At 42.8% G+C, this 144179-nt stretch overlaps 2 protein-coding genes across 2 annotated transcripts in view; one reads left to right on the plus strand and one right to left on the minus strand.

The window, feature by feature from the left end:
- The first annotated feature begins 6673 nt into the window (after positions 1 to 6673).
- On the plus strand, positions 6674 to 89249 carry C8A (complement C8 alpha chain). The gene is made up of 11 exons (XM_055403806.2): positions 6674 to 6750; positions 24676 to 24778; positions 32322 to 32466; positions 33826 to 33973; positions 43027 to 43216; positions 46436 to 46636; positions 48424 to 48664; positions 76021 to 76152; positions 77276 to 77433; positions 84915 to 85137; positions 89088 to 89249. Exons 1-11 carry the CDS (start codon positions 6674 to 6676, stop codon positions 89237 to 89239), a joined length of 1770 nt encoding a protein of 589 aa, XP_055259781.2. The 3' UTR covers positions 89240 to 89249.
- Positions 89250 to 100880: 11631 nt separating this feature from the next.
- Positions 100881 to 144179, minus strand: part of C8B (complement C8 beta chain) — a 44508-nt gene continuing 1209 nt past the window's right edge. Inside the window, exons 2-12 of the mRNA XM_055403465.2 lie at positions 138300 to 138456; positions 135258 to 135399; positions 133157 to 133298; positions 129651 to 129783; positions 125974 to 126171; positions 120600 to 120840; positions 118557 to 118685; positions 114311 to 114474; positions 106460 to 106613; positions 104742 to 104810; positions 100881 to 101032 (exon numbers count right to left, since the gene is read on the minus strand). Of these exons, the coding sequence (XP_055259440.2) occupies positions 100881 to 101032; positions 104742 to 104810; positions 106460 to 106613; positions 114311 to 114474; positions 118557 to 118685; positions 120600 to 120840; positions 125974 to 126171; positions 129651 to 129783; positions 133157 to 133298; positions 135258 to 135399; positions 138300 to 138456 (1681 nt within the window). The remainder of the gene's footprint in view (positions 101033 to 104741; positions 104811 to 106459; positions 106614 to 114310; positions 114475 to 118556; positions 118686 to 120599; positions 120841 to 125973; positions 126172 to 129650; positions 129784 to 133156; positions 133299 to 135257; positions 135400 to 138299; positions 138457 to 144179) is intronic.

Raw genomic sequence — 144179 nt, forward strand, 5'->3', positions numbered from 1 at the left:
TGACTTCCTGCTTTTGCATTCCAGTCCCCTATGATGAAGAGGACATCTTTTTTTGGTGTTAGTTCTATAAGGTCTTCATAGAACTGTTCAACTTCAGCTTCTTTGGCATCAGGGCTGGGGCTTAGACTTGGATTATTGTGATATTGAATTGTTTGCCTTGGAAACGAACCAGGATCACACTATTGTTTTTGAGATTGGACCCAATTACTGCATTTCGGACCCTTTTGTTGACCATGATGGCTACTCCATTTCTTCTACTGGATTCTTGCCCACAGTAGTAGATATAATGGTCATCTGAATTAAATTCACTCATTCCAGTACATTTTAGTTCACTGATTCCTAAAATGTAGATATTCAATCTTGCCATCTCCTGTTTGACCACTTTTAATTTACCTTGATTCATGGCCCTAACATTCCACGTTCCTATACAATATTGTTCTTTACAGCATCAGATTTTACTTCCATCACCAGTCACACCCACAACTGGGTGTTGTTTCCACTTTGGCTCAGCCTCTTCATTCCTTCTGGAGCTATTTCTCCACACTTCTCCAGTAGCATATTGGGCAACTACCTACCTGGGGAGTTTATCTTTCTGTGTCATATATTTCTGCCTTTTCATACTGTTCATAGGGTTTTCAAGGCAAGAATGCTGAAGTGATTTGCCATTCCTTACTCCAGTGAACCACGTTTTGTCAGAACTCTCCACCATGACCCTTTCATCTTGGGAGGCCCTACATGGCATGGCTCATAGTTTCATTGAATTAGACAAGGCTATGGTCCATGTGATCAGTTTGGTTAGTTTTCTGTGATTATAGTTTTCATTCTGTCTGTCCTCTGATGGATGAGGACAAGAGCCTTGTGGAAACTTCCTGATAGGAAGGACACGCTGTGGGGAAAACTGGGTCTTGTTCTGGTGGGCAAGGCTGTGTTTAGTAAATCTTTAATCCAGTTTTCTGCTGATGAGTGAGGCTGTGCTCTCTCCCTGAAGTTTGGTTTGAGGCCAAAAAGGACTTATGCCAGCACACTGCGGCTCCCAGGACTGTTGTAGTCAGTGCCCCAACTCTGCAGCAGGCCACTGTTGGCCACGCCTCCGCAGGAGACCCCTGGACACTCACAGCAAGTCTGGCTCAGTCTCTTGTGGGGTCACTGCTCCTTTCTCCGGGGTCCTGGTGTGCAGAAGGTTTTGTTTGTGCCCTCCAAGAGTCTGTGTCCTCAGTGCAGTGGAACTTCTGTAATCAAATCCCTCTGTCAAATTCCCTGGGGCTTCCCAGTGCCTTTGCCAGACCCCCAGGTTGGGAAGTCTGTTGTGGGCCCTAGAACTTCTGCAACAGTGTGAGAGCTTCTTTGGTATAACTGTTCTCCAGTCTGTGGGTCGTCTGCTGGGCGGTTCTATGGTGGGGCTAATGGTGACCTCCTCTAAGAGGACTCACGTCACGTGCCATGCCTCCCGGGTCTGCTGCAGTCAGAGCCCCTGTCCCTGTGGCAGGCTGCTGCTGAGTGTGCCTCCGCAGGAGACACTCACTCAAAGGCAGGCTGGCCCAGTCTCTGGGGGAGGTCACGGCTCCTCTCCCTTGGCTCTCGTGTGCACGAGTTTTTCTTTGTGCCCTCTGAGCCTCTCTGGCGGGTATGATATCTGATTTTAAACACCATTGTGCCCCTCCTACCGTCTTGCTGGGACTTCTCCTTTGCCTTAAAAGGTCAAAAAGTGGATGGTGGCCCAACTTTTGGAAATCCCTGCCCCTTCCTAAAAATAGTTTGAAAAATCCTCCCTTTCATTAACCTATAAAATTACCCAGACCATGAAAATTAACTTCCCACTATTTCAGGCCACTATCACTTTCCAAGATGACTCTAAGCCCTTGGGTTGCTCTCTCCTTCTGAGACAGACCTCATTCTGCCGATGGAACATGTATCTCAGTAAACCTGCTTTCAGCTTCCCATGACCCATTCTTGAATTATTTCCTGCGAGAAGTTAAAAACCCTCATTGGCAGCCTGTCCCAGGGACTCACCCAATACCTGAGACATGACCACTCTCTCGTGCTCCATTTTCCTGCAACAAGCCCAGGATATCTGGAGACATGAACCTCCCACATTTATTTCATCCTCTTTCATCATTCTCTTTGCCAGGCCCCACCTTTCTTCCACTTTCCCCCTTCCTTGGTTCTTAAATGAAAGCTTCCACACTATGAAAGATAAACCGGTATCGAGAAGAAGGAGCAAAAAGAAGGGTAAGGATTGTTTTAATAAACAAGTTCTAATGTTCAGAATTCCCAGTTGAGGATATATTTTCTAATTTCCTCTACAATTCTTCAGTCCTATCCTGATAGTTATTATTTCACCCATCTTACAGACAAAGAAACCGAGGTTAGGAAACAATTATGGGTTAATGTTGTCTTCTGACCTACAGCTGCACTCTTTCCATTCTAGCAAATTGCCTCTATTTGCATTCATTTTGCAGAACTTTGATGTGTCTGCATTGAGCACCGTGCAGGCCCAGCATTGGGGAATGGGCCTAGGGCTTCTGTAGCTTTTCAAAGAGCACAGGCCTGGCTGTCACCCTGCAGTGAGAGTCTGGGCTGACACAGGACATGTTCCATTCTCAGGCCATAACTCACAAGCTGATTTAGATAGTGGAAAGTGTTTCCCTGAGACAACCCATATGTTTTCAAAATGAACTGCCATCTCGCTGTCTACTTTGCCTGATACTTTATAACTATCCATCTCTGATAACAGAATGCTACAATTAAGGTGAAATCCGCATATGCAAAGTTAACAATTTTTTGGCATTTCCCATTCATCTTAGAAGATTTTGGCTGAAAATAGATGAGTGCCCTGCCTCCATTCCAACATACACACACATACACACACAGACACACAGACGCAGACACACACACACACACACACACACACACACACTTGCACTCATACACTTAGTCACAGAGGCAGGGAACGATCCCATCGGATTTAGCTTCTCTCTTGATACTATCCTGTGAGCCTCTCTCCATTCACTTTATTTTGCTTTTCCCCTTTGAAAATGGTATTCATTCTCTAAGCTAAGGCATAATGAACAGAGAACTGGACTTGGAGCTAGAAGACCCAGGTGTTAGCCCTTATACATTGCTTTAGTCATTGTGTGACCAGACCAAAAACTTCTGAGTCTTTAAAGCTGGACAAATAAACCCATGACTCAGAATCACCCGCTGTGCTGCTGCTGCTAACTTGCTTTAGTCATGTCCGACTCTGTGCAACCCCATAGACGGCAGCCCACCAGGCTTCCCCATCCCTGGGATTCTCCCGGCAAGAACACTGGAGTGGGGTGCCATCACCTACTCCGCACCAGCTGTGCAACTGCAGGCAAAGTACTTAAGTACTCTGAAATTCAATATCCTCATTTGCAAAACAACACTGTTATTACTGATCTTGCAAGATCATGTAAAGATTAAATACATTAAAGGAGATTTATAAAAAACACAAAAAGTGGCACTCTATCTCTTAATTCTGTTTTCTAGCTTAATCACTGTATCATTGACTCTCAGAATTCTCTTCAGAATAATGACATTTATCTACAACATTATATTGAGGATTAAATGAGAAAATATATCTGAAACTACCATGAAATAATAAAGTATTTTTAGTCCTTTGGTCAATCACTTAATCACTCAATATTTCTTAGGAAAGATTCAGTGGTCAATGATAAGGGTGACAACAAAGGAGAATCAGACAGAATTTACCCTCGAGAAACCTTCATTCTCAAAATACACAGCACTCTGTTGAAAGAACATAACATATGGCAAAAATGAAAAGTGCTGGTGATGTATTTGTAAGATTCAAAGATAATAAGGAGACACCTTCCAGATGGGGCCATCGGCCAAGGCTCTATGATGGACCTGCTATTTGAGAAAACACTTGGCTGAAGGGTAGCAGATAATGGATTAAAGTCATCCAGATCCAGCATGAGCAAGATCACAGTGAGAAAGTGTGAGAAAGGTGAGGGGAACCTAGACCATAATGTGCAGGATAATTAGAGGGCTGTGGCTGATAAGGTTGCAAAGATGGACTGGGCTTCTTTAGAGGAATTTGGACTTCTAACCTCACGGAAAATGGAGGATCCACAGAAGGTCTTTGAGCAGGAGAGTGATGTTTTCAGATCCAGCTTTCCTGAAGGTGAATCCAGCTGTAATGCATAGGGAAGGTTGGAGTGAGGTGAAACAGAGGCACCCTAGGAGTCTATCAGATAAGTTTAGGAGAGAGCCGAGGCCCCGAAATGGATCAAAGGGAAAGTGAAGGAGAGAAGCTCAGAGGGAAAATATTATAGGATTTAAGGAAGCAAGTTGGAGGTGTGGAAGGTGAGAGAGGTTACCTGAAGTTAAGGAGGAGTCCTGAGTGCCACTGAAGTCCTGGTTGAGAGGACTTGCACAGGGAAATGCCGAGAAGGAACTGATCTAACAAAAAAAGACAATATTACCTGCGTGTATAAAGAAGAAGAAACTTAATTCACCAGGATTCCAGGGGTCAGGGAAGGGCAGACCAGCCTTATGGTGGTGTTTCGTAACCTTGGCACTATTGACATCTGGGGCTAGAGAATTCTTTGTTGGGGGACCTGCCCTCTGCACTGTAGGATGTTTAGTACCCACTAGATGCCAGCCACACAACCTTCAAAGTTGTGACAACCATAAAAGTCCCTGGAAATTCCCAAATATTGCCCAAGAGGCAAAGTCATTGCCACTGAGACCCCTGTTGTAGGGAGAGGTCTGCTCCCCACAAGAATCGCTGCAGAAGTGCGGAAGGAAAATCTGAGCCACACGCCCAGGGGGCCGCTGACCTGGTTCAGACTCTGGACTATGGATGGATCTGGAGGGAAGACGGAGGCACCTAGGGAGTTGGTGGAAAGAAGTGGGTTCCAGGTGCACCTCCCAGAACTGCCCCTAGGGTGTCCAGATATAACACCTCACATCACATCCACAGTAAAAGCATTACAAGGTATTAGTCATGGCTAGATCACCTGAGGAAAAAGTAAAAGAACTGAGTTTTCCAACTAGGTCAGGATTGTAAAATTACAGCCAAGAGGACTCAGGAGTCAAAACAAAGACACGGAGGAAGAGAGAGACAGAAATCAGCGACGGGGCAGGTGGGGGAGGGGGCGTGGTTTCTAGGGCCTGGAATAATTCGTATTCACCTCTGTCAAACTGCACCTTAATCTCTGAAGAAATAGAGATAATAACAACTGAGGACCTTGTTTAAATCTCCACAATTAAACCAGGTACAAATTTCTTAGGCCTGCAAGTTATTCAGTACATTTTTCAAAAAATAATTTTGAGATGAATAATGAGGGTACTGGCCAATCCTGCTAATGATAGAATCTAATGATTGCTGAGGATATCAAGACAGTTTTCTATTCCTGAGCAGCCTAACTTCTCTGGATCTTCATTTCTTCAACTGCAAAATGAAATGAATCATTTCCATCTCATAAACTTAGTGTGAGGATTAAGTAAGATAGGACAAATGAAATGTCTGACACACGTTCAATTATTATCTTTCTATCCATCTCTATGTAATTGATTTATGACTATGTCTGGACAAGTAAGAGAAAGTATGGAGACATGGCGTCATCAGTCCAGTGTGTGGCTGGTGTTACAATTCTAGAGGATGCTTCTGGAGATGTCCATTTAAGGCATCTGGTTCCCTAAAGACACAACTATGCTAGAAATATTGTATGACATCTCTTATTATATATGGACTCTAAAAAAGAAATGATTCAAGTGAACTTATTTACAAAACAGAAACAGACTCGCAGAGAATAAATTTATGGTTGCCAAGGGGGAAGAATAGGGAGAAGGGAGAATTAGAGAGTTTGGGATGAATATGTACACACTGCTATATGTGAAATGGATAACCAAAAAGGACTTACTGTATAGCAAGGGGAACTCTGCTCAATGTTATGTGGCAGGCTGTATAGGAGGGGAGTTTGGAGAAGAATGGATACATGTATATATGTGACTGAATCCCTTTGCTGTCTACCTGAAACTATCACAACATTGTTAATTGGCTATACTCTAATATAAAAAAAAGGGTAAAAAATAAAAACAAGATGGTAATGATACCTAATGTCTGGATGATGTGGAAAGCCCATTCAATTATCCACATTTCTCAGACCCTAGATGTTTGGCAATACATTGGAGAACTTCCCCATGTAACCAGTAGCATTTCCTGTATTTTGCTGGCTGTTTATGGCTGAGTTGAAATGCCAGTATTAGCCTTATTTCAGTCTTACAAAACAAATTGATCTGACCTCAGAAATTCCAGGAGCTACTTTAAAAGATCATGAATTCTGGAGCTATATCTTGTTTTGATTTTTGCCTCATTCTGAAAATAAGATCCCTCTGCTCAGCTAATATTGCTTATTATAAATATCCTCCTATCCTCAACCATATGTATATTGTTTTTCCAAAGATCTGAGGGGCAGTGGCCTTTGGTGTGTAGGATTTTAGGGCATTTGGCTAATCAATACCCTAGTAAGTAATTAACCATATCTGAATGAGAATCAAGTGAGTTTTTGGTTTTCTTTTAGTTTCAAACTTTAGGTAGATCCCAGATTGTAGATGTCTTTTATTCCAGCTCCCTGAGTAGTTTTATTCCTCTCTAGGTAACACAGGTTGGTAGCTCCTGGATGAGATGTTTGCTGCTGCTTTTTTCCTCTTATTTTTGATGACTTATCAGCCTCGGGTAACCATACAGGAGAAGGTGAACTGGTGAGTTGGCCAAGAGCTTCTGCAAAATTTGCAATTTAAAGGGTTACTTAGCCAGGAAATGAGCTGCTGTCATTTTTGCAACAGGCTGTTTTAGGATGGAACGTGACTTTTTCCCATGCTATTACTAATTCAGTGAAGGACTCCAGGTCAGTAAAAAGAGCATTCACTTGGTGTCAGATAGGCCTGGGTGCAAATCCAAGACTTAGGAGCTGGGTCATCTGGATGAAATTGCCTAATCTCTTTGCACTTGTTTCTCAATTGGTCAAATGAAAATGATAATACCGCTTCTGTAAGAGCCGTGCTAATTTGCTTCAGTCGTGTCTGAGTCTTTGCGACTCCATGGGCTGCAGCCCACCAGACTCTACTGTCCATGGAATTCTCCAGGCTAGAATACTGGTGTGGGTTACCATTTCCTTCTCCAGGGAGTCTCCCCAACCCAGAGATAGAACCTCAATCTCTTATGTCTCCTGCATTGTCAGGTCAGTTCTATCACTAGCACCACCTGGATAGCCTTAATGAACATGAAATAAGATCCTGGATATAAAATATATTCAACTTAATAAATGATAATTCTCTTGAATGATATTTAACTTCTGCTTGTCCATTTGTGAATTATAAGAATACACATCTCATAGTGTTTGGGGGAGGATAAAATTAGATAAAGTATATAAAATTATCTTGGGAAACATAAGAGACTATAAAGATACTGAGTCATTTCATTCCAGAAAGTCAAGCTTTTCCTATGGAGTAATGAATGGAAGAGATATTTATCTATGTACACTGCATTTTATGCATTCCTTTTCCTTGAATATCCCAAACTGGCTTCATGTGTGTGTTGTTGTTTTTTTTTTTTTTTTAATCTTAACATCAAGTATTTTGCAGTGCTTAAATAGCCTCTTATTTTACCTGTGGGATAGTTTTAAAGGCGTCCCTGTCTCCTAAACATTGAAAATTTCAAGTAGAGCTATTTTATTAAAATTCTTGTTGGATGATTCAATTTTGAATCATTATTGCTTTTAAATGCTAAGCAAGAGATTTCCTTTAACTAACAACAGTTCAGAAGGGGGAAAGGCATTTTTACAAGCAGTTAATTTGCAACTTGTATTTCAAGCAAATACCATTTTGAAAAATCAGAAAATTCATCTCTAATAATTAGAAGATAAAGGCCAGAGAACTGTGGTAAAGGAAATCTCTGCTGAAATACCCTTAATTATAAAAGCTTATCATTGTAATCCTTTTTGAAAATGAACAAAGAGTCTTGATGTTTGATGAACTCATCAAGTAAGACAGACCAGTGAAGAGGCAAATTTGAAGTCAAGGCAAAAGAAAACCAATTAAATATGTTGCAAAGTGCTGAAGTAGGAAATCACAAGGTCTTGTGTCTAATGCCAGAGTGTTTGACCCTGGCTTTGCAAATGCAAAACTACATTGTGAAATAACTTGACTGGGTTCAAATTCTGGCACCAGCATGTACTATTTGTGTGATCTTAGGAAAGTTATTTAAGTTTTCTGGGCTTTAAAGTGGGAGGCAAGTAACAGGAACAATTAAGTGCATAAAAGTACTTAAAACGACACTTGGTACTTAATAAGCATTCAATGACAGCTGTTACAAGTGGTGCTATGTGACTGTTATTGTCATTTTTTGGGGTATTTTTCTTCTCTCCGATGGTTGATAAAAATGAGAATAAATCTGTAATGTGCCAATTAGTATGCATCTTTTGGATTAGTCTGTGATTTTAAACTTTAAGATAATTTAACAATGGCAAAATAAATAACTATTTTTCTCAAATAAAATCTTATATAAACATTAACATTGAAAACAGAAGGTATATATTTACATTTTTAATGGCATACATTTACTTTTATAAGCTCATACTTACCATTATAATAAACTATACTGCCTGTGTGTTATTACAGCATTATTATAAATTCTTAGAAAAATGGAATTGCTTGAGAAAAAATATTTTAAGATAATGTTGATGAAAAGACATTATAATATTCAGCTCAAAGATCACGACTGTCTTGTATGTGTTTTATACAAAAAATACATTTCAGCATGTGTGTTGCTTTAAAAAGTTAAAAGATTTTTTCCATCCTTTTAATTTATTGAGGTTTGTTATACGACAAAGAATACGCTGTTAGTGAATATTTCACGGGTACTTCAAAGTGTGCTCTCATCTGTTGTTGGGTGCAGTTTTAAGTCATTCATCAGTTCAGTTCAGTTCAGTCTCTCAGTCGTGTCCGACTCTTTGCAACCCCATGAATCACAGCACACCAGGCCTCCCTGTCCATCACCAAGTCCCGGAGTTCACTCAAACTCATTAAGTTGGTTGTTAAAGCTGCTCAAGTTTCACCTCCTTGTCTAACAATTACTGAGGGTACAATGTTGCAATCCTCAACTATATTTTGCATTTATCTGTTTCTCCTTTTAGTTCTATCAGTGTTTACTTCATGTATTTTGAAGCTCTCTTATTATCTATCTATATATAGGTTTATACATGATTTGCCCTTCTATCATTACAAAAGGCTTTCATGTCCCTGGGTTGTGCATGGTGATTTTTTCCCCCAATATTTTGTTTTAACTTATCTGACTCTTTATATTTCGCAGTATGACTCATGCAGATAACATATAGGTGGGTCTTACTTTATTATCTAGTCTGACAATCTCTGTCTTTTAATTATAGTATTTATACCACTTATATAAGATGTAATTACTGATACTATGGGTTTGGGTTTACCACTTTTCTATTTGTTTTCTACTTGTCACATCTGTTTCTGTTTTTCTCCTTTTTTGTCTTCTTTTAGATTTATTTTTTTTCTAATTCCAAATCAATTATTAGCAATTCTATTTTATTTATTTATTTTGGCTGTTACTCTAAGCTTTGCAACATTCATCATTAACTTATCACAGCCTACCTTCAAATAATATCACATCACTTCTGATACCATTATTATTTTTCCTGAATAACTTCTTTTGACCTTTCTTATGGTCAGAATGAATTTTGGGGAGTGAATGATCCATTTTTATTAGTCAGAAGAGCTCTTTATTTTGAAGGATATCTTTGACAAATATGAAATTCTACATGAAAAGTTTCCTCTTTCCCTTCCACATTGCTTTGAAGATATCATCCCACTATCTTTGGCTTGTATAGTCTTTGAGGAAAAGTCTACTTTGTTATTCTTTGTGTGTCAAACTTTTTTTAAAAATTGAATCAAATATTTTATCATTGATTTCCAGCAGTTTGATTATGATGTGCCTTGGTGTGATTCTGTGGATTTCTAGTTCTCATCAAATTTGGGGGGAAATTTGCCTTTATTAATTCAAATATGTTTTCTGCCCTATACCCTCTCTTCTCCTTCTGACTGTAGATATAGTCAACTACTTCATATTATCTTACAGGTCCCTGAGGCTTGCTTCTTTTTTTAAAAAATTGTTTTCGGCAGTACTTTTTCTCTGTTTCATTTTGGAAATACTATCATATCTTCAAGTTTACTGATCTTTTCTTCTGCAATATTTAATCTTTCTTTTTTTAGCCCATCCAATGAATCTTTCATTTTGGTTATTATAATTTTTCAGCTTTAAAAGTTTCATTTGGTACTTTTTTGACATCTTTCACTTCTCATAATATTTATGATTCCCTTTAATATACTTAAAATAACTCTCCTAAAATTGTTGTTTGCGATTTCCATCACTTTTATTTCATGGGTCTTTAGAACTGGGAAGGACTTTGACATCACATTGAATCCACTTATGTTACAGATAAGGAAACTGAGTCCCAGAAAGAGAAGTGGAATATTAAATAACAACCAGACTGTTTTCTCTATGCATTTTATGAGTACTGACAAATTCAATCCTTATTATTTTCCTCTGAGATTGTTGTAATCATTATCCCCAGCAGTTGAGGGCCAGAGGGGAAACAAAGCAATTTCATACAGCTTCCTAGTGGCACAGTCAGGCCTTCTAATTCCTAGATCGGTATTATTACACCATTATTGCTACCCTCACCCATCAGAAAAAAAATCTTTTCAAAACTGAGCACCCATTTTGATAAGCACTATTTACAGCACCTAGGACATGGAAGCAATCTAAGTGTCCATCAACAGAGGAATGGCTAAAGAAGATGTGGTACATATATACAACGGAACATTACTCAGACATAAAAAGAATGAAATAATGCCATTTGTAGCAACATGGATGGACATAGGGATTGTTATACTGAGTGAAATAAATCAGACAGAGAAATATGAACATCATTTTATACCACTTACCTAAATTGGTGAGATGGGGTATGGGTGGGAGACGGATCCAAGAGGGAGGGTATATATATACATATAGCTGATTCACTTTGTTGTATAGTAGAAACTGATACAATATTGTAAAGCAACAATACCCAAATTTAAAACAAATAGCACAAATGAACTTATTTACAAAACGGAAATAGAGTCACAGATGTAAGAAAACAAATTTAACAGTTATCAGAGGGGATAAGTGGTGGGGGATAAATTGAAAGATTCGGATTGACATATACACACTACTAGATATACAATAGATAACTAATACGGATCTGTTGTATAGCACAAGGAAATCTACTCAATACTCTGAAATGACCTATTGAGAAAAGAATCTAAAAGAGTGGATATATGTATGTGTATAACTGACTTAATTTGCTATACACCAGAAACTAACACAATATTATAAACCATATATACTCCAACATATTTTTTAAAAAGTAAAATAAATATTTAATTTGGAATTAAGATACCCAAAGACTTTTATACCATTTCCAATCCAACATTTCCACCGATGAAGAATGAACATAAGTCCCTTGGGGAGGGGGGTTAAAGAAATACAAGTGAAGATCTCAAACATACAGAATAACTACAAGGGTCTGTTTGTTTCTCTAAACAGATGAAATAGGCAGTGGAGCCTAATGAAATTTAAATCACTCTCCTCTTATTTATTTCATGGGCATCAGAGTATTCACCGAAGTATCCTGGGCCAGGGCCATGTGACTATTTTCTGTAGTTGTCCAGATGACTGGAAATCAATATGTATTCAGGCTACATGAAATTTCAGCTAATATAAACAACTGCAGTAGTCGATGTGACTCAAAATGAGTCTCATTACTATGGACACTCTTTTTCTTTCGGGGTAACTAATCTCTAGCTGTACTTCAAGCAGCATTGGGTGTGGGCTTTGATGTGCGATCAACCTGGTTTTAAATCCTGGCTTCACCTCTTAGTGGCTATGGAACTTGGGTAAGTTGCTTAAACTCTTCAAGGCTAACTTTCTCATCTATAGAGATAATACATATTTCATGAGCTTGTCAAGAGTTAAAAGAGTTCACATAAAGCACTGATCATAGAAGCTGGCACATGGTAAGCTTTTAGAAAATTACTTTTATTACTTTATTTCCCTTTTGTCAGCAATCTTTCACAGTATAAATTGAAATGTTTTCTAAAAATCTTCCAATATATACTGGAATATATGTTGGAATGTTTTCCAATATGGAATTTATTCTAGTATATACTGGAATGCTTTCTAAATATATATAGTTCAGTGTGGAATTCTAAGTGTACCTGGAACACAGTAGATACTTTTTTAAATTCATTTGTTCATTTATTCATTCATTCATTTTCGTTCAAAGGAGTCAAAAAAAGTCTTGGTTTGAATTCTTGCTTCACCACGTACTATCAATATATTATAACTTTAAGCACATTATTTCATCTTCCTCTGAATCTGTTTTACTTATCTAAAAAATAGACATAATATTCCACAGGAATCTGATAAAGTTTAAATTATATAAGGTAGAATGAGATGATATATTCATACAAAAGTTTTTATTGAATTCCCACTGTATGCCAGGTACTGTGTTCAGCACTAGGGGACCACAGTGATCAATAGAGTCATAATCCCCTACTTTGCAGAATTTGTAGTATAGGGGTGAACATAAAGTGTGGGAGGTTCTACATATGTGGGATTATGTTAGCAGAGGATAGGTGGGCTTTTCTGGTGGCTCAGCATTAAAGAATCCACCTGCACTGTAGGAGTGACAGGAAACCCAGGTTCAATCCCTGGGTTGGGAAGATCCCCTGAAAGAGGGCATGAAAACTCACTTCAGTATTCTTGCCTGGAGAATCCCCATGGACAGAGGAGCCTGGTGGGCTACAGTCCACAGGGTTGCAAAGAGTCAGACATGACTGATGAGACTTAATATGCACGGTGGGACGCAGAAAACCATCTGGAGGAAATGAGACCTAACTGAACTGGGACAGTCTGGGCAGATGGATGGGATGTGATTACTCCATGTGGAAGAAAGAGTATTATGCATATATTGCAGGAGAGCCTGGAAAAGGGTCAGAACTAGAAGTTCTGTGTGGAATTCTATGTGTACCTGGAACACAGTAGATACTGCTCATTCATTCATTATTCATTTAATATATATTCCAGGTATGCTTATGGGCTCCCAGGTGGCTCAGTGGTAAAGAATCTGCCCACAATGAGGGAGATCTGGGTTCGATCCCTGGATTGGGAAGATCCCCTGGAGAAGGAAATGGCAACCCTCTCCAGTATTCTTGCCGGAAAAACCCCATGGACAGAGGAGCCTCGTTGGTTACAGTCCTGGGGGTCGCAAGAGTCCAACATGACTTAGTAGTATAGACAAACAAAAAAAGAGGTATGGTACATAGCAAACAAAACAGATAAAGTCCTTACTCTCATGGAATTTACAGTGTAGTGATGGAATAAGTCAATAAACATGTAAACTGAACACTTCAGTAAAAATTGTGGTAAATACTATGAAGGAAACAAAAAGGGTCCTTTAATAGAGACTATCAGAGTGAAAGGTTGTTGCTGAGCTGTGAAAGACACTGGGATTCTTGACCTCCGGAGGAGAGGAATTCAATCCAGGGCCAGTGAAAAAGCTTGATCATTCAGAGCTTTTGTACACAAAAGCTTAATAAAGTTTTATTAAAGTATAAAAGAGATAGAGAAAGCTTCTGACATAGACATCAGAAGGGGGCAGAAAGAGTGCCGCCCTGCTAGCCTTTTGCAGTATGTTATATACCTAACAGTAAGCTGTTAATTAGAGAAAGGAGATGTCTCAAAACTGAGTGGCACCAGATCCCTCAACCACAACATGCATTTTGAGATAATATTGGCACAAGGTGAGTCATCCCAGGTCATAAAATGATTGACATGAATCTTGAAGAAAGGCAGATTTCCAAGCAAATGTATGGTTTCATTAACATAGATTAAGAGAACAACTGCATGAGTAAAACATACTGGTTTGTCAAGTGGGTTCTGAGTCTTAGGTGGAACCAACTTAAAAACAGAGTCTGGGGTAAATACATAGTTTATTAACATAGTTTAAGAAAAACATTTCCATAAGAAAAACGCTCAATGTTTGAGAAAAGTTAAATTCAGGTGGAACCAGGTATGTGTTATGGCAACAAAGAATTTTAAAGGAAACCCTTTAAAATTTGTATAGAGAAGGGGGAAAAACATCTAACACTTGTAGTTTGTTTCCTTCTGCTGCTTAAGAGAGAGAGAGAAAAATGTCTAACACTTGCAGCCTATTTCCTCCATTTGGAGACCCCTGACCTTCCTGCCTGTTACCTTGTCTAGAGCAATCTAAAAATAGGCAAGTGGGGGGTTCTTTGTGGAGGTGGTTAAAATTTAAGCTGAGAGATGGAGGATGGTGAGGAGGGAGAAACCATGTGAAGAGCAGGGAGAATGGAGAAGTCAGTACATGCTAGGAACCCCAGGGGAAATGGCTTGTCAATTCAAGGACCTGCAGGATGGGAACAGCACACGATCAGGGGATTGTGTCCTGACAAGATGTCAGAAAGGTGGTCAGGGGCCAGATCACAGAGATCCTTTGGCACCTTTATGAGGAATTTGGATTTTAGTCTATGTGTAGTGAAAAACAAACAAAAAATCACATGGAGTGTCTTCTACAGGGCGGATATTATCTGATTTCTCCCTTTAAAATGTGTCTGTGCAGAGCAAAGATTGGAGGAAACTGAGTGGACCATCTCAGACCATGGGAGGCCAAGCAATGATCTGGGTGAGAGATAATGGTGTCTAAAATTAGGATGAGGCAGTCTAGATAGGTAGAAGGGAAGATATTTGAGATACATCTTAAACTGACAGAAATTTCCAAAGGACTGGACATAGGTGTGAGGGGATGGTAGGAATTAAAGACCACTGCTAGGTACCTGGCTTGAGCAACCGTGTGTTAGGGTGGTTCCAATTACTGATTTGGGTAAAACTGAGAGAGGAACAAGTTAAAAGTAGAAAATTAAGGGTTTAAACGTGGAACCATTAAGTTCACCATGCCTGAGAGGCACTAGGGGAGATATAAAATGGGACAATTGGATTAACAAAACAAGATTTCCAAGCTTGAAGATCTCAATCTAGAGGCATTGCCACAGATGGTATGAGAAGCCCAGGACATGGATCCCACTTTCTCAAAAATGAGAAAAGCAAAAAGGCAAGACTGTACCCTGAAGGATTCTAGTTTTCAGAGACATCAAAGAGAACTGGCCACAGAGGTAAGAAGGGAGCAAGGAAGTTTGGTGCTGAAGAAGTCCAAGAGAAGAAATATTTCAAGAAGGAAATGCTGGTTAACAGAAAGCAATTAAGACCAAGCCAGAAAGCTTTCCACTGAATTTAGCAACATGGAGGTCACTGGAGACTCAGCACTTTGAAAGTCAAATTTTCAATACTTGTTTCATGAGGTAAATTTCCATGTAGCTGAATGGGAGTGGCTCAAGGATGTATAATTAGTGACAATTAGCCTTGAATATAAGCATAGCCAATTTATTAGGATGACCCACTGGAAGTAATTGGGGTTGGGCTTTCTGATCGTCTCACCTGGGATGGGTAGCTAATTAATTATTCTGTGATCTACATTGCTAAGATGGCCACATTCAATTCCAGGTTTTAGGCCTTTTGCCTAATATGTCACCTTATCTAAAAAGGCAGGTGGGAAGCATATCACTAGTCTCTGGCACTCCACAGAGTGGGCATTCAATATGTTTTTGATGAAGATGAAGAGTTTGATGGGCATGTCTGGGGTTGAGAAGGTTATAGAGAAGAAACTAGCATGTATGTCAGGCTGATGCTTAGGGCTTTGCATATGTAATCTTATTCCCATATTCAAAACAGCCTCACAAGTTTTTACCATCTCTGATTTTCAGCTTTAAGTAGCAGAATCTGGATTATATACATCTTTGGTATACTCTAAACCCCTTTCTGTTATATCAGTGTTTCTTCAACTGTGCTGTATGGTCTTGCTGCTGTTGCTGAGTCACTTCAGTCGTGTCCGACTCTGTGTGACCCCATAGACGGAAGCCCACCAGGCTCCCCCGTCCCTGGGACTCTCCAGGCAAGAACACTGGAGTGGGTTGCCATTTCCTTCTCCAATGTGTGAAAGTGGAAAGTGAAAAGTGAAAGTGAAGTCGCTCAGTCGTGTCCGACTCTTAGCGACCCCACGGACTGCAGCCTACCAGGCTCCTCCATCCATGGGATTTTCTAGGCAAGAGTACTGGAGTGGCTTGCCATTGCCTTCTCCGGTATGGTCTTATTACATGAAAAAAAAAATGACCTATGGTCAAAAATTGGGTAACTGCTGGATTAAGTAAATTAAAATGCAGAACTTCTCAGAACCTTTAATGTATTATTGGACATTTAAATATCCAAGAGCAGTATGTTGTATGCAATTTATCCAAATCTATTTGACCAGGTAACTTTGCTTCTTTTCCTTTTCCACCTCTAGTGCATAATTCAGGAAGCAGTACTCCACAAAGCACACTGTGCAGAGTGGAAGGAACCCTGCACAGACCACGATATTTCCTTGTGTTGATTCTACATAAGAAAAACTTAAAAGCCTCTCTGGGTTCTGCTCAGAGAGGCACATCAAGGTAGATGCCAAGTAAAGACTAGAATCAAAGACTCCTGAATCTTACTGTTTGAGTAAATTTTCAGTAGCTTGGAGATGCTTTCAAACTATTTGCCAAGATTTACTAGGCCACAGATTTATTAAATATTCCTTAAGTAATTGAAAAATTGATACAGTTCTTTTGGAAAGCCATTTGGCCATATGTGTCATAAACTTTAAAACCATTTGTATCCTTCAATTTAGCCATCTTATTCTACAGGATGTGTCTTCAATAAATAACTTAGAATACAGAAAAACTGGGTGCTCAATACTCTAATTGTTTAATGTTAGTGGAATGGAACAATGTGCAGTCATCATAAAAAGTTATATTTCTTTGATAATATTAAATGGAAAGATAAGCATATAAAAATGTAATAGTATGACCTCAACTATTTTATGGAAATAAAGAAGGAAAGGAAACAGAATTAATGGTGGTGGAAAGTTGGGACAGTCTTTTTCTTTTATAATCTTTTCTATGTTCTCTTAAGGAGAGTGCACGACTTTCAAAATCTACAAAAAATAAACTACATTTAAAAATACATTGGCGTGATAAGAGAAAATGCCAGTCATATTGATATTGGCTAAAAGGTTGGAGCCTGTAACAACTTAATGAATGGTTCGTGTGTGCCTTCTGTAGTCTTGCTTCAGTGATAGCATGACTGTGGGTGCCTCTGTCTAGACATCATGTCACACAGCTTTTAAAACTACAGCAACACAGCGCTGCTCTGTCTAAACTGTTGCTTCCATCCATTAATACTGTTTCCTTCCATTCTGACATCATAATGCCGTCTCTGTGGGCTTACAATGACATTATCTTGACAGTTCTACAGTGAGACGCAGAACTAATGCTGTAGTCATTTTCGGCTCCCAAACCTCTGCCCTTGTAACTTCTCTCCCATCTTTTGGTGATTAGAACCCTTGCTTTTCTCCACGTTTCTATGCTTCAAACTTTTCATATTAGGATAATCTATTAGAAAAATAACATATGGACCAAACCTTGAGCCATCTGAATGTCTAGACACCAGGATTATTTAATTAGATTCTAACTGGAAATTAAGTTCAAATAAATTTCTAAACAATGCCCTTCTATTTTCCATAAACTGGTTTCATTCTTTCCATCCCCTTTAATTCTCCCTCCTTCTCCTCTCCTTCCCTCTCCTTCTCTCTTTCTCCCTTTCTTCTTTTCTTTACTTTCCTAAATATTTACTGAGCACCTTCCCTGGGTCTGGCACCAAGATAAGTTCTGGGAGTTCAGTAGCAAACATGTGAACAGTACAAGTACCCACATTCATACAGCTTATGATCTGGTGGAGATGGCAGAAACTATACAAATATTATAAGTGTGCCAAGTTTTGAGACAAAAATGTGCAGAAATTGACCAAATCATGTGAAAAGAGATTCTCATCTGTCAGAGCATTGAGGAATGTTTTCCTAAGGAACTGATGTTTATGATGAGGCTGAAGATACCTAGGAATTAACCAGGAGAAAGATACTTGGATTCTTTCAAGACTGGGTTTCATGGGTAGGTGTGATCAACAGAACAGTGGGGTCCAGGAATTCAGGACATAATTACAATTTTAAAATGAAGGGCCATGAAATCAAAACTGTGAAGGAAAATGAAAATAGGGGAGGTCTTATTGCTAGAGAGAAATCTTAGGTGTCAGTGGAGGCCCCAGTGAGGTCCAAGAAAAGTTCACAGGAATCCTTGAGCATATAGAGATAGAAGGAAAAGAGGCTGTGGAGCCCCAAATAACTTCATAGGTGACCCATGAATTAGTCATTTGGAAGGGAAGCTGTTTCAGAGAGCAAAAGTCCAGGATGAAATCATGGAAGATAATGGAACAAAGAAAAGAGTCACTCAAGAGGAAGAAAAGGACCAACTCAGAGCAGACAGCACTGAGTGGTTCATTTATAGTGATTTGAGGTCTCCCAGGGTGATGAGAGGAAGTGGAGAAGAGATGAAGACGATCAGCCGAGCACGAAAGTTTTCTTTGAAGGGATGATAGAGCTGGTGTTCTATACTAACATCATTTTGTAAATCAGAGCTTCTCAAAGTGTGGTCTGCAGACTGTAGGCAGTCCCCAAGATCTTATTAGGGCAGTATCTGGGAATTCAAAACAATATCACAATAATACTAAGATATCATTTTCTCTTTTCACTGTGTTTATGTTTGTCCTGATGGTATAAAATTAATGTTGAATAAAGCTACTGTGGCCTTGACACAAATCAAGGCAGTGATGTCAAACTTATAGGAAAGAAGCTGTTTCACTTAGAAAATTCCTTAAAACAGTTAAAATTGTTAATTTTATTAAAACACAATCTTTGAAAACATGTTATTTAAATATTATTTGTGACCAAATGAAAAAGATGCATATAGAACTTCTACTGTACCTGAGTATGATGACTGTCTTGAGAAAAAGCAACTGTTTGAGTTAAGTCAATGTTGATGTCTTTTTCCTGGAACACTTTTTACTCGACAAAATGACTGCTAGACAAACTACTGTTATTCAGGCTAAGAAAATTGGGAGACGTTGTCTCAAAAATGAGCAAAGGGCCTATTACTTCCAGGAAAACAGATAGCATTATTTGTTACCAATGACAAAATTTGGGCTTTCAAATGAAAATTAAAATTTTGGAAAACATATTCACTACTATGAGCTTGAGATCGCTGTTAATATTAATAAATTTGACTTTTAAATATTTTATATTGAAATATGTGGATGTTTTTAAGATACATACACTCAGGGAGCCATTGTTTTCTCAATTTCCAATGTTTGCTGTTATAAAAATTATGTATGGATGGTGTTGTTGTTTACTTGCTAAGTCATGTCCGACTCTTTTGAAACTCCATGGACTGTAGCCCACCAGGCTCCCCTGTCCATGGGATTTCCCAGGCAAGAATACTGGAGTGGGTTGCCATTTCCTTCTCCAGGGGGTCTTCCCCACCCAGGGACTGAACACATATTTCCTGCACTGGCAGATGAATTCTTTACCACTGAGCCACCAGGGAAGCCCATGGAGGGGTACTGGACCCATTTAAAGCGTACACAGACCAATGAGTTTTAATGTAACAGAGAATTAAACAATTCGCTGATAGGCTTTCAGATTACAGCTACAACTAACATTTAAGAAATTACTGCTTTTAAAGTGTTGGTGTAACATCAAAGAACACCCACAATTGTCTGAGAAGACTATTAAAACCTCAACTATATTACTTTTTCAACTACATAACTGTATGATGCTGGCGTTTCTTCATAGATTTCAATTAAAGCAACATATTCAATGAAGAAGCAGAGGTGAGAGTCTAGCTGCTTCCTATAAACCAGACATCAAAGAGATTTACAAAAACATAAAACATAACACTTTTCAATAATTATTTTTCTTGGAAATGGATTTTTAAATAAGAATACATGGTGACATGTAACAATTTCACAGTGATTTTAAATGGGAAAATAAACACTTCAAAATTTCTGTTTTGATTTTTAATTCTGTGACTATCAATAGGTCTAGTTCCCTTAAATAAAAGCTCTTCAGAGTCTTCATAGTATGTTAGTGTATAAAGGGTTCCTAGGACCAAAGTTTGAGAACCAATGATAAATGTGACCACCACTTTCCTGAGGATCCTAGGGCTTCCTGTATGGGGTGGCAGCCTAGGGGGAAATCATTCATTATGAGGGCCAGCTCATGGCATAATCAGACTGAGTTTTGAAGCACTACAGCATCATCCTTGCATACGGTGGAGGCACAATATATTTTTATTCTTTATTTCTTAAAACTGTGATTGACTGAGGGGAAAACATGCACAGTTATTTATTTTTTATTTGCTTAAATTTTACATCTCAAAATTGATGCATGGAAATGAGAAGAGTTCTGGGGATGGAAGCTGGTGATGGTTGTACAACAATATGAATGTACTCAATGCCACTGAACTATACACTTAAAAATGATTATGGTAAAGTATAAGTTTTATGTTATGTATATTTTGCCACAATAAAATATATGGATAGAAAGAGCAATAGGCCATATATCTTTTGTTTTAAAAACAGCACATGCAATTTTTAAGAAGGATGATAGAATTAATCAAGTATTGGAAATACTACTGCAACCCAGGGTTCCAAGTAAGAAAAACTGTGTCTTTATGAATGTTCCTCTCATTTCCTTGCTCTATCCCCACTCCTACTTCTGGATAATTTGAAGGTTTAAGGGAATATATATTGTGATATTGTTTCATGTATTGTGGCTACAAGTACCCAGGTGCCCAAATCAATGGGCAACCTATACAAATTAAAAAAAATTAAGCATCTGTTCAGCCATAAAAAAGGGGAAAATCCTGCTACTTGTGACAACGTAAATGAACCTGGAGTACATTATGCTAAGTGAAATAAGCCAGACAGAAAGAAGGTAATACTGCATGATCTCAGGTATATGTGGGAATCGAAAAAAAAGTCTAACTCATAGAACCAGAGAGAATAGAGGGGCTTGGGGCAAGAACAACATGGACAGAGGTTGGTCACAGGATATAAACTTTCTGTCATAGTGATAGCTTATGGTGAACGATGTCGGATTCATGATCTCTGAAGAAGATTTAGCTTTGGGATAAGGGACCAGGCTTGATCACTCAAGAGCGTCTATGTAGCAGAGTTTTATTAAAGTGAAAAAGGGACAGCAAAAGCTTCTGACATATACATCAGAAGGGGGGCAAACAGTACCCCTCCTTGCTAGTCTAAGCAAGGGAGTTATATACTTTTTAAATTAGTTATTAAAATAAATCAAAAGAAAGTCTCAAGGTTCTAAAGATCTTACTAGACCCACTCCCATAATTTACATTTTAAGATAACAGGTTTAGCCAGAAGGTTTTCAAGAAGGAGAAACTGTCCTCAAGCAGAATACACTGTTGTTATATAATCCTTAGTACAGAGTTGACATCTGTATCTAGAGTTCCAAAGATTAGCAAGGAGAGATTAGAAAGCCTTCCTCAGCGATCAATGCAAAGAAACAACAGAATAGGAAAAACAAGAGGTCTCTTCAAGAAAATTAGAAATACCAAGGGAACATTTCATGTAAAGATGGGCTCAAGAAAGGACAGAAATGGTATGGACCTAACAGAAGCAGAAGATATTAAGGAGAGGTGGCAAGAATACACAGAAGAACTGTACAAAAATAATCTTCATGACCAAGATAATCACGATAACGTGATCACTCACCTAGAGCCAGACATCTTGGGATGTGAAGTCAAGTGGGCCTGAGAAAGCATCTCTACGAACAAAGCTAGTGGAGGTGATGGAATTCCAATTGAACTATTTCAAATCCTGAAAGATGATGTTGTGAAAGTGCTACACTCAATATGCCAGCAAATTTGGAAAACTCAGCAGTGGCCACAGCACTGGAAAAGGTCAGTCTTCATTCCAATCCCAAAGAAAGGGAATGCCAAAGAATGCTCAAACTACTGCACAATTGCACTCATCTCACAGTCTAGAAAAGTCATGCTCAAAATTCTCCAAGCCAGGCTTCAGCAATATGTGAACTTTGAACTTCCAGATGTTCAAGCAGGTTTTAGAAAAGGCAGAGGCACCAGAGATCAAATTGCCAACATCCGCTGGATCATGGAGAAAGCAAGAGAGTTCCAGAAAAACATCTATTTCTGCTTCATTGACTATGCCAAAGCCTTTGACTGTGTGGATCACAATAAACTGTGGAAAATTCCTCAAGAGATGGGAACACCAGACCACCTGACCTGCCTCTTGAGAAACCTGTGTGCAGGTCAGGAAGCAACAGTTAGAACTGGACATGGAACAACACACTGGTTCCAAATAGGAAAAGGAGTATGTCAAGGTTGTATATTGTCACCCGGCTTATTTAACTTATATGCAGAGTACATCATGAGGAATGCTGGGCTGGAAGAAGCACAGGCTGGAATCAAGATTGCCAGGAGAAATATCAATAACCTCAGATATGCAGATGACACCACCCTTATGGCAGAAAGTGAAGTGGAACTAAAAAGCCTCTTGATGAAAGGGAAAGAGGAGAGTGAAAAGGCTGACTTAAAGCTCAACATTCAGAAAACTAAGATCATGGCATCTGGTCCCATCACTTCATGGGAAATAGATGGGGAAACAGTGGAAACAGTGTCAGATTTTATTTTTGGGGGGCTCCAAAATCACTGCGGATGCTGACTGCAGCCATGAAATTAAAACACGCTTACTCCTTGGAAGGAAAGTTATGACCAACCTAGATAGCATATTAAAAAGCAGAGACATTACTTTGCCAAACAAGGTCTGTCTAGTCAAGGCTATAGTTTTTCCCATGGTCATGTATGGATGTGAGAGTTGGACTGTGAAGAAAACTGATCACCGAAGAATTGATGCTTTTGAACTGTGGTGTTGGAGAAGACTCTTAAGAGTCCTTGGACTGCAAGGAGATCCAACCAGTCCATTCTAAAGGAGATCAATCCTGGGTGTTTATTGGAAGGACTGATGCTGAAGCTGAAACTCCAATACATTGGCCACCTCATGCGACGAGTTGACTCACTAGAAAAGACTCTGATGCTGAGAGGGATTGGGAGCGGGAGGAGACGGGGACGACAGAGAATGAGATGGCTGGATGGCATCACCGACTCGATGGAGATGAGTTTGAGTGAACTCCGGGAGCTGGTGATGGACAGGGAGGACTGGCGTGCTGTGATTCATGGGGTCGCAAAGAGTTGGACACGACTGTGCGACTGAACTGAACTGAGTTTAAACTGAGTTGTTTGTTGTGTAATCATCAGAAAAAACTATGTTGCTAAGACTAAGGAATATAGAGAGGAAAAAAGAAAGATGTTTGTCCCTTCCTCCTCCTTGAGAATTACTTTCACCTCCTCGGGGACCATGGACTTCTTATCAGCCTGCCTGGGAACTGACTCAATAGGATGAAAATTTCTGGGTTTTTAGCATGCAGCATGGTGACTAGAGTTAGTAATAGCATAGTGTACACTTGGAATTTGCTAAGAGAGTAAGTCTGAAATGTCTTCAGTTCAGTTTAGTTCAGTCGCTCAGTCATGTCCAACTCTTAGCGACCCCATGAATCACAGTATGCCAGGCCTCCCTGTCCATCACCAACTTCCGGAGTTCACTCAAACTCATGTCCATCGAGTCGGTGATGTCATCCAGCCATCTCATTCTCTGTCATCCCCTTCTACTCCCACCCCCAACCTTTCCCAGCATCAGAGTCTTTTCCAGTGAGTCACACATCGCATGAGGTAGCCAAAGTATTGGAGTTTCAGCTTTAGCATCAGTCCTTCCAATGAACACCCAGGATTGATCTCCTTTAGAATGGACTGGTTGGATCTCCTTGCAGTCCAAGGGACTCTCAAGAGTCTTCTCCAGCACCACAGTTCAAAAGCATCAATTCTTTGGCGATCAGCCTTCTTCACAGTCCAACTCTCACATCCATACATGACCACGGGAAAAACCATAGCCTTGACTAGACGGACCTTGGTTGGCAAAATAATGTCTCTGCTTTTTAATATACTATCTAGGTTGGTCATAACTTAGCACACCAAAAAAGGAAAAAAGGTAATTATGGGAGGTGAGTTATATGTTTCCCTTGATTGTGATAATCGTGTCACAATGTATATGTATATCAAACTATCACACCAGTCATCTTAATATACCATACAATTTTTTATCAACTATGCCTCAATAATTCTGGGGAAAAATTCAGTATCTGTTTACATATTATTAGAATGAGATGGCTGGATGGCATCACCGACTCTGTGGACATGAGTTTGAGTGAACTCTGGGAGTTGGTGATAGACAGGGAGGTCTGGAGTGCTGTGATTCATGGGGTCGCGGAGAGTCGGACACCACTGAGCGACTGAAATGAACTGAACTGAACTGAAGATGCCATCATATTAAAACACCTTTTCATATTTATAATTACAAAAGTTAAAATGATCATGATAAAAAATTAAAACCTGAATCGAGGTCTTTTGTTTCTTTAGGAGAGTCAGTCGAGCTGTTGAGAGTTTCACCCCTACAGCTGTTTCCTGCCAGCTGGACAACTGGGCAGAGTGGACAGACTGCTTTCCGTGCCAGGACAAAAAGGTGAGACATTAATAACCAATTTTGGAGCATTTAGCATTTGAATTGTGTAGTATGCATTCAAATGGGGATAAGCAGTTGGCACCATAAATCTAGAAGTCTGGAGAGAAAATGGGTCTAGAAATAGGTATTCAGAAGCCACACACACATGACAGTAGAACACATTTCTGCTTCTTCTGATTTCATTTGTAAGCATTTGGATGAGGCTACACAGACATGTACGTTATGGCTTAGATGGAAAAAAGTAGCCTTCCAGACATGGGCACACTGATCCCCACTGGCCCCTCTGGGTCCTGGCCAACCTACTGCCCTCTAGCGAGAGTCATCTGGAGGAACCAATGACTTGGGAACAAAATGCCAACCTGTCCATGACCTATGGAAAACTGAGATAAACCAAAGCATGCCACATAGGGTGTTTCTGAGGATTTCACTGTCATGCACTGAAAAAGGCTGACACGCCCAGTGAACAGATATATATCTATCTTGCCCACATAAGTGGTTTTAATTGGTCCAAAATGATTGCTAAACTCAGTAGCATAAGGGGGATGTTGGGCGCACTCTGCTCTGGCAGGGAGAAGTATTAAAGCTCTTTGTTCAGAATCACTGGCCTATCATGATAATAAAAAGACTAACTTCTATTCTGTTTTCTTAGTATTTTTAAATCTCTGCAGATAACACACACCTTCACTGGATACAGGGTGGGTGCAGCCCCTTACACGGTACACCACCACCTGAGCCTTGTCTACTAGCCTATTGCTGTCAAGCCTGTGTTTCAGCTTTGATTGAACAGCTTAGATTCTGGTTTGCACCTTATTTGCTGCATTTCTTTGGACGTATCTTTTCCCTTCTCTGTGCCCCTAATTCCTAATCTATAAGTGAAAGTAGGAACAGTACATCATAGAGTTTCTGAGAACATTAAATGAATAATGCACACAAAAGCACTTTTCATGGCATCTGGCACACAGTAAAAGTGAAAGTCACTCAGTTGTGTCTGACTCTTTGTGACCCCAAGGACTATACAGTCCATGGAATTCTCCAGGCCAGAATACTGGAGTGGGTAGTTGTTCTCTTCTTCAGAGGATCTTCCCAACCCAGGGATCGAACCCAGGTCTCCCACATTGCAGGATTCTTTACTGGCTGAGTCACCAGGGCACATAGTAAGTGTTCAATAAATGTGAGTGGTTTTACTTCCTTTCTGTGCTCTCCTCTCTATCCCTACTCCCTCTGCCTTGAATCAAGCCCTGCTATTTTCTCATTTGACCTCTTACAGAGTCTGCGGATGGTTCTCCTGCCTCCAGCCCCCTCCTCAGTGAGACAGGAAAGTGCTCTGGGAAGATCTGATGACAGTGGTTGAAACAACATTTGGACCTAGTTTATTCGACTCTGAAGGCTAAAATTTATGATCTTGCCTCTCCCACCTCTGGGATATGCCAAATAATTTTAGGCATTCCAGTTTAAAAATATCTGGCCCCCAATTCTCATTCGGCTTTGACATTCTGGATTAATATTTTGAATCTGCTCTGATAAATGCCACAAACTGGGTGGCTGAGAACAGCAGAAATGTATTCTCTCACAGTTCTGAGGGCCAGAAGTCTGCAGTCGAGGTGTCAGTAGAGTCAGGCTCTCTCTGGAAGCTCCAGAGGAGAAGTTGTTCTTTGTTTCTTCCAGTTTCTGGAGGCTGCTTGCTCCAATCTCTGCTCTTCTGTCTGCACCACTCCCTCCCTTGTGTGTGTTTCCCTTATGTGTATAAGTGAAATCCCCCTCTGCCTTCCTCTTACAAGGACACTGTGATGGCATTCAGAGTCCGCCTGGATAATCCAGAGTAATTTCTCCAAATTAATGATGTCTGCAAAGATCCTTTTCCCAAATGAGGTAACATTTACTACTTTCTAGGATTAGGACTTGATTTCTTTGGGTGGCCATTATTCAACCTATTATACATTGAAATAACATCCTAAAGCTACATTTTTCTCTTGTGTTACAGTTTAGATAGCAGATAGCACAGGTGAATGAATTACAGTTTACATCAGCATTGATTACTTTCTTAGGGATTCAAAAAGTTGTGTCTTTAAGGTAATTCTTAAAATGATTCTGTTAACTATTTAATTGAAAGGCCATCTGAGTTTCTTTTTATTAATATATTTCTTCCTCTCAAAATCTCCCAAAGATGTGCATTTCTGAAAAGAAACATTGTCTACTAGATAGAAAAGAAAATTATGTCTTAATGATACCAACCATGGGCAATGGCACGGAGAAGTCCCTGTGGTGGTATCCTTATCAACCTGTCTGCAATACAATGTCTTCATTATTTAGTAACAACCTAGAAACTAGGGAGTGGGTGGGAATGAACCTGATGCCTGAACCATCATTCCAAGTATAGAAACCACATGAAGGATGTTAGTGACAATAATAGTGGCCATTTATTAAATAATTTCTGTAGACCAAGGACTGTGCTAAGAATAAATCATCTTATTTGACTTTGGCAGCCAGTACTGAGTGATAGACAGATGGACACCGTCCTCCCTTTTGCTGAGGTTGCCCATTAACAACGCAGCAGAGCCTCAATTTAAAATCTGGCCGGTCTGATTCCAAAATGCCCATGAATCTGAACCGTATGCCTCTCCTGGAACTATATGGAGAGTAGTGAGTGATATTAGTGGTTACCTAATCCAATACCTTCCAGTCATAATCGTTCCAGAGTAGTCCAACAGCTACAAGGATGATGACAAAGTTGACAGCTCTTATTACTGGGCACACACCAGAATGGAACAGAGAGCTGATGTCTTTACCTGTGTGATCACTAATCCTCAGAACACTCTCAGACCTCTCTCATATTACAGATGAGAACACCAAGGGTCAGAGGAATTAAGGAATTTATCCAGTGACACCTACACTGAGAGTTGCAGAACTGGAATTCTAACCCAGTTTGAGATGGGATCGTTAATAGAATGTAACCTCCGAGACTTGTGAGAATAAACAATGCAGAGGGACTTCCCTGGTGGTGCAGTGGCTAAGATCCTACACTCCCAGTTTGTTGGGGCCCAGGTTTGATTCCTGGTCAGAGAATAAGAGGGCTTCCCAGGTGGTGCTAGAACTTGCCTGCCAATGTAGGAAACATAAGAGATGTAGGTTCAATCCCTGGGTAAAGAAGATCCCCTGGAGGAGGCATGGCAACCCACTTCAGTATCCTTGCCTGGAGAATCCTGTGGACAGAGGAGACTGGTGGCTACAGTCCACAGGGCCACAAAGAGTCGGTCATGACTGAAGTGACTTAGTCCTCACGCATGCACACAGGGAACTAGATCCCACATGCCACAAACTGAGAGCTTGCATGCCTCAACTAAAGATCCCATATGCGGCAACACATGCAGCCAAATAAATAATATTTTTTAAAAGAATGTAAAGTGTTTGGCCAATAGTAAGCACTCAATAACTAGTAACCACCATCATCATCACCAACATATTGGTAACTGCAGGTCTCATAACTGATGAATGTTTTTTAAGGGCAAGAAAGAGAAGAGAACTGGCGCTATATTGGTATGACAAGCTCTTTTGTATTTACTGCCTTGTGGGACAAGAATGTGGGTAGATATTGAAAATATCTTCATATCCCCACATTGACAATTAATTATAATCTCTTCCCACAAAGTTTACAGATCTGCCATCACTGTTATTGACTGACAAGCACGAAAGGCAGATGGACTGGTTGGAGCCACACTTCTTTTGCTACAACTTCCTCTTTGCTAAGGAGCAGTCATGTAGGCAGAAATGAGCAAGATGAAAGAGGGGGAACTCACATTACTTTGTACTCATCGCTGGAAGCATGCATTAATAACCATTTCTGCTTATTAAGCACCAATGATATGCCAGGCACAAGGCTACATAGTATCAGAACTCTCACTTAGCACTCACAAAACCCTTAAAAGCTAAGGCCTGATGAACTATGGACAGAGGTTCGTGACACTGTACAGGAGACAGGGACCAAGACCATCCCCATGGAAAGGAAATGCAAAAAAGCAAAATGGCTGTCTGAGGAGGCCTTACAAATAGCTGTGAAAAGAAGAGAAGCCAAAAGCAAAGGAGAAAAGGAAAGACATAAGCATCTGAATGTAGAGTTCCAAAGAATAACAAGGAAAGATAAGAAAGCCTTCCTCAGCAATCAATGCAAAGAAATAGAGGAAAACAACAGAATGGGAAAGACTAGAGATCTCTTCAAGAAAATTAGAGATACAAAGGGAAGATTTCATGCAAAGATGGGCTCAATAAAGGACAGAAATGGAAGGGACCTAACAGAAGCAGAAGATATTAAGAAGAGGTGACAAGAATACACAGAAGAACTGTACAAAAAAGATCTTCACGACCCAAATAATCATGATGGTGTGATCACTCACCTAGAGCCAGACATCTTGGAATGTGAAATCAAGTGGGCCTTAGAAAGCATCACTACAAACCAAGCTAGTGGAGTTGAGTTATTTCAAATCCTGAAAGATGATGCTGTGAAAGGGCTGCACTCAATATGCCAGCAAATTTGGAAAATTCAGCAGTGGCCACAGGACTGGAAAAGGTCAGTTTTCATTCCAATCCCAAAGAAAGGCAATGCCAAAGAATGCTCAAACTACCACACAATTGCACTCATCTCACAGTCTAGAAAAGTCATGCTCAAAATTCTCCAAGCCAGGCTTCAGCAATACTTGAACCGTGAACTTCCAGATGTTCAAGCAGGTTTTAGAAAAGGCAGAGGCACCAGAGATCAAACTGCCAATATCTGCTGTACATGGAAAAAGCATGAGAGTTCCAGAAAAACATCTATTTCTGCTTTATTGACTATGCCAAAGCCTTTGACTGTGTGGATCACAATAAACTGTGGAAAATTCCTCAAGAGATGGGAATACCAGACCACCTGACCTGCCTCTTGAGAAACCTGTGTGCAGGTCAGGAAGCAACAGTTAGAACTGGACATGGAACAACACACTGGTTCCAAATAGGAAAAGGAGTACGTCAAGGTTGTATATTGTCACCCTGCTTATTTAACTTACATGCAGAGTATATCATGAGAAACACTGGGCTGGAAGAGCACAAGCTGGAATCAAGATTGCCAGGAGAAATATCAATAACCTCAGATATGCAGATAACACCACCCTTATGGCAGAAAGTGAAGAGGAACTATAAAGCCTCTTGATGAAAGGGAAAGAGGAGAGTGAAAAGGTTGGCTTAAAGCTCAACAATCAGAAAATTAAGATCATTTAATCTGGCCCCATCACTTCATGGGAAATAGATGGGGAAACAGTGGAAACAGTGTCAGACTTTATTTTTGGGGGCTCCAAAATCACTGCAGATGCTGATTGCAGCCATGACATTAAAAGACACTTACTCCTTGGAAGGAAAGTTATGACCAACCTAGACAGCATATTAAAAAGCAGAGACATTACTTTGTCAACAAAGGTCCGTCTAGTCAAGGCTATAGTTTTTCCAGTGGTCATGTATGGATGTGAGAATTAGACTGCAAAGAAAGCTGATCACTGAAGAATTGATGCTTTTGAACTGTGGTACTGGAGAAGACTCTTGAGAGTCCCTTGGACTGCAAGGAGATCCAACCAGTCCATTCTAAAGGAGATCAATCCTGGGTGTTCATTGGAAGGACTGATACTAAAGCTGAAACTCCAATACACTGGCCACTTCATGTGACGAGTTGACTCGCTGGAAAAGACTCTGATGCTGGGAGGGATTGGGGGCGGGAGGAGAAGGGGACAACAGAGAATGAGATGGCTGGATGGCATCACCGACTCGATGGAGATGAGTTTGAGTGAACTCCGGGAGTTGATGATGGACAGGGAGGCCTGGTGTACTGTGATTCATGGGGTCGCAAAGAGTTGGACACGACTGAGCAACCGAACTGAACTGAAGTGAACTGATCATCACAACCACTTTACATATTAGACAACAGATGCTCAGAAAAGATAAGTGACTTGCTCATTGGCAGTTGGTAAGTGAATCTGGGGTTTGATCCCAAGTTGGTCTGCTGCTACTAAGTCACGTCAGTTGTGTCCGACTCTGTGCGACCCCATAGACGGCAGCTCACCAGGGTCCTCTGTCTCATTTGGGGCTAATCTCATGCCTGTGCTCTTCAAACTATAGGATACAAGTGGAGGAATCACTACTAATTATGATTAGTGAAGTAAACTAGGTCAACCACCTCATTTTACAGATTTGGAAACTGAGGCAGAAAGTATCAGGCACTGCTACTGTACACAGTGAGTCAGAGAGAGATTCAAGTCAGGAGCTCAATTCTCTTGCTTCTCAAGTCATTGCTTTCCTATTTACTTTCTTATATCTTGAAGGCAGGACCTGTGGGCTGAGCCAGTGTAAGAGGCAGCAGATACTATGGTGCTGACTGACACTCTGTATGAAGCTCTCTATACGCCCATGTTCCATGTTGTTTTATTTTTTATCTCGTCAACTAGACTCTGAGCTTCTCAAAGACAGGGATGGAACTTCAATTTCTTGGACTATCTTACTCTTCAGCTTCCTCCTGATACACTAGTACCTCACACTGTACACCCTATAGAAAACAGTAACATAAAAACTTCGAGCCCAAGATTGGTATGCATTTTATTCTTTCTGTCCTTTCTTCAGTAAGCATTTATCAGAGCTCTGTTTGTCTCTTGACCTCTTGCAAGGGCTCTTTCTACCTCGCAAGCAACAAGATCACTTGATACCGGGCAACTTCAGCTAAAAAGGAACTGGTTTTTCCAAAAGTCCTGAAAGAAAATTCCCAGAGAGGACTATGACTGCCATAAGGTCGAGTCATGAACAAATCATCGCGACTTGGCAGATATGAGGCCCTGGTTTCCCTGCCTCATTCATATCCACACAACCCTGTGACTAAGGGGGTGACATCACCCCTACCTGAATCATATGAGATATGTCACAAGGAAAGAGGAGATGCCATGACCAGAAAAAATTTTACAAAGGAGAAGCAATAAACATCTTCTAAAAGTGTCTCCCATGCAATGCATCATAGATCAAATGCCAAGTATATGAAGCCAAATAAGACATGGTCTTCCCTTTGGCAGCCCTAACCCCATATGAAAATTGTTCCTAAAATAAGGAGATACGTAGAGTAAGAAGCAGACAGTAACAACCTTATATGACAAGTGCTAGGAGAGAGGGTTCATAGGGAACTGAGAATATATTCCTAAATTATAAAAGTTTTTTCCCAAGAAGGTAAACCATGATCTTGAAAGATGAATAGGTACTAACTGGCTTCAGAAAGGGAAGATGGAGGTCCTTCCTGGCAAGGAGGAAGACCCTAGAAATACCTAGTCCAAACTTCTTATTTGATGTTTGGAGGCCCTAATTCAATATTCCAGCTGATGACAACCTCTGGTTGAACATCAGCATTTATGATTACTCATCCCCTCAAAAGACAGCTTTGCGGCTCTCAATCATTAAGACAGTCATTCGTTATGTTGAGCTGAGACCTGCCTGCACCAATCTTGGTTGATTGATAAGACGATGAATGTGTCTGCTTCCAAATCTGATTTAGTACAGATACCGAAGCCTCTTGCAGCCAAACAAGTTTGGGGGAACCATCTGCAGTGGGAATGTCTGGGACCAAGCCAGCTGTCACAGTCCCACAGCTTGTCTGAGTCAAGCACAGTGTGGACAGGATTTCCAGTGTAAGGAGACAGGTAAGTAACATCTCAGCAGGATAACAGCTGTGCCTGTCAAACTTAATGTAAAAAACAGTTTTCCAGGAGCTTGTTAGAATGCAGAACTCCAGAGCCCCAGAAGTTATCATTCTGGAAGTTTCAGATGGGACCTAGGAACCTGAATTTGAAGCCAAGCCAGCAATCCTGATGCAAGTTCTTAGGAACATATGCTGATTTTAAAAAGGTACAATTCACACATCCATCCATTCATTGAATAAATATTGAGAGCATATGATGACCAGGTAATGTGCTACCTGCTGGTGATGCAGAGAAAAAAAATTCATGTGCTTGACCCTCAGTACTCCTAGACTCTTTGGAGACAGACCAATAAGGCATCAATGACAATATCCTGTGATAGCTAGTATAATGGGTGTATGTATAGGGTCCAATGTACAGATTCTCTGGCAGGGGGTGCCTAAATCTGCTTTGGAGAGTCAGGGCAGGATTGAACACAGTACTTGAACTGAGACTTTGAACAAGTTTGCTAAGAGACAAAATGTGCAAAAGCACAAGGGTTTAGAGACTCGTAATCAGCCCAAGATAAGTGCTTTGGGAAGAGAGGCAGGGGATGGGCCAGGTTTTTAACTGGGGACCAGATGGTGGCATTTGGAGACAGAGGAATAGGGAGGCTCTGGAGGGTGCAGAGCATTTTAGATCCCTGGGGCTGTGATATGGAGACTGAACAGAGAGGAGGAGCCTGGGGTAGGGTCCGAGCTGAGGTCCTGCAGGTGGGAGACAGTGAGGCTGGGAGGAGGGTGGAGGCAGTGAGGATTACAGGAGGATGGGACAGCACTGAGGACTGAAGGGCTGTTTCAGAGATGGAACAGATCCAGTATTCATGTATGGATGTGAGAGTTGACCTATAAAGAAAGCTGAGCACCAAAGAATTGGTGCTTTTGAACTGTGGTGTTGGAGGAGACTCTTGAGAGAGTCCCTTGGACTGGAAGATCAAACCAGTCCATCCTAAAGGAAATCAGTCCTGAGTATTCATTGGAAGGACTGATGTTGAAGCTGAAACTCCAATACTTTGGCCACCTGATGCAAAGAGCTGACTCATTTGAAAAGACCCTGATGCTGGGAAAGATTGAGGGCAGGAGGAGGAGGGGATGTCAGAGGATGAGATGGTTGGATGGCATCACTGACTCAATGGACATGGGTTTGAGTAAACTCTGGGAGTTGGTGACTGACAGTGAGGCCTGGCGTGCTGCAGTCCGTGGGGTCTCAAAGAGTCCAACATGACTGAGCAACTGAACTGAACTGAACTGAACTGATACAGGTCATGAGGGAGGGGGGGAGTCCTGGAGGCTCTAGAAGCATCCACCGCCTCTCCTTGCTCAGGTCGCTGCCTGAAACGCCACCTGGTGTGCAATGGAGACAAGGACTGCCTGGATGGCTCCGATGAGGACGACTGTGAGGATGTCAGGGTGTCGGAAAATGACTGCAGCCAGTATGACCCAATTCCAGGATCAGAGAGGGCAGCCTTGGGGTGAGTCACTGCCTGCTGATTCTGTGAGTCCCGGGCATGATCTTTCATCAATCATGACTATTGGTTTCAGGGACACAAGAGGGTCTTTGGGAGGAATTCCTCTAGAGTGCATCCTGAGAGGCCACTGTCCCTCTAGTGTTTTAGTTCACTCAGGCTGCTCTAACAAGATGCTACACACTGGGTGGCCTATAAACAACAGAAATTTATTTCTCAGACTTCTGCGGCTGGAAGTCTGAGATCAGGGTGCCAGCCTCGTCAGGTGAGGGTGTTCTTTCAGTCAGCAGTCTTCTCGCTGTGTCCTCTGATGGTGGAAGGGATCAGGGTGCCCTGTGGGTTTCCTCTCTAAGAGCAGTAGCTCCATTCATGAGGGGTCCACCCTGATGACCAAAGCACCTCCCAAAGGTCTCCTCCTATATACCATCACATGGGGGGTTAGGGTTTTAGCATATGAATTTGGGGGGCACAAAATTCAGTCCATAAGAGGTGATTTGCTCAGTCCTGTTTACATGACATAGCTCCCGTTTTCCCCTCTATGTCTCTATCCGTATATTCTTATTTAACCCTTTCCCACCCTACTGCTCATTCCTCTTGTCCCAATTCCGTTTCCAAGGCCCATTTATGAAGCTACATCTACCATGAAGGCTTCCAGTATTCCCCCAAATAACTCTTCTCTGACGAAGTGCACTTTTCAGTAGCCCTGTTCATACTCTGCTTTGCACTGCAGTTGCTGATACAACCAAGGCTAACATAGTGACACACTGCAAAGAAAATGGCCTTTAAGGTGAGACACAGTGGAGCTTGAATCTCCACTCTGCAACTGCTGACTTACACCTCTCAGGACACTTTTTTTTTTTAATCTGTTGAGATCCAATCAGCCTTGATTCTAACTTTCCTTCATTGTATACTTTATGTTTAGGTTCAAACCCACACACACAACACTCACTTTTCTTCTGAGTTTTCATAAAGGTAGTTCCTTCTTTCTGGAATATCCTTCCCTATATTCCTATCTGGTTACTGTTTTACCTAGTCTTATGCACTGAATTGCATCCCCCTAAAATTCATATGTGGAAGCCCTAACACATATGTGATAATATTTAGAGAAAGGGCCTTTACAGAGGTAATTTAGGTCAAATGAGGTCATGAGGGTGGGGCCCTAATCCAATAGGATTGGCATACTTATATGAAGAGGAAGAGACACCAGAGAGCTCTCTCTCCCCACAAGCATAGAGAAGGCACCATGTGAGGACTTGGCAAGAAGGTGGCTATCTGCAACCCAGGAAGAGAGGCCTTATCAGAAACCAACCCTGACGGTACCTTTCTCCTAGACGTCCAGCTTCCAGAACTGAGAGAACATAAATTTGTCAAAATTCTTTGAGTCACCCAGACTTGGGTATTGTATTGGGTGTATTTTGCTGTGACAGACCAGTTAAGGCACCCAGGCATCATCACCTCTAGCTGGTCTTTTGGACACCCCCGTTCCCCCTCTCAATGCTGCTTAGGCTGGCTTAGCCCCCTCGCACTGCTCCGAGCATCCCTGTGTGTCCTCCTCTCCCAGCACTTAGCCAACAGGACAGAGACATCTGTTTCCCAGGCTGAGGGATCCCTCGTCATCTCTGCTTCTCCAGCACCCAGCACAGGGCAGAGCTCGTAGTGACACATGGTATTGCCAGTCTTTGCCTCGGGCCTTGTCCCCTAACTTGAACATAAACTCGTTGAGGGCAGAGGCTGCTCTGATTTATGTTTTCATCTCTGCAGCCTCTATATCAGAGCTTTTCCTAGAACAGTCTGTCGCTGAGTATTGACTGCAGTGAAATCAGTAGGAGCAGCTGGATCGTTACAGATGAGGAACCTGAGAGAGGTAGTAATCATCACACGGCAGCCGGGCCCTGTGGCAGCCCACTCCTAGTCATGTGTGGGTTCTGTGACATGCAGCGCTCATTCACTGAGCTTTAATGACTTCGGATCACAGCCCACCTACCAGATAGGGCAGAATCCTGTAAGTGCATGTGGACACTTACACGTGAAAAGATGATCAAGTATTTGTTTCTTTTAGACCAATAATATTAGTTTTCTGGGACTGCCATAACAAAGTGCCACAAACTAGGTGGCTTAAGCAATAGAAAACTTATTTTCTCAGGAGGCTAGAAACCTGAGATGAAGGTAGGATTGCTTTTGCTGAGGCCTCTCTCCTCGGTACTGAATGGCCATCTTCTCCCTGTGTCCTCACAGTGTCTTCCGTCTGTCCATGGCTGTGTCCTAACTTCCTCTTCTTGTAAGAACACCAGGCATACTGGATTAGAGCCTTCTCTAATAAGCTCATTCTACCTCAATTGCCATTTTAAGGATCCTATCACCAAAATACTGTAAAATTCTGAGCTTTCGGGAGTCAGGACTTCAACATATGAATATTGGGAGGGCATATTTCAGGCTCTACCACCAAAATCTTGATTTTGAACATGACCCTGGGATGCAAAGAGTATGAGCATGAAATACTGAGGTGTTGACTTGGAAAATGATTACAAAAATTGAAAAAAAATTACAAAAATTACAAAAAACGATCTTATTGACAAAAAGATCTCAGACCATGACCCTGATCTCATGTGACTCAATCAGGACAATTTCAAATATACTAATACTTGTTGGGTTTAGTACTTTGCTCACACTGAACACTGAAACCAGCAGAAAGGGGTCACCTCCACTCCCGAGAGCTGACATTATGGTTGTTTTTCCATTCATCTATAAGATCTCAGAGGCCTTTCCTGATATTTTATTTTTGTCTTATTTAGGCATTTCCCAGTTTTTCAGTTCAGTTCAGTTCAGTCGCTCAGTCATGTCCGACTCTCTGTGACCCCATGAATCACAACATGCCAGGCCTCCCTGTCCATCACCAACTCCTGGAGTTCACTCAAACTCATCTCCATCAAGTCGGTCATGCCATCAAGCCATCTCATTCTCTGTCGTCCCCTTCTCCTCCCGCCCCCAAACTTTCCCAGCATCAGAGTCTTTTCCAGTGAGTCAACTCATCGCATGAGGTGACCAAAGTATTGCAGTTTCAGCTTTAGCATCAGTCCTTCCAATGAACACCCAGGACTGATCTCCTTTCGAATGGACTGGTTGGATCTCCTTGCAGTCCAAGGGACTCTCAAGAGTCTTCTCCAACACCACAGTTCAAAAGCATCGATTCTTCGGTGATCAGCTTTCTTCACAGTCCAACTCTCACATCCATACATGACCACGGGAAAAACCATAGCCTTGACTAGACGGACCTTTGTTGGCAAAGTAATGTCTCTGCTTTTTAATATACTATCTAGGTTGGTCATAACTTTCCTTCCAAGGAGTAAGCATCTTTTAATTTCATGGCTGCAATCAGCATCTGCAGTGATTTTGGAGCCCAAAAAAATAAAGTCTGACACTGTTTCCACTGTTTTTCCATCTATTTCCCATGAAGTGATGGGACCAGATGCCATGATCTTTGTTTTCTGAATGTTGAGCTTCAAGCCAACATTTTCACTCTCTTCTTTCCCTTTCATCAAGAGGCATTTGAGTTCCTCTTCACTTTCTGCCATGAGGATGGTGTCATCTGCATATCTGAGGTTATTGATATTTCTCCCAGCAAGCAATCTTGATTCCAGCTTGTGCTTCTTCCAGCCCAGCGTTCCTCATGATGTACTCTGCATAGAAGTTAAATAAGCAAGGTGACAATATACAGCCTTGACGTACTCCTTTTCCTATTTGGAATCAGTCTGTTGTTCCATGTACAGTTCTGACTATTGCTTCCTGACCTGCATACAGGTTTCTCACGAGGCAGGTCAGGTGGTCTGGTATTCCCATCTCTTGAAGAATTTTCCACAGTTTATTGTGATCCACACAGTCAAAGGCTTTGGCATAGTCAATGAAACAGAAATAGATGTTTTTCTGGAACTCTCTTGCTTTCACCATGATCCAGCGGATGTTGGCAACTTGATCTCTGGTGCCTCTGCCTTTTCTAAAACCTGCTTGAACATCTGGAAGTTCACAGTTCATGTACTGTTGAAGCCTGGCTTGGAGAATTTTGAGCATGACTTTACTAGCATGTGAGATGAGTGCAATTGTGTGGTAGTTTGAGCATTCTTTGGCATTGCCTTTCTTTGGGATTGGAATGAAGACTGACCTTTTCCAGTCCTGTGGCCACTGCTGAGTTTTCCATATTTGCTGGCATATTGAGTGCAGCACTTTCACAGCATCATCTTTCAAGATTTGAAGTAGCTCAATTGGAATTCCATCACCTCCACTAGCTTTGTTCGTAGTGATGCTTTCTAAGGCCCACTTGACTTCACATTCCAAGATGTCTGGCTCTAGGTCAGTGATCACGTTATCGTGACTATCTTGGTCGTGAAGATCTTTTTTGTACAGTTCTTCTGTGTATTCTTGTCACCTCTTCTTAATATCTTCTGCTTCTGTTAGGTCCATACCATTTCTGTCTTTTATTGAGCCCATCTTTGCATGAAATGTTCCTTTGGAATCTCTAATTTTCTTGAAGAGATCTCTTGTTTTTTCTATTCTGTTGTTTTCATCTATTTCTTTGCATTGATCACTGAGGAAGGCTTTCTTATGTCTCCTTGCTATTCTTTGGAACTCTGCATTCAGATGCTTATACCTTTCCTTTTCTCCTTTGCTTTTCGCTTCTCTTCTTTTCACAGCTATTTGTAAGGCCTCCTCAGACAGCCATTTTGCTTTTTTGCATTTCTTTTCCATGGGGATGGTCTTGGTCCCTGTCTCCTGTACAATGTCACGAACCTCTGTCCAGAGTTCATCAGGCACTCTATCTATCAGGTCTAGTCCCTTAAATCTATTTCTCACTTCCACTGTATAATCATAAGGGATTTTATTTAGGTCATATCTGAATGGTCTAGTGGTTTTCCCTACTTTCTTCAACTGAAGTCTGAATTTGGCAATAATGAGTTCATGATCTGAGCCACAGTCAGCTCCTGGTCTTGTTTTTGCTGACTGTATAGAGCTTCTCCATCTTTGGCTGCAAAGAATATAATCAATCTGATTTCGGTGTTGACCATCTGGTGATGTCCATGTGTAGAGTCTTCTCTTGTGTTGTTGGAAGAGGGTGTTTGCTATGACCAGGGCGTTCTCTTGACAAAACTCTATTAGCCTTTGCCCTGCTTCATTCCGTGCTCCAAGACCAAATTAGCCTGTTACTCCAGGTGTTTCTTGACTTCCTACTTTTGCATTCCAGTCCCCTATAATGAAAAGGACATCTTTTTTGGGTGTTACTTCTAAAAGGTCTTGTAGGTGTTCATAGAACTGTTCCAGTTTTTAATTTTTATTTATTGTTACAAAAGTAGAAACTGAGGTAAAAACTGAACTTTTTCCTTCACTGTCCTTAATCTTGTCCCACCCGCTTTCCCTCTCTCTCTTCCTTCCTTGGAGCTGACCCTTGTTAACTTGGGACTTCCCAATCATGTATAAATGCACTGCCAACATACGCTGTATGGAAAGGATTCAATTAAATGTATTGTGCATTATAGGCATAAGCAGTATGATTAGCCTATACATACTGCCTGCAACTTGTTTTCACTTAATATTTTGAAGATTTCCCACCGTATCATCTATTGTCTTTTTCTAAGCAATAATGTAGTGTTCTGTAACAAGGGTCAGCAAACTATGGCCTAGGTGCCAAATTCAGCCTGCAGTCTATTTTTAAATAAAGTTTTATTGAAACACATCTTTTGCCCTACAGTGAAAGAGTTGAGTAGTTGCAGCAGAAATCTACACAACCTTCAAGGCCTAAATTATTTACTATATGGACCTTTGTAAAAAATTGGAAAAAAAAAATGAAAAACAAAACAATTTCCCAATTCTTCTATAGTGTAACTGCATGATAATTAAATTACATCCTAAGGAACTGAAAGATAATTAGATTATTTCCCCCTTTTCCCTTTCATAAACAGTGCTACAATGAACATTTTCATATATATAATTTTGTACACACATGTGAATATTTCTGCAGAACAAGTTTCCAGAAAGTGGAATTTCTCTTTTTTTATTTTCACTAGGGCTTCTGCAATCAGATTTTTCCCCAAATATACATAGGCTTTACTTATGGTTAGAGATTGCAGTACAATCTTAGAGCTTATGGTTCTTTTGAGTTTTTTCTTTGGTCCACTAGAGAGCCTGTATTTATCAGCGATAGGCAGCAACACATCCCATAGGTGGAAAGATAGAAATTGCAGGGTAAAGAGTCAGAACCTAGATTGTAGTGTCCAAAAAATCTAGGAAAAAATCCCAGTTCTGACAATAGTCAAGTTACTTAATTTTTCTGAGCTTCAATTTTCACATTTGCAAAATTGTTATGAGGTTGAAAGCTAATGTATGCTAAATGTCTGGTAAAATGTGTATTCAATTCATCACAGCTATTATTACATCACTTCCACTAATAGGAAGAAAGAGATGGAGAAAGGAAGAGAAGAAGGAAGTTCACTTACATTGAATTTCTACTATACACCAAGTACTCTATAATTATCCATTTATTCTTTTGAAGCAGGTTTTATTCATAATCCTTCCCCTGCTAATTTGCCTTTGTGCCTTTTCACAAAGGAAATAAACAAACATGACATATGCTATGCCAGAGGCAATCATCGAATGCCATGGGAACACAGGGGAGGAACAAATGTCTGTCCAGGATAATCAAAGAAGGTGATACAGAGGAGGCAACGTTCGAGTTGGGTCTTAAAGCCTGAACAGAAGTTTGAGATGCAAAGAAAAGCAATCATTTTATTGTCTACAACATAAGAGGCTTAGATTGTAAGGTCTTTGAACTCTTACTCAAGTTCCATGCTTTTGTTCAGTTAACTTTCTCTTTTTAAGAAATGAAAGCTGTCTTTCACCTGTTTCACATTATTTTTTACCCAGATATGGTTAAACCATCCATGACCTAAAACAGAGGACTTAGGCAGATAGACATGAAACACCCTCAGAGAGGGAAGTATCAGAAAATATTTCTAGAAAGGTGCTGGGCCAGGGGAAAAGAAGTATTACGGTCAAGTGTACTTCTGTTTTACCCTAATGCTGTCATTTCAGTTCAGTTCAGTTCAGTTCAGTTGCTCAGTCGTGTCCGACTCTCCACGACCCCATGAATCACAGCACGCCAGGCCTCCCTGTCCATCACCAACTCCCGGAGTTCACTCAAACTCATGTCCACAGAGTCGGTGATGCCATCCAGCCATCTCATTCTCTGTCGTCCCCGTATCCTCCCGCTCCCAACCTTTCCCAGCATCAGAGTCTTTTCCAGTGAGTCAACTCGTCGCATGAGGTGGCCAAAGTATTGCAGTTTCAGCTTTAGCATCAGTCCTTCCAATGAACACCCAGGATTGATCTCCTTTCGAATGGACTGGTTGGATCTCCTTGCAGTCCAAGGGATTCTCAAGAGTCTTCTCCAACACCACAGTTCAAAAGCATCAATTCTTCGGCGATCAGCTTTCTTCACAGTCCAACTCTCACATCCATACATGACCACGGGAAAAACCATAGCCTTGACTAGATGGACCTTGGTTGGCAAAGCAATGTCTCTGCTTTTTAATATTCTATCAAGGTTGGTCATAACTTTCCTTCCAAGGAGTAAGCGTCTTTTAATTTCATGGCTGCAATCAGCATCTGCAGTGATTTTGGAGCCCAGAAAAATAAAGTCTGACACTGTTTCCACTGTTTTTCCATCTATTTCCCATGAAGTGATGGGACCAGATGCCATGATCTTTGTTTTCTGAATGTTGAGCTTCAAGCCAACCTTTTCACTCTCCTCTTTCACTTTCATCAAGAGGCTTTGAGTTCCTCTTCACTTCCTTCCATAAGGGTAGTGTCATCTGCATATCTGAGGTTATTGATATTTCTCCTGGCAATCTTGATTCCAGCTTGTGCTTCTTCCAGCCCAGCGTTCCTCATGATGCACTCTGCATAGAAGTTAAATAAGCAAGGTGACAATATATACAGCCTTGACGTACTCCTTTTCCTATTTGGAACCAGTCTGTTGTTCCATGTACAGTTCTATTTCCCATTTAGACTTCACTAAATGAGACTTTTACTATTCTCTTCTTCAAATGAGGAAAACGATCTTCAGGAAGTTTGTAGAAACTTTCTACAAAGTCACACAGCTAGTAAATGACCCAGCCGGAAATTAACCAGGTGTCTCCCTGACTTCTGGAGACTCCAGCATTCTTGCCTGGAGAATCCCATTGACAGAGGAGCCTGGTGGGCAATACAGTCCATGAGGTCGCAAAGAGTCAGACATGACTTAGTGACTCAACTCCCTGACTTCACACTGTGCTTCTTCTTGCTGCCTAGAAGACTACAGCCTTTCTGAGGATTAGATCATCAGCTTACCACTATGAACTATACCAATATTTCAAAGTTAGTTTTTAGCAACAGAACTTCTTCTGAAATAATATTAACAAAAACCAGCAACAGCAACATTTTTTTTTAATATTTCATATGAGTACTATTATGATTCCTTTACTTGTTTTAACTCATGCTTAGGTCTTGGAGTGTCGGACACGACTGAGCGACTGAACTGAACTGAACTGAACTGAACTCTGTGAGGGCAGTAGTATTAGCTGGTTTTTTTTACAAATGACTAAACTGAAACACAGAGAGATTAAATGATCTGCCCGAGGTCAATCACACAGCTAGATGTGGCAGAGACAGGAAACAGGTCTGGACCGTCTAGTTCCTGGGCTCAGAATATTGATAATCATGCATATTCTTCTTCAGTTTACTCAACAAATATTTAGGAGTGCCTCCTATGTGGGAGCCCTGTACTAGATGCTGAATGATGTTGCCTGGCTAGTCTGGTTTAAGGGAAGGTTGGGGCTCATGCCCAGCCCACTGTTTCCCACTGTTTCCTACAATGGTCGTTTAGGTACTTCAAGGAAACCTAGTTAGCTTCACATAACGCTGTGGGAGAAACACTGCTCAGCCTACCAGTGACATCAACTGTGTTACATCAATTTTGTGTTATTCTTTCCTTTTCCAGTGCTCTCTCCTAGAAGCTGCTTTCCTTTTCAATTTAGGTACAATGTCCTGACCCAGGAAGAAACTCAGAATGTGTACGATGCCGGGTACTATGGGGGCCAGTGTGAGACTGTGTACAACGGGGAGTGGAGGGAGCTTCGGTATGACCCCGCCTGTGAGCGTCTCTACTATGGGGATGATGAGAAGTACTTCCGGAAACCCTACAATTTCCTGAAATATCACTTTGAAGTAAGTCTGAACGGGGTGCTCACAGGCCACCGTGGCAGGGCGGCATGGAGAGGAAGTCTATTGGTGAAGACAGGATGACTTGCTTTGGAAGATTTTACTTCCTATAGGGCTTGCTGGTGGCTGAAGCTCCCAGTGCGCCTGCTCCCGCACATATTCAGGGCTGAAGAGTCAAGGTCCGGGCTGGGGAGCCTCTGTAAATGGGACTGTACTGTAAATGGACCACCTCTGCTAGATCTCAGTTCTGGTCCTAAAGCAGTGAAATAGACTGGGGCCCTATCTTCTGGGCTGCTGGTCAGAAGCCCTATTTCCAGGTTTTGACACTATTAGAACAGATGTATATCAGACCTTGAGCAGCTCCCTGTCCCTCCCCAGGCTCAGGTTCCTAAGATGTAAAGTGGGGGCAAGACAGGAGGTGGCTGGCGGTCCTGAGACCTGTACCCCTGCTTCCCCAAGGGCAGGTCCTCACTGATGACCTTCATCTCTTGGCTTTCTGTACATGATTTTGTTGGAAGAAAAGGTTCTGATATCGAAAAGTGCTTGAAAATTGCTAAGGTTCCTTAAGATTCTCCACATCTTTAAAATTCCGCAGTCTCCTGGTCACCATGGAGATCACAGTCAGATCCAGGGCCTGTTCCTGACCATTCATTTCTCTACCTCACCCTGTGGGTGAGCCATCTACACAGCACCCCTCAACGGAGGCTTACCAAGTGTCCCCTCCTACTTTCACACAAATTCTCCCACTGAATCCTCATTACACGACAATGGAACAGATATTACCATTGACCCATTTTAGATATTAAAAATCCCAGAGACTTAGAGGAATAAATGTTAGGCCCAACAGGTAGCAGAGACAAGATTTCAATCTGGATCTATCTGAACTAAGTCTGGCTATACAGCATTTAGAAAGGAGGCTAGATGATGCAAATTCTCTCTGTATCATATATATTCTATCTACATTCTATCTATATAGAGAGATAATAGGATGCCAGGACCCTGAACAACTATCTAGTCACATCCTTCATCCCCCCAAGTTTCTCAAAGGATAAGAAGATAAGGACAGAGGACAGAGGATAAGGCTAGGCTTATGGATTCTGTTTTAAGAAGTTGGTTCCCAGTGTCCACAATAGCTAAGATGTGGAAGCAAATGTCCATCAACAGAGAATAGATGAAGAAAATGTGGTACATATATACAATAGAATATTAGTCATAAAAAAAGAATGACAGTGCCATTTGCAACAACATGGTTGGACCTAGACATTATCACACTAAATAAGCCAGGCAAAGATAAACATTATACGATCACCTGTATGTGGAATCTAAAAAATTAATACAAATCAGCTTAAGCACAAAATAATAATAGACTCACATACATATAAAACAAACTTAGGGCTACCAAAGGGGAAAGGAGAAGGGGAGAGATAAATCAGGAGTATGGGAGTAACAGATGCAAACTACTACATATAAAATAAACAATGAGGATTTACTGTATAGCACAGAGAACTATATTCAATGTCCTGTAATAAACTGCAATGGAAATGAATCTGAAGCTACATACCTGAAACTAACACAATGCTGTAAATCAACTATAGTTACATTTAAAAAAAAAAAGAAACTGGCTCGCCCCAGCCCACTTCCACCTCTGCCATCATGTCTAAGTAAGCCAAGCTGAAAGACATAGGCAATGCCGTTTTCTTAACCGGAGGATGGTCTAGGGCCTATGTGTCAGGCAAGATAGTCTAGGCTACGCTGTGGCAACAAAAGATTCTTCAATCTCAGTGGTTTAAAACAGTAATGCCCCTCCTCTGCTATTCATTCATCCTAAGGTGGAAAGGAAACTCTCATCATCACGGACACTCAGGACCCAAATTAATGGAGCCTCCATCTCAACACATGCTCTTGTGATTACAGAACAAACCACCCATGGGCTCCTAACACTCACTTCCCAGACCTCAGTCAAACTGGCTGAGAAATGCAATCCTGGAATGAAATAACCAAACACTTTTGGGTGGTCCCTAAGCCTACCTCTACTTAGAACTGTCACCACCTGCCTGCCTTTGCCTCTTGTCCATGCCTAGATATGGCTTTCTGTATTTCCCTAGACCAACCTAGATAGTATATTAAAAAGCAGAGACATTACTTTGCCAACAAAGTTCTGTCTAGTCAAGGCTATGGTTTTTCCAGTGGTCATGTATGGATGTGAGAGTTGGACTGTGAAGAAGGCTGATCGCCAAAGAATCGATGCTTTTGAACTGTGGTGTTGGAGAAGACTCTTGAGAGTCCCTTGGACTGCAAGGAGATCCAACCAGTCCATTCTAAAGGAGATCAATCCTGGGTGTTCATTGGAAGGACTGATGCTAAAGCTGAAACTCCAATACTTTGGCCACTTCATGCGATGAGTTGACTCACTGGAAAAGACTCTGATGCTGGGAAGGATTGGGGGCGGGAGGATACGGGGACGACAGAGAATGAGATGGCTGAATGGCATCACCAACTTGATGGACATGAGTTTGAGTGAACTCCGGGAGTTGGTGATGGACAGGGAGGCCTGGCGTGCTGTGATTCATGGGGTTGCAGAGTTGGACATGACTGAGCGACTGAACTGAACTACAGTCAAGCAGGAAGGAAGGGTATCTATCTTCCTATCTTCTACACAGGGAGGATAAGCCCTCTGGAAAGAAATAAATACACAGAACATTATAACATTTTATCAGAATCATGTGTATATGTTTAAATAAATATTTTAATAGTACCACTAATTACTAAGCACTGCTGAATTTTCTCGGAGAAGACAATGGCAAGCCACTCCAGTACTATTGCCTAGAAAATCCCATGGATGGAGGATCCTGGTAGGCTGTAGTCCATGGGGTCACTAAGGGTCGGACACGACTGAGCGACTTCACTTTCACCTTTCACTTTCACACATTGGAGAAGGAAATGGCAACCCACTCCAGTGTTCTTGCCTGGAGAATCCCAGGGACGGGGGAGCCTGGTGGGCTTCCGTCTATGGGGTCACACAGAGTCGGACACAACTGAAGTGACTTAGCAGCAGCAGCTGAATTTTCTGCATTTTAGTATCAATTTGGAATAGCCTTTTTAAAGGAGTATTTATAATAATAAAAAACATTGCTTTTTTTTAACAGAGAAAAGATTTAAATATTACCTATGAATTGGAATAGAACTTTATGTGTGCAAAGCTAACATTTATGTGTTTCCTTTCAGGCCCTGGCAGATACTAAAATCTCTTCAGAGATGTATAATGATGCAAATGATCTTCTTACTAAAGTAAAAAATGACAATTCTGTGTCAGGTGGATTGACCATTGGTGTGAGCTTTACAAACAGCCCAATCATGGTGACTCCAGGTGTATCCATGTCACGAGATGCTTCTTTCTTAAAAAAGTTAAGCAAGTATAATGAGAAGGTATTAAAACATAATGTGCATATTGCACAGTATTCCATAATCTATGCCAAACACGTACTACCTTTAACTGCATTAAAAAGTACAGTAGTAATTGAACCTTCATTTGCTTGTATAATTGAAAATGTCTGATCAGTGGTAATCATGTTTGTTTTCTTATTACACTTTCACATACAGAATCATCACAAAGGGAATAACGTTGCATGATAAGACTAGTACTCTTATCATTTCCTTTTTCATGGTTACCTGGAGCATACAGGGAAATACTTAGAATGGTAATATCTTAAGGAGAAACAGCCAAGCCCTCTAAACTAGACTTGGAAGAATTCTGCAGCAAGCCTGGCTTTTCCAAATAGATTGGATGGCTGGCCTGCTCAATGAATCTTTCTTCATCAACCATTTACTACTAATTGCCTATTATCCTGTCTATTATCAGGCAATGCTTCCTTGAGGAAGTCAGGGAGTCTGCCTTAACTGATATCTAAAGACTAGTACCAGTTGTCTGGATGAATTGAGGCAGAAGCTAACAGAAGGCTCTTCCTAGCCTGGGAAAGAGTATGTGCAAAGGCCTGGAGATGAGAGACTGCCTCACACAGATGTGGACTGAAAGGACTTCCACTGTCTGAAGCCGAGGTGGGAAGGGAAAACAGGGAGTGATAAGGATGGAGAGGCAATAAGGAGTCAGAGCAATATTCATTGAATTGATCAGAAATTTACCCAAAAGCCTCAAAACATTGACACCAGAACTTGGGATTTACAGAGGGCTCAAAACATTATTTTACATGATGAAAATAAAGTTATAAAAGTTGACTTTGTTAACAAATATAAATTTGCCGCAAATAAGCTATTGATCTGAAGGGAAGTATTGTTCTGAGATATGACTCTCACAGAGTCATGTGGACTTTTCAAAAACCAGGTAGTTTCCTTCAACTTTCACTATCATTTTGGAACAAGGTTTACATTGTCTGCAAGGAAAACTCATGCATAACCCACTTCCTCTTAAACAAATCCAACCTCACCCTGGTCCTGTCTTTTTTTTTTTCTTTTTCATTATTATATCAGGATCCTGCGCTTCTTGATTACTGAATGGTATAAGATTACCACTAAAATATAAGCTCTATGAGGGCAGGGACTATCTCATTCAAGATCATGTTCCCTGCACCTAGCAGAAAGCATGTGATGACAGGTACTGATAGGTATTTGTTCAATAAATTAAATGATATTGGCATTTCACAATGTCATCAAAATATTCCTAAGAATAATTTTTAATGGATGAGTTGGTGATGGACAGGGAGGCCTGGCATGCTGTGATTCATGGGGTCGCAGAGAGTCGGACACGACTGAGCGACTGAACTGAACTGAACTGAATACTTGTGTTGGAAGTTGCATAATGCAATGCTTTAATTAGAGAAAGATGTGGGGGTAAGAGTGGGCTGAGGGCAGGATAGAGGCAAGGAACACAATGAAACACACTAATAATGAACCCAGTGAGGGTTGATAAGCACTTGACCTGAATGGCATAGTAGGAACAGAGAAGGTGCAGGAGAAGCCAGGCACACACTGGTGTCTAATATATGCTTGCAAAATGTAGTAATACTCCCTTATATATATTCATATACATATATATGTAAGTATATCTATACATTTACATATAATTCCTACAGTTATATGTAGGTGTATATATATACCCACAGGTACTAAATGCTGACATTTTACGTGATCTCATTTGGTAAAATATATACTCTCTTTGTTCTTTTCCCTCATTGAATGGTGGTGGTTGTTGCTGGCAGAAATACATCTTTATGAGAATTTTCACAAAGGTGCAGACTGCTCATTTTAAGATGAGGAGGGAAAACATCATGCTGGACGAAGGGATGCTGCAGTCATTAATGGAGCTTCCGGAGCGATATCATTATGGCATGTACGCCAAGTTCATCAATGACTATGGCACCCATTACATAACGTCTGGATCGATGGGCGGCGTTTATGAGTATATCCTGGTGCTTAACAGAGAAAAAATGGCAATGGCTGGTAAGTAGAATGGGTGCGTGATACACAGTGTTCAATGCGCACACCAACATGGTGAGCAGTTTTCTAGTCCCTGACTCTCAGCCACGCATGATCTCACTGAGTCTCCATGACAACTCTCTAAGGTAGCATTAGTATTATTATTTATAGGAACTTGAGGTTCAACAGGGTGAAGTGGCTTGCTGGGAAGCACCACAAATAGAATTTGAATGCAGACTTGTCTGGCTGTCCAAAATCATGCATTTTCTATGGCACCATAGTTATCTCTTTAATAATAAAGGGTCTCTGGGGTTTTACTATTTAAAATGCTAAAACATTTTAAATGTAGATTCTTGGCGGGTAGAACGGCCATCCAAGCAGTCAGTGATGGGAGAAACCTAGAGTCATCCCAGACCCTCCTTCCCCTCCATCCCTGTAGATCTCTAAGACCCTTCAGTTCTCTCTCCTGAGCAGCTCTCCTTCATCCTTTCTTCTACATCCCCTCCTGCAATGGGAGGCTGGGTTTACATCTTTCATTTATTACTGCATCAACTCCTAAATGGTCTTCAAAAGAAGACTCACCCCTTCCAGTCCATTCTCAACACTGCTACCAGAAGGATCTTTCTGCCTCACAGATCTTAGGATGTCACCTCCTTGCCTAAGATCCTGCAAGGCTAATACTAAAATCTAAAATCCTTAGCAAGACATCATCAGTCTCCATGGTCTCACTCCAAACTGCTAGAATAGTGGTTCTAAAACATGTGGACTCCCACCAACAGCACAGCATCACCTGGGAATGTGTTAAAATGCAGATTCTCAGGCTCTCATCTCAAACCTGCTAAATGGGAAACTCTGGGAGTGGATCCAGCAGTGTGTGTTTTGACAATCACCCTCCAGGTTGTTCTGATGCTTAGTATAGTTTGAGAAGCAGTGAATGAGTAGAAGGGTGAGAGGTGTATCCATTTTTCAAGTCCAAGTTCAACCTCCAAGTTTCAAGAAGTTTCTCTGACTGCACCAGTTCAGGCTGGTCACTTCCTTCCTTCAACACATTCATATAAATTCCAAAGTCTTTAAAGCAATTTTCCAAATGTTAATTATTTCTCTTTTCATCTATACAGCAAGATCCTTGAAAGCAAGCATCACTTTTCCACCTCTTTAGCGCTCAACACAGGGTTTAGTACACTGAGGAAGCAAAACAAGATATTGAGTTTGAAGAGGGTGTTAACTTAGATTCCTAACTAGGGCCATTCATAAACTCGTCCATCTATCTCTGTATCCATTCTTTTATAATTCAAATATCTATTCAGTATCTTCTACGTGTTTGTGCTGGGGATACAAAGGCAAGCAAATCTAAATACAGTCCCTACCTTCCTGCAGCATAATTCTTAACAAACTGCAGGTTGAAACCCGATAGTAGATCCTGAAATCAATGTATGGATCACAAACATTTTGAACAACATAGAACAGAAGAGAAAATATCATAATGGCTGGTAGGCAGTGAGGATGTTATTGCTTCAAGAAACTTCTTTTGGTTAAAGACATATATATGTATAGAGTCATGACAAATGAAATACTTCAGGATAGATCAGTATTAAAAAAGAGCTTGAAAAACTTAATTCAAGTGGATCTTTTTAAGAGTCACTCAAAACCATGAGGAAGGACAAAGAAATTTATTTATTGAGTACTTACTAAGTTCCAGGGCTATTGTATATATTCTTATTTAATATTCTTGACAACATTTGGAGGTTGGTGTTATTCTAGTTTTAGCCCCAGAAACGCTGAGGCTCCTTAGGGAAGTTAATTACTTCCCTATATTTGGCCCAGGGCTGCAGGAAACTGGCGTCAGACCCCTGGACCTGTGTCTTTTCACCATGTGTTCCTGGTACAGCCTTTCATTTGGGCTCTGCCTTTGGTACTGGATTACTAATTAATTGCCTGGGGTATCTCAAGCCCCCTCCGCTTTAAAATCTGTGAGGCAGAAATGGGCTTCCAATGTGGTTAATATTCAAAAGGAGCCCACCAACGAATTGTCCCAGGGATAATTACCTCAGCTCTGTTTATAGAAAACCATATGTCGATAATCGCACAATTTGCTATTTGTGAAGAGCTGATTTTCTATAAATCCGGAAAGTTAGTGTTGCTTTTCTATAAATATGGAAATGTGCTAATCATCACCTCATCTGCTGGAGCCCGCTAATAAATCAGAATGTCATTTACATATTAACCTACAAAGAACAAAAACATCTACCTTCTTTCCCTTTGACAAACAGAATCACGCATACTCTCACTCCATGTTTGATGTTTGTCTAAGTTTCTCTTTGTCTCTTTCTCATCCTCTCTCTCACTCTTTCTCTCGCTCTCCTCTTTTTCAAAGTCTTTTTTCTCTCTGGGTGTCTTTGATCTATATGACTTTAATAATATTTATATTCTGTTAAGTGCTTGTTTCTAAGAAACACACCATGTGGTATAGATCCCCTCCCTCAAAGAGCTGAGCTTGGAATGGAATGATTTAAATGAACACACGGGCTGGTTTGCTTTGGGGGAACTCATCTGTCCTTGGGTTTGCCTCAGATCCTCTATTGGTTCATCCCAGAGGATGAATGAGGCTGTTTTCTTCTAATGTGTCTTTTAGAAAAATGCTTCTCCCCTAAAGACAGCATGAAACCGTGCATCAAAAATCAAGGGATGTCTTGGATGTTGGGGAGGTGATGTTAGACTTCAGTGGGACCCTAGACTTTCCTCAAGGGTTGCTGCTGACAGCTTTCTACCTTCTACAAGGATCAGTATGGCTTTGGGCTGAATTTCTGGATTTAGATTATTTTTTTCTCCTTCATCCCTTCTTTGCAGCTCCTATTATTTGTCTTTATATAAAAATATGACAAAGAGAATAGTGCATTCACCATCTGGCCTCTCTGGAGTCTGGCCCCATTACCGAGCTGATAATTTACCTAGGGCAGATCAACTATTTAAGTGACACGGTTCTGTTCATGTATGTTTCCTGCCTCCTTTTGTGCGTGCTGTCTGTCAGCCTCCAAAATACTTCCCCGTCTTGCCAACCTGACAGAATTCAACTTATTCTTCGGAACCTTGTACGGGTATCCCCACCTCTGTGGAACCTGCCCTGATATCCCTCTGCCCATTCTTTCATAGTTTTGTTCATACAGATATGCATTCATCAATTATGTTTGTATCATGTGCCTGGTAAACAAAATAGATATGGTTCCTGTTCTTGCAAAACTTACAATCTAGTGGAAGAAATTAAATAAACACGTTAAAATCCAGATGTCATTCTTGGTTCCTCCTTTACTTCCTGCCCCTCGTCAATGAGATCTGTCATCGTTTATTTCTAAAGCATACATGGCATCTGACCACATCTCTATTACCTTCTAACTGGTCCAAACCACTATGATCTCTTATCTGGCCACTGCTAGAGTATGATGGCTTTTGTTTTGTCTTTCTTTACTTTTCTTCTCTTTACTTTTACTTTTTCTTTCATTTGTTTCTATTCTTGTTATTGTCACTGTTCTGCAAACACTCTAACATAGCAAGCTTATTTTAGCCTACAGCCTTGGTACTAGCCGTTGTCTCTGTCTGGGCTACCCTTCCCTCTGATATTTGCATAGCTGTATTCTAACCATTCAAATCTCAACTTAAATGCCCCCCTTTCCAAAAGGCCTTTTATGACCAGGTAGCAAGTCCCTCTTTGGTATAGCACCCTATTTTAATTCTCAGGCTATCACTATATATTCAGTAATTACCATGTTCACATGTTTATTTGTTTATTGTCAACCTCTTCTTCTTAGTATGCATGTTCCACGAGAGCAGGGACCTCATATGTTTTGTTTGCTGTTATATATTCATTTCCTAGAATGGTGTTTGGACTTAATAGCTTCTGTTGAGTGAGCTAATGAATAGATACATGAAGTGAAGTGAAATGAAAGTCGCTCAGTCCTGTCTGACTTTTTGTGACCCCATGGACTATACAGTCCATGGAACTCTCCAGGCCCAAATACTGGAGTGGGTAGCCTTTTCCTTCTCCAGGGGATCTTCCCAACCCAGGGATCAAACCCAGGTCTTCCTCATTGCAGGTGGATTCTTCACCAGCTGAGCCAATTGCAAATTGTGATATGAGCTATATAGAAAATGAACAGGGTGTAGAAATAGAGAGTAACTGTGGAAGGAGAGGGAGAAGACAATCAGTTTAGGATTATCTGGGAAAGTCTCTTGAGTAAATAGGATAAGGTCCAAAAAGATACTCAGAAGGAGACTCCCAAGACAAGAGGGAATGTGCCCTGGGCAGAATGGACAGCCTGGAGTGTTTGAGAACTGAAACAAGAATGTGTGGCTGAAGCCTGCAGATAAGATGTGGGCTAGAGGGAGCTGAGGTTGAAAGTAGCTGCAGATGGTCTTGCTGGTCATAGTAAGAAGTATAGACTTTGTCTGCAGTGAAAAGGAAATCACTAAAATGTTACCCAGCAGTGCCATGGTCTAATCTCTGTGTCAGTAGGTCATTCCACTGTCTGGAGAGCACAGATTGGAGGGAGTGAGAGCAGACGCAGGGAGCACAGTTAGACGACTCTTGTTGATATCCAGGTAAGGAATCAGAATGGAGATGAACAAATATGATCGATTCAAAACATAGTTTGAAATAGAGTTTAGGTAATTTGCAGATGACCTGGGTGTGAATTGTGAAGTGTAAATACTCTTTCTATATTATATTTCAACCACACACACACACACACACACACATATTAGGGTGAGAAGAACATGATGAATGTGCCTGGGAGGGCCAGCTTCCTAGAAGAGGTACCTCTAGGCATTTGGAAATATGGTAGGGATTCTCGAGCCAGGAAAATAATCCAGAATATATATGTATGTATATATAAATTCATCAGTTCAGTTCAGTTCAGTCGCTCAGTCGTGTCCGACTCTCCGCGACCCCATGAATCACAGCACGCCAGGCCTCCCTGTCCATCACCAACTCCCGGAGTTCACTCAAACTCATGTCCACAGAGTCGGTGATGGCATCCAGCCATCTCATTCTCCGTCGTCCCCTTCTCCTCCCGCCCCCAACCTTTCCCAGCATCAGAGTCTTTTCCAGTGAGTCAACTCGTCGCATGAGGTGGCCAAAGTATTGCAGTTTCAGCTTTAGCATCAGTCCCTCCAATGAACATCCAGGATTGATATAAATTCCTACACCATACTAACTGTAATTATCTATGTGTGTCTGTTCTACGAGACAATGAAAAAGACTTCCCCTTTATGGCCAATGTAGGTAGGTCTTGCACATGCATGCTCAGTTGCATCCGACTCTTTGTGACCCTATGGACTGTAGCTGCCAGGCTCCTCTGTCCACGGAATTTTTCAGGCGAGAATACTGGAGTGGGTTGCCATTTCCTTCTCCAAGGAATCTTCCCAGCCCAGGAATCGAACCCTTGTCTCCTATAACTCCTGCACTGCAGGCAGATTCTTTACCTTTTGAGGTATTCGGGCTTCCTTGACACATTTAGCTTAGCTTCTGTGACCTTTGTCTCTCAAATGCCACATGAAACAGATTTTCTTATAAGTTAAGGAATCTAAGTAAGTCAGATAAGATACCTCCATCTGGGGTGATGTGAGGGAAACTATGCATGGAATAGAAAGTAAACTAATAGCCCTCAAAGCTCTAAATGTTCATGATTCTATTACTGTTGTTTAGACACTCAGTTGTATCCAGCTCTTCTGCGGCACCATGGACAAGAGTCCACTAAGCTCCTCTGTTTATGGGATTTTTTGGGCAAGATTACTGGAGTGAGTTGCCATTTCCTCCTCCAGGGAATCTTCCTGACCCAGGGATTGAACCTATGACTCTGAGTTCCCTGCATTACAGGTGGATTCTTCACTGCTGAGTCACCAGGGAAGTCTCTTCATTCTGTAGTTTGGGATATTGAGAAGGTCTGCAAAGGTCTTACAGAGAATGACTTCTATTGATGCTCTGCTTGTGAAGGAAGCCAATAGTATTTTATGGCCCCATGAAAGCCATGAGGCAATGTGGTAGTGAAAAGGGTTCTTTTTACAAAGATATCTTTGCTTTTGGTTCCACCATTTAAAAGTTAATAGCTTGTATCTCTGAGTTTCAGTTTTCCCACAACTAATGTTAGTATAATAAACTACTTTTAAAAACCATTACGAGAATTAATGAAAGTATTTCTAAAAAGCATCATGATAAAGAAAATACTGTGTAAACAGTGGTTATTATTATAGATTACAGTTTTAGGTGGGGTGAGTAAGTAGCAGAATCATTTGATGAAGGTCTGTGGAATGAAGAATTATGCTGGCAGATGGTAGTGAGGAATCTAAACTTGGGAGTCAGACACATCTGGGTGGAGATCTTGGTTCTACCGTTTAGTATTGCATGACCACGATCAGGGAACTTAATATCTCTGAACCTCAGTTTTTTTCAAGACCCATATAGAAATGATAATAAAAGCTTGTTTGAGAATAATTCCAAGTATCAGTACATTTTGGATGCTAAGTGTTTAAAGAGATTTGTTTTCCCTTGAATGCAGGATGTTAGTATAGCTTAGTGTTTGAAAACATAAGTTCTGTCACGTTACTAACTGTGTGATTATCGGCAGATTATTTAATCTTTTTAAGTCTTAATTTCTTCATCCCTTAAGCTGGAGGTATTAATGGCATTTAACTCATATTAATTGTGAGGAATAAGAAAAGTTATCCACAGAAAATATTTATATATTTTCAAATATTCTCAAATGCTAATGATAATGAGCACTCATTAAGCATCAATTGCTGAAAAAGGTTCTAATTTAGATTCCTTGTGTTCACATCTCATCTCTACCACTGATGGACCATGTGACCCTCGGGCAAATGCCCTCAGGCAAATGCCTCCCTCTTCCTGCCTGGTTCCTGTTCCCCTAAATGAGACAATGACAGAGGACACTTCATGGGACTGTTATGAATATGAAATGAAACAGTCTATGTGATCAGGGCTTCCCTCATAGCTCAGTCGGTAAAGAATCTACCTACAATGCAGGAGACCTGGGTTTGATTCCTGGGTCGGGAAGACCCCCTGGAGAAGGACATGGCAACCCACTCCAGTATTCTTTCCTGGAGAATCACATGGACAGAGTAGCCTGGCAGGCTATAGTCCATGGGGTCGCAAGAGTTGGATACAAAACTTAGTGACTAAGAGAGAAAGAGATGTGATCAGGTGGCCCAGGGCCTGACATACAGTAAGAGTTTAAAAATGGTACTTATTGCTGCACTATGTTGGTGTAGTAACACTATGATGGAAATGGGTGAATTTAATTCAGATGACTGTTATATCTACTACCATGGGCAAGACTCCCTTAAAAGAAATGGAGTAACCCTCATGGTCAAAGGAGTCTGAAATGCAGTGCTTGGGAGCAATCTCGAAAAATGATAGAATGAACTTGATTTGTTTTCAAGGCAAACCATTCAACATCACAGTGATTCAAGTCTATGCCCCAAACAGCAAAGCTGAAGAAGATGAAGTTAAACGGTTCTATGTAGACAACAAGACTTTATAGAACTAACACCAAAAAAAAAAAAAAAAATAGTCCTTTTCATCATAGGGGACTGAAATACAAAAGTAGGAAGTCAAGAGATATCTGGAGAAACAGGCCAGTTTGGCCTTGGAGTACAAAATGAAGCAGGGCAAAGGCTAACAGAGTTTGCCAAGAGAATGCACTGATCATAGCAAACACCCTCTTCCAGCAACATAAGAGAAGACTCTGCACATGGGCATCACCAGATGGTCAATACCAAGATCAGACTGATTATATTCGTTGCAGCTGAAGATGTAGAAGCTCTTTACAGTCAGCAAAAACAAGACTGGGAGCTGACTGTGGCTCAGATCATGAGCTCCTTATTGCAAAATTCAGACTTAAACTGAAGAAAGTAGAGAAAACCACTAGGCCATTCAGGAATGACCTAAAACAAATCCCTCATGATTACACAGTGGAAGTGACAAATAGATTTAAGGGATTAGATCTGATAGACAAAAGTGCCTGAAGAACCATGGACCAAGGTTCATAACATTGTATAGAAGGCAGTGACCAAAACCATCCCCAAGAAAAAGAAATGCAATAAGGCAAAATGGTTGTCTGGGGAGGCCTTACAAATAGCTGGGTAAAGAAGAGAAGTGAAAGGCAAAGGAGAAAGGGAAAGATACACCTATCCGAATGCAGAGTTCCAAGAATAGAAAGGAGAGATAAGAAAGCCTTCTTAAGTGAACAATGCAAAGAAATAGAGGAAAACAATAGAATGGGACAGACTAGAGATCTCTTCAAGAAAATTGGAGATATCAAGGGAATATTTCATGCAAAGATGGACACAATAAAAGACAGAAATGGTGTGAACTTAAAAGAAGCAGAAGATATTAAGAAGAGGTGGAAAGAATACACAGAAGAACTCTACAAAAAAGGTCTTAATGACCTGTATAACCACAACGGTGTGATCACTCATCTAGAGCCAGACATCCTGGAGTGTGAAATCAAGTGGGTCTTAGGAAGCAATACTACAAACAAAGCTAGTGGAGGTGACAGAATTCCAGCCAGTTATTTCAAATCCTGAAAGATGATGCTGTAAAGTGCTGTGGTCAATATGCCAGTAAATTTGGAAAACTCAGCATTGCCCACAAGACTGGAAAAGGTCAGTTTTCATTCAAATCCCAAAAAAAGGCAATGCCAAAGAATGTTCAAACTACCACACAACTGTGCTCATTTCACATGCTAGCAAGATAATGCTCAAAATCCTTCAAGCTAGGTATCAACCATACATGAACTGAGAACTTACAGATATACAATTTGGATTTAGAAAAGGCAGAAGAACCAGAGATCAAATTGCCAATATCTGTTGGATCATAGGAAAAGCAAGAGAATTCCAGAAAAGCATCTAATTCTGCTTCACTGACTATGCTAAAGCCTTTGACTGTGTGTATTACAACAAACTGTGGAAAACTCTGAAAGAAATGGGAATACCAGACCACCTTACTTGACTCTTGAGAAATCTGTATGCAGGTCAAGAAGCAAAAGTTAGAACCTGAAATGGAACAACAGACTGGTTCCAAATTGGGAAGAGAGTACGTCAAGGTTGTATATTGTCCCCTTGCTTATTTAACTTATATGCAGAGTACATCATGAGAAATACCAGGCTGGATGGAGCACAAACTGGAATCAAGATTGTGGGGAGAAATATCAATGACCTCAGATGTGCAGATGACACCACCCTAATGGCAGAAAATGAAGAGGAACTACAGAGCCTCTGGATGAAGGTGAAAGAGGATAGTGAAAAAACTGGCTTAAAACTCAACATTCAAAAAACTTTGATCATGGCATCCAGTTCTATCACTTCATGGCAAATAGAATGGGAAACAATGAAAATAGTGACAGACTTTATTTTCTTGCACTATAAAATGACTGAAGATGGTGACTGCAGCCATGAAATTAAAAGACTCTTGCTCCTTGGTAGAAAGGCTATGACAAACCTAGACAGCATATTTTAAAGCAAAGGCATCACTTTGCCAACAAAGTCCATCTAGTCAAAGCTGTGGTTTTTCCAGTAGTCATGTATGGATGTAAGAGCTGGACAATAAAAAAGGCTGAGCACCAAAGAATCGATGCTTGTGAACTGCGGTGCTGGAGAAGACTCTGAGAGTCTCTTGGACAGCAAGGAGATCAAACCAGTCGATTCTAAAGGAAATCAACCGTGAATGTTCATTGGAAGGACTGATACTGAAGCTCCAATACTTAGGCCACTTGATGCAAAGAGCCAGCTCATTGGAAAAGACCCTGATGCTGGGAAAGATTGAGGGCAGGAGGAGAAGGGGATGACAGAGGATGAGATAGCTGAATGGCTTCATCGACTCAATGGACATGAGTTTGGGCAAACTCAGGGAGATAGTGAAGGTCAGGGAAGCCTGGCGTGCTGCAGTCCATGGGGTTGCAAAGAGTCAGGCATGACTGAGCGACTGAACAACAATAATGTTGGTATTACTATTACCACATTCATTACTCCCAGCTTTCCAGTTGTTAATTCTACAATCTTAACTATCCTCTCATCTGTAATGTGGGGACAGCAAGGCAACCTATCTCATAGGTCACTGCGATTGGTCAGCTTTGAAACATTGCTCAAATGGAAGAAACATCATTATGCCCAGCCTGCAGTGGCCAACACTTCTGCTGTAAGACTTGGAGTCTTAGCATTCATGCCTCCTTCCCTTACCTGACCATTTTTTAAAATCAAGGTCATTCATTCATGTCTGCCCCATCCTATTTTAGATGGGATGAAGCTCTTCCCATTGATCAAGGTCACTTTGAACTCTTTTCACTACCTTTCAAAGTCAAACCAATCAGTGCCTGTGTTCCATCATGCCTCCCTTTGATGGATGCTAGATAACGGTGACCCTGGAAATGACCCTTTCAGTGAAAATGCAGTACATTCAACCCATCACTGATCATCACCCTTCAGCTAGGGTCCTTGGGCCAACTGGTCTACTACCTAACACACTGGGTAGAAAAAGCCATAGGGACATGACAAAAATCTCACTAAAGCTGATGTCAATTATAGTTTTACATTCTTTTCCTTCTCTTTATTTATTCAATAGCTTTTCATTCAACACACATATATTAAGCACACAAAATATGGTTACCACTGTCTAGACACCAACATGGATCCTATTATCTCATAGAGCAGGTAACAGAGTATCTCTGTTATAATCATGTGATTATAGTCAGGGATGATTTATTGTAGGGACAACCAGATTGGTTACCACCTATAGTGAATTGACAATTTATTTTTGTATTCACTATACTTACAAATAACTGAAACATTTGGTTCTAACAAAATATACTTAAAATATTTGATTCTAATAAATATATTAACTCCTAAGGTTGGTAAAACACAGTCATTCACACCTGGTATTGAAGATGATCTTCATAATTGCTTATAAGGAATTTATTAATATTTTTCTCCCCAATTCTATAGAGAAAGCTTAGGTCTAAAGAGCCCAAGTAATTGGCTCAACATGATTCAATTAGTATTGAATTAGGTCTTCTGACGTAGTTTCTAGCTTGTCCAGGTATTTACCTCCCATCACCCTCTCCCCATTTCTTCACAGCCTGTCATTCACTCTGATGCTATATTCCAAGGGCTTAGACTCTGTAGCAGTGGTAAAATGGCTAACAGTTACTGAGCATTTCATCACATGGCAGACATTGAATTAGGCATTTAAATGCACTATCTCATTTTATCCTCAGGAAACAAGGGAAGAGCATACTATCACACTCAATTTACAAATGAAGAACTGAAGCTCAGCAATGTCAAATATCTCGTGCAAGGTCAAGTTTGCCTTGTTATTATGGGTGGAGTTCAAGTTCATTGTGAGAACCTCTGATATTAATAAACATTCTATAATGCCTCAGAGATGTTTTACCTAGGGTTTTTTAAACTACTGGCTACAGCCCACTAGGAGATTGTAAGAGAAATTTAGTGAGCCATGACTAGCATTTAATAAAATGAAACAGAATATAGTAGGAAGGAAAACCTCAGAGAGTATCACAGAAAGTATGGTTAAGAAATGCAACTTATTTTAGCTGGCTGTGAATGGGCTAGATCACGATATAAACTGTATTGCTTACTTTTGGGGGTAGTCATACTGTCTTAACCCAGTGTGCTCCGCTGACTGTAGTCACACATCTAATCACTTTAAATAAAGGAAAAATCATCACTAGCCATAACAAAGGCACTAGGAAGTATATTAGTTAGGGTTCTCCAATACATACTTTACTTATATAAATAAAGAGAGTTCTTATAAAATATTGGCTCCCACAATGATAGAGCCTGACAAGTCCCAAGATCCGAATCTGGCAAGCTGTGGACTTAGGGGAATTGATGATTTAGTTCCAGTTTGAGTTCAAAGGCCTAAGAATCAGGGAAGCTGATGGTGTAGTCCCAATTTGAAGGTTGGAGCCTTGAGACCCAGAAAGAGCTGATGTTTTAGTTTGAGTCCAAAGGCAAGAAAAAAGCCAATTTTCCAGTTGAAGGCAATTAGGCAAGAAGAATCCTCCCTTTTTTAAAATGTTTACTTAATTTTAATTGGAGGATAATTACTTTACAATAATGTGTTGGTTTCTGCCATACATCAACATGAGTCAGCCATAGGTATACACATGTTCCTCTTGAACTTCCCTCCCACCTTCCACCCCATCCCACTCCTCTAGGTTGTCACAGAGCACGAGATCTGAGCTTCTTGCATCATAGAGCAAATTCCCACTGGCAATCTGTTTTAAATATGGTAATGCATATGATTCAATGCTACTCTCTCAATTTGTCCCACCCTCTCCTTCCCCGACTGTATCCACAAGTCTCTTCCTTATGTTTGTGTCTCCTTTATTGCCCTGAAAATAGGTTCACCAATACCCTCTTTCTAGATCCCATATGTATACATTAACATACAATGCTTGTTTTCTGATTTACTTCACTCTGTATAATAGGCTCTAGGTTCACCTACTTCACTAGAACTGACTCAAATGTGTTCGTTTTTATAGATGAGTAATATTCCATTGTATATATGTACCACAACTTCTTTATCTATTCATCTGTCGACAGACATCTAGATTGTTTCCATTTCCTAGCTATTGTAAATAGTGCTGAGATGAACACTGGGGTACATGTGTCTTTTTCAATTATGGTTTCCTCAGGGTATATGCCCAGTAGTGGGATTGTTGGGTCATAAGGTAGTTTTATCCCTAGTTTTTTTTTTTTTTAAAGGAATCCATACTGTTTTGCATAGTAGCTGTATCAATTTACATTTCCAACAACAGTACAAGAAGGTTCCCTTTTCTCTACACCCCTTCCAGGATTTATTGTTTATAGATTTTTTGATGATGCCCATTCTGACCCTTGGGAGGTAATACCTCATTGCAGTTTTGATCTGCATTTATTTAATAATGAGCTATGTTAAGCATCTTTTCTTGTGTATTAGCCATTGAGCGACTTCACTTTTCACTTTCACGCATTGGAGAAGGAAATGGCAACCCACTCCAGTGTTCTTGCCTGGAGAATCCCAGGGACAGGGGAGCCTGGTAGGCTGCCATCTATGGGGTCGCACAGAGTCGGACACGACTGAAGTGACTTAGTATCAGCATCAGCATGTCTTCTTTTCCAAATTTGCTGGCATATTGAGTGCAGCCCTTTCACAGCATCATCTTTCAGGATTTGAAATAGCTCAACTGGAGTCCCATCACCTCCACTAGCTTTGTTCGTAGTGATGCTTTCTAAGGCCCACTTGACTTCACATTCCAAGATGTCTGGCTCTAGGTGAGCGATCACACCATCGTGATTATCTTAGTCGTGAAGATCTTTTTTGTATAGTTCTTCTGTGTATTCTTGCCACCTCTTCTTAATATCTTCTGCTTCTGTTAGGTCCATACCATTTCTGTCCTTTATCGAGCCCATCTTTGCATGATATGTTCCCTTGGTATCTCTAATTTTCTTGAAGAGATCTCTTGTTTTTCCTGTTCTCTTGTTTTCCTCTATTTCTTTGCATTGATCACTGAGGAAGACTTTCTTATCTCTCCTTGCTATTCTTTGGAACTCTGCATTCAGATGCTTATATCTTTCCTTTCTCCTTTGCTTTTCACGTCTCTTCTTTTCACAGCTATTTGTAAGGCCTCCTCTGACAGCCATTTTGCTTTTTTGCATTTCTTTTCCATGGGGATGGTCTTGGTCCCTGTCTCCTGTACAATGTCACGAACCTCTGTCCAGAGTTCATGAGGCATTCTATCTATCAGATCTATTCCCTTAAATCTATTTCTCACTTCCCCTGTATAATCATAAGGGATTTGATTTAGGTCATATCTGAATGGTCTAGTGGTTTTCCCTACTTTCTTCAACTGAAGTCTGAATTTGGCAATAAGGAGTTCCTTCTTTGGAAAAGTGCCTGTTTAGGTCTTCTGCCCACTTCGTGACAGGTTATTTCTTTTTCTGGTTGAGTTTCATGAGCTGCTTGTATATTTTGGAGATGAATCCTTTGTCAGTTGTTTCACCTACTATTATTTTCTCCCATCCTGAGGGTTGTCTTTTCACCTAGTTTATAGTTTTCTTCACTGTGCAAAGCTTTTAAGTTTAATTAGGTCCCATTTGTTTACTTTTGCTTTTATTTCCATTACTTTAGGAGATGGGTCACAGAGGATCTTTCTGTGATTTATGTCAAGGAATGTTAGGCAGGAAGAATCCTCTCTCATTCAGGGAAGCGTCAGTCTTTCTGTCTATTCAGGATTTCAAATTGAATGAGGCCCACCCACTTTAGGGAGAGCAATCTGCTTTACTCAAGCTACTGATTTAAATGTTGATCTCATCCCAAAATAGCTCACAGAAACACCCAGAATAACATTTGACCAAGTATCTGGACACCCTGGCCCAGTCAGATCAATGCATGCAATTAACCATCACAGGAAGGTAGTCAAAGGGGAAATCGAGAGGCAGATGTTAGTATTAACTGCTGAGACAGGTGTGTGAAGTCTCATATAATGAAACAGCTTATCCAAACAAAAATGAAAAAACAAGCAATCCCTGAGTTCTAACTCTGTGGCAGGCAGCATACTGAGTACTTACACGCAGTTCATCCCATTTAAGCTTCCTGACAATGCTTTGAGCTCTATTTTATGGCTGGAGCGATTTTACAAATGATGAAAACAAGGTACTGAAAGATAAATGACACATCCAAGGTGACACCACCGGTTAGAAGCAAAGTGAACTTTGAAATGAGGATTTCTAATTCCTGGTTCAGTGCTTCTGTGATATCTCTGGATATTTATTTTGCTGATCTTCTTTTTTTAAAACTATTAAACCACTTGTGATAACTTTGAAAGTGGTTAAGTAAGGTTTTAAAAATACCCAAGGGAGTATTATCGGCTTCCCAGGTGGCACTAGTGGTAAAGAACCAGACTGCCAATGCAGGAGATGTAAGAAACACGGGTTCTGTCCTTGAGTTGGGAAGATCCCCTGGAGGAGGGCACGGAAACCTACTCCAGTATTTTTGTCGGGAGAATCCCATGGACAGAGGATACTGGTGGGCTCCAGTCCATGGGGTCACAGAAGTGTTGAACACAACTGAAGCGACTTAGCATACACGCACACAAAGTTGTATTATCCTCGATATTCACTCCTACGGGCAGTATTAGGTCATTTTGAACCTTGACTGGGAATTATAACAGAGAATTGTTAAGGGTTAAACTGACCAGCTACTGACGGTCTGTTCTGAAGCTTAGGTACATTCACAGAGCTAAGAACAAGCATGGTGTGCTGGCACCCGTGGCATGCAGAGAAGTGAACCTTAAAGACCTATAGGCCATAAAATGTACCTAAGCCACCAATAGCAGGTAGTTTTAATAGCAAAGGCTACTGGGACTGTTGAGTCTAGGACTGTGACACCAGATAAGGGCTCAGCCAGAAAGTACTGTGGTTAATCAGTGATGTCTGTCATAGTTAGAGGCTGACCATGGTAGAGCTTCAATGTCTCTCTGGCTGGGGTAATTCAGTATCCAATCCCACCAATCCTGAACATCCTCCAGAGCTTTCCTTACACTCTGGAGAGTCAGGGGTGGATTCCTAAAGGGTCTGAGCAGGGACTGAGAATCTCTGAGCTATGTATTTTCTGTTCCTTTACTAGAACGAGACAAAGGCAGCCCAGATGGTTAAGCTGTATATGAGGAATAATTGGGGAAGATGGATGTGTAATCTGAGTTTCTCAAATTTTTCATACATTATACCACATTGATATATCATTGCTATTTTTTGCTTATAATTCCCTTTCAGGAAGGTTCTGAGCAGAGCATTTTTCCCTTCTTAAGAGGCAGGAAACAATCTCTGAGGAAAACTCTTCTCCTAATCCAATCTCCATCCATTCAGCCATCTATCTACTCATCTAGTAAATATTCAGAGAGAACCCATGATTTCCAGAGATATGGGGTGAAACACACAGATCTCCATCCTAGAGAAATATGTAGTCAGTTGGGGGCTAAGAATAATATACTGTGATAAGTGCTTGAATAGAAAAAATTTCAGTAGAAGTACAAAGGAGGGAGCAACCCATCCTTTCTTCCGTTCCCATCTTCTAGACTCCAGAGACATTCAAACCTGATCTTCTGAAGTTAGTTGGAGTAGCAGCGTGCTGGGTGGAGCATGTAGCTGGATCTCTCTAAGAGGAGAGAGTTGCATGGGAGTGGCTGAAGCAGCAAGGGGTAAGAATGAGCAACAGGAGACTAGCGATTCACCCCCAGGCCAGACTCTTTGTGGAGGGCTTGCCCCTGAGGCAGTGCATACAGGGAAACAATCCAGTGTTTAGGTTATTGCAGGAAGAGTGATGATGTATCATAACCTGGCAATGTAGTCAGTGTTGGCCTCTAGGAAGCCACAGACAGAGAGGATGACAAGTTACAGAACAGCAAGCTGCCGGCGCCATGAAAAGGTGAACATTGAGACAGGAGGGTCCCTGTGCTGGTCAAGGGAGCATGCACTCAGCTCTCCAGCCCACAGCTCACCCTGGGTCTATGTTGTACTGAGCTAATTTCTGGTCCCTTGACTTAATCACACTTTCTCCTTGGTGCTGTTCCTTCCACCTGGGACTCTGTTCCCCTCCGCTCCTCATTCTTCATCCCCTGGCTAATGCTTACTCACCGTTGGTCTCTGCTCACACAGGATTTTCCAGGCAGTCTTTCTGTCTCCCCGGCTCTGGGTTGGGAGCCTGTCTTAAGTACTTCAATGCACCCAGGACGTAGCTCTATGTATATCACACTGTTACAACCACCTGCTTCCATAGTGCATCCTGTGAATGATGTGTCCCTGGAATTTTGCCCAGAGGCTGAGGCTGACTCACATTAGAGACTCAGTGTCTTCCTAGCAGGGCTGGTTCAGAATCTAAACCCAGGCACCCTCTGGAGCTTCTCTTATACTCTGAAGAGTCAGAGGTGAATCCCTACAGAGACTGAGTAGGATTGTGAGGATGGTGAGCTGGGCAGGAACCTGACTGCAAAGGGTCTTATACTTACAGCTAAGTAGTCTGGGTTGGCCCAAAAGGTCTCTCACTGCGTTTGCTAACCAACCAATCATCCTGAACAGAGAGGCACTAGATTCTAATAAGCTCCTGGCTTTATCCTCAGTTACCATGACAACCAGGCTTCACAGTGATGGATGGTATTGATTGACTGACAGATTCCTGGTGTCTTGGCTCTGTCCCTACCCCCCTTAAGTCATTTACATACACATGGAATTGAGACCCTTAGCACCATCCTCCTGAATTTATCCTGATTTTGACTTTCCACCTCTATCACTGAAGACAGCCTCAGCCCTGTGTTGCTCTAAGAGACAGAGAGTGTTCTCATCTCCATGCTACAGATAACTATGGTATAGAGAGGTTCAGATAGTCAGCGAGCATGGACATTTCCAGCTCTATCAGTCTCCATTTCAGTGTCTGGCCCTCAGCTATCCTCCAGCCTCTCGTCATGACCACAGTCATCTAGCGGGCCAGAGTTTCTGAGGGTAGACTCTCATCAGGCAGGGGAGTATAAGAGACTGCAGCCCCCAGATTAGCCATTGGAAGCATGGATTCCTTTTCTGAGCTGCTCTGTGGAACGAGGGGGTCATGGAATGAAAGTCTTGGTCAGGCCACTGCTACTCATGCCCCATGATGAATGTTTCCTGCAGAGTAAGACTGCCTTGATGAGATGGAGTGGGCCCTGAGTTTGGGTATAGCACACCTCGCATCAAACCCTGATTCTTGGGCTTATTAGTCATAGATCTTAAGGCAAGTTACCTAACAACCACAGGAAAAAGTAACAAGATTTGTTGAACACTTAATTGTACCAGACACTGCTTTTAGAGACTCATGTATAGAATCCATTTTCATCTCCATTTTCAAATGGGCAGCCTGAAGCACAGAGAGGCTCAGTCATTCTCCCAAAGCCACACTCCCAGGGATGGGTAGGACTCTGCCTCCTGAGTTCACACGCTTAACCCCCACAGTTACTGCCTTTTCCAACCCCAGTTTCCCTGTTAAAAGAGCAAAGCCTCCTGGTCCTGTAAGATTGTTTTGAGGCTCTGGTAAGATAATGCTGATGAAAGAGCTTTATAAAATACCAACTCAATCAAACAGGAGACATTACAAAGATGCAATTTGTATCATCAACCAAAAGAAGACCAGTGACTCTCAAAGAAACATTTTAGATGTACTGTCTAGATAGGTTGGAATTAGCGCATCCCTGGGGCACTTCTGGGGCCTATCACATGCTAAGTCTTGAAAACCCAAGAGATGACATTGTAAGTTTGCAGAATAATTGGAAAAACAGATCAAGAAATTAACAATTACCATAGTGCGCTAAATACTATGCTATAGGGAGGCATGGGGGTGCCATGACGGACACATAGGGATGCCGTGGGGACATAGACACAGGGCCTTTGGGAGTACAGGAAAGCTTCCTTGAGCTGAGTGGGAGGAACTCAGTGAAGGAAGTAAGCGGACTTTTACAGGGAACGGCACATGCCAGGGCACAGAGTTACTGGGACTCTTATTCTCACGAAGTTGGGAAGAAGCACGCATTTTAATGGATACACAGAAGCACAGAAGGGGCAAGTTAGTTAACCAACACTTCCCGGCTCATCCAGCCACACACTAAACAACCATCTTTTCCAATGTTACGGCATGAAATAGACCATACGATTCTTCCTTTCCTTTCTGAGGCTGTCTTTGGGAGCAACCAATGTAGCAAAGCAACACGGCACATAAATCAAAGCCACCTGAGTGGCATTTGTTTGTTGCATGAAGATAAATAATGCATCACACCTGCTGTTTTCCACCCGATGCTTTTCATCTGAGGAATGGCAGAGACTTGCTGCTTCCGGCACCTCAGGAGTCAGGCTGCCTGGTTCTGCCTCGGAGCCGTGTGGATGCAGCATCTCCACGGACGCGTGAGGAGAGCTCTCACACCTGCTCACAGCCCAGGCCAGGTGGAAAACAAGAAGCAGACATGGCGACCGGAGAAGCGTCTCCCAGGCTCCTGGCCTCCCTGGTGGGCACAACAGCTCCTCTAGGGACCAGAGGAGAGTGTGGAGGACCCATGGGTCTCCCAGTACTTCCTGGACTGATCTGCATCTCCCTTTCTTCCACTCTTGAGTTTAGACCATGTTGGCCTCTCTGAGCAGAATCTTGCTGCTGGGGTCCCCAGGCCTCCTTGTACCCACGCTCTGCTCTCAACGTCCGCCTCACAATTTGGTTAATCCCTACTCATCCTTTCACACTCGTCTCTGGTACCCTTCCTTTTATACCTATGCATTTGTTGCTTCTTGCAAAGTCCTCACCACCCAGTACAAGAACTGTCAGCTTACCTGTCCACGTCTCCACACCTGGCTGTAAGCGCCCTGACAGCAAACACTCCCCTTAACCTTCTTTATTTTCCAGATGCCCAGCACACAATAAGAAATTACTAAGGATATAACGAAGTTATCCCAAATGTTCCTCAAGTGTTCTGGTATGTTCTTAAAGTTTCAGAATCTTGGCTTTGGAGGAGCTCTTAAAAGACCGCTCATCTATACTTCAAACCCTTCTTCTCACAAGCACACAGCCAGCTTCGGGCTTGGTACCCTCCAGATGTGGGGCGCTCACTGCCTCACGAAGCAACGATCTCCCTGGCCTCTGAGCGCTGCAGCGATTTGCCTTACATTGAGTCTCAACCTCTCTCTGTAGCGTCTGCCCTTTTGGTCCTAGTTCTTGCCCTTGTAGCCCCACCAACAAGCCATTAATTCCTTTTCCTTAAGACAACCCTCTGGGAAGTTGAGTCTAGTTCTCTGAGACAGAAATGTCTCCTTCCTCATTCCAATAAACATCCCACATCACCTTAAACATTCCCAAAAGGACCAGGCTTTGAATTTCTTCATCCTTATGCTTCTTCTTACCCAAACATTCCCCATCTTCTTCTTTTTTCTAATCTTACTGTGGTAAGAACACTTAACACGAGATTTACTCTAGTAACAAATGTTTTAGGATACAATACAGAATTCTTCACTCTAAGGACAGGGTGGTACAACAGGAACTCCAAAACTTATTCATCTAGGATAACTGAGAGTTTATGCCTCATTACCCACTCCCCCTGTCCCCAGCAAACACAATTCTGTGCTCTGCTTCTGTGAGTTTGAGCACTTTACATACTTCACATTAAGTAGAATCATGCAGTTCTGGTCTTTCTGTGACCGGCTTCTTTGCATAATGACCTCAGGCTTCAGCCATGCTGTTGCATACGGCAGGATTTCCTTTTTTTCAAAGGCTGCGTGGTGCCCAGTGAATGTCTCATTTTCTTATTTCCTTTGAAAAGTATGGCTCCCAGAACTCAGCTCCAGGTTCCGGGTTTCTCTAACCTGTGCAGAAGGAGGGAGGTTATCACTGCCTTTCCTCTATTGAGTATAACTTTCACTTGGCGTCACTGAGCTGGAAGCCATCTACAATGCTGGGGCCTTTTCTCCGATTCTCCTGCTAGGCTGACTCTATCCCGTACTGTGCTCATGTGCTTGGTATTTTATCTCCAGGACAGGATCTTGTAACTTTCCAATCAGAATCTCATTTCTCGTGCTTGGTCTGTCTGTTCATCAGCCTTTTGAGGGCTTTTTGGATCCTGGTACATTCTCTAGTTCCTTCCGCCTGGGTAGATACAAGGAGCCTGGCTGCTAGGTCCTTATTTAAGGCATTAACTAGGACAGGGTGGAGGCCAGCTTGCTGTGACAGGTCACTGGAGGGTCTCTGTAGACGAGGGTACTTAATGCTGCTGCTGCTAAGTCGCTTCAGTCGTGTCTGACTCTGTGCGACCCCATAGACGGCAGCCCACCAGGCTCCCCCGTCCCTGGGATTCTCCAGGCAAGAACACTGGGGTGGGTTGCCATTTCCTTCTCCAATGCGTGAAAGTGAAAAGTGAAAGTGAAGTCGCTCAGTCGTGTCTGACTCTTAGCGACCCCATGGACTGCAGCCCACCAGGCTCCCCCATCCATGGGATTTTCCAGGCAAGAGTACTGGAGTGGGGTGCCATCGCCTTCTCCGAAGGTACTAAATATCTGATCCCAGATGCACTGCATCAGTTTCATCTGAGATACTTGTTTAAAATATCATTTGCTGATTACTCTGAAATACAGAATCAGAATCGAGAGAAGTGGGGACCTGGAACCTATTTTTAATAAGCACTCCAGAAGATCTCACTATGCAGCAAGGTTCAGCAAACATCAACTCCAATTCACTGAGTTCAAAAGCCCAAAGCAAATGCCAGTTTGATCTGGTCCAGAGCTGACATCTAAGGAGTCAGGCTGCTGAGATGGGGTGGAGCCCTGGCAGAGCACAGCCTGGTCCTATAGTCTGTCCACCCATGCCATGTGCCCATCCAGGCAAGTGTTACTCAATCGCGTTGGACATATTTCTGCTCTTCCCTCACCCCCTCCTCTGCTCTTTGCATCTGTCACTCTGGCTTTCTGTCTTAGCTTCTATACCAGCCTCAAGTCCTGGATTTTGGCATCACATTTGACCTCCCCTGGCCCCTATCCCAGCTTACTGGTTTTCCACGGGTGCTCTGTAGACGGCTTTGACATGGCAGTCCCAATTACTTCTGGCAAGAGACTCCTCTTCTAGCCCTGGTGTATCGAAATGAGCAACTCTCAGATCCACGTGAGTCTTCACTGACTATATGGCCCACGCCTGCTAGCTTCTCAAGGCCAGGACCTCACTTGTTCAGACTGGCATCATATTTATGTCAGTTTTATCCTCACAGTGTCTACCTTGTCCAAGAGTCAGTATGTCTGCGATGGTAATAGTAGATGCTTACTAAAATCTTCAGTAGAATTTATTCTAATGAAATAACTGAAATTAGTGAAAGTACCACTAATTCTTCTAAGTATGACAGATGTGTTTGAATCTCAGCTCCACTGTTCTTTTTAACTGTATGGTCTTAGGCAAGATAATTAATCTTTATGAACCAAGCATGTCACAGCTAAACGTGAGACCTGTCAGGTAGGTGACTAAGGATACTTTTAGCCCTCACGCTGTGTGGTTCTTAAGTCAGAGACCTCCCCTTGTTGGCTGGTACCCTCCTTCAGGGTCCTCAGGAGGCAATTCTTTGCAATCAAGGCTTACTGTAGAATTTTCTTCAGCAGCGCCTGGCAAGCTGTCGGCAGACCCTTCTTGAGCATAATCACTGCACAAGCATCCTCCAGCCCCCACTAATCAGCCCGTCCTGTCACTTTAATTCGGCAGCACTCCACCTCTCACCTAAGCAATCACTCTGGCTTCTGCCCATGGATTCCTTTCATCCACTTTTGTTTATCACTGTTGAAGCAATTTTTAATCAAAACAATTAAATATGCTAAATCTTCCTCAATTAGTAGTGCATTAAAAATTAAAAGCACTTGAACGGAAATGGCAGAAGAAGCCGTTTGCTTGGTGCTGAGTGCTAGTGCATAAAGGATCACTTCTCCCAGAAACTCCCAGTTCAGAGTTATTCAGAAACCACTGCACACAGCGGCTCAGAGGGCCCTGGCCAAGAGAGGCTGGGGATGAGCAAGTCTAACTCCTCTCCATAAATGGGAAACTGAGACTCCGTGAGATTGGGGACCTCTTCTAAGTTCATACAGGGTGTCAGGGACAGGGATGTGTTTTGTTTCACTTTAAAAAAAATTTTGTATATATTTAAAGTATACAGTATGATGATTTTATATATATATATATAATGAAATGATTATTACAGTCAAGCTAATTAACGTATGTTCTCACATAGTCAGGTGTGTGTGTGTGTGTGATAAGAGTACTTGCAATCTACTCCCTTTGCAAATTTCTAGTTTTCAATACAGTATTATTAACTAGAATCACCAGGCTGTAAATTAGCTCTCTAGGTTTATTTCTCCAACACAACTGCAACCTTCTGCAGCATCTCCCCTTTTCCCAACCACCTCCTTGTCCTGGGAAACCACCATTCTACTCTCTGCTTCTATATATGTGACTTTTGTAGAGTTCACGTATAAGTACGATCATAAAGGTTTTTACCTTTTTGCGTATGACTTATTTCATCAGTATAATGTCCTCTAGTTTCATCCACATTGTCCTAAATGGCAGGATTTCTTTACGTTTTAAGGTAGGATCTCTTTATATGGGATATATCTATAGGATGTGTGTATATATACGTGTGTGTGTGTGTGTTATACATATATATACATATATCTATGGGCTACATAGAGTTGACTCACTGGAAAAGACTCTGATGCTGGGAAAGGTTGGGGGCGGGAGGAGAAGGGGACGACAGAGAATGAGATGGCTGGATGGCATCACCGACTCTGTGGACATGAGTTTGAGTGAATTCCAGGAGTTGGTGATGGACAGGGAGGCCTGGCGTGCTGTGATTCATGGGGTCGCGGAGAATCAGACAAGACTGAGCGACTGAACTGAACTGAACTGAACTGATGGGCTACATAGAGTGTATACATATGTATACAATTTTTAATGTATAATAATTACATATAATATATAATAATTATATACACTATTTAATATATATAATTATGTATCATATATTATTTATATGTAAGTATATAACTTGTAATTTATATAATTATAATGATTATATATAAGTTATAATTATACATAACAACTTGATCATTATTAATTATATAATATGTATATAATTATTCTATATATAGTAATTTTTTTGTCCATTCATCTAAGTGACTGGGATTTGAATTCATGATTCCTTTTTTTATTTTTTTATTTATAAAATTTAATAAATGGTATAAAGCACAATGCCATAAACATTAACAGTTAAAATATCACCAAATGAAAAAAATACTATAAAATACACAGTTGCAAAAAGCTACATTAAGTTATTTTACAACTGCCTCAAGCTGCAAAAAGAAAAAAAAAACCCAATGCCTTACCTAAGTTATCCCTCTCTCAAAATAATGCCATTTATATTATAAACCACAAACTCCCCATCAAAAGACGGGAACTGCTTTTGTTAATTCATATATATATATATATATATATATGTATCACTTTACTATACACCTGAAACAAACACAATACTGTAAATAAAATATAGTACAATATAAAATAAAAATAAGTAACACATCTTGGGGCTTTACCCTGAGTTAGAGTTCCTATCAGAGGGATAACAGCACCACAGCCGCACTGAATCCTCATGAAGGGGGCACACGAATGACTGGGTTACAAGAGTTACAGGAATGAGAGCTGCTCACTTCCCAGAAACTACAGCTCACAGAAAACCAACAAAGGCCCGAGATACAGACCATTCACTTATGAATGTGTAGAACTCAAGAAAGTCCACCTCACTCCTACAACATGTCGAAAGTGCCTCAGAGTTCACACAATACCAACTTTCTCATAGTTTTGGTTAAATTACATATACCAATTTATAACAAATGGCAAAATCTGTAACTCTGTTCAAAGTTTTAAAAAATTACTAAAGAATAATTTCTTGTATTTCTATGCCACCTTTATAGTTCTGGTTTCTCATTTCTTAATTAGCAAATTCAGCGTGCAGGTTCTATCCCAGGCTATTTTATACACTTCCGGAAGAAACGGCCTCTTAAATCCACAGAGTGTTGAGGTGGGGAGCCTCCAACCATGTCAGATTTGTTTCACGTATGATAATATACATGTTTCAATCCATTCTCCCAAATTACCCCACCCTCGCCCTCTCCCACAGAGTCAAAAAGACTGCTCCACACATCCAAGTCTCTGCTGTTGTCTCGTATACAGGGTTATCGTTATCCTCTTGCTATATTCCATATATATGTGTTAATATACTGTATTGGTGTTTTTGTTTCTGGCTTACTTCGCTTTGTGTAATAGGCTCCAGTTTCATCCACCTCATTAGAACTAATTCAAATGTATGCTTTTTGATTGCTGAGTAGTACTCCATTGTGTAAATGTACCACAGCTTTCTTATCCATTCGTCTGTGGATGGACATCTAGGTTGCTTCCATGTCCTGGCTATTATAAACAGTGCTGTGATGAACATTGGGGTACATGTGTCTCTTTCAATTCTGGTTTCCTCGGTGTGTATGCCCAGGAGTGGGATTGCTGGGTCGTATGGCAGTTCTATTTCCAGTTTTTTTAAGGAATCTCCACACTGTTCTTCATAGTAGCTGTACTAGTTTGCATTCCCACCAACAGTGTAAGAGGGTTCCCTTTTTTCCACACTCTCTCCAGCATTTATTGCTTGTAGACTTTTGGATAGCAGCCATTCTGACTGGCGTGAAATGATACCTCATTGTGGTTTTAATTTGCATTTCTCTAATTATGAGTGATATTGAGCATCTTTTCATGTGTTTGTTAGCCATCTTTATGTCTTCTTTGGAGAAATGTCTGTTTAGTTCTTTGGCCCATTTTTTGATTGGGTCATTTATTTTTCTGGAATTGAGCTGCAGGAGCTGCTTGTATATTTTTGAGATTAATCCTTTATCAGTTGCTTCATTTGCTATTATTTTCTCCCATTCTGAAGGCTGTCTTTTCACCTTGCTTATAGTTTCCTTTGCTGTGCAGAAGCTTTTGATTTTAATTAGGTCCGATTTGTTTATTTTTGCTTTTATTTCCAATATTCTGGGAGGTGGGTCATGGAGGATCCTGCTGTGACTTATGTCGGAGAGTGTTTTGCCTATGTTCTCCTCTAGGAGTTTTATAGTTTCTGGTCTTACATTTAGATCTTTAATCCATTTTGAGTTTATTTTTGTGTATGGTGTTAGGAAGTGTTCTAGTTTCATTCTTTTACAAGTGGTTGACCAGTTTTCCCAGCACCACTTGTTAAAGAGATTGTCTTTTCTCCATTGAATATTCTTGCCTCCCTTGTCAAAGATAAGGTGTCCAAAGGTGCATGGATTTATCTCTGGGCTTTCTATTTTGTTCCATTGATCTATATTTCTGTCTTTATGCCAGTACCATACTGTCTTGATGACTGTGGCTTTGTAGTAGAGCCTGAAGTCCGGCAGGTTGATTCCCCCAGTTCCATATATAGTAATTTTTTTGTGCATTCATCTAAGTGACTGGGATTTTAATTCATGATTCCTGACTTCTAAGATTCTTTCCATCAGAAGCTGGTACCAAACAACTCTTGGCATTCATTTTCATTCATCAATCATTTATCCTAAGGGTATTTATGGAGATCCTCCTCCATAGCAGACTGACAGAGTGGTAAATAAGATGTCAGTGCTTGACCTCATAGAGTTTAGTTTCATGGGAATGCCAGCAAGTAAACTTGCTGCCCAAAACTCCCTTGAAAATACTGAATCTAATCTTTAGCTTAACTGAATGACAACCTAAATGATTTTTCCTTTGTGGTTGCCAGGATAATACACTGACTAGTTGTAGTTATTTATAGTTGCAGTGAAAAGCAATGATGTGCTGAAAATATAAACTCCAGTTCACAGCCTGCAGAAGACTTTAGCTACAGAGGAAGTTGAACTCTGTAGCAATGGTCAATATCTTGCTGTGGTCTGCTTTTCTAGCCTTATCTTGCCAGTTGACCAAGGGTTGGAAACCCTGATCTGTTCACCTACAGGCTCTGGGATTTGGGGCAAAATGACATCACTCCTTTGAGAATTATGTTCTTCATTTGCAAAATGCAGATTCCTCAGCAGCTCCTCGGATATAGACAGAGGCAGCTAATGTGGGCCTCATGGTTCTCATAGGGTCAGAAGTCACGCGGCCTCCCCAAGGTGATCTATCAATCTTCTGACAGCACCTAGCCTCTCTGAGGTGCAAAAAGGACCTGGGCAAAAAGAATTGGGACACAGATGATCATTCAGGCCCAAACAAAGCACATGGGTATCTTTGAAGAAAGGGGGAAGTGTTCTGATTCAAAAGTGCTTCACAGAAGAAATGGTATTTAAATTGGAGCTTGTGTGGACTTCAGAATGACAGTGAAAAAGGAGAGAGGAAGGGGCAACATATGCAAGATTGGTGCCAATCACGGGCCAGGTACTGCACTAGGCTCAGGGGGTAAAGGAGATTAGACAGCATCACCTTCTCAAGGAGGCCCCGTGGAGAATGTGCCAAGGAAAAGGAACAAGCACTTTTGACCAACTAGCGTGTGCAATCCATATTCCTTCTTATTTCAAGAACATTTGCATTGGGACCGTAGAGAAGAAAACACTGAAACTGAGTTAAAGAACAGGGATTTCAACCTGGATCTCATCGACTCTAAAATAGAAGCTGGTTTTACTACTGTGAGTTGGAGAGCTATGAACTGCTATTATGAGCTGATTGTACATATTCACTGTCTTTCATGTCTCAGCTTTCTGTGTTTCTCTGCTTCCTGTTGCAGGTGTTACCAGCGCTGAAATCAAGAGATGCTTTGGAGTCTCTTTGGGCATTGAGTATGCGTATACAGAGGAGATACAAGTTGGAGGAAGTTTATCATTAGGACCCTGTAAAAAATCTGGAGATGGCAAACTAAGCAAGTATTAATAATGGGCTCCCCCCAGAAGAAGCCAGATTCCTCCTTGGACACATCATCGAGGCATATATATTCTCCTTCCCAATTGATTCCATTTCAGTCGATGGTCACACTATGTATCTGTTGAATACCCCGAACCAATGACCTGTAGTGTCCCTATTTTGAATCCCAACATGGGCTGAGATCACCTTAGAAATGCCTGACTTCCTATTTGTACAACGTCCTAGATTTCAAGCAAAGATCTGAGTAAGAGCTGGGAGGAAAGGCATGTGCAGACAGAATCTGGAAAGTTAACGATTGAGATCAAGTCCCATCAGGTACAGCTCAGAGGAAGGACACAAGTTTGCTGAGAGATAAAAATGTGGTTACCAAGTCCAAGTTCAAAGAATAATTATTAGAGAAAAATTGTGCAAGAATATTTTATAACATCTCCTGGACAGGTCACTATATCATGTATTCACTCATTCATTCAACATGTAATGAGTCATTTTTTCCAGGTGAAAGACACACAAGATGCAAGGATGCTGAAATAGTTTATAACAGATGGATGAGTAGATGAGGGTCAAGTTACTTCCATTGCACTGGGCTACTCATCTCAGGGTGTTAAGTTAAATACTTCTCGGTTGCCTTTCCCTCCTCCCTCCATTTACCTGCCAAGATTTATCCATTCTTCTAGGTAACTGACTTTTTACCTGACCACCTCCCCACTCCTACTGTAGATCTGACCACATCTTTCTCTGAACCCCTACTGAGAAATCAGTTATAACACCTATAATATTTGATTGAAGCTATTTGGCATATAGTAAGCACGAAGCAAACATTTGGCTTGTAAATGAGTACATGAATCAATCAATCATCATCCATTTTTCCATCTTCTCCCTCCTCCATGTTGGGTTGAGCTGTCTTCCCAGGGCCTGCTCTAATCCAAAGGATGAGTTGATTTCCAAGTGTTGGGACTTCTTTTCTGCCTCATCCTGCTAGTTAATTGAGCAAGGTAGAAAACTGGGAGACAGCTCTAAGGAGAGTACTTAAACTCCGTTTCAAATCTCATTTAGTGGAGCTTGCTAACTGGTCCTTTGGCATCTAAGGAAATGGGCTAACGTGATTATTCTCTTGATGGTAGCTGACAACAAGAAGGCCATGGGAGTGGAAGACTTCATTTCTCGGGTGCGCGGTGGCAGTTCTGGCTGGGGAGGTGGCTTGACACAAGACAGCAGCATGATTACGTACCGTTCCTGGGGGAGGTCATTAAAGTATAATCCTGCTGTTATTGATTTTGAGGTAAGTCTTTTCGCAGTTGAAGAAACTCTAGGTCCACAAGGAATGAAAGTGAAGCAGACCAGATCATTTTATATTTCTTATTATGAGTCCATCAAAAAATAAGATTAAATGTAACGGCACGCTGAACTGGTGGCCTTATCCAAGCCTGACTACAGGGATGTGTGACCTATATGCAAGCCGCAGGAGAGCTGGGGTCACAAGCTTACTATCTGGTTAGGGTCTAGTGTTAGACTAGTAGTACTAGAATTTCTTCAGGAATAGGCCACCTTATAAAAAAAAAGCACTAGTCACATTTATATATAAAAAACTTTAAAAATCACATCTGTTAAGTTGGATGTTGGCAAACTTTTTTCTGTAAGGAGCAGACAGTAAATACTTTAGGTTTCTAGGCTATATACAGTTTCTTTCATACAAGTTCTTTTTCTCCAATTTTGTAAAAATGTTAAAGTCATTCTTAGCTCAAAGGCCATACGAAAACAAGCTGTGGGCTTAGTGTGATTTCAAGCTATAGTCTGCTACCCCTGCTCTAAATGATCTCATCACAATGACCTCTAGCACAGATAGGATTCTCCCCATTGAAAAGATTAGGAAATTGAGGTTCCAAGTCATCAAGGGAATCATTTAGGGTCACAGAGCCCATAAGTGGAAGTACCTGGATCCAAGACCTCTGGACTTCATGTCCAGTTCTCTCTTCCCTCTATTCTAGCACCTTCCTTAAAGCCATTGTTCTCAGCCACTGGGGTCAATTTTTCTCCCCCAGGATACATTGGGCAATATCTGAAGACATTTTTGCTTGTAACATCTGAGAAGATGCTATTGGCACCTAGGGGCCAGAAGCCAGGGAGGCTACTAAACACGCCCCAATGCACAGGGCATCCCCCAGAGCAAGGAAACACCTGGCTGCTGGTGCTAACAGTCCCAAAATTGAGAAAGCTTGCCTTAAATCTCTAACCCCACAAAGGAGGTAAAGTTGAATTCAAACTGTAAAGCAAGTGAATTGTTCCACTAGTATCATCACACTATTCAATTCACATGCAAGAAAACCCAATACTGTCTTTTGGGAGAGATAGCTTGAGTTTAGGGTGAAGAAAATGTAGGCCATTAGAAAATGAGAGTTGCATTTTGGGGCTTTTATTTATTTATTTTTTGCATAATTTCAAGGAAAACACTTTATTTTTTTTTAATTGGAGGCTAATTATTTTACAATATTATATTGGTTGGTTTTGCCATACATTGACATGAATCCGCCCCGGGTGTACATGAGATCCCCTTCCTGAACCTCCCTCCCACCTCCCTCCTCCCCTTATCCTCCCGCTGGGTCATCCCCGCATAGCAGCCCCATGCATCGACCCTGAACTGGTGATTCATTTCACATATGATAATATACATGTTTCAATGCCATTCTCCAAAATCATCCCACCCTCACCCTCTCCCACAGAGTCCCAAAGACTGTTCTATACATCTGTGTCTCTTTTGCTGTCTCGTATACAGGGTTATAATTTGCATCTTTCTATATTCCATATATATGCGTTAGTATACTGTATTGGTGTTTTTCTTTCTGGCTTACTTCACTCTGTATAATAGGCTCCAGTTTCATCCACCTCATTAGAACTGGTTCAAATGCATTCTTTTTAATGGCTGAGTAATACTCCATTGTGTATATGTACCACAGCTTTCTTATCCATTCGTCTGCAGATGGACATCTAGGTTGCTTCCATGTCCTGGCTATTATAAACAGTGTTGCGATGAACATTGGAGTACATGTGTCTCTTTCAATTCTGGTTTCCTCGGTGTGTATGCCCAGGAGTGCGATTGCTGGATCATATGGCAGTTCTATTTCCAGTTTTTTGAGGAATCTCCACACTGTTCTCCATAGTGGCTGTACTAGTTTGCATTCCCACCAACAGTGTAAGAGGGTTCCCTTTTCTCCACACCCTCTCCAGCATTTATTGCATGTAGACTTTTGGATAGCAGCCATTCTGACTGGTGTGAAATGGTATCTCATTGTGGTTTTGATTTGCATTTCTCTGATTATGAGGGATGTTGAGCATTTTTTCATGTGTTTGTTAGCCATCTTCATGTCTTCTTTGGAGAAATGTCTGTTTAGTTCTTTGGCCGATTTTCTGATTCGGTCATTTATTTTTCTGGAATTGAGCTGCAGGAGCTGCTTGTATATTTTGGAGATTAATCCTTTATCAGTTGCTTCATTTGCTATTATTTTCTCCCATTCTGAAGGCTGTCTTTTCACCTTGCTTATAGTTTTCTTTGCTATGCAGTAGCTTTTGATTTTAATTAGGTCCCATTTGTTTATTTTTGCTTTTATTTCCAATATTCTGGGAGGTGAGTCTTGGAGGATCCTGCTGTGATTTATGTCAGAGAGTGTTTTGCCTACATTCTCCTCTAGGAGTTTTATAGAATCTGGTCTTACATTAAGCTCTCTAATCCATTTTGAGTTTATTTTGGTGTCTGGTATTAGGAAGTGTTCTAGTTTCATTCTTTTACAAGTGGCTGACCAGTTTTCCCAGCACCACTTGTTAAAGAGACTGTCTTTTCTCCATTTTATATTCTTGCCTCCTTTGTCAAAGATGAGGTGTCCATAGGTACGTGGATTTATCTCTGGGCTTTCTATTTTGTTCCATTGATCTATATTTCTGTCTTTATGCCAGTACCATACTGTCTTGATGACTGTGGCTTTGTAGTAGAGCCTGAAGTACGGCAGGTTAATTTCCCCAGTTCCATTCTTCTTCCTCAAGATTGCTTTGGCTATTCGAGGTTTTTTGTATTTCCATACAAATTGTGAGATTATTTGTTCTAGTTCTGTGAAAAATATCGTTGGTAGCTTGATTGGGATTGCATTGAATGTATAAATTACTTTGGGTAGTATACTCATTTTTACAATATTTATTCTTCCAATCCACGAACACGGTATATTTCTCCATCTATTAGTGTCCTCTTTGATTACTTTCACTAGTGTTTTATAGTTTTCTATGTACAAGTCTTTTGTTCCCTTAGGTAGATATATTCCTAAGTATTTAATTCTTTTCGTTGCAACAGTGAATGGAATAGTTTCCTTAATTTCTCTTTCTATTTTCTCATTATTAGTGTATAGGAATGCAAGGGATTTCTGTGTGTTGATTTTATACCCTGCAACTTTACTGTATTCATTGATTAGCTCTAGTAGTTTTCTGGTAGAGTCTTTAGGGTTTTCTGTGTAGAGGATCATGTCATCGGTGAACAGTGAAAGTTTTACTTCTTCTTTTCCAATTTGTATTCCTTTTATGTCTTTTTCTGCTCTGACTGCTGTAGCCAAAACTTCCAGAACTATGTTGAATAGTAGCGGTGAGAGTGGGCACCCTTGTCTTGTTCCTGACTTTAGGGGAAATGCTTTCAGTTTTTCACCATTGAGGATAATGTTTGCTGTGGGTTTGTCATATATAGCTTTTATTATATTGAGGTATGTCCCTTCTATTCCCACTTTCTGGAGGGTTTTTTTAATCATAAATGGATGTTGAATTTTGTCGAAGGCTTTCTCTGCATCTATTGAGATAATCATATGATTTTTATGTTTCAGTTTGTTAATATGGTGTATTACGTTGATTGATTTGCGGATATTGAAGAATCCTTGCATTCCTGGGATAAAGCCCACTTGGTCATGATGTATGATCTTCTTAATGTGTTGTTGGATTCTGATTGCTAGAATTTTGTTAAGGACTTTTGCATCTATGTTCATGGGCTTTAAATAAAATATTATTGTCTTCTTGCCCATTTTTCCTGACCTTTGCTCATTTTCTACGTATAGTTTAAAATTCCAGGTGTAGACACAGTCCTTCTCTTTAAAATATATACAAACAGTTAAACCTAAAAATCTATTACAACACCCTCTTTTCTATGAAGAAAGAGGTCAGATGGATTAACCTTGATTTCATTTCTTCTCCAATAAGTAAGGGACCATTTTCATGCACCTGTAATTCACATAGGGTCTGAAAATTGCTATCATCAAGCTATTAGTGATTTGGGCAAAACTGTAAAATTGATATCAGGAGTAATATATCAACTTTCATGGGCAAGAGGTAAGCTCTTTGGTTGCTTTGAGCGAAACTTCCAAGGGGAAGACTGATGTGCATGATTTGGAGAAGACCCAATACTGCCTTTTGGGAGAGAGAACTTGGGTTTGGAGTAAAAAAGACGTAGTTTGGCTTATGGATCAGCCACCTTTTGGATGTGTGTGTGTGTGACCTTGGATGAGTTACTTCATTTTCTGAGGCTCAGGGTTCTGCTCTGTAACATGGGGAAAGTAAAATGTTACGTCTCAAGGTTAGGGAGAGAGACGTCAGTACTCAGTGAAGTCAGATGAGGAGGCAGGTTTGTGGAGGTTAAGGAAACTGGCCAAATCTCAGAACTAGAAAATGGCACAGTCCAACTGGAGCCAAGACTGACTGATTCTAATGCTCAGGATCTCTTCACAACCCATGATGACCCCTGGAAGTTTGAATACGATGCATGAGGCTGTTGGCAGGTCATAGAGCAGGGGATTGATGCAACTAAAGCTGTGCTTTAAAACAAAAATGCTCAGAGACAGACAGACAGATAGACAATCAGACTACAAACATGGAGGGGAGGCCAGTTAGAGAGTTGTTTGGAACTTGATGCTCAGAGTGGAAAGAGTCTTTTCCACTTGCATATTCCCAGAGCTTTAGTTCAGTTCAGTTCAGTTCAGTTGCTCAGTCGTGTCCGACTCTCCGTGACCCCATGAATCACAGCATGCCAGGGCTCCCTGTCCATCACCAACTCCCGGAGTTCACTCAAACTCATGTCCACAGAGTCGGTGATGCCATCCAGCCATCTCATTCTCTGTTGTCCCCTTCTCCTCCCGCCCCCAACCTTTCCCAGCATCAGAGTCTTTTCCAGTGAGTCAACTCGTCGCATGAGATGGCCAAAGTACTGCAGTTTCAGCTTTAGCATCAGTCCTTCCAATGAACACCCAGGACTGATCTCCTTTAGAATGGACTGGTTGGATCTCCTTGCAGTCCAAGGGACTCTCAAGAGTCTTCTCCAACACCACAGTTCAAAAGCATCAATTCTTCGGCGATCAGCTTTCTTCACAGTCCAACTCCCACATCCATACATGACCACGGGAAAAACCATTGCCTTCACTAGAAGGACCCTGGTTGGCAAAGTAATGTCTCTGCTTTTTAATATACTATCAAGGTTGGTCATAACTTTCCTTCCAAGGAGTAAGCATCTTTTAATTTCATGGCTGCAGTCAGCATCTGCAGTGATTTTGGAGCCCAGAAAAATAAAGTCTGACACAGTTTCCACTGTTTTTCCATCTAATTCCCATGAAGTGAAGGGACCAGATGCCATGATCTTTGTTTTCTGAATGTTGAGCTTCAAGCCAACCTTTTCACTCTCCTCTTTCCCTTTCATCAAGAGGCTTTTTAGTTCCTCTTCACTTTCTGCCATAAGGGTGGTGTCATCTGCATATCTGAGGTGATTGATTTAGCAGTGTCTATTTATGGCAGGTGCTTAGACTGAGTGAACACAGGAATCATGCATGTGATGATGTTGTTATATACATTATTATATGCTGTTATTTTATAGTGTGTTATATCATACTACTTTCCTTCTCTGATTTTTTTTTTCATTTGTAAAATGGGAACAAGACTGTTGCCATTAGCTTTCAAGCTCTAACATTTTAAGAATCATTTCCCCAATATTCTTCCATCTTTAAGTCCCACCAGCTCTTCCACACCCTCGTCTTGAGGATTCAGGGAATAGAAAGGAGAGATGGAGGTCTGAGTTCTGGGCTCCCCCGGAAGGTCAAAGGGAAGCTGCCCAACGGTCCTGGCTTTCTCTGGAACTAAGAGTCATATTTATCCAGGGCACTCCATTCTGCACCAATTTCCTAACAGTAGGAACAAATTCCCTGCACTTCCAGTAATGGTCTTTTCCCCTTGGCTGGGGGCCCAGCCAATACCAACATGACCAGCCTGGTGACCTCAGCCTCGGCCCCTGGTCACAGGACAAGGTTCGTTTGCCACAGGTCTTTCTGTACACATTTCCAGGAACCCACTCAAAGCATGGCGAGTGCCCTTACTGACCTCTGATTCTTGAGAAGTAAGTTTGCTCCAGTGGGGTGCAGTCCCATCTCAGAATGGCTCTGTGACCTTGGCAAATCCTTCCTCTCTCAGCTCCTCAGGTTCCTCTCCTGTAAAATGAGAGACCTGGGAAAGAGTTTTCATGTTATGTTTATCTGTTTAAAAAATAGTGTTACAAGCATATTGAAGATAACCATATATACATGCAGTTTAAAACATGGTTTTTTTTTACTATCATCACACCTAATAAAAATGGTGCTTTATTTTATACTGTTCTCCCTCTTTGCAATGGCATCTCACATTCATTATTTCCTTAGATCCTCATGTGAATTTTAAGTAGGTTATTATTCCCATTTTATAGATAATGGGGCTCAAGCTTAGGAGGGGCAGTTCTGGGCCACACAGCTGAGAAGTGAGCAGCATTCATTTAAGTGTGACTGTGTGATAGCCCTTCCCTATCTTTCAACTCTAATCCTCTTGATAAACCAGGACTATAGGACTATTGCTCTCACTTTACAGATGTCCCATCACACAGCTAGAAGCAGAGCTGGGATTGGAAGCCAGATTTTCCAGCCCCAGATTCAATGCTCTCTGGTCTATCTACTACTTTCCAAGCAGGGGTTGACCACCCTTTCCCCACTAGGGGATATCTAGCAATGTCAGAAAACAGTTTTGGTTTTCATGGCTAGAAGATGCTATCGGCACCTGGTAGGTAGAAGCCAGCAATGCTGCTAATGATCATACAATGCACAGGCCGGCCTGTCCCTGCCAATAAAGAATTATTCAGCTGGAGATGCAATAGTGCTGAGGCTGAGAAACCCTGGACTACATTCTTGCCTAGAATGGGCTACAGCAAATATAAAACAACCCCAGCATACACACAGGCAAACCCCACACTCACACCATTAGGGGTTGTGCTCAGCAGTGGCAACACAACTGCCTATCAAGAACTTTATTAATCCCTGCATTGAAGGCTGACAATAAAGCATACTCACAGACATGTAAGTACTTTATACTCTTCCGGACTCCTAAGAATGCTGGAGAGGGTGGATGAGTTGGCACAGATAGCTTTTGGGTTCTTGCCTTCCTCTGGGATCTGGGTACCATAGGTTTCAAAGTTATGTAGCTCCATGTTCAGCATGGTCTATTGTGTGTGGTCCTGAGCTGGTCACTCAAACCCTCTTAGACTCTGTTTCTTCATCCACGGCCTGGGAAACCCAATACCCGCTTTACAGAGTGGCTGCTTGGATCTAATGCAGCAGGATAATCTGGATCTGTGCCTGGCATGCAGCAGGCCTTCCCGAGGCTTGATGACCAGTTCTTGGGCTCTGGGAAGCTGTACAGAGCCCAGGGTATAGCCCTCTCATCTCTCTGTGCCCACAGATGAGGCCGATCCATGAGATACTGCGGCACACGAACCTGGGATCCCTGGAGACCAAGCGCCAGAACATGCGTCGGGCCCTGGACCAGTACCTGATGGAATTCAATGCATGCCGCTGTGGGCCCTGCTTCAACAATGGGGAGCCCATCCTTGAGGGTACCAGCTGCAAGTGTCAATGCCCTGTGGGTCGCCAGGGCTTTGCCTGTGAGCAAATGCAGTCAGAGGGTAAGGCCCACGCATCCTCACTCAGCTTCTAGCCTACTCCAGCTCAGAAGGCTCTTGGGGTTCCCAGCCTCTCTGCTCTGTGCCCTCTTGCCACTGCTTTAGGAACCCACATTCTGAGCTCTATGACTGACCCCCTGCGTTTACCAGTTCTTTGCTCTATCCCTGCCATCAGGACGCTCTTTCAGATGAGAACAGTTTTAGACCGAGGCGTATATGGACAACAGGACTCATTTCTGGAGGGATGTATTCATTTCTGAAGGCTGCATAACAAAGTATCGAAAACTGGGTGACTTATAGCAATAGAAATTTACTGTCTCAGACTTCTAGAAATTAGAAATCCCATTCTGGGTGTACTGGCCAGGCTGCTTTCTTCTGGAGGCTCCATGGGGGAATCTGTTCTTTCTCCTAGCCTCAGGCACTTATCAGCAACACTAAGCATTCTTGGCTTGTAGCTACACCATTCCAGTCTCTGCCACTGTCTTCACATGGTGTTCTCCATTCTACATCTCTGTTTTCTTATAGAAACACTAATCATTGGACTAGGACCTACCCTAATCCAACATGACAACATATTAACTTGATTTTATCTTCAAAGACCCTATATCCAAATACGGTAACATTTGCAGGTAATGGTGTTGAATATCAACCTATCTTTTGAGGGACATTATTTAATCCACTACAAGGGATAAGTAGGTTGTCATGACTAAAAACAAGCTTGGGGCAAGTAATGTAATGCTTAAGGTTTCAAAGTTAAACTTATTAAGCTGCAACACAAAGCAACTGCATCAGAAAAGAAGTTTCTCAAATGAGGGTCCAAGTCCCTTAAAGATGAAGTCTAGAGACCTGCGTGTGAATCTCAGCTATTTCACTAACTTACTGATATGCTGATAATCATTTCTTCTTTCTGGGACCCATCTTTCTCATCTATGTTTCCATTTGAGCTTCAAGAATCTCTATGCATGTTTTAATCCCTAAGCTTCCAATTTTTCCATGTATACTTGTACACAGAATTATGGCAAAAATATGGGCTACCAAATCAATGTATAAATCAATCTCATTTGACAACTGCAATGATGAAAACGTAAAGAAAAATAATTCTGGAAGGGTCTATCTAAGGTTATCTACAAAACAAACTATCGAGGCACTGGGTAGATGGGATAGGAGCCTGGTTTTAGAGTGAGATGACGGTGGGTAACAATTTTATTGATGGGAGACTTGTTCTAAATGGGAGGCAAGATAACAGAGCTATGGTGTCAAATAGGCCTTCACATCCCAGTGGGGCTAATTTTCATTTTGGGCAGGTGTCCCCTGTAAAGTGGGGATGATGTTGATACCTGCATCACAGTTGTGATGAGGATTAAACTAGCTAATTTGTGGGGCAAGCTCAGTTCCAGTAAGAAAGAAGAAGAGAGAACTCTACTGGTAGATGATCTGTTCTGAGTTGGAGCTGCATCTAAATCCCTCCTTTGCGGGCTAAAGGGAATATAAATGGGGTCCCAACAAGCTGCCTATATGCTATAGGAAGAATTCCAAGAGGGGTAAGCCAAGATGTGAGCCAATTCCAGAGTCCTTATTGAAGGAAGATGCAGAGAACAAAACCCAAGCAGAACAATTACATGGGCCAACCTGGTACAGTTTCCTCATGGGAGCTGGAAAAAACGAAACTGCCAGCTAGGTATGTAAGTTGGGAGATACACAGAAAATCATGCAGGATTGATACTGCCCAGATCCAGAGCCCAGGGATTTCTTAACTTTTCAAGCAGAGTTTGGACTGCATTTCAGCTCCCATTTGCCTCATTAGCCAGGCAACTTTCCAGAGGAACCAAAGGTCAGTGAACAGAAAGAATAAAAAATTCTGCACTAGGCACTATTGCAACACTTCAAGGGCATGAACTCCTTTATCCCCCCAAGAATGTGATGTTGTCACTGTTGAGTTGCTAAATTCTGTCTGAATCTTTGCGACTCCAGGGACTGCAGCAAGCCAGGCTTCCCTGTCCTTCAGTATCTCCTGGAGTTTGCTCAAATTCATATTCATTGAGTCAGTGACGCTTTATCATCCCAGTTCACAGATGAGGATACAGGGGCAGAAAGAAGGTGAAATAACTTGCTGGGTCATCTATTTGGGGACAGTCAGAGCCAGCGTTTGGACCCAGATGATCTGATGTTAGAACCCAGGCTCCTAACTGTTACATTCTATTAAATTACATTCTAAGACAGGGGTCCCCAACCTTCTGGCTGCGCACCTGTAGGTGGCATTAGATTAGAAATAAAAATGCACAAAAAATGCAATGCGCTCAAATCATCCTGAAACCATCTCCCCTGCCCCCCGGTCTATGGAAAACTATCTTCTGTGAAACTGGTCCCTGGTGCCAAAAAGGCTGGGAACTACTGTCCTAAGAATCAGGACATGTGGGGAATAAGGGCAGAGAGTCTGAGATGAGTACACTGACTATCACTCTGGGGAGTGGACAGGGAGGATATGGTCCAAGTGCTGGTTATAAGGTGACCTGGTCTAAAAGAACAGATGTCGGCTCTATCTGGATAATCAGAATCAGAGCATGTCAAGGGCCCCTAGTGCTAGGGACTGGTTTGGATTCCTATCCACACAGCATAGAGCAAAGGGAACAGGAGGTGTGGACTACCGAGATGCCTCGCCAATGATCCAGTGCTGGGCTTGGTGGTGACCATGCTGAGTCACATGAACCATGGTGGGCACTGGCGAAGGGGGACATGATAATAATGACCTAAGGGGTGGCAGGGCACAGAGCGCTGGGTCCTCCTCACAGCCCTGTTTTTCCAGCAAGATTGCATTCAGTCAGTGGCATTCAGCTCATGGGGGTTCCCTTAGCCTTGTTCTAAGCAGGGTATGGAACTTAAGTGGCCGTGAGGCTATCAGACTGAACTTTCAGCCAGACAGAGATCAATCTGGCAAGGAAATCTAAGGCTGGGGAATAAGCCACCATGGAGACCCACTGACGGAGGGCCCGAGGGATTTTCCCAGCAAATCTTTGCCTGTAGGGACCAAGCCGCAGAGGTGGGAGGAATAGAGAACCCTGCTGTGTCTACCCCACCAGGGAGTATAATTACAGAGCTGGAAGGGACTTGTAGATAATCTAATCCAATGATATTCACATTGGGATCTGACGAAGCCTGGGGTCTCCTAGGGGCTGCCCCAGGGGAGCAGGGCAAACCTAATAGACACCCCAGCTTCAAATAGGACAGCTTCACTTTCATCTGACTTCCATGCCGGGTCCCATCCAAGATTTCATTTAAGAAAAAAAGAAAAACAGTAATGAAAAAAGTTATGATGGAAAAACCCCACTGGATGAATCCATCCTTTTCCTTTATAGAGGTGAAAACTCAGGCTAAGAGAGGAGATGGGCTGGTCCAGAGGCATATAGACAATGGAACGCAGCAGTCCCAGGCTGGAGGGATTGTGTAAGCTGGGTTTCCAGAGACAGTGCATGTTCAGCACATGGGTTCTGATGCTCTGTGCAGAGAATCTATCAACCACTGAGACTCCATCAGAGACCGAGGGGGTTGGTTTTTGAACCCTCATTTAAAAGCCCAGTAATCCTTTCCCTAGGGATGTCTGGCTGGCCTTTGTCTGTGAAGCCCCAGCTGGGACGAGCTCCCTCTCTGCACACACTTCAGTGGCTTGGAGTCATTCTTCCAGAGGCACACGCCTCCATGCCTCTCTGCTATCCATCTTCCATGGAACCGCGGGTTCCAATTTCATGAGATGGGCTCCCAGTGGCCTCTTCTCACTCCACCCAGAGTTTCAAATTAAGTGTGAGGCAGCGAGCACAGAGGTCTTGGTTGGCTACACCCAGGCATTTCCCCAAGGAGAGCTTATAAACCACTCTAGGGTGGTGGGATGGGCTTCACTCTTCACCATCCGGGCTGCTGCTGGTATGCTAACTTTGTTCCACGGGAAATCATCCATGCAGGAGCTAAGGCGGATGGTCGTTGGAGCTGCTGGAGCTCCTGGTCTGCCTGCAGATCGGGCACCCAGGAAAGGAGGAGAGAGTGTAACAATCCTGCACCCCAGAATGGAGGTGCCTCGTGTCCAGGCCACAGGGTGCAGACCCAGGCGTGCTGAGTGCCTCCGGGCACAGGCTGGAGCGGGGACAGGGGATGTCACTGCTTGCGCTGACCAATGGATACAGACCTCACTCAGCTGACAGAAGATACCCATCAGCATGGACTTTTTCTTTGTCCTGGACCAGACTGTGCCATCAACAACCAATTATTCTATCACCCACATAACTCAGTCAAAGCTGGGTACTGAGAGGGTTAGCTGCTCATGGCACTTTGGATCATCCAAAAAGAAAAGAAAAGGAACCATCTCCATCCATGTCTTAGAGGAACTTTTTAGGATGGTGGAGGGACAAGGCAGGCAGATACTTTTGAAACCATCAATTACCAATAAAACAAAGTACCATGAGAATGATCTCAGTTCTTTGATAACATTTGTTCATTTGTAGAAACATTATTCGTTTGCAAGATAAGAAGACATACTGAAACAAAGAGAAAAATTAAAGACTGACTCAAGTTCCTTTACTTTCCTTCACTGGGACTCAACATGTTCTAGTATTCTTTCAATTAATCTCTCGTGTTTGCTTGAGTTCTTCCCAGAAGAAGAACCATTCTCCCACTTATTTTCTCACTATTTTCTCACACTAGTCTTTTCCTTCATTGCCTTTTTCACAATTAGTAATTATCTATTGGATCCCACATTTCCTATGACTATTTATGACCTCTCTCCCCATGGATGGTAATCTGGAAGGCAGGGGTCAGCTTTGTCTCATTCAGCACTGTGTCCCCAGAGGTCAGGGCTGTGCCTTGAATTGCAGGGAATTAACAAGCACCTGTGGGTGAAGTGAGGGACTGAACTAAGAGTCACTTCAGAAATATGATTTCTCCTCCATTCCCAGAGTGGAGTATGAAATCCATGCATCTGCCAGGCACCCTGGGCTTCCCTTCAGATTCAGCTAGTAAAGAATCCACCTGCAATGCAGGAGACTTGGGTTCGATGCCTGGGTTGGGAAGATACCCAAGAGAAGGGAACGGCTACCCACTCCAGTATTCTGGCCTGGAGAATTCCATGGACTGTAGAGTCCATGGGGTCGCAGAGTCGGACACGACGGAGTGACTTTCACAGTGCTGTGAACTTGCCCACTTGTGGAAGAGCCAGTCATTATCAGCCTGCCTCACTGTCCCCACAGTATTCCAATCAGTCCTCAAAGAGAGAACACGGGTGCTGCACGGGCTTTTCTGTTGACCCAAAGATTGTGAACTGCTTGAAGGTAAAACTTGCCCTCTCAGTTCAGTTCAGTTCAGTTCAGTCGCTCAGTCGTGCCCGACTCTCTGCGACCCCATGAATCACAGCACACCAGGCCTCCCTGTCCATCACCAACTCCCGGAGTTCACTCAAACTCATGTCCACAGAGTCGGTGATGCCATCCAGCCATCTCATTCTCGGTCGTTCCCTTCTCCTCCGGCCCCCCAACCTTTCCCAGCATCAGAGTCTTTTCCAGTGAGTCAACTCATTGCATGAGGTGGCCAAAGTATTGCAGTTTCAGCTTTAGCATCAGTCCTTCCAATGAACACCCAGGATCGGTCTCCCTTAGAATGGACTGGTTGGATCTCCTTGCAGTACAAGGGACTCTCAAGAGTCTTCTCCAACACCACAGTTCAAAAGCATCAACTCTTCGGCGATCAGCCTTCTTCACAGTCCAACTCTCACATCCATACATGACCACGGGAAAAACCACAGCCTTGACTAGATGGACCTTTGTTGGCAAAGTAATGTCTCTGCTTTTTAATATATTATCAAGCCCTCTCAGTTGGTACAAAACTGTGTACTGATATATATATATATATATCCCTATCCTTCCAGAATCCTCAATCATGCATGCTGTCACTTCAGTCATGCCCAGTGCTTTGTGACCCTATGGACTGTAGACTGGTAGGCAGGTTCTATTACCTGCCCCCTCAACCATTCGTATATATACAAAAAAAAAAAAAATCAGAAGTTAGGGTCACAGGAAGTTAACTGCTAAATTAATGCCAAATACATGGCACATGAAATAAATGCCAAAGGAGACCAGGTGAAAGAGAGATTTACCTTTCCTTGTGTATATTAAATATATAGAATGGGGCTTGACTTAGACCTTGAGGGATTTTTGAACTAGGTAGAGAGGGAGAAGAACTTTAAGATAGAAATACAGCATGTGAGAAAGTCTGAACCTGAGAAAGTGTATTAGGGGGTGTGTGTGGGTGTGTATGTGTTGGAATGGGGAGTGGGGAGTAAATTAAGTTATATAAAATACTTGGCACAATCCCAGCCATATGTGAAATTATTAGCATCACTCTTACTGTTACTATTATGAACTAAAGCTTATAGTTTAGAAGTTTATTTCTGTTCTCTAGATTGATCTGAAAGACAAAAAGAGACTCTCATATTGCTTCTAATCCTGTCATTAACTTACTTCCTACTTTTTAAATTTATCATAATAAGTAATTTCCACTTATTATTTATTGGGGCCTTCCCAGGTGGCGCTAGTGGTAAAGAACCTGCTTGCCAAAGCAGGAGACATAAGAGACATGGCTTTTATCCCTGGGACGGGAAGATTGCCCCCAAGAAGGAAATGGCAACCAGTATTCTAGCCTGGGAAATCCCAACAGACAGAGGAACCTAGGGGGCTATAGTCCATGGGGTCACAAGAGAGTCAGACACAACTCTGTGGCTAAACAACAAGAAATACCTATCTATCTATCTACATACATGTATATATACATAAAATATGTATATATATATATCCGAATCACTTTGCTGTACACTTGAAAGTAAAATCAGAAAGTAAAATAGTTGATTCACAATGTTGTAAATCAACTATACTTCAATTAAGTAGTATCACTTCAATTAAAAATAAATAAATCAATGAAAGCGTCCCAGGCAATTCCAACACAGTCAAGGTTGAGCATTCCTGAGAGTGGAGGAGTCATTACACGTTTGTGAAATGTGTACAAAAGGCCACCACAGTAAGCTTTACCTGTGTACTCTATCTTGTCTTAATGAAGACCTCTTAGGTGTGTTTTACAAGGCCCATTTTATAGCTATTGAAACTGAGTCTCAATGGGGCTGCCCCTGGCAGGTCACAGAGCCGACAGGCTGGTGAGGGTGTGAGTGCAGTCCATCAACCATACGCTCCCCAACCTGTGCTCTGGGCTCTCTGCCAGTGGAGGGATGTGGTGTGTGGGGTACAGGGGAGAGGGGAGAAACAGAGGCCAGGGAGCTCATAAGGAAGGGTATTCCTTTAGACACAAGGCGAGAACACTGGGATTAAACAATTGCCTGGCTCACCTGTGAGCCAAAACGACCAGCTGAGCAATGCCATCTTCCTGTCGTCTGAACCACAGAAGCAAGGCCAGTGTCTGCCCTGCTCCTCTGAGGATGCTGAATCCCCAGCATCTTTAGAAATGAAAACACAGCAGCAGCAGCAGCCACCCTTTACCAGATCAGCATCTCTCCCTCTCCAAGAATGTCTGGCTCTCATCACGCAGAAGGCATAAAACCCGTCAAACGTATTCTCCCTCAGGTCTTTTCAGAAGATCTATAATCTACAGTTTTATAGGTAGTGGATGTAAAAACACGGTTTAAAGATATAATCTTCAGCTTGACAAGGTGTCTTTTGAAAAGTAAATTAATGACAGAATGAAAAGCAATAAGAAGAGGCTTTTTTCTTTTTTTCTGCTTTGAGATAGAGGAAGATCTAAAGAGTTCAGCACTCAATGAATCTCTTCTGAACTACATGCCTTTAGGGTGAAGAAAATGGACAGAGAGAAAGGGGAGGCTTCAAAAAACCACGCTGCAGAAATGAGAGACAGCAGAGGAAGCCGCCGGGCGCTGTTTGAGGAAGGGCAAGTGATACAGCTTGGCAGAAAGAGGCTTATCCTATGTGAAGAAAATCGGGGAGGCTACCCCCTTGCTTGGGATATGGGCGAGCACTCTAGGGACCCCTGTACCAGGCCCTAGGCTGGGTGCTAGGGAACAGAAGTGAATCAGACACAGTCCCAGCACTGGAAGAACATCTGGTCTGATGGAGCAGGCCTGTGAACGGGGCCTCAGGTCCCAAATCAGCAGGAAGCCCAACCTGGGGAGCAGTAAAATGGCCTGAATAGGACAGGAGACGATGGCCAGCAGAGGCTAAGAAATGTGTGGGAGTTGACTCAGCCCGTAAAGAATCTGCTTGCAATGAAGGAGACCCAGGTTTGATCCCTGAGTCAGGAAGATGCCCTGGAGATAGGAATGGAAACCCACTCCAGTATTCTTGCCTGGAGAATTCCATGGACAGAGAAGCTTAGAGGGCTACAGTCCATGGGGTCGCAGAGTTGGACACGATTGAGCGACTAACACGAGAAAAGCAAACAGAGTTGAAGAAGGAGTTGGACATCGCAGAGGAAATAGTGTGTGCAGAGCAGAGAGGTGGCCAATGTCATGAGGGGGTGGAAAACAGTTACTGCTCAGCTCCTGGGGGTCACTGGTCCTCCTCAGGTTGGGGAGAGCTGAGTTGGACATTCTGGTTTGGTCACGGGGCCTTTCCTGAGGGCAGCAGCTTGTGGTCCTAGGGAGATTTCCACAGAGGGCTACTTTCCAGTCACGACCCTGCCCTCCTTGAGAGGTCCTGCAGCTTCAACACTCCGCAGACATCATATTAAAGCATAAGAATCTAAAGCTGGATTCACAAGGGTTTCTCTGGTCTGACGCCACGGATCACTCCATCTCTTCTCCCTTTGCAGACTTTGTGAGCCAACGGACTAAAAATCTGTTGTCCCTAACAGGACAACAAAGCCCTGAGTGCTGAGCCCTCACCGCTCTCTGATGTTATTTCCTTCCACTCACTCTTTCCACAGTCCTGTTGTTCTGGTCATGGGAGCCTTTTTGCTCTTCCTCATACATGTCCAGCTTTCTCAGGCCTCAGGACCTTTGCACCTGCTTTCTCCTGCACCTGAAATGCTCATCCTCTAAAGGAGTTCATCCAAGACTCACTCTCTTGTTTCACTCACCTCTCTGCTCAAATAATTCCCCTCCGAACACCTTACCCTATTTTTTCTCATATGGCACTCATCACTACTATGGCACCTGATATTATAGATATTTTTCTTGGTGTGCCTCCCCCCATTAATATGAAAGCTTTTTCATGGCTGGATCCCCAGTGTCTAGAATAGTATTTCTCCTTAGGAGGGGACTAAATAAATATTTGTTGTCTGAATGAACTACTGAATTGGCCAAAAAGTTTGTTCATCCTTCTCCATAACAGCTTATGGAAAGTGCTGAACAAACTTTTTGGCCAACCTAGTATTTCCAATTTAACCCCCTATATAGGCTTTGTGTCCCCTCCAGGTTTTTGAACATACTGCCTGAGAAGCACTGCTGCCTACTGGCCCCCACCTTCTCCCAACTCTTAACCAGCACTCTGCAGGGTAAGAATTAGCTGTCCGCTTACCCAGAAAGCCAACCCTGGCCTCTTCTGCTCCCCTACACTTCATCAGATCCTACTCCCTCACATAGCTCTGGATTCCAGAACTTTCCAACCCTATCCCTGTAGCCAAGTTACACAGTGACACCTCGCAGGGCAGATGGGGACTGAGATTCACTTTTGAAGCCCCAGTATCTAGCATAGCTCTTGAACACCTAGGAGCTTCCCAGTAAAAACTAGGATGCTATTCTCCCTCTGGTCCCTCCGTGCTAGAGGTAAAGGCTCTGAAACAGCCTCTGCACATAGCATGTAGGAACTGGTGAGAGACAACCCTGTGGAAGACGTTTACATAGGGCTCTCAGGTCTTACAACCTTCCTGGCACATCAGAGGGGAGCCCACACCATACATTTAAGAGAGACTCTCACCTTTTCCACCTGAGTGAAGGGAAAACCATCAAACTGAATTAAAAATTGTGTGCTCGTAGCTTAGGGACTCCCCCTCCTCTGGGAGAGATAAAGGAAAATATGTTTCCCTCCTATATTAACAGCTTAAAATGTGAGATAAATCCTCCCATCCTGTTTTTCACAAATGGACTTTTCTGTCCGATGCCATGATACATGTCTGACGGATCTATTTATCCATTCTATTTCTTTAGAGATAGCAGCTAAGAAGTTTTCTATTATTTGTCTCTCTCCCTCACCCCCATTCCCATTTTCCTAACCAAGCATGTGGAGCAGGCAGTTGATGGATGGATGGTGTTTGGGATAAAAGGGACCAGAATCAGATAGTTTTCAGGATCTGAACAAACTGGCTTATTAACAAGGCGGCCCCTTTGGCGGGAGGTGGTGGAGGAAGGAGGAATGGGTACCAGACAATGGCCAGTGATGGATGAAGGAGCACCTGGGGTTACAAGGTGTAGACACGAGATAACTGCGGGCCACAGCCTCCAATAATGGGAGTGTCCAGGCTCCGATGCAGCCTCCTGCACAGAGGTGAATGTCAGACCAGCCACTTGCTTTCCTTTGACAGTCCTCCAAGAATTCCCTGCTGTAAAAGCAAGTCCCATTTCCTCTCTTCTTCCATTCTGTAAAATGCAATCTCCACGCTCAACCAGGGAGAGCCGCTCGGCAGAGAGCAAACGGGCAGATGTCAGACAGGGTTGGTTTTGCAACCACGCAGGGGAAGGCAGTTGCGCACTGCTGTGGACCAAGCACTCTGGGGTGAGAGCAGTCCCTTTGCATGAGCGATGTTATTCAAACCTCACGCCTGTGCCTTGGGGATTACTGACTCTATATTCTGATGAGGACACAGGCATAGAGGGCATAAGGGAACCATCCAGGCTTCTCAGCTAGGATATGGTGGCGTGGGGTCTGAGCCCCTCTGTCTGTCTGCCCCAGAGTCTTCTATTAATAAATGACTCTGCTTCTCTAGTGGAGAAATGCCAGATGAGGGGCCTCTCTCTCTCCTTTGAAAGTGGGCAGGCGGGTAGGCACCTACCCTACAATGAAACTGGATCTGCAGCAAGTTGGGGAGCCCTGCGGCAGCCACCCATGGACTGAGGCAGTTCCACCACTTTCAAGCTGTGTGGTCTTGGGCAAATCACTCAGACTCTCCGAGGCTCTGTCTCATCACCTGTCAAAGGCAGATAATAAATCCTTCCTCTTGCAGGCATTGAGAGGATTAAGCTGGATTAGGTATGTGAAAGTTCTTTGTAACTGGTAATGCCCTCTGCAAATATTAGTTATTATGCTGTTACATTTTCCCTTAATAACCCAGAACTTGGGATATAAAAGCCTTCCATGTCCTTTATTAAGATATCTCCTAGGAGCTAAGCTATTTTATGTCTTTCCTGTTCTTGTGTGTTATAGTGGGTTTAGTACTGAAATGTACTAAACCAGTTTAAAGCAGTCTGAAATGACTTTTTTTTAAAAAAAACCAAACACACAAACCATAGTTTTTGCTGATGTTTTGAAAACCCCCAGAAGCAGTGATGTCAAGGATACTATGGAGTGCTGACTGTCCCAAGTACTCTCCTGAGTATGGTTAATTCACATCCTTCCGAACCCTAGGAGGACATTGCTGTGACTATCTCCATCGTCTAGATAAGCAAACGAGGCACAGAGGGGCACGGAACGTGTATAAGGCCACAGAGCTAGGAAATCACAGAGCCAGGCAAGGATACAAAAGCAGCAGTGTGGCACCAGGGCACACGTCTCAGCACAGCCTCACTCCGCCTCTGTTCACCTGTTTCCAGCTCTGCCCAAGAGGTCGTGGTGCCCCCCCAACCCCCCGCTAAGGAATCACAGCAAACTCACCCTTGAGTTTCTGAATCCCTCATCCCTCAGTGTTGGAATTCACATTCCAGAAAGACAACTCAAAGAGGAAGACACCAAATAGAAACATCTGATTTCATGACAGCATCCAATAAACAGGGATTCTCAAAGGTGTAAAGTGTCCTGTTCCATGTGCTGCTGTTAGGGTTTGGGTGGCCATTCCAGGTTTAAAACTAATCCCCAAAGGAGAAAATGAGGTGAAGACAGGATGTTGGAAGATTTGTTTCCTAAGTTTTTCTTTATTCATCTCCTACCTCTGCTGCACACTGGGCAGGCTTTCTAACCCTCTTGAGTTTTGGTTTCTTCCTCAATATTTATATGTGCTTCTTGGGTTTACCTTACCAATGATGCCAGTTTTCAGCTCTCTTCCTCTGTAAAGTTTTCCTGGAGATTTCTGGTGGTCCCCAGTATGTGTCCCGAAGTCCCCTAACAAGGACGGTACTTTCAGCCTTACCTGACAGCAACAATTTTCCTGCCTCTTTTGTTTCACTCTTCTTCTCTACTGCTGTCCACCAAGCTGACTGGATGCACCTCCCTGTCAGTGCTGTATGGTTGCCACTGCCTCATGGTTGCTGTACCCCAGTTTTATGATGTCACCATCATGTACCACCGATCCACTAAAGAGTCTGTCTGGCCTGGGATGGTTCTGCCCTTGGCCCCACTCACATCCCTTTTCATTAATTCATGCAACAATGATTTACTGTTGCCTGTCATGCCAGGCCCTGTACTGGGTACTTGGGACACGTGAGTGTAGTACATAGACACTGTCTCCGCTTCAGGGACATGATATTTCAGAAAGAATAGGAGACAGCAAACAAACTATAACACAGTATCTGCAGAGCCTGGAAACGCTGGCAAATAGACAGCTGTCATTAAGGACATCTTCAACCTGTAAAACAAAATATGTCCAACAAGATGCTAATTACAAAGGTCCCCCGGGAGACCTGGCCACATGTCCTGAGGGCTTTCTGCTCCAGCCCCACTCTTTCCAGTGGGATTTTTGTATAAGTGCTCCGGAGCAGACCAGAGCCCTCTCCTTTAAAACAAAGATGCCGTTTTCCTCTGGATTCTCCGCCAGCAGATGCTCTTCTCCTGGCCTCAGTATCTATGTCGATTTTCATAGTCAGCCTGTCAGTGGTAAGGATCATGTTTCCCTTTGAAGCTTTCCCTACATGTCACCTGCTGACTGTATTAATATCTACCCCATCAAATTCAAATAAAGATTAAACGAGATGATGCAGGTTAAAAGATTTCAAAGTGCTCTATAATTGGCAGCTATTATTATTACTACTACTGTGAAAATAATTATAATACTTATTATTCCCACAGAAGTTATATTATTACCCCAAAGTCACAGAAGAAGTATAGACACAGAACTCCCTGTCTTGACATCAAGCACATGGCCGAGCCCCCAGCATTTCAGAGATTCACACTCTGAGATATAAAACCCACCCACCCCCAGGTATCCTGGGCTGTGATCAAGCATCCAGGACCACTGCCAGGGTACACAGTGCCTGGCCCCGGGCCCCACGGATGCTGCAGCTCCTTCACGGGGATGCTGGTGTGAGCTACAGTTGCCAAGGTTTTCCAAAAACACAGTCTGCATTTATTTTGTTTAATTCTTACATTCTGTTTCAGCCTCCTCCTAAATGCATTTGTTTGCAAAAAGAGCCACGAGGGGAAGTTCAGCCCACAAATAAGAATATAATTATTACACAGTTTAGCTGTGCCTGGGCGTCACCCGGGTATTCACCGGTGCTCGACAATTCAATTGTCTCTCCTTCAAGACTGTATTTAATAGGATAAACAATTTCTGCTAAATGCAATAAACGTGAACCTGCGCTGTCATCTCCATAATCAACTCAAATTTCCCATTAGAAGCGGTGGCTGTGATTGAGATTCAGAATTTAATTTGGCAGTGCTGCCTTCCACGTGCCTGTATCAGCTTCATGGGAGCCTGCCATCAACCCAAGACAGAACCTCTCTTCCCCATCTCTGGGGAATCTTAAAAGAAGATAGATTATAACACAAGAAAATTATACAGCCTCGGTATAATGAAAGAGATAAAACATTATTGGATTAGCCTGTTGAAATAACAGCAGACGGCAAAGCAATAACATTAAGCCAAACAAGGGCCTGGACCCGTCAGTTCAATTGCAGGGGACAGGAGGATGCAGAAGGCAGACAGACAGAATGGACATGCTTGCTGCAGCAAGCCCCGAGCAGTAAAGGATCGGCTTCTACATTGTTCTACTGACTCAATCCCAGAGAGCTAGGCGGCATGATTGATGGGTATTGGGGACCTGTGCTTTGGTGTCATGGACATGTTATGGTCTTGGGTCCAAGTACCTAGCCCAGCGGCAAATTTACAGCAGATCATGTGGCTGAAAACAAATCGGTTGCAAATACATAGGATGAACCTATTCACCTTCAATCAACTGGTTTTTTCCCCCACCCATTTGACTTCAACAAATTCACATGATGTTATGCAATCCAATAGGAAGTGCCTGAGACAAAGAAAATATTAATGGATGTTCTGATGAGTTGGAATGAAAGAGAACAACAAAGCTTAAATGATCACTTGACTCAGTCTAAAAAATAAAAATATTTTGGTGCTTAGTAACCTAAAGATCAACTGTGCCCTTATTCTCATCTTTAAGTCCTTCCCTTCCCAAGTGAGACTGTCACAAAAGCATGAGTGAGCAGACTACAGCGCACAGAGGTACAGAAGGTTTACACTGCCCATCACTCCACGGCCATCAGCTTGAGCATCTCCTGATGTGTCTCCTCTTCCAACCACCACAACCTCGCTTTTTTCCTTTCTTCTTAAACTGTCTCTGAATTTCCCTTGTTCTTGCCTCTTGTTCAGCATCTTCTCTGGGTACCCACTCATGCCACAACAACTCAGCTCTGCCCCAGAACAAACACACACTTCCTGGGCTCAGCATCAAAAAGAGCTGAGGAACCTGGATCCATGCTCTTCGGGATGCAGTGGGTGGGGGTTTGTCAGTCACTCACACACACACAGCACCTTCTTCTACATTTCATAAAAAATTCTTTGTTAATCCAATGTCCAATATGGAGAGGAGGGGAACATCACAGTTAAGAGTTTAAACCTCTGGAGCCTGAGTGCCCAGGTTTGCAGTCCAGCTCCCCCACTCCCTAACTGTATAACCTTGGACAAGTAAGTAACCGAACTCTTCTCAGCCGGCTCTCGTGCTGTTTGCTGCTGCTGCTGCTAAGTCGCTTCAGTCGTGTCCGACTCTTAGCGTCCCCATGGACTGTAGCCCACCAGGCTCCTCTGTCCACGGGATTTTCCAGGCCAGAACACTGGAGTGGGTTGCTATTTCCTTCCCTGTCGTGCTGTTTAATAGGGCTAATAAAGTATCCACCTTATAAGGTGGTCTTGAGGATGGAATGAATGCATAAATGCACTGAGCACCATGGCTGGCACATACTAATCATTCAATAAACCTGAATTGCCAGCTGACATGATGAATGAGACAGTATGTCCTCAGGATAGAAACAGTTTAATATCCATTCAAGGATCCATCATTGGGAACCTACCCTGTGCAGGTCACTGGTGGATAGTAGGACTTTCACGTAGACAACTTCGAACACAATCCCGGCTGGCAGTATATGTGAGTAAAATGAAATTGCTGAGATGAGCAAAGTGAAGATTATCAGGATGGTTAAGCCCTTCAGGAGACCCTAATTACTGTTTAACTTACTATTTGTTCAAATTGATGTGCACTTGACAAATAATATCTTTATTTTAAACATTCTGAATGGCACAGCCCTCCACCCGTGGGCCAGCTCCAGATGGGAGCAGGCGTGGGGCTGAGCTGGCTTGATTTCTAAGGGCTCAGCTCTTATGCTGTGTGCAGCCCACAGGAGCCTCACCTGCTAAATGCTTTCCCTTCCTTAACAGTTAAGTGTTTCTGAAGCAAGGCCCAAGCAGGGGTTGCCCCCATTTCCAGGAGGTGGATTGGTGCACTGCCTTTGTCTTGTTTTATGTCCTCCAGAACACGGAGACCAGTTTGACCAGCAATTCCACTTCCCATCGATGGGGACATCTATAAGAAAGAAGGTCAATGAATGTTAATTAGGCTTTATTATACATTAGTGCCCTACAGGAGGGGTGAGGTATATAAACCCTAGGGCACTGAGAATCTGAATCTCTGATCACCCCACTCCAGTCCACTGTCCTTCTTTCGCGCCACTGACTCACTATGCTCCTTTTAACCACAGGGCCTTTGCACATGCTGTTCTCCTGGCCCCAAATACCCTTCTCTCCTCTGTTCCTCTAGTCAATCCTATTCATCCTTCAGATCTCAGTTTAAGTGTTATTTCTGCAGAGAAACCTTTCCTGATTCCTAGCTCCCCACCAATATTTCATATTTTAAGCTCTCAGAGCATTTTGCAGCACTTACAGTCGAAACAGACGATTCAAATGATGTTGGTCTTTCTAAAAAGCAATCTCCATGGTGAGAGGAATTATATCTGATTTTCCCACCACTGAATGAACTCCAGCACCTAAACTGGCACATAGGAATCCCTGAGTCTATATTAGTGGAATAAATGGTTTCTAGCTCAGACACTGGATAAGGAAATGGCAACCCACTCTAGTGCTCTTGCCTGGAAACTCCCATGGACAGAGGAGCCTGGTAGGCTGCAGTTCATGGGGTCGCTAGGGGTCGGACACGACTGAGCAACTTCACTTTCACTTTCATCCATTGGAGAAGGAAATGGCAACCCACTCCAGTGTTCTTGCCTGGGGAATCCCAGGGATGGGGAGCTTGGTGGGCTACCGTCTATGGGGTCACACAGAGTCGGACACGACTGAAATGACTTAGCAGCAGCAGCAGCTTAGACACTTCCAAGGTATACAATGCTAGATAGTTAACTTCTCAGCGTATCAAATGGGAGCTCCGTTATCCACAGTGGTCGTTATGTGCTTTAAATAAAGTGATAACACTGTGCTCACCCCTCCCTGATATTTGCCTTTCCCTTTAGGATTTCTGGTTGTTAATAAGACTGGAAAATAGTCAATCACATTCACCATGATGGATATGCACATGGCTGAGCCTCTAGCTTGCAGTGTAGTTCTGGGTACATTGTTTAATATCTGTGGGCCTCACCATTGGTAACATGAGATACCAGGAGAAGGAGATTTCCAAGGTCTCCTCCAACCAGTGGGAATCCTGTGATTTTTGTCATTACACTCTTACTGGACGGATCACATATCTGGTTGAGATATAGCAGGAGAGGGGGTGAAGAAACCCCTGAACCCTTTACTGGGGAGGAGGACAGGGCAGGCACCAAGAGCAAAGGCAACAGAGATAGGCTCACTGGACCTGAAACGGGGTCCCTATATCTACTATGTGGGCAAGTTAGTTAGGCACCCACTGAACCTCAGATTCTTCATTATAAAATGGGGGTATTGGCAGTATCTACTTCATGAGGTTATTGAGAGGATGAAAGGATTTAATATACATGAAATAAAAATTAACTATATACTTTGCTCTAAAACAAATATTTATTTTGCTCTTTCTATGGGTTAGGCATCCTTCCAAGTGCTTTTTATGTCTCAAGAGAGACTCAACACGACTCTTTGAGGTAGTTAACACATTATTGACCAGGGGATTTTTGCAGAAACTAACACATGTGGCATTAATATTGTATATATGTACACGCATGCGTGCTCAACCGTTCAGTCATGTCTGACCCGGTGGACTGTAGCCTACCAGGCTCCTCTGTCCAAGGGATTATCCAGGCAAGAATACTGGAGTAGGTTGCCATTTCCTCCTTCAGGGGAACTGCTCACCCAGGGATTAAACCCATGTTTCTTGTGTCTCCTGCACTGCAGGCAGATTCTTTACCATTGAGCCATCAGAGAAGCATTAATATTGGGTTGACCAAAAAGTTTGTTCAGATTGTTCCATATGTTCTTACAGAAAAATGTGAAAGAACTTTGTGGTCAACCCAATACATCTCTGGTCAATGATGTGTTAATATCATCATCTCCATTTTAAAAATGAGGAAATCAAGGCACAAAGAGGTCAAGTAATTTGCTATTAAATGATGAGATGGAATTTGAATCTATGCTGAGTCAAAGCCCTCACCAAGTTGTCTGCTACCAAATGGTGTGTGTATGTATGATCAGTTGCTCTGTCATATCCGACTCTTAGCGACCCTGTGGACTAGGCAAGAATACTAGAGTGTGCTGCCATTTCCTCTTCCAGGAGATCTTCCTAGTGGAGAACTTAATACATGTTTGGTGTGAGAAGCAGAGACATTACTTTGCCAACCAAAGTCCGTCTAGTCAAGGGTATGGTTTTTCCAGTGGTCATGTATGGATGTGAGAGTTGGACTCCGAAGAAAGCTGAGTGCTGAAGAATTGATGCTTTTGAACTGTGGTGTTGGAGAAGACTCTTGAGAGTCCCTTGGACTGCAAGGAGATCCAACCAGTCCATTCTAAAGGAGATCAGTCCTGGGTATTCATTGGAAGGACTGATGCTGAAGCTGAAACTCCAATACTTTGACCACCTCATGCGAAGAGTTGACTCACTGGAAAAGACTCTGATGCTGGGAAAGGTTGGGGGAGGGAGGAGAAGGGGACGACCGAGAATGAGATGGCTGGATGGCATCACCGACTCGATGGACATGAGTTTGAGTGAACTCCGGGAGTTGGTGATGGACAGGGAGGTCTGGCATGCTGTCATTCATGGGGTTGCAAAGAGTCGGACATGACTGAGCGACTGAACTGAACTGAACTTGGTGTTTTTATTGGATATGCCATTTCCTTTTTCAATGGCATCACCAAAAAGTCACAGAAAGGAAAAGAAAGGGGCAGGGGTGGAGGATAGGCGGTGTTAAGAATTCTTAGATAATAAATGGCTAAAGAATGGTAATCCGGTCTTTCAGTTGTTAATTCAACAGCAGTAACTGTGTGGGAACCTGCCTCAGAGATACAAACGGGACATGATCCCTACTCACAGACAGAGGAAGGAGACACACACAACCCAAAATAGAATGTGCTGAGAGCTATAATAAACACATGTTCAAAGTCCTATGGGATCCCACAGTAGAAATTAATTCTACTTGGGTTAGAATAATTTTTCCAGAAGAAAGGGCATCTGTGTTGGATTTTGAGGGTTGAATAGGAGTTCGCTATATAAGAAAAAAAAAAAAGATAAACATTCCAGAAAGATTTGAAGAGATGACTTGCAGCTGCCATGCATTAGCAGTCTTGTAACATGGAGTACTCTCAGTTGTGAAAATATAAAATCAGGAGTCAAGATGGATCTCAAGGACTTCCCTGGGGGTCCAGTGATGAAGAATCCACCTGCCAATGCAGGGGACATGGGTTCAAGCTTTGGTCGGTCCAATAAGATCCCACATGCAGCAAGGCAACTAAGTCCAGGGGCCACAACTACTGAGCCCGAGTTCTAGAGCCCAAGTGCTGCAACTACTTAGCCTGGATGTTGCAACTGCTGAAGCCCACTATTTGCTAGAGCCCATGTTCCACAAGAAAAGAAGCCATCACAATGAGAAGCCTGCACACCACAATGAAGAATAAGCCCAGCTCCTTGCAACTAGAGAAAGCTTGCACTCACATCAGTGAAGACCTAGCACAGCCAAAACAATAAACAAAGCTTTAAAAAAAAGATGGATCTCAAGTTTCATAGTGTCCAGTTCCCTAGCCCATGCCCTGACTTTGCTCTTATTCTTGAATTATTTTCTGGACTTCCCTTTCCCATCCCATTCTCACAGACTCCTTACTCTTCCGATGCGTGACCTCACAGGCCGAGCCTTGGAATCCAGCAGGACAGATGCAGTCACAGCGTGTTCCTGAGAAGACAATGCAGAGAAAACGTGAATCACACCTTGTGAAACAAAGAGCTCCTGGGGTTCAACCCTCCCTCCACTTCACAGCTTTTCCATTTGGTTAAAATAGGACAAACGTTTAACTGAATGGTTTGAAACAAGACGGTTCGGTGCCAAGAATACCCACTCCTTTCTTGAAGGTCCTTTGCTTATGAAAGGGTGTTTATTCCACCACAGAAAATGATGTAGAGCTACCGAGAAAAATTACCCATTAGCTGACCTTTGACTTAGACTTATGGATTTTGGGGGTCAGAAGACACATTACTGAGGTCATTGGGTCCAGTGGTCATTGGTGCTCAATTTCACATCATGTAATTTCCTAGTCTCTGCTTGAACACCTCTAGTGATGGGGAACTCACTACTCTTGGACGTCTCATGCTACCTTGGGCTGCACCCAGGTCCTCTTGGCACACTGTTTCAGTATTATGCTGGACCAGGCCCTTCCTCAGCCCATCAAAACAAGAGCAGAAGACCCCAGGCCCAGGCCCCAGCCCTGCCCATGTTTGCTCTGCCCACTGCGGTGACCCCAGATGTGACCCTCAAGTTAGCAATGAAATTCTCATGGCCCATCCATGCTACCACCTCTCCAGCCTCTAATTTTCTCACCATGTATTGGTCAGGATATGCAGGAGGGGTTTCCCTGCTCGGCCCAGGGAGGGCCTTTTGTCTGACCAGGACAGAGTCCCAGAGTCCCTCCCCACTCCCTGTTACAGGCCATAGCATCTCAGCCCATCCCTGCCTTCAGTTTAATGCTTTCCCTTGTGGCTAGAACCTAGGTATCCTGACAGCCCAAGTAGCCTATTCTAGCTGCCTGCATTCTGACTTCCTGGTCCTAACACTGGTACATTTCAATGCAACCTTTGGGTCAAGTCTAGCTCTCCTGCTAGTCTAAAAGCTCAGCAAAATCATGGATTCTGTCTGCCAGTAAATTCAGCTGTGGAACAGCTGCCCAACTCTCACTGTACACTGAATGATCTGGTAGGCTTTTTAAAAGGCTAATCCCAGTGATTTGCTTTAACTGTTTTGGGCTAAGGCCCAGGGCTTTGTGTTTGTGAAAAGCTGCCCAGGTGATTCTCACATGCACCTTGACAGGAGCATCGTGCACCTTGCCATCAGTGCCACCTGAGTACAGGTGCCTCCTTAGTCCAACCCCACCTCACTGTGCTCCAGGAAGGTGGGGACTTTAGCAATGGCGAGTCACACCCCAGCCGCAAATTAGGACTACCAGAAGAGGAGAGGGTTTAACCATCCTGATGAGGGTTTCTTCCCTAGAGTTTCACGTGATGATCACATTTGGGGCCCTAGTGTCAGTAGTTCTAAAGATCCCCAGTGGTTCTAATGCCCAACCAGGGTGGAGAAGCTCAGCTTTAAAAGGTTCCAAATGGCCAGGGGCTCATATATTTTTCCTCCGAGACAAAGAAGGGAGATTTATGACAGTCCCTGGGGCTTGAGACAGAGGACCGGTGAATGACCTAGAAACTCCCCTGGAGATACACATCAAACCTTGACCTAGAAACACACCTCTGGAGGGTGTGTGGATCTGACAACGTGATCTGGCCCCAGAACCAGCCCATCTAGATGGTAGCTTCCACAGATGACACTGGAAACGGTACCTTTCAGGACAGGGACTCCGTTCCCCTGGCAGGGAGCACACTGGCAGGAGCTGACTTCCTTCTGGAACTCCTCCAGGGCCTTCTTCATGTTCTGCTTCACTGTGCTGGAATAGGCGAAGTCAGTGGCTGTCACCAGTTCGTACAGAGGCATTACCTGGGAAAGGAGCAAAGGCATTGATTTCAACAGAATACATTGGTCATATAGTAACAAAAGCCCAAAGTAAGGCTCCACAGGAGTGGGCAGGTTTGGTGCATGCAGATCACAGTGGATTCGTATGGAACTGGAGGGACGATACAGCACGTAGATGGACACCCCATCCTTTCTCTTTCCCATCCCACCCAATAGCCACAAACAAGCTCATTCAAATTCAGGTCAACAAACATTTGCTGAATACCTTCCAAGTGCCAGGCATGAAGCATAGCAAGGAATAAGATAAAATCCCCACTTCATTCCCCCAGAACTCAGACTCTAGAGATACAGACAGTTGTACTAATGGATACACTTACAGAACAGTGGTTACAGGTAGCAGTGGTAACTTGTAATGGGTAGAGAGGAAAAGGAAGTTACTCAGTCGTGTCTGACTCTTTGCAACCCCATGGACTGCAGCCTGCCAGGCTCCTCCGTCCATGGGATTCTCCAGGCAGGAATACTGGAGTGGGGTGCAATTTCCTTCTCCAATTGCAGGACAGCAACCAGGGTGGAGAGGAGCAGCTGGTTAACCTCTCTTTGGTGGGAGAGGGGAGGTGATTTGCAAGCCGCTCTCTGGAAGTATTATAGGAGCCCTGTTCCAGCAATACCCCCACTCCAAACCTGTGAAAATCCTTCATGTCATGCAAGAGCCACCATTAGGGAAACTTCCCCTGAGCTCTGAAGCTTCCAGAACACCTTCCTACTATGAAACGCTCAGCATATTGTCTACACTACTCATCCAATGCAAATTCTACCTCTTTTCTCCCTCGTGGTCAATGTTTTGGGCAGAAGTCCCTTTTCCTTCATCTCTAAGTAGACTGTAAGCTCCTGACGATCAGACCTATATACTGCTCAGCTGTGTCTTGAGGGTTCGGCCCCAAGCTCAGTGAGTGCAGCTAACAAGAGTGGGTATAAGGAAGAAAAGGGAATGGGAGGCCTTGTTCGGGTAACAGCAGCTGGCATGGAAGCCAGGGTGTGGCAAGCAGAGAGAAAGATGCTCTCAGTGGGCATGGCAGTGTCTGAGAGCAGGAGGCCACAGATGGATGTGGGGGTGTTTGTGGCCTTGGAAAAGATGGAGGCAAAGTCCAAAGAGGTAGTTAAATTTGTTCAGAGCCTCTTGGCTCAGAGTTTCAGCTCCAGGGTCAGGTTCCTTGCCAGATTTTGTTTGTGATCCTGCCCTAATTCGGCCCTGGAGAGTTTAGGGTCCATCTAAACACAGGCAATCATGCCTAATAGAAGCCTCCAGTGGGAAGAAAATTGCTTCCATTTCTTAATGCATCTGATGCTGACCTTCACTCCAGTGGGCAAAGCAAGGCCCCTTGGTGGCCCCATTGTCTCGCCGTTTTGTAGTCAATGAATTGATCCAGAGGCTGTTTGCAGAATGGTCCAGCTTCTGGCCACACATGGTGGGTAGGCGGGGATACATAGGGGGTTGCTGTACACCCACAATGAGCTCCTCCAACAGCCTGCTCTCCCTGCCAGAGCACCTCGAAAGGCTGCCTTTAACCTGCTTTTAACCTACCAGGCATTTTCCTACTAGTTCTGAGATACGCTCCAGGGAATAGTCAGTGGCAGAACTAGAATAAACCTTCCACGTATACTGTGTGCCAGGGGCTGTACTCTGATCCTCCTTCATTCTTGCGCGGGAGCAATTACCAGCGCCATTTCAGGTGAGGTTAAGTTGAAGAACTCATTGAAAAAGGCTGCCAGGATTCTAATCCCAAATCTGTGCTTCTTCTACTTTCACAAAAACTGGTGATAAAAGTGGTGATTATTCTCCTTTCCAACCTCTATCCCAGGGTTCTCCAGGACAGTTTGCCTTGGAACTTGGCAGCAATTCCTCAAGATGCCCTCCACAGTTTCCTTTTTAACTCCGTGTGGCGCACTTGTCTTTTTTTGGTTTGCTGGTTCCTTTTTCCTGTCTTTTTCTCTTTTGTCCTCTTCTTCTTTCCTCCCTTCCGCCCTCTTTCTTCCACATCTCTCCCCCAGACACCCAATCCTAACTACTCACATAGATCACTGGTTCCTTAGCACCCCTGCACTTGTGAAAACTGTTGATTATATTGCTGCACAGAGATGGTGGTAGTTGTTCAGTCGCTATGTCCAACTCTTTGCAACCCCCTTAACTGCAGCATGCCAGGCAGGTGCGGTCTATAAAACTCCATGCAGTTCCCTATGATGGACCCTGGTGGTTGGCATTCTTGATTATTGCCATAGCTAGCAATCACTAGCTGTCGAACGAAAAACGTATGTGATCTAACTTAATCTTCACAACAATCTTAGGAGTCAGGTAGACGTCTGTATCCCCATTTTATAGACAGCAAAGCTGAGGCACAGAAAACTTAAAGACATTTATCAGAGTAACACTCAGTAAGCAGCGGAAGATATGAATTGTTACCATTGTGGTTTGTGCCCTTTCAGAATATATTTTTGGAAGGGTAGATGGACAGATACTTATACCAAATTGATGGCATAAGAAAAGCACATGTTTACATTCCACTTTTTTCACTTAATATCATATTATGAACATTTTCCTATGCCATTCAATAATCCTTGGTAAAATGATTTTCCTGACTACAGGGTATCCTGTTGTATTGGTGAACTACAGTGTATTCAGCTATACTCGGTTATTGAATCTTTAGGTTGTTTCCACTTTTATTTTTTCTTTTGCTACTACAAATATGATTGTCCTCCCTTATCAGTCAGGATACATTCCAAGACCCTTGATGATTGCCCAAAACCATGAAGAGTACCAAACTCAACATATACTATGTTTTTTCCTATACCCATATACTATGATTAATTTATGAATTAAGCATGATAAGAGATTAACAATGGAAACTGATAATAAAATAGAACAATTATAACAATACACGTAATAAAAGTCATGTGAATGTGCTCTCTCAGGATATCTGACTGTACTGTACTTACCCTTCTTCTACTTGTGATGACATGAGATCATAAAGTGCTATCGTGATCAGATGAAGTGTGTGAATGATGGAGGCATTATGACATAGTGTCTGATGTGTCATCAGAAAGCTTATCTGCTGCGGGTGGTCCTGGATTACTGAACCATGATCATGTCAGGGGTTGGATGTTAGGAGCAGATGGTGTTGATGGCTGGGGATCCCAGGTGGGGATGCAGTGGGACAGTGCAAGATTTCATCACACTAGTCAGAATGGATTGCAATTAAAAACTTAAAAATTGTTTCTTTCTAGAGTTTTCCATTTAATATTTTCAGACCATGGTTGATCATGAGCAACTGAACCTCAGAAAGCAAAACTTCAGATAAAGTGAGACTACAGCAGCATAAAATGAAGCGGGTCTTTATAGATACATTTTTACCAACTTTTAAAATGATTTCTATAGTCGATTTTTGCATTTAGGGTTATTGGATCAAACACTGTAAACATTTTTAATGTCTTCTATATATACAGTTAAATTCTTTTCCTAAAGGGTTGTACCATTTTATAGTCCTATTTCATAATATAAAAGTTTCCATCTCATTGCTCCCAATAAGGTTGAGTATTAAAGATTTTTAATCATCATTAATCTGATAGGCAAAAGATACTTTGTATTGTTACTTTAATTTTCATTTTTACTTCTGAGAAGTTAAAATTTTGCTTACTTATCATCTGAGTTCTTCTGAGAGTTTTCTATTTCTTTGAGATATTCTTCTTATAAACAGTATCATTCCTTACACATGAAAGATTTCACGTGTGGCAAATTATTTGGTTGTTGTGTTATCTTACACTTAATAACATTTGTGGGTTTCCTTATTTGAAATTCAGAATTTATTATTTCAAGTGAGATCTGACAGTCTAAGTCTGAAATATCTTACTGATTCATGCTACCACAGCATCCACATTTTAAATCTTCTGTTGGTCAGAGTAACTTGCTTTTAGAGAATCTTTGAATAAATTGCTTCAGTAAAGTGTAATGGTCATTATCACTGTTTGCCAAATGGATCAGCTTCTTTTCGATCTGGGCACTTGGCAGGATTGTTTTTCCCTGAACCATCCTTAAGGGCAGGTTTGCAACATGACTTTTTCTGAGCTGTGAGAGGTAAGCAGAGGGAGCATCCCTTCCAGGTTGAAGCTTTGGCAGCAGAGTGTGGTGGATTTTCCCATTCCCTTGCCATTGCTGTGATGATACTGGGAGCATGTGACAAGGTGAAACCTCCACTGCCCGGATCCCACAGTGATAGTCAGAAAAGCCCCTTTACCAGTACACTTTGCACATGGTATGTGACTGAACAGTAAACTTTTGCTGGACTAAGTCGTTGAAATTTGGGGCTGTTTCACAGTGGCATAACCGAGGCTCTCCTGATGCCTCACCGAACCACTCACCACTATATTTTCCCTTCTACACTTGGTCATGCCATGTTCTGTACCATGGACTCTCCATCAGCCTGAACCCCAGACCACAACCTGGCCACCCCAAGCACAATGGATATGTACATGGATGACAGACTTTGTGACTAAGGTTGACAATCAAATATAGTATTATGAGTTAAAATTGAATTTCAGATAAGTAACAAATGAAATTTTAGTATGAAATGAAAAACTGTTAGTCACTTAGTCATGTCTGACTCTTTGCCATGGACTGTAGCCCGCCAGGTTCCTCTGTCCATTGGACTTCCCAAGTAAGAACACTGGAGTGGGTTGCCATTTCTTTCTCCAGGGGATCTTCCCAACCCAGGGATCAAACCCAGGTGTCCTGCATTGCAGGAAGATTCTTTACCATCTGAGCCACCAAATATGTCGCATGAAATATTTGAAAGATGCTTATCCTAAAAAAAGAATTTTCCTTATTTATCTGCAGTTCAGAATTATTTGGACATCCTCTATTGCCAGGCTCCTCGGAATGTCTTGGGGAATTTTTTCATCCTTTAAAGACCATTTCACTGGGACACAAGCTTTTTCCTTCATGGTTGGCACTCCACAATCTTTAGGCATTTAGCACTGCGAATAATTCTAAGATCAGTACAACTTCTATTTTTGTAGGATCTATTTGTTCCTCAAAGTAAAAAATTTCACCACGCTGTGTTTCTGTATTGTTTTATCTCCAGTAATTTTGCCTGCTTTTCAATGAGCTGTTCATTTTGCATTATCAGCTCAGGGAAGTTTCCCTTATTATGTGCTTGATTAATGCATCTTCACATTTAATCCTGTATCTTTCTCAGGAAGAATGCTCTGGGTTTTAGATTTCCACTTCTGTCCATCATATTTCTTTTATATCATTGTTTTAATCTCTTTGTCTTTTGCTTCTGCATTATAGGAACATTTTTACAGCACCTTCCACATCACTGACTCAATTTTCTGCAGTGTCAATTCTGTTCTTTATAGTTTCCAATGTAGGTTTTGATTCTACTATTGTGCTTTTGGCTTCCTACATTCAGCCATTTCCCTTTTCATCTGATTAGTGTCTAAACATCTCGGCTTCTATTTTTTAGTTCATAAATTCTTTATTTTCTTATAATCACAAAGCAAATATATTATAAAATTTACTTCTATGTTTAGATGTATGCTTGTCTATTTTATCTTGGATATAATTTCAATCTTTTGTGTTCAAAGTTCTCTTAATATATGTCCAGTGATTGCTCTCCCTCTTCTTTGAACAAAGCGCCATGTCTCTATATCTAATGTTCACCAATAAACAATGTGAATGGGCTCTTCTCTGGTCTTCTTTCCTGCCTACCCGGCTCGTATAGGAACTGTGTTTTCAGATATTGATCTTTAAGACTGTTTTATGTACATGAGCCTTGGCCAATACTCTGTCTAGGAATTCCTTATCAAGTGGTCTCTGCTCTCTTGGAAAGCACTTGCTGCTCCAACTACCTGGTAAGCTGATTCTGCAGAGAATTATTCTGAGATAATATGAAGTCATACACAGTTTTCTCTTGCCAGAAAGAATCTATGACTACAACAGATGTTTCAAACTCAAGTTAGGGATATATAGGAGAAATGCATAAAAGCCTTCAACAAATTCACCTCTGTCACTACTGGAAACATCTCTGATTGTCTCAGCTCTACCCTTTCAGTCCTCACAACCCTTCACAGCACTACACTGATAACAGATACAATACTTTCCAGGGTATCACATGCATGCTGGGAAGCCACTGTGCCATCAGTAAAGTGCCACATCTCTGAGGATGGTGGCAGGTCTGAGATGCTTAGCATGCTAACACGTGCTCTCTCTCTCACAAAAACACAAAACACACATCCCCTTATCATATCCCATGCTGCTGGATACTGGACATTCCCAATGCCCATGATGGCACTTCCAACCTAAATGGACAGGTAACCAGAGCAATCCATTAATTCTAAGTTTAAAACAAAATTCAGGTAAGATATCAGTAAAAAGTAAAGACCAGGGGTCTATTTTTCCATGAACTCTCTTCTCTCCCATGCTTGTTTGTGATACCAACCAATGTCACCATGTCATCAGCCCATCCCAGATTTCTCTAGAGCTGCCTGCAAGCTATGGCTCACTTTACCCTTCTCAATGCCTGCCAGCAGCTAAACCCTAAGTGTAACTACTGAATAAATGGCAGAGGAAAGGGTTTGAATGGCAGCATTCTTGTTCTGCAGCAATCATGCAATTGACATATAAATAAAGACACTGGAAAACTGCCAAGTTCGGGAACTGCACAGCTTCTCATCAGAGCTCCAGCCCCTTAACTCCTCTCCTTGGCTGCAAGAGTAAATCTCTGGAGGGTGGATGCTGGACCATCAATAATTGTACAGACAACGGCAAGAAGAGGGCAGTGTAAGATGTGACATGGACGCCGTGCTGAAGTACCCACAGGCAAGGACCAACCCTGCTGATATGTATGACAGCACTGTTCTAGCAAACGTCTTTTTAGTTTAAGGTTGTAAAACTGCCATTGTTTGGGTGACAGGTGGTTGGGATCATTATTCTCTATTTACCAAACCCACAGGAAAATTTGGAGGGGAGGGAAGAGGTCAACTTTTCAGGTCTGGACTCTTGAGCAGTCACAGACAGATGAAACTTCTGTGACCTTGATTTTGTATCAGCCATAAAATGGAGATAAGCTTACTAAATTTGCAGGCTCGTGAGAATTAGATGAAATAACATTCCCAAAGCCCTTGGCAAAGTATCATGAACATGGTAGGTGCCCAAAATGTATTAGTGATTACCATTATGTATTATGTTGTCCTATAAAACAATACTGCATACATGTATCTTACTGTTCAGCACAGACTGCATTTTTCATCCTTGCACCCTCCTCTGTTTTCCTCCAGTGCCTTAGTTCCCATCACATCACAGGAACTTAGCAATGACTTGTTGGTTGCAGGAATGAATATTTAAATGAACAAAGAACTAAATGAGGGATTCCCCAATAAACTGCAAACAATATTGATTTAAGAAGCCTGGAACTAGAAGCCAATGGTTAACTTACTTGAGCAACTTGGGAGCCCGAGTGAGAGGGAGTGAGGGGTCTCCAGCTGGTGTTGTGCAGCGTATTACAATCAGCTCACTCTGGATATATTTTCTACTATAAGGTATCTATCTCAAGGTTAGGGCTTGAGATAGATGTCTTATTGAGCTCTGTATTCTATACCCTGGCCCAGGGAAACCCTTTAGAAGCTGTTTTCTGAATAGAGGAAAGGACGGGTCGGGTGGGTGCGTGTACCTTAACTTTGATGATGTCCGGATTGTACTGCACTGCCTCTCCCCATTCCTGCATCAGGTCCGCCGTTGGCAGCTCTCTGTATGCCAGGGCAGTGACATACTCACTCGCTCCTCCTCGGACAAGGACCACCAGGTCTTCCACCATGCTGTCTTTCTTGTTTCTGTCTGGAATGGATACAGAGCCCTGGCATGTCAGGGGATCCATTTTCACACCTTGAAATTTGCTGCAACCCACCTGACAACCTGGTAACTATAATGTTCAGGGAGGTCGCCCTGGAGATGTAAGTGGGACAATACGCAAACCTGCCAGCAAGGGAGTCACAGTGCAAGGGCAAAAGGGCAGTGCACTCAACCATATATGACACAAGCTGGAGACAGGACAAGAAAGGTATATTTATTTTTAGCATCTGTAAGTGATAGTTGCTAAGTGAGTCTATGGAAAATAGCTAATAGACAGATACATACATACATAGGGACAGATCACAGATAGGTAAATAGACAAAGATTATCATCATTTATGTGCCATCCACTAATCTAACGGTGTACATGTATTAACTAACTTAATCTTCAGTATTTATAGAAAATATATAATCCTTCCTTTGCAGATACAGAATCTTAGGCACTAGAGGGAAAGAATTTACTCACAGTACCATGCCCAGTCTCTGAGCTATACCATTTCTTTGTCTCATACGACAAAAGTGGGAAAATCTATAAGGTGTGAACATGAATGTAATACTCACTAAATACTCACCAAATAATGTCTACTGTTTTTTTTTCTTTCAATGTCTACTGTTATTATTTTGCCTTCTCAAGCAGTTTCCCAGGAAGCCCTCAATCATATCAGTAAGTCATTCCTATTCTAATTTTTCTTGTGCCCGAAGCCAAAGTATAAAGTGGCTATTCTATTCTAAGCTTGCAGCACTTGAGCATCATACAAAAGGAGTCTTGTATACTACTGGTCAGACTGTAAACTGTTACAGCCATTTCAGAAAAATCTCAGTATTACCTAGTGTAGAATAAGTATATACTCTACAACCCAACAATTTCACTCCTGGGTACATTCCCGAGAGAATCCCTTGCACATGTGCGTCAGAAGAGTGTGTAAGAATGTTCACATCAGCTCTGAATATAATGGCTTGGCACAGGAAATAATCCAAATTTAACAACATAATGAACAAACTGATATGAACATACAATAGAATTCTATGCAGCAGTGAAAATTAAGTAACTATAGTTTTACACAAAAACATGATATCAAGAAAAACAACAAGAAAAACCAGAACTGAAAGATTAAATTTCATCCACATAAAGTTCAAAAATGAGCAATTCTAAGTCATTGTTTTTATTTAGTTGCTAAGTCCTGTCCAACTTTTCTGTAACCCCATGGATTGTAGCCTGCCAGGCTCCTCTGCCTATGAGATTTCCTAGGCAAGAACTCAGGAGTGGGTTGCCATTTCCTTCTCCAGGGGATCTTCCCAACCCAGGCATTGAACTCGCATCTCCTGCATTGGCAAGTGAATTCTTTACCACTGAGTTACCAGGGAAGCCCAACTCTAAGTCATCAGTTCAGTTCAGTCGCTCAGTCATGTCCAACTCTCCGCGACCCCATGAATCACAGCACGCCAGGCCTCCCTGTCCATCACCAACTCCCGGAGTTCACTCAAACTCATGTCCACAGAGTCGGTGATGCCATCCAGCCATCTCATTCTCTATTGTCCCCTTCTCCTCCCGCCCCCAACCTTTTCCAGCATCAGAGTCTTTTCCAGTGAGTCAACTCATTGCATGAGGTGGCCAAAGTATTGCAGTTTCAGCTTTAGCATCAGTCCTTCCAATGAACACCCAGGATTGATTTACTTTAGAATGGACTGGTTGGATCTCCTTGAAGTCCAAGGGACTCTCAAGAGTCTTCTCCAACACCACAGTTCAAAAGTATCAATTCTTCGGCGATCAGCTTTCTTCACAGTCCAACTCTCACATCCATACATGACCACGGGAAAAACCATAGCCTTGACTAGACGGACCTTTGTTGGCAAAGTAATGTCTCTGCTTTTTAATATACTATCAAGGTTGGTCATAACTTTCCTTCCAAGGAGTAAGCGTCTTTTAATGTCATGGCTGCAATCAGCATCTGCAGTGATTTTGGAGCCCAGAAAAATAAAGTCTGATGCTGTTTCCACTGTTTTCCCATCTATTTGCCATGAAGTGATGGGACCAGATGCCATGATCTTTGTTTTCTGAATGTTGAGCTTCAAGCCAACCTTTTCTCCTCTTTCACTTTCATCAAGAGGCTTTTGAGTTCCTCTTCACATTTTGCCATAAGGGTGGTGTCATCTGCATATCTGAGGTTATTGATATTTCTCCCAGCAATCTTGATTCCAGCTTGTGCTTCTTCCAGCCCAGCATTCCTCATGATGTACTCTGCATATAAGTTAAATAAGCAAGGTGACAATACACAGCCTTGATGTACTCTTTTTCCTATTTGGAACCAGTCTGTTGTTCCATATACAGTTCTGACTGTTGCTTCCTGACCTGCATACACGTTTCTCAAGAGGCAGGTCAGGTGGTCTGGGATTCCCATCTCTTTCAGAATTTTCCACAGTTTATTGTGATCCACACAGTCAAAGGCTTTGACATAGTCAATGAAGCAGAAGATATTAAGAAGAGGTGGCAAGAATACACAGAAGAACTATACAAAAAAGATCTTCACGACCAAGATAGTCACGATAACATGATCACTGACCTAGAGCCAGACATCTTGGAATGTGAAGTCAAGTGGGCCTTAGAAAGCATCACTACGAACAAAGCTAGTGGAGGTGATGGAATTCCAGTTGAGCTATTTCAAATCTTGAAAGATGATGCTGTGAAAGGGCTGCACTCAATATGCCAGCAAATTTGGAAAACTCAGCAGTGGCCACAGGACTGGAAAAGGTCAGTCTTCATTCCAATCCCAAAGAAAGGCAATGCCAAAGAATGCTCAAACTACCGCACAATTGCACTCATCTCACACGCTAGTAAAGTCATGCTCAAAATTCTCCAAGCCAGGCTTCAGCAATATGTGAACCATGAACTTCCAGATGTTCAAGCAGGTTTTAGAAAAGGCAGAGGCACCAGAGATCAAATTGCCAACTCTAAGTCATAGAGGTTAGCAATACATGTAGATAGTAAAACTATCATGAAAGGAAGAATGTGTTTAACATAGACTTCAGGATGGTGTTACCTCCGAAGGGAGGGAGGAGTTTTAACTGATAAGGGTCCCGGGGTACTGGGTAATGCTCTATTCAGCAACTTGGATTGGGGGTTACTTTACAAGTTTTCTTTGAAGAGTGTGTATGTCTTCTGCCTGCCTCCCTATGTGGGATGCATGTTGCAACCCAGCCCCACCAAAATAAACAAACAACAGTATCCACTGCACATCAGTCACAAGAAACTCCTCTAGACCAGCAGTTCATTTTGTTGTTGTTTTATTTTGTTTTGCTTTGGCTGTGGAACTCTTCATTCAAATATGATCACAGAAATAAGGACAAGCTTAGTCTGTAGAGCAGATGAAGGAGAGTAGCTCAGGGTGCAGAAGAGGTCAGGATTAGAGCCTGCTGATCAGCCTCCCTCTCCTACTCTACTTTTGGTGTTGATTCCCAGCTCACCTGTGTGGCCTCCGAGATCTCTGCTCCCAGATTGGCTCTAGCACTCACTCCTAGTCTCACCCGCCATGTGGACTCTGCTACATGACTTGTGGCTTTGCCTGCTTTTCTAGTTTCCATCTTGTCCATCGCTTCAGGTAAGGACTAGCTGCCTCAACTGTACCCCCCACCGCCTCCACCTGGCTCCTACCTCTCCAGCCTAGAGCATCCTACCTCTAGCCAGGCCCACTTCCAGCCCCCAGAGCAAATTTTCATTGTTAGATTGTCTTTTTTCCTGCCTAAAAGCAACCTTGATACTTTACTCCTCAAGTCGCCATTCAAATGATCCCTGTTTCAGGAAGCCAGACGGAGTTTGGTGCTTATCACTGCCCTGTTCTTGATTTTTTAATTGTTTGCCTACTCATGTGAATATCAAGAAGATAGGAAGACCATCTTAATCATTTCTGCATACCAATACATAGTAGGAGGTAGGTAGGTTTTTATTGAATGAATTAGTATTTTAATTGAAATGCCTTGGAATATTCAATCTTTAGCTTAAAAAGTAATGGGTCTGGGCTGCTGGAGAAGGAAGGATGATAAGCAGAGAAGTCACATGCCCTTGCCACTCACCTTTTATCTCATTGAGAATGTCACTGCACGTGGCCACTGATACACCCAGCTTCACGTAGACCACTTCTATGGCGGCGCCGATTTTAAAATCATGTTTAGCACAGGCAAGGACATCCTTAAGAGAGTAATCTGAAGGAAGCAAGAAAAGAGGCTCATGACCTAAAATGGCAATTTGTCTTGGGCTTTTTCCTGCAGTCAATCCCTGACGCCAAACCCTTCCTGGAGGCTCACAGGGACTCAGGTGTAAGTTAACGGGTGGCCAGACTAGGGACAAGAAATGTAGCAGGCAGCTCCTGGCAGCAGGGCAGAGACCCCATTCGAGATCAGCACCAATGTCCCCTTTCAGCCTCTACAAATACTCAGAGGGTTTTTGCTGCTCTCCAAAGACAGGAAGAATGAAATGGCTGGATGGCATCACCGACTCGATGGACATGAGTTTGAGTGAACTCTGGAAGTTGGTGATGGACAGGGATGCCTGGCGTGCTGTGACTCATGGGGTCGCAAAGAGTTGGACACGACTGAGCGACTGAACTGAACTGAAAGACAGGAAGAGCTCAGAGTCACTTTCTAAAAATATGGCTTCTTATCAAGTCCTTAGGCATTGATCCAGTGAATAGACGCTGCTGTGAGCTGTCCTCCCTTCTCTACTCTTTGATGTAGTACAAACAGTTACTTGATCAGTTGAGATAATGTTTATGAAATGTCTGGTATAGTAGTCCCTGGCAAAGAGAAGAACCAATTTCCCTTATTTCGTCTTCATTTCTGGACCATTTCCCATATATTCCTCTCCAATTCTCCCCAAGGCATCTTCCCATCCTGGGCTTGCTGAAGTCTTCCATATGGCTTATGAGCACCTTTCTATAGCATCTGAGGTCAGGAAAAGGAGAGGAGAGCAGTTTTAACACTTGGGATTTCTAGAAACATCGATGTGGATCAGTTTTCCCCAAAGCATGTTCCTTGAAACATGAGTCCCATGATGATATCTCTTATATTTCTTTTTAGAGCAAGAATGACAAGAAACCAGACTTCTGCAGTCAAGTCAGTGTGATAAATGTGGTATCAAAAGTGATGGAGAGGTCACTTGATTTCTGTATGCCTGTGAAACTCTCCAAGTGGGATCTTTTATGTTTCCACAACTTGATCATAGAACCTTTCTGTAGAAAGCAATCAGAGGAATTATGACAAGTACTTTTGAAACCTCTGGTATGGAGGACAGTACCCTTAATCTTGGCAAGAGTGAGGGAGGCCACACTGACCTTAATTTACCTTATATGCCTTTGGTCCTCTTTCAAGTTCACTGGACTATAACCGAAACCTGTCTCTGCCACTGTAACCAGGGTGACCCGGGGCAGGTCACTTAACCTGACAAATGCCGTATTGCAGGAAAGAGTACAGGATTGGGAGGAAGGAATCATATCTTAGGCTTGACATTGATTACAACTAGAAAGACCTGCAATATCTGTATGGAGAATGGATTGTGGAAGGAAAATGGGAGTTGAGTATTAGTTTGGAAGCTCTGATAATCTAAGACATTGCTGCTCGAAGTGTGGTTTAGGAACCAGAAGCACTGGTATCACCTCAAAGCTGATTGAAAGGTGGATGGAGTCATTCTGAGATGCAGATGACTACAGAAGAAACATGTGAAAGTTCTCTTTGAGGGTGTGTTAAGTTTTTGATGGTCAGCAGACATTCAAATGGAGATCTCAAAGAGGCATTTCTGCATGAGCTCTTCGGTACACAGAAGAGATCCAGGATATACAGAGTTGCATGTACATCTGCATGTGTAAAGCATTTAGAGCCAGGAGATTAGATGTTATTGTCTAGAGGGAGTTATGTAGGAAACAGGACTGCCCAGAGAGGGGGCTGGCAGAGGAGGACCACCATCAACACATCGACAAAGGATGAGGAATCTGCAAATGAAACCATGAAAGGAAAGCCAGGGAGGCAGAAGGAAAACTGGGAGCACAACGTGTAACCCCTCCCCCTGTTAACTCAGAGCTCCATGTGCCCCGTCAGAAAAGACATGGTCCTCGGGCGGTGTACCTCCTCTCTCCATCGCCTCTTTGTTCATGATGAGTGTGTACTCATAAATGCCCCCAAGCACGGCCTCTGTGATGTAGTGGGTTCCAAAATCACGGAAGAGATCTCTGTACTCCCCGTAGCTGTATTCCAAGGGCAGCCGCTTGACTCGCTGAAGGAATTCGTGATGCAGCATGAGGTTTCTGGGTTTCAGCTTGTAATGCGCTACTTCAAGGTCAGAGCGCGCGTGCAGGAATTTGCTTTCCTAAATGAAAGACCAACAAGGGAAAAGCAGGCCTTTAAAGTTAGGAATCTGGAACGAGAAGATGAACTTTGCAAATATCATCCGATGTTCTGGCCCGGGGTCATCACTCATGATTCCTTTAGGAGACCTGAGGGAAGATGGCCCCTTTGACAAGCCTTCATTTTTCAGAAATATTCTGATGTCCTTTTCGGCTTGGAAGAGCTTGCTCTCTGCTCATTTCCTTACAGTGGCAAATAAGAAAGGAGAAGGAAGGGAAGCAGCAGCAGACAGGGCAGGCAGCAGCAGGTGCCTGCGTACCATTCTAAAGGGAGACGGGGTGTGCTGACCAGCAAAGGCAACTTCTTGGTTGATGGCTTCTTTTAAAAAGAAGAAGTGTTAGTTGCTCAGTGGTGTCCAACTCATTGAAACTCCATGGACTGTATATAGCCCACCAGGCTCCTCTGTCCATGGAATTCTCCAGGCACAATACTAGAGTGGGTAGCCATTCCATTCTCCAGGGGAGAAGGGAATCTTCCTGACCCAGGTATTGAACCCAAGTCTCCTGCATCACAGGCAGATTCTTTACCACCTGAGCCACCAGGTAAATCTCTTTTAAAGACAAAAAAATGTTTATTCAGGGAGCTATACACTGCACAGCAGAGTGTGGGCCATCTTGGAAGGCAAGAGAAGCCATGGGGAAAACATACTCCACAGACAAAGGATGGGCCATCTCAGAAGGTGAGAGGGGGCAGTTGATGCTTTTTAAACTCTGAAGAAAAGGCACTTAAGAAAGAGTAAAAGCGATGCTTTAGGAAGGCTGGACACTGCAGTGCATGCCAAGGGTCAGCAGACCACAGCCTGCACACAGGATCTGGTATTTGGTTTTGCAATCCAGTTTCATTGCAATGCGGCCATGCCCACATATCTGTTCATGCTGTCACCCTATGCTGGCAGAGCTCTGTGGTTGCTACAGAGACCCTGCAGCCTTGCAAAGCCTGAAATATTTACTCTCTGGCCCTTTACAGAACAAGTTTGGTGACCCCTGGTGTGTGGAAGAGACTGAAAGATGGTGATGCCAGATGAAGGGCAAACATCCAGGGATGTTAACATAACCTGAGGTGAGGCGTTCCTGCGCTGCGGTGAAGGCTGAGGAAAAGGTGAACGAGTAGGAAATGCACATTCCTCCTGAATCTTAAAACTCTCAGCCAGCTTGACCTGTCAGCTCTATAAGTCATGCCACCACCTCTGCTCCCTGCCCTGCTCCCCCACCCGAGTCCTGCCACAGACATCCATGACACCTTCTTCCTCATCTTTCCAACTTTGCAGTCACTAGATGCTCTGTTCATGGTCTTTCTAAATATTTTAGGTTTTCTCTCCTCCTTGGGTTATGACAAAAGCTTTCCCACTGATTTCCCTTCTGCCTCTAGCTGCTCACAGTGCTCCAATCAGAGTTGATGTCCTAAAACTGTTAATACCATTAAATGCCACTCTGGGCTTAAAACAAAACCCAGCATTGGCCTCTCCATTGCCCAAGAATAAAATCAACCCCATTAATCTGAATGTAAGAATGTCATGCTCTATCCCCCAAAGGCCTCCTGGCTTCAACTTTTACAACCATGAAACGCACCCTCCACCATACTGTACTTTTCTCTAACACCTACATCGTACCTCAATATCTGTCTAACATCTTACTCTTCCCCACATCTGTCATTCTTTCTCATAATATAATTTCGCACACGTTCCTTCTGCCAGACATGCTCTTCCCTCTCTTTTCTGCTTGGCACACACCTTCTCATATTTAACATTTCTGCTTAGCTGTGCTTTCTATGTGATGGCACCCTTGCATTTCCCTGACACTCCACCTCCCAGGACTGCACTGCACGTTGCTTACATTTCCTTTATAGAATAAACCATGCTGTATTGGGCTTTCCTGGTGGCTCAATGGTAAAGAATCCACCAGCAACGCAGGAGCCACAGGAGACACAGTTTCAATCCCTGGGTCGGGAAGATCCCCTGAAGGAGGGCATGGCAACCCACTGCAGTATTCTTGCCTGAAGAATATCATGAACAGAGGAGCCTGGTGGGCTACAGTCCATGGAACTGCAGAGAGTCAGACACAACTGAAGCGACTTAGCACACACACACACATGCTGTATTACAACTGATGTCAAAATCAGGACTGTTATCTGCATACACGTTTGCTGCTCCTACTAGACTGTGAACTTGGAGGCAAGAACTGTGTTCTACTTGTCTCTAGGTTCCAAGTATCTAGATTAGTACCTAGCATGAGGTAACATTATATAACTGGCTGTTTAAATCAGGGAGCTGGGAGGGAAGGGGAGAGATACGCAGAGAGAAAAGGAGACAAGGATGGTACCCCTCTCTTTCCCTCCTAACAAGACAAGTTCCTTTATATTAGTCCTGTCCTTCATCACTATATTTTAGTCTTGAGCACTTACCAAGTGCCATCCTGAACCTAAAGATGAAAGAAACAGCCTCTGTGCCTGAGCTGCTCACAGCCAAGAAGATGAAGAAAACCAACCAGAGACGATTCCAGTCTAATTCATGTTTATGGCTCGTTTTCTGCTGGCTGGTAATTTGGCAGCAGAACTTAAGCCCCTCGCCACTCCTCTTTTCTCACATAAATCACTGTAGACTTTTAATTTCCTCCATGTTCCTCTCAGATTAGTTTTCTACAACATCACGCCCATGCGGCAAACTCTCAGTGACCAGGGAATAAATGCACCTGGTCCTTTCTAGAATCCAAGGTTTTCCAAGCCCTCCTGTCACCTTACTTCCCATTCCAACTGCTCCCCTTCCATTAAGTCAGGGGCTTTGACCTTCACCTTATAGGCAATAGGAAACAGGTGTTATGATCAGGTTAGTATCAGAAAAGCATTTTTCTGGCAGCACATACATTTGAAGAGGCAGATTGAAAGACAGGAGTCTAATTAGGAGGGCTGGAGCCAGAGGTGAAAGGGCCTAGGCTAGTGAAGATGTAATCAGAGTTTGATTAAGAGATATCAAATAGCCGTAACTTCAGTCGGTAAAGAATCCACCTGCAATGTAGAAGACCCAGGTTTGATTCCTGGGTCCGAATGATCCCCTGGAGAAGGAAACGGCAACCCACTCTAGCACTCTTGCTTGGGAAATCCCATGGACAGAGGAGTCTGGTGGGCTACAGTCCATGGGGTCACAAGAGTGTCTGACATGACTAAAGACTCATGTCTTTAGCGACTAAAGATTAACTGACCATGACTTAGACATGGAAACAACCTAATGTCCATCAGCAGGTAAATGGACAGAGAAGATGTGGTACATACACACAGTGGAATGCTACTCGGCCATAAAGAGAATGAAATAATGCCATCTGCAACAACATGGTTGAACCTAGAGACTCATACAAAGTGAATTGAGTCAAACAGAGAAAGGCAAATACCACATAATATCACTTACATGTGAAATTTAATATATATATGTATTAGGACTGAACCACTTTTTTGTAGAGCAGAAATTAATACAACATTGTAAATCAACTGCTGCTAAGTCACTTCAGTCGTGTCCGACTCTGTGCGACCCCATAGACGGAAGCCCACCAGGCTCCCCCGTCCCTGGGATTCTCCAGGCAAGATCACTGGAGTGGGTTGCCATTTCCTTCTCCAATGTGTGAAAGTGAAAAGTGAAAGTGAAGTCGCTCAGTCGTGTCCGACCCTTAGCGACCCCACGGACTGCAGCCCACCAGGCTCCTCCATCCATGGGATTTTCTAGGCAAGAGCACTGGAGTGGCGTGCCATTGCCTTCTCCGGTAAATCAACTAGAGTTCGATAAAAAAATGAAGAAATACTGATGAGTGAAAGATCTGGTGGCCAACACAGGTGGGCTTCCCAGGTGGCGCTAGTGGTAAAGAACCTGCCTGTTAATGCAAGAGACATAGAGGCATGGGTTCAATCCCTGGATCAGAAAGATCTCCTGGTGGAGGATTTGGCAACCCACTCCAGTATTCTTGCCTGGAGAATCCCATGGACAGAGGAGGCTGGCGGGCTACAATCCATAGAATCGCAAAGAGTCAGACACCACTGAAACAGCTTAGCAGAAGCCACAAGCTACATGTGGGAATAAAGAGAAAAGAAAACCAAATATGACTCAGATATTCTTAGCCTGGAAGGGCAGAAGGAAAAGAATGCTATTTAACATAGAGAGCTTGGGAAGAGGAACTTGCTTTGGAGTGTCCACAAGGCATCTAGGTGATACCTAGAAGAGTGGGTGGTGCAGGTCTGAGCTTCCCAGAAAGGGCGGAAGTGGTGGCGAAGGCTCATGCTTGCCCTGGTAGAGGAGCAGGGTGAGTAGAAAAGGACACTTGGGGTGGGTGGCTATAGAGGAAGAAGAAAAGATGACCAAACATCAAATAGAGAACAAGTGGGGCTGTTAGCAACCAGGAAGAAAACTAACTGATAAGGAGCAGAAAGCAACCATGAGAAACAGGAATGTGACTCCATGAACAGCTCCAAGAATTTGGAGATGAGGTCTTAGATAACATTATGGAAAGGAATTTCAGCTGAAGGTTTAGAACAGAAGTCAAGTCGCTGGGAGTCGAGAAGTCTCCAGAAATAATTTAGTTTTGGCAAAACTATGCTCCTTAGTTTAATAAAAACCAAGTGAAAAGTTTATTAGTAAATAAGAGTACAAAAAAAAAGAAAAGGAAATGAGAGTACACAGAGAACTGTATTTAATATCCTATGATAAACCATAATGGAAAAGCATGTATATGTATGGTATGTATAACTGAATCACTTTGCTGCAACAGAAATTAGCACATTGTGAATCAACTATACTTCAATAAAAATATTAAAACTGAAAAAAATAACACAACACTGTAAATCAACTATTCTCCAATAAAATTAAAACAATTTAAAAATAAATAAAAACAACACCGTACTAAAAAAAGTAGAATAAATAATTATAGAAGGCCACCACTGGCTGGTCTTTCTGAAAAGTAAAGTTAATGTAAGACCAAGGTATTTTTCGTGAAAAGCTTTTCAATGTAACAAATATAATTGGTTGTCAGGACTAATACCAATACAGTATACAGACATCCATGGATATGAAAATTCAAATGAATACATAGGAATGGAAAAGCAAGCAAAGGGTACCTACCGTATGAGAGAATCGTTTGATCCTGCTAATAAAATGTTGGCCAATATTACTCGTGCTGCTATAGCCAAGTTCAAATATTCCAGGAATTTTCAAACCCAAGGTGAAACTAGACTTGCTAATTGCCGTCCCTGTGACATTATGTTCGAAATCTGAGTATGATTCATATTCTGTCAACGTAAATTCATATTTGCCTTGGGTCTGAAGGAAGAAGAAGACAAATGTTCCGTACGTCATTTGACTCACATCAGTTCAATTCCAATCAACAGACACACACTGTACTCTTACTATACTGCAGATACTAGACTAAGTACAGTGGATGCAAAAATCTCAGAGGCACCCGTGTCTCCACCCCCAGGGCTCTTGGTCCAGCAGGAGAAACAGATGTGCCCAACAGGGTGAGCTGACACTCAGAGGTGGGTGCTTGATTCGGGTTTCAATGGGCAGAAATGTAGAACATTTTTTTTTAATTATTTTACAATATTATATTGGTTGGTTTTGCCATACATTGACATGAATTCATCCCGGGTTTACATAAGTTCCCCTTCCTGAACCCCCCTCCCACCTCCCTCCTCCCTTTATCCTCCCTCTGGGTCATCCCCACATGGCAGCCCCGAGCATCCTATAACATGAATTTTAGGCTATGGACTTGGATGCAGGCAGCAATGTGAAGGTAGGAGAGGGCAGGGTGGGGCCAGAAACTGCAGGGGGTTGAAATTGCAAGTGTGGTTGTACCAGAAGATACAAGAGTGAGGGGAAGGCAGAGGGTCCATGAGAGAGTGGGCTGGCATCCAGATACTGGGGCTTTCGGATGACTTGCTGAAATGTGGACTTACTCCAAGGATGAGAGGAAGAAAGGCAACAGAGGAAGCTGGCCGAGCACCAGGAAATTCATGACAGGACAGAATAGCAATTGGGTTGGAAGGGATGGATTTGGGGTCAGAAAGACAAACCAGTGCAGAGGAGGAGCTCCGTGACAGCTCATGAGGGGCTGGTGAAAGGTCTTGGGATGGAGTATGGGGGTGGGGAGATGCAGGGACAGAACAGAAGCCTTTATGAACTTAGAGGAGCTGTTTGCTCGAAAACTGGTGCTCATGGTGCTGTGACAGGGAAATATCTAGGGCACTGCCTCGGTGGCCCCCAAGTGACCAGCCCCAAATTATCTCCATCCCCGTCCCACTGGCTTCTGGATGCTCGCAGTCCCCCATAACACCTCAGTTTCCGAGGAAGAAAAGCAGACGTGATTCCAAACATGGCCTGGAGTGAGACGCCCAAGGTGGGGTACACATTTTCTCACTGCGTGACCCTGGACGTCGGGCCTAACCTCCCTGTGCCTCAGTTTCTTCCTGTGTAAAATGGAGACAGTAACAGTTCATGCCTGTGGGTCTTGTTCTGAGGGTTGAGTATACGTGGGTAAAACACCGTGCAGTGTCTGCCACAGTGCTCCAGAAACAGCTACAGAGGGAGGAGACTCCGAGATACAAATCCTGCCTGGGTCACCAGGAGGAGGAGAAACGTCTGCTCTGAGATTCTCCTTTGAAAGTGGAGGCCATGTATGGCACAACCAATACAATACGGTAAAGTAATTAGCCTCAAATTAAAACAAATAAATTTATATTAAAAAATAGAGATACAAAAAAAAAAAAAGTGGAGGCCAGAGGGATGGTGCTGGTCAACCCGGGGGAGGGTGTATTTGTCCCAAGACTCATTTTATAATTTTTAGCCAATAACTGTGTGGGGGTGTGGAGGAGACCAGGAAGGAAGAGAAAGGAGAGATAGCAGCTTAACATTCAGGACTATACCATTTTATCTCATTTAAAAATTTTTATTTATTTATTTATGTATTTATTTGGCAGCATCAAGTCTTAGTTGCAGCTTGTGGGGTCTAGCTCCTTGACCAGGGATTGAACCCAGGCCTTCTACATCGGAAATGCAGAGTCTTAGCCATTAGACCACTAGGGAAATCCTGCTGCTGCTGCTGCTAAGTCTCTTCAGTAGTGTCCGACTCTGTGCGATCCCATAGACGGCAGCCCACCAGGCTCCCCCGTCCCTGGGATTCTCCAGGCAAGAACACTGGAGTGGGTTGCCATTTCCTTCTCCAATGTGTGAAAGTGAAAAGGGAAAGTGAAGTCGCTCAATCATCAGCAATCCCATGGACTGCAGCCCACCAGGCTCCCCCGTCCATGGGATTTTCCAGGCAAGAGTACTGGAGTGGGTTGCCATTGCCTTAGGACTGCACAATTTTAGACATGAAAACTACCAACCTGGTCATCCAGTCCAGTCCTCTCATTTTACAGATGAGGAAACAGGTCGAGAACAGAGCAGGAATTTAGCCTAAAGAACAACGGGGTCCTGGGGTACAGACAGGCCTGGCACCCAGATCTTCCCCCTCTGTCTTATGTGTGTATTATGCAGTGACATAGTCTACTCTGAACCCCACTCCCTGTGAGATTGCTTTTAAGTCTCTGTGTTAATAACACAGGCTTATCTTGGCAGAACATTTTATAACTTATAGAAATGCTTAGAACATAGAATGCCTTTTAAAAGGCAAGGACATGATAATAACGGAAGTTGATTCCTGTTGTCTGGCTGTCTCTGGATGCTAGGATTCCTGCATGCCTGTCGTGATGTCTCTAGTATCACCAGGCATCTGGGATATCTATATCTTTGCCACTCAACTGACTACATTCATTCAAATCATTGACTGACCAGAGATTCCAGTCACGAGGTTAAGTTGCTTGGGTCACTTCCTACCCCACTGATATAATTCTTCGGGGCTTCCCTGGTGGCTCAGATGGTAAAGAATCCACCTGCAATACAGGAGACCCAGGTTCGATCCCTGGGTCAGAAGTTCCCCTGAAGAAGGGAATGACAACCCACTCCAGTATTCTTGCCTGGAGAATTCCATGGACAGAGGACCCTGGCAGGGCACAACTGAGCGACTTACACACACACACACACAGACACACACAGACACACACACAGACACAGACACACAGACACACACATGTCTGGATGAACTCTGGAAGTCTAGCTAGCAAGTCCTAGCTGTGATACCAATGTTTATATACGAAAGTCTATGAAATCTTTCAAAGGCAAAATGAAGGACCTACAGTGTCTGTATTTGCTTTTGATCCAAATGTGAAACTGAAGCTACCAGTTATAAATAAGAAAACAAAAATATCCTTTTTTCATTAAAAAAAAAAAAAAGTTAACACTTCCTGAGACTCACATTTAAGCCATGTGTTGTGTGTGTGCTAAGCATTTACACTCACTTATCCCCTCTGTGCTGGTAAAACCTTTAAAATCCCAATTTAAAGATAGGAAAATGGAGGCTCAGAGTATATACGATAATGCAGATGGTAAGTTGCAAAGACATCTATGACACTCTACACGCTAAGCTGCGCTTGTCTCTTTATGGCCGTTTTTGTTATTGTCGGTATAATTTTGCTGCTACATATCTGCACTGCCTCTACTATACATCGTAGGTTGACCTCACTGCTGTGTCTGGAGGAAGCAACCACCCATTTTACATATGAAGAACTGAAGCTCAGAGAGAAAATGCAATGCATCTGAGCTGGCCCAGCAGGGGGCTGCTGACCGGGTCCGTACCCGTGCTTCTGGCTCCTCTGCCAGTGTCCCTGCCATGGCCCTGTAGTGGCTTCCTGACTGGCACATACCTGTGGAGTGAAGTTTTCCACATTGTACGGCTTCCGAAACCTCGTGTTGAGTATGTAATGGGGGGAGCACACACCAGCATAATACCTGTGATCTAGGACTGGGCCCTCCAAGTTGTTTGTGAACAAGTTAATCCTGCAGGGAAGAGGTGGAAAAGGGGGTGAGGTGAGGATATAATCCCAACTGGTGGACCTACTAAAGGACACCCAAATTCCTGGGCACAGCACACATGGCCCTCAATATCTGTTGAGGCTTTATTCCCTGCCACTCCCAGCCACAACCACAAAGCCAGTCCCCCACTACATGGAGGTGTTCTCCCTCCAGTCTGTTTTGCTCCCTCTCTTCTTGGTAAGGGCTGTTCCCTATGCCTAAACACCCTTCCAGCCACTCATCACTTGCTTAGATGCTCAGCTGTGTCGCACTCTTTGTGACCCCATGGACTGCAGACCACCAGTCTCCTCTGACCATGGGATTTATTGGGCAAGAATACTGGAGTAGGTTGCCATGCCCTCCACCAGGAGATCTTCCTGACGCAGGGATCGAACCTGATTCTCCCTGCATTGGCAAGAGGATTCTTTACTGCTGAGCCACCAGGGAAGCCATACTCACTGCTTTATCTCTTACTTGTCTTTCTAGACTAAGTTCTTTTGTTGCCTGTGGTGGAAAGCGTTTGCTGACACTTGTACTAAGTTGCATTCAGTTCAGTTCAGTTCAGTCGCTCAATCGTGTCCGACTCTTTGGGACCCCATGAATCACAGTACACCAGGCCTCCCTGTCCATCACCAACTACTGGAGTTCACTCAAACTCATGTCCATCGAGTCGGTGATGCCATCCAGCCATCTCATTCCCTGTCGCCCCCTTCTCCTCCTGCCCCCAGTCCCTCCCAGCATCAGAGTCCTTTCCAGTGAGTTAACTCTTCGCATGAGGTGGCCAAAGTATTGGAGTTCCAGCTTTAGCATTAGTCCTTCCAATGAACACCCAGGACTGATCTCCTCTAGAATGGACTGGTTGGATCTCCTTGCAGTTCAAGGGACTCTCAAGAGTCTTCTCCAACACCACAGTTCAAAAGCATCGATTCTTCGGCAATCAGCTTTCTTCACAGTCCAACTCTCACATCCATACATGACCACAGGAAAAACCATAGCCTTGACTAGAGGGACTTTTGTTGGCAAAGTAATGTCTCTGCTTTTTAATATGCTATCTAGGTTGGTCATAACTTTCCTTCCAAGGTCCCATGCTTGCCCCATTCACGCATTTATTGTTCTGCACATACTCACCTTACAAGAATGGTCTACATGGGAGGTGAGAACACAGACTCTAGAGTCAATGCACTGGCATTCACGAGTTATGTAACCTCAGGCATACCAGTTAGCCTCTGTACCTAGGTCTCCTTATCTATAAAGTGAGAACAAAGAAACTCCTATCTCTTGGAGTGCCTGTGAGGATTACATGTATCCATATCTACTAAGTGCTTAGAACATGGCTTAGTCTGCAATAAAGGCTTATTATTATTTACGTGTCTGTCATCTCCCCAAGATTCTGTGCTCCTTAGAGATGGTGGTTTTCCTTTTAATTTCTGTATGCCTCCCATCACAAGACACTAAATTAATTCCAATTTACTGAGTTTCTAACTGGAAACAGGCACAGTCATGGATGGCTCAGGACATCACCTTATGTAGTGTCCCCAAAGCCCTGAGTAGTAGATGTCATTATGTCCATTTAGAAAGGATGAAAATCTCATCGCTACCTCAACATTATTATTTCTCACCACCTCCTAAGGCAAGCCTCTGTTTCCTGACCTGCTTTGACTATGACTGACAGCTCCATTTCTTTTGTTAAAAGGAGTTCTGTCTCCTTTCAGCTTCTGCCTATTGGTCTGCTCTGCTCCTACCATAACCATTTCAGGCTGTCTTTCCTGTGATAGGGTTTCATGTAGCATAATAATATACATTCATTTATTTTCTTTAATACCATAATAATCAATTACACATGTTGGTTCAATGAATCCATAGGTATTATTACTATACCCCTTTAACAGATGAAAAAAGTAAGACACAGAGAGGGCAACTGACCTGCCCAGCAGCTGGTGGGGCCAGGACTCAAAGTCTGAGCATCTAAGTCTAGTCAAGAGCAGAGTCTGCTTTCTTCCCACCACATATTTTGCCCCTCATGTGTTAGCTTATTACCATGGCTGCTGCTGCTGCTGCCAAGTCACTCCAGTCGTGTCCGACTCCGTGCGACCCCATAGACGGAAGCCCACCATGCTCCCCCCGTCCCTGGGATTCTCCAGGCAAGAACACTGGAGTGGGTTGCCATTTCCTTCTCCAATGTGTGAAAGTGAAAAGTGAAAGTGAAGTCGCTCAGTCGTGTCCGACCCCTAGCAACCCCATGGACTGCAGCCTACCAGGCTCCTCCATCCATGGGATTTTCTAGGCAATAGTACTGGAGTGGCTTGCCATTGCCTTCTCCGTATTACCATGGCATTAGCTCATTTATCCCTCACAGACCTGAAAAGAAGGGTATGACTGACTTCTGTCTACAAATGACAAACCTAAAGCACAAAAGCCATCCTTCTGCCCCTCTTGCAGGGTCCAGTTGGCTTTTGCTGCTGGCTCTGTACGTCCACTCTGTCACCCTCTTTGACCTGTGACCCCCCAGGAGCTCTAACTTCCCAGACAGACCTCAGTTTCCTCATCAAGGAGATGGGGCTTATCATCACTAGTGTCTAAGGTGGTCCTGGGAGGAGGTCTTCCCCACATGAGGAGGCTGTGTCTCTAACAGCAACCTTTCAGGATAGAGACCTGATGTTTGCTTAGGAAGAAGGAGAATGCCATCCAGGGCCTCTCTGCTTCCCACACTGCATCACATATGCTGATTGGTGAGGGGAGGCCCTGACTTTTCCTCTGGAGGCTTAGAGGCTGCACAGCGCAGCAGGAAAGGAGGCTGAGTGCCAGGCCAGTCAGCCCCTTTTGATCCCTCACCTCCCCAGAGGATTTAACCAACTGAGAGCCCCCAGACTAACTGCATACAGACTGCCAGCAGAGCCATGCTAGAAATGCACTCCTGCACTGGCCAGTCATTTAGTGGCCTCTGCTCTGAGCCAGCCTCTCAGCTGAGGCCTCGGGATAGAGAAACAGATAAAGCTCCCTGGCAGTTGTCAATAGCGTTCAAGGGTAAGGCTTAGAAAGTACCTGACATGGTCACAGAGCAGGCATCAAATAACCCTTACCCCAGCCCTCGTGTGGAGCCGCCATGGCCCCCCCCCCCCAACAGCTCTCTCCTCAGTCACCCTCCCTGCAGCCACATCTGGTCCATCTGGCCATGGCACGTGCTCCCAGAGCCTCCAGGTCTGTCATCAGGAAGCAGCTGCGAGCATCTGCTCACACACCAGCCTTTTTCAGAAAGGAACAGAGGAGCCACTCTGTCTACTGCTCCCTCCCTCTCTCTCCTCTAGGTCACATTTACTGTATGTTCTTCCCGCTCCACAACAGAAAGAAGGTAACTTACCCACTGGCCAGGCTGCCAATGGCCCAGTATTGCTCCATTTCCTGCTGACATTTTTTATAAATCTTTCTACAGTTCGCCTCATCTGACTGGTCTCCACAGTCATTGTCCCCGTTGCAAAGAAGTCTTCGGTTTATGCACCTCCCTGGGAAGGAGAAATGGGGTTACCCACAGGTCGAGGCCAGGAAGCGGGGGGAGTTCACATGGTTTGAGACGCACCGGGACCCAGATTCTCGGCTGCAACTTTAATGCTCTGTTTGCATTAGTCCTCATGTACTGGGGGTGAGTGGTCATGGAATTCACCGTTTATTCCCTGCCAGAAGCCAGTGTTGTATTTCTGAATGTTCTTGAGGGCAGACTTGCTAGGTAGACCGGAAGGAAGGCTGGACTCCTCTGCTTGGGACTGGAGAGAGGCAGTGGGTTTGGAAGGTCCTGCAATAGTACCAGCTGTGGCACCTTCTGTGTGTTTCCCGACTCCCTGTCTCAATGTACTCATCTATAAAGTAGAGATGCCATCATACCTACCCCCAAAGGTCGCTGGGGATTCAAATAAATGAAACAGTACCAAATCATGGTAAGAGCTGGATATGTGTTGTTGTTACTATTATTAGTGCTTTGATGGTCCAAATGCACACTGCTGATAAATACTGGCAGGAGGATTGGAACCTATAACTTTTATCACAAACTCGACCCATTAAACGGCACTGCCTTCAACATCAGAGCCACTCAGACTAGTAGATATTAAAAATAGTTAGACTGTATATTTAAAGTTACTTGAGGCACCTCCACTTCCTTGAAACTCTTTTCCCCATTGACGTGACTTCCTTTCTTATTTGCATATCTTTTGGGAATAAAGCCCATAAAACAGGTGGCCATTTTTACTTAAGCATGTCTGTTCATTTTAAACCAATGTTCTTTGGGTATTAAAGCCAGAAGAGTAACAATCTGGTCTTCAAATGTTTGTTACAAAGCATTTAAACTAAAGCTGGCCTGAAGAGCCATTATTGGCTTTGGTCAGAATCATGGAACACCAGTCATAATGAGTCCATGGACACACATAAACATCTTTCAGATTTACTGGATGGAGCTTTGCATTTGCAATAATGCCTAGAAATCGCTCTAAGAATCCCTAGTTCTTTCTGGAAAGATACTAAGCACAGTTCACAAAGTTGTGGCAAATGTAGAGAGTTGTAACTTGCATCTAGGTAATCTGGTCAAAATACTCTAATTTTTGCTGGAGTCTTCGAGAAAAAGTCAGGTTTGTCTGAATTAGTTAAAGGAATTAATTGAAAAGAAAGTGTTTACTGAGTTCTGCAGCTCATGATAATTCATTTGTGTGCTCTTTCCTTCCTTCTCTCTGTCTGCCCATCCATCAGTCCTTCGTTTTTTCCTTCCTTCTTTGAATAAAAAAAATGTTTCAAAGACTATCTCATGCATTAAGGGTTATGCTAAACTTGGTGATACAGAAATGCAGGGACTATCTCACCAAAGTTTTCAGTGATAAATGATGCTACCATCCTTTTGAACTGTTGCAGAGAGTGTGGCTACATTGTATTTAGCCCCAAACCTCTGAGAAAGCCAGCAGAGCTCATGGTCTGCAAGGACCTCTCATACCCACTGTGTTCCTTGATGCTTACAGCAAACTTATAAGGTATTAAAATTACTTCTGACTTTCTGTGTAGACAACCAACATGAAGAAAGGTTCAAATGACTTCTTCTAAATTACAAAGTCAAAATAAAATTTGACTTTGGATTTCTGATTCCAGCACACAGAATTTTGGTGTCCTTAATGTCAGTGAATGTAATTTGAATTTCCAAATTCCTAATTGTATCTCCTCCACTTCCCTCCTCAGTGATTGTTGGCGAGTAACTTTGCCAAGCCTCAATTTTTCAATTAGTAAAATGGGGGTAATATTAACAGCTACACGGTAGGGTTGTTTTTATGAAATAATATGTGTAAAAAGAGGTCAAGGAGGACAAGGAGGCCTCCTGGCCTGACACATGACTTTGATCTTGAGCACTAGGCAATAGCCAGTGCTCCCATCATCACATGCCATCACCTCGCTTGATACCCACCCCCTCCCACTCCTGTGTCCCTTTATACCTGTCTGTGCACACACAAAGCCTTCACATCGCACTTGACTTCTGCATGGTCTGTTGGATACACAGTCTTCAACTTCCTTGTCAGAGAAGTTGCATGGTTCCCCATGGAACTGAGAGGGCCGGATCAAGTAGGCATGTCTGTACTATAGCAGAGAAGGGCAAGGTGAGACAAAGCCAGAGCCTCAGGGACATGGGGAGCAGAGGGTACACTTAAAGATCTATATTGCCTTTGGCTATTTGCCTGTTTCAAATAGCCTGGGAACTCTCTGAGGGCAGGGACTTTATCTTCAATCTCTGTACCAGTGATCAATACAGGTTTGTGGGGAAAGCATGGACTTTCAAGTCAAAGGTAGTAAGTGAATTGATGGGGCCAGTTCAGTCTTTCAGCTTGATTAATCCAATGGGTTGATTCAAATATTCTCATTTACTAAGTAGCTTAAAATGCAGAAGTATCCACTTTGGAGCCACTGACTCTGTTACTTTCTAGTTATGTGATACTGGGTAAGTTACTTAAGCACTGTGATCTCAACTTACTAATCTGTAAAACGGGGATAATTATGTACAGCTATGTAGTTTCAATTATATACGAAATCTCATTATGTTGTCTGGTACAGAGTAGGCATTCAATTTCTTCTGCTTACTTTTCTTTTGAATTATTCATAAGTTTAACAGTAAATATTTCTCTGTCTCTACTTTCCTGTTTGCTTATTCCAGAAACATTGACTAGATTTCCAAAATATTGATTCAGCTACACAATGCTGAAAAAACGTGGGTGTTTTTTATGCTTGTTTGTATTTGATCATAATCATGTCCTCTGGACTGTCCTCAAGGAGGTCACAGCTGGTGGTGGTGGTGGACACGATGAGAAACACAAGGCAGTGACAACACATTGAGAGGGGCGCCTTGACAGGGCCAGAACAGAGTGCTCCGTAAACACAGAGGGGAATCCTCAGTGCAGACTTAGGAGATGGAGAAGCGACATCTAAGCTGAGCCCCAAAGGGTGAGTAGACATGTCAGGCAAACATGGAATGCTGGCATGAGGAGGGGAGGGAAGGGCAATCCGGATGGAGGGAATTGCTGTGCCAAACCTGAGAGGCTAGAGAGTATGTGCCTTATTCCAGGAAACAAGAAATCCATCATGGCTGGAAAGAAGTGTTAAAGAAAGTGATAAGAGACGGAGGGACATGGAGCCAGGAGCAGCTAAGGCAGGCCCTCCTGGGCCCTAATGAGGTTGGATTTAGTACTTCTTCATGGTAAAATGGGAAACCACTGCAGGGGGAGGAAATGATCAGATGTGGGTGACTTCCAAATGCTGGCTGCAGTCAAGATTTTGGTGCTACCAAAGGGAGCAGACCTGACAGCAGTCCCTCTGAAGACTGACACATTAACCAGCCACAGTTATTATGTGCATGGTATCTGGAAATCTAAAAAAGAAATATAGACAACCATCCACCTCTGCTCCTTTGCATTTCTAGAGTGTCTTTCTTCCTAGAAGGCAGAGGCTAGCAGGACAGGGATAAGGTCTGCAAAGAAGATACTAGAAGACTAGTACCAGGCACCAGAGACAAAATGGGTTTGAAGACTGTGGAGATGATAAAGGAAAGACATCTCTCAATCCCTGCTGAAAGAAATGATGATGAACTCCCAGCCGCTGACCCTGCAGACATGATGTCCAACTGAGGGAACATGCATAGCAAAGTCTGAGTGTAGAGCTCTGACTGGATGAGTGGATGGATGGATGGCTCACACTGGGTCTTCCTGGTTTATGGTGCAGATGAAGCAATTATCCAAATAATTGGATCAATGTTAATCACGTCAGCAATAAAGCCCACTTTGGGAACTGAATGTATCTCCTTGGCTCTCCACATTGATCCAATTAAGTGTGTAATTGTCCTGGGCCTATTCCGCAGCCTCTTTAGGGTCTTAGCTCATGGCTGCTTTGGTTTCCCAAGGAGCTGGGGAAAGTGAGAACCGTTCTCTATTCTCTGACAAGTGTGCTGTTCTTAGACCTGGATCCTGCATCAGCCTTCCTGTGACAAGAAAGCTCAAAGAACAAATACCACAGAGACTCTGTGTTTTGACTGTTGAACTGGCTAGACAGGAAGGATGCTGATGGCTCAAGTTCAAGATCTGTCTTTACTACTAAGTGAACCCAAGAATTCACTCACCTGCTCTGGGTCACTGTTGATCTATCTGCCTAACAGAAAGGGTAACAATTATCCTCCGTTACAGAGATTTCAGGAAATGTAACGAGATCAAACACATTTTTAGGGAGCACCTCAAACATGTTAAACACTGGCCTATACACCAAAGACACAGAATTGAGTAAGTTTTTAAGTCCTTGCAGTTTCATGGAAAGTAAATGATGAGCGCTAGGACACAGCAGGAAGAAGTAGCTGTTGCAGTTCATAAAGGAGTGTCTGGCTAAGGGCAAGGGGTGCTGAGAACTCAAGGAAGGCTTCTCAAAAGAGGCGGCCCCTAAGCAAAGTTTCAAATCACGAGTAGGTGTTAGACAGTGAAGGAAGTGGGAAGGACATTTCAGCCTGAGAACAGAGTATGAAATGGCCAGAAGAACACATGTGTTCTATGGGCTGGCATGGGGGATGTTCTGTGAGGATGTGGGCTTGGTCTATCTAAGGTGTGGGGGACCTTGAACACCATGAGTCTGGACTTGATCCTAAGGGCCATGCATAGACTTTGGATGTTCAAGCTGGGGAAAGACCAGGCAGACTTTCATTTTCAATGGCTCCCCTGGCTGCCCCATGAAAGATGGATTGAAAGAATAAGGCTGGAGGAAGGAAGTCTAATTAGGAAGCTGCTAATGGGAGAAAGGACAAATATGCTTCAAAACAAACCTGATGGATCAAAGGCAGGATCTGACTGCTCATTGGAAGCTCAGAGGAATAAAATTCATTCATTAAATCAGTCAACATTTATCAAATTCCTACTATGATCCAGCTACTGTCAGTAGTGCATTAACCAATCTTGCTGAGGGATAGGGCTCCTGGAAGCTTAGAGGTCTCCCAAGGTCTAGGTACCTACCCTTTTCTTCTGACAGGGATCACACGTGGTCCAGGAGGACCAGCTGGACAGCTCGCAATCAACAGGCAATGGCGTGACATCCACACTCCGCGTCTGTCTAGTCTTGGCAAGGCTCTCATTGACTGCGTTTGACCCAAGAAAGGGTGGCCTTTCACCTCTAGAGGTCATCACAGAGAACAGAGTCAAGTATCAGAAGGTAATTAAGTCTACATTCCACTGCCTATCTGTCCATTCAATAAATATGTATTTGCTCATTTATGTGAGGCTGGCTTCACTGGTGGCTGAGATGGTAAAGACTCTGCCTTCAATGTGGGAGACCTGGGTTCAATCCCTTGGTTGGAAAGATCCCCTGGGGGAGGGCATGGCAACCCACTCCAGTATTCTTGCCTGGAGAATTCCATGGACAGAGGAGCCTGGTAGGCTACATACAGTCCATGGGGTTGCAAAGAGTCGTACATGACTGAGCGACTAAGCACAAAACATTAATTAGTCAAGTATCAGTTAACTCATTCAGCAATATTTACTGAACCCTCAGTTATTGCTTCAGATTATGGCTAGCTACAGTCAAAACAGTACTGAACTCTGATCAGAAAATCATCCATCAGCAGCTGGGTGATCTTGCTCTGGTTTTTTAGCCCCTGAGCGCTTCACTTTTCTCACCTATATAATGAGAGAACATACCTCATAAGGCTATTTGAAGGATTAAATAAGAAAGTATATGTGAAAGCACTTTATAAGGTCTAAAGTGCTTGAGATATGCAGGGATTACTACCACAGCTAGATGTATGACCTCAAGCAGTACCCTCCCCATCTTAGGGTCTCTGTTCTATCCCCTGGAAAATGAGAAGTTTGGACTAGGTGGTCTTTAAGTCACCCTCTCAACTTATGAGTCTATGAAACTTTTTTTGAGAACAAATCATATTCAGGATACTGTGCTCAAGAGGACACAGAAATATAAGTCACAGCTTCTGCTCTGGAACTCACAGTTTGTCTTAGGGTGAGAGAAGACAAACACGTCTCCTTCCTTAGCTCTTCCGGACTTTACCAAGGAGGCTGGGCTTTTTAGCATGCAGGATGGATGGTCTGAGTTGAGCTTTAGGACATCACTGTGGCTGCAGTGTGGAGGCTACATGGAGGTGGGGAAAGCCCAGAGGCAGGAAGAGCAGGTAGGAGGCTCAAGCAATGGTACCAATGAGTGATGTGAGCCTGAACCACTCCAGCATCCAGGGGATAGACAATGGGGGAGACAGACATATGAGATGTTTTTCAGGGGAATGAACAGAGTGATGGGTAACAGGATGGGGTGTGGATTAGAGAGAGAAAGGGGTTTAGGATGATGTTGGTTTCTAGTTAGGGGGTGTGGTTGGGTGGGTGAGGAAACCAGGAGCAAAGGAATTTGTTGCAGAAGATGGAGTTGCGGCATGCTGAGTTCCAGGTGCCAATAAATAGTTCCTATGTCGATCTGGAACTCAGGAGAGAGATTTGCACTAGAGATACAGATCTGATCATGAAAGCTACGGCAGAGGATAAAAATATTCCTGAGAGACACCAGCCAAAGCCCTGGACAGACTAGTGTCTGCCAGGCTAGAGTGAAGATAATACAGAGGTGAGTGGGGGATGGGAGAGGTGGGTGGTGCTACACCTGCAGAGCAGTCAAACAACATGAAACCTGAAATCTGTCTAGAAAACAAGGTAACGTTTTTTGTTGAGCCCCTGGCACTCCTGGGACATTGAGTAAAACAGGGAAAGAAAGGTCATGTTCTTTAATCTGTTTGTGCCTCCAGTTTCCCCATGTGTAATACAAGGGGTATATTATAATTTCAATTTTTCTTCCATCTGAAAAAGTGTATAGCAGTGTAAAATTCTTTGTAATTTGTGTTTCTTTTCAAGGCAAAAAGGGAGAAAAGAAAGAGAATTAAGATTTGTTGAGCATCCAGGACTTGTCAGGTCCTGCATGAGATGTTTCACCCTTGCCATCTCATCTAATCCTGACAGCAATGCTAGAAGGCAGCAACCTCCTAGACAGATGAGGGAAATGGTCAAGAGCCACGTGGTGGTCACGCTGGGGTCCGAGCTGAGCTCTGCTCACCTCTAGTCTCTGTGCTGTGTTCATTTCTGTATGCAACCCAGAAAGAACCAGGCCAGCATTCCCTCTACCAGTCCCCTCTGTCTCCAGGCAAGGCCTCTCTCATCTCCTTGTCCAAGACTCAGTCCTTAAGCAGAGCATCACATAATCTCCACTAGCACATCACTCCAGACAAGGTCATCAACAATACATTCTCACTTGGCAAAAGTCCTAAAAAGAGGATAATATTAACTACAGTGAAATTCATCTCCATGACCACCCCAGAGACCAGCAAAAATCAATTGCCTCGTAAAGTTGAATCTTTAATGAAAGGTCAAAGACTACTGGAAACCACAAGTGGGTTCTTTAAAATGGTAACTTGAGGCAGGACGCTGCACAGCAGTGGTGGGGGAGGGGGCATTTAGAATATGCTCTTATCTACCAATTTGCCCAGGTTTGACAAAACAACATTGTCTGTGATTTGGCTTTGCCTTAAGTATGTATTTGACAGCGCTGCAGGGTATCCTCTTCCTGTTTCCACTAAGAAACCGCTACATTGTGTTTTTAGCAACTATCCACCCTAATTTAGACCACAGTGGAGACTAAGTAGATAAGTAATGTGCACACATTCTAATAAGAGATTCTCTGAGATTTGAAAGCCTGTTAATGGGCAAGATGATCACTTACAGAAGGAACTTGGTAAAAAGTAGTTATAACCACCAGATCTCTCATTTTTGCACCCAATGTTCATTACAGAGGTGGCAATATAGTGAGGTAATCAGCTGAATAAACGGTCTGTTGTAAATTACACTGGATAAGATGTGTGTGCTTTATTAGTACTGCAAAATGTAAATCTGAAAGCAAGTGTGTGCATGCTAAGTCGCTTCATCTGTGTCCCACTCTTTGCTACCCTATGGACTGTAGTCCTCCAGGCCCCTCTGCCCATGGGATTCTCCAGGCAAGAATACTGGAGTGGGTTGCCATGCCCTCCTCCAGCAGATCTTTCTGACCCAGGGATCAAACCCGTATCTCTTAAGTCTCTTGCATTGGCAGGTGGGTTCTTTACCACTGGCACCACTTGGAAGCCGTCTACAAGCAAGGCTAGCATTCAATTGCATCTTTAATTCCTGGGACTAGCATGGACCCAACAGAAGACAGGGGCAGTCAGGCCCTCTGTGTATGGCTATTGTAACATGTGCCTTCACACTATGAATTTACAGAGATGAATCAGATGGATGTTCTGACCAACTGACTTGGCTGTCATTCAAAATTCTCTGTATGCTTCTAATGTTGAAAAACTAAACATGCCCAGAGAACTACAGAAAACAAATAATAAATACTCAGGTACTCACAACCCAGGATTGGCAATTGTTAACATTTTGGTATACTTCCTTCAAGTCTTTTTTTTTTTAATAAAAAATAACCTTATAAATTTGACATCTGTGGTTGACACTAGCTCCATATCCATTTTCCTCTCATATTCTTCAAAGAATACTACAGTCATCAATTTGGTGTATATCCTTCCAGTCTTTCAAATGTTTACATTTACACATATAGACACAAGATACAGCATTGCTTTTGTGAGCTGCACTCATACTATGCATAGTATTCTATAACTTGCTTTCGTCAATCAGCATTGTGTTTCTGGGGACTGCCCTGGTGGCCCGGTGGCTAAGGCTCTGTGTTCCCAATGCAGGGGGCCCGGGTTCAATCCCCAATTAGGGAACTAGATCCCATATACCATCCCATGACAAAAAGATTCTACATGCCACAGTGAAGACTAAAGACCCCATGTGCCACAATTCAGACCCAGTGCCGCCAAACAAAGAAATTTTAAAAATAAATATTAAAAAAGCACTGCATTTCTGGCCCATATATGTTGATTCATAAAGATACCTTGTTCCTTCCTTTTATCTAAACGTTCCGTCATAGGACAAGCATTTAACGTTTTCTTTTTGAAGGACATTTATAGTTTTTCATTGTTTTGCAACTGCAAACAATGCAACAGCAAACACCCTTCTACAAGGTGTTGGAATGAATGTATCCCCCATGTAAAGTCTGACAAGAATGAACCTGCCTTTCCTCCAGGTGTGTGGAAAGCTGAGGACATATTTCACTCAGCTCTTGTCTCCTAGTCTTTCTAACAGGAGTCTCTGATCAAAATAAAGATGGATCCATCATGCACGGCAGGATTAGGTCAGCAGTAAATTGCGAGCCATCAGCTTATATAGATGGGGTATGTCGATACATTTTGGCTTTCTGTAGAAATGCCCTGACACAACAACTTTCTTGTCACACACAATTTGTTAGGCAGCTGCATCTCCTTTGCAAATAAAATCCTTTCTCTTTGCTGGAAGGGGCAGCTTCTGGGTGGCAGATTTTCAATTTCTCTTCTCTGTGTCATTTGCTGTTGTAGACGTGGAATTTAAAGCCACATCTCAAGGCAACACATGTGTGGTCCAGAGATAGAGAAATGGCCTTGGAATCCAGCAAGTCAGATCCACAATGCAGGTGGAGAAAGGATAATGTATTAGGAAGAAAAATACAGGGGCTCTGGAACCAGAAAAAAAAAAAAAGATTTGAATCCATATTTTGTTACATATTAAATGAGGGATCCTGAAATAGTTACATTCTCTCTCCAAACCTCAGTTTCCTTCTCTGTAAACTGTAAATGATAGCACTTACCTCAAACAGCTGTGAGGATTAGACCTAATACATCTAAATGCCTTACACAGAGCAGCAATAAATAAATATAGGTCTGTCTTATGAAGATGGAATGAGTATTTCATCTGACTTGATTATAAGAGTAACTAAAATTGGTAGCCTTTCTTAGCTAATATGAAGGTCTCAGCATTTTCTGTTGCAGAACTGAAGGCTATTCTTCCAGTTCATCTAAGGGATTCAAACACATGCCATGTTCAAGACTGCTCCATGGGAATCACAGGTCGAGACCAATGCACTAAATCTGGATTCAGTTAAGGGTCTGAGACTCTTGAGATGTGAATGAATCTCTTCTCCTCTCTGAGGACCCACTTGCTTCTCTACATAGTGTGAATAGGGACACCAGCCATCTCATGACGTCACTGGAGGGTTCAGCAAGGTTTCCCTGCCTGTCAGCTACACTCATCTTACCCCTTCACGTCCTATATCTGAGTGAACTTCCTAATACGGAGGTCTGACTGTGTCAATCCTTCCATGGCTCCCCACTACTGAGGACAAAGTTCAAGGTCCTTAGCCAGAGTCCTGGTGCTGCCTCTGAGCTCTTTCCAGGATCTGACTCCTGCTGACTCTGACTCGGTCCTGTCTTTGGCAATTCCTCACCTTAGCCTGCTCCCTGGGTAGCTCAAATGATAAAGAGTCTGCCTGCAATACGGGAGATCTGAGTTCAGTCCCTGGGTTAGGAAGCTTCCCTGGAGGAGGGCATGGGAACCCACTCCAGTGTTCTTGCCTGGAGAATCCCACGGACAGAGGAGCCTGGCGGGCTCCAGTCCACGGGGTCACAAGGAGTCAGACATACTGAGCGACTAACACTACTCCTACGCCTTGGCCTGAACAAGCAGCTGCAGATAAGCCAGGCTCCCTCATCTCCACGCCCTTGTCCAGGCTGCTGCTTCTGCCTGGAATGCTCTTCACCCTCTCCCATTTGGCAAACACCTACTCCTACAGAAATATTCAGCTCAACCGTCCTCTCTTCTAGAAGCCTCTCCACACTCTATCTTCGGTGAAGCCAGTCGCCCCTTCTTCTCTTGTTTCCCGCTTGCTCCTGTACTATCTCTCGCAACAGTACACCCAGATGTGCTCCCACGTTGGTTTTC

This window comes from Moschus berezovskii, chromosome 4 (genome assembly GCF_049115385.1).
Source record: "Moschus berezovskii isolate FMDL1 chromosome 4, NW_MosBer_1.0, whole genome shotgun sequence".
In the NCBI taxonomy this organism is placed as follows: domain Eukaryota; kingdom Metazoa; phylum Chordata; class Mammalia; order Artiodactyla; family Moschidae; genus Moschus; species Moschus berezovskii.

Bases quoted from the DNA above. Each gene is read 5' to 3' on its own strand.
- C8A (XM_055403806.2), top strand. From the start codon at position 6,674: ATGTTTGCTGCTGCTTTTTTCCTCTTATTTTTGATGACTTATCAGCCT. The intron at 48,665-76,020 runs GTAAGTAGAATG...TTCCTGTTGCAG, and splicing joins AGAAAAAATGGCAATGGCTG to GTGTTACCAGCGCTGAAATC. The intron at 85,138-89,087 runs GTAAGGCCCACG...TCATCCATGCAG, and splicing joins TGAGCAAATGCAGTCAGAGG to GAGCTAAGGCGGATGGTCGT.